Source organism: Neovison vison, chromosome 1 (assembly GCF_020171115.1).
Source record: "Neovison vison isolate M4711 chromosome 1, ASM_NN_V1, whole genome shotgun sequence".
Taxonomy (NCBI): Eukaryota; Metazoa; Chordata; class Mammalia; order Carnivora; family Mustelidae; genus Neogale; species Neogale vison.
Window position 1 is genome coordinate 147,203,648 of NC_058091.1, and position 123,752 is coordinate 147,327,399.

At 44.4% G+C, this 123,752-nt stretch overlaps 12 protein-coding genes and 1 long non-coding RNA gene across 23 annotated transcripts; 6 read left to right on the top strand and 7 right to left on the bottom strand.

Annotated features, from left to right (window-relative positions):
* Positions 1-6,341: 6,341 nt before the first annotated feature.
* On the bottom strand, positions 6,342-18,194 carry SLC17A2 (solute carrier family 17 member 2). The gene is made up of 11 exons (XM_044252689.1): positions 18,158-18,194; positions 16,847-17,064; positions 14,518-14,751; positions 14,345-14,432; positions 12,360-12,446; positions 10,759-10,877; positions 10,476-10,637; positions 9,850-9,982; positions 9,613-9,760; positions 8,724-8,814; positions 6,342-6,910 (listed from the first exon to the last, which is right to left on the bottom strand). The coding sequence occupies exons 1-11, from the start codon at positions 18,192-18,194 to the stop codon at positions 6,776-6,778; spliced, it is 1,452 nt and encodes a 483-aa protein (XP_044108624.1). The 3' UTR covers positions 6,342-6,775.
* Positions 18,195-34,556: 16,362 nt separating this feature from the next.
* On the top strand, positions 34,557-52,519 carry TRIM38 (tripartite motif containing 38). 4 transcript variants are annotated; one of them, XM_044260198.1, is made up of 7 exons: positions 34,557-34,777; positions 36,550-36,984; positions 38,943-39,038; positions 40,916-41,146; positions 42,124-42,146; positions 42,243-42,355; positions 50,403-52,519. In XM_044260198.1, the coding sequence occupies exons 1-7, from the start codon at positions 34,766-34,768 to the stop codon at positions 50,924-50,926; spliced, it is 1,434 nt and encodes a 477-aa protein (XP_044116133.1). In that variant the 5' UTR covers positions 34,557-34,765; the 3' UTR covers positions 50,927-52,519. The 4 variants fall into 4 exon arrangements, with proteins under 4 accessions (XP_044116133.1, XP_044116134.1, XP_044116140.1 ...); XM_044260199.1 differs by lacking the exon at positions 34,557-34,777 and adding an exon at positions 34,968-35,025; XM_044260205.1 differs by lacking the exon at positions 34,557-34,777 and adding an exon at positions 35,391-35,601.
* A 5,243-nt stretch (positions 52,520-57,762) lies between these two features.
* Positions 57,763-76,946, top strand: LOC122913518. 8 transcript variants are annotated; one of them, XR_006385722.1, is made up of 6 exons: positions 57,763-57,975; positions 72,257-72,617; positions 72,706-72,910; positions 73,124-73,248; positions 74,547-74,799; positions 75,035-76,946. It is a non-coding gene; the product is annotated as an uncharacterized LOC122913518 (long non-coding RNA). The 8 variants fall into 8 exon arrangements; XR_006385723.1 differs by lacking the exon at positions 73,124-73,248 and having other exon boundaries at positions 75,035-75,149; positions 75,777-76,946; XR_006385719.1 differs by lacking the exon at positions 73,124-73,248 and having other exon boundaries at positions 75,035-75,149; positions 76,167-76,208.
* On the bottom strand, positions 75,606-82,738 carry H1-1 (H1.1 linker histone, cluster member). Its single transcript, XM_044260214.1, has 2 exons — positions 81,488-82,738; positions 75,606-75,665 (listed from the first exon to the last, which is right to left on the bottom strand). Exon 1 carries the CDS (start codon positions 82,701-82,703, stop codon positions 82,056-82,058), a length of 648 nt encoding a protein of 215 aa, XP_044116149.1. The 5' UTR covers positions 82,704-82,738; the 3' UTR covers positions 75,606-75,665; positions 81,488-82,055.
* Positions 82,739-85,305: 2,567 nt separating this feature from the next.
* Positions 85,306-85,716, top strand: LOC122913549 (histone H3.1). The gene has a single exon (XM_044260240.1). The coding sequence runs from the start codon at positions 85,306-85,308 to the stop codon at positions 85,714-85,716; it is 411 nt and encodes a 136-aa protein (XP_044116175.1).
* A 781-nt stretch (positions 85,717-86,497) lies between these two features.
* LOC122914311 (histone H4) lies at positions 86,498-86,925 on the top strand. The gene has a single exon (XM_044260947.1). The coding sequence runs from the start codon at positions 86,501-86,503 to the stop codon at positions 86,810-86,812; it is 312 nt and encodes a 103-aa protein (XP_044116882.1). The 5' UTR covers positions 86,498-86,500; the 3' UTR covers positions 86,813-86,925.
* A 5,502-nt stretch (positions 86,926-92,427) lies between these two features.
* LOC122914205 (histone H4) lies at positions 92,428-92,831 on the bottom strand. The gene has a single exon (XM_044260838.1). It carries the CDS (start codon positions 92,811-92,813, stop codon positions 92,502-92,504), a length of 312 nt encoding a protein of 103 aa, XP_044116773.1. The 5' UTR covers positions 92,814-92,831; the 3' UTR covers positions 92,428-92,501.
* Positions 92,832-96,775: 3,944 nt separating this feature from the next.
* LOC122913815 (histone H3.1) lies at positions 96,776-97,535 on the bottom strand. Its single transcript, XM_044260444.1, has one exon. It carries the CDS (start codon positions 97,514-97,516, stop codon positions 97,106-97,108), a length of 411 nt encoding a protein of 136 aa, XP_044116379.1. The 5' UTR covers positions 97,517-97,535; the 3' UTR covers positions 96,776-97,105.
* Positions 97,536-98,315: 780 nt separating this feature from the next.
* On the bottom strand, positions 98,316-98,890 carry LOC122913939 (histone H2A type 1-B). Its single transcript, XM_044260590.1, has one exon. It carries the CDS (start codon positions 98,881-98,883, stop codon positions 98,491-98,493), a length of 393 nt encoding a protein of 130 aa, XP_044116525.1. The 5' UTR covers positions 98,884-98,890; the 3' UTR covers positions 98,316-98,490.
* Positions 98,891-107,807: 8,917 nt separating this feature from the next.
* Positions 107,808-108,285, bottom strand: LOC122914129 (histone H2B type 1-B). Its single transcript, XM_044260769.1, has one exon. The coding sequence runs from the start codon at positions 108,247-108,249 to the stop codon at positions 107,869-107,871; it is 381 nt and encodes a 126-aa protein (XP_044116704.1). The 5' UTR covers positions 108,250-108,285; the 3' UTR covers positions 107,808-107,868.
* Positions 108,286-108,576: 291 nt separating this feature from the next.
* On the top strand, positions 108,577-109,250 carry LOC122913909 (histone H2A type 1-B). The gene has a single exon (XM_044260556.1). The coding sequence runs from the start codon at positions 108,611-108,613 to the stop codon at positions 109,001-109,003; it is 393 nt and encodes a 130-aa protein (XP_044116491.1). The 5' UTR covers positions 108,577-108,610; the 3' UTR covers positions 109,004-109,250.
* Positions 109,251-109,939: 689 nt separating this feature from the next.
* On the top strand, positions 109,940-110,350 carry LOC122913823 (histone H3.1). Its single transcript, XM_044260457.1, has one exon. The coding sequence runs from the start codon at positions 109,940-109,942 to the stop codon at positions 110,348-110,350; it is 411 nt and encodes a 136-aa protein (XP_044116392.1).
* Positions 110,351-111,671: 1,321 nt separating this feature from the next.
* LOC122913716 (histone H1.2) lies at positions 111,672-118,629 on the bottom strand. Its single transcript, XM_044260358.1, has 4 exons — positions 117,980-118,629; positions 115,740-115,930; positions 112,350-112,401; positions 111,672-112,147 (listed from the first exon to the last, which is right to left on the bottom strand). The coding sequence occupies exons 1-4, from the start codon at positions 118,615-118,617 to the stop codon at positions 112,120-112,122; spliced, it is 909 nt and encodes a 302-aa protein (XP_044116293.1). The 5' UTR covers positions 118,618-118,629; the 3' UTR covers positions 111,672-112,119.
* Between the last annotated feature and the right edge of the window lie 5,123 nt (positions 118,630-123,752).

Sequence of the window (123,752 nt, forward strand, 5' to 3'; positions counted from 1 at the left end):
TTCAACACAAACTGGAAGCCATTACATTCTGGTTGGGGATGTCCATGCGCTCAGCAACCTCAGCATACTCATTAACATGAATTAATTATTATGTAAACTGACATCACTTGGGGCAGATCTCAGGTCCTAAGAATTGTGGTGGCATCCAGAGCAGCAAGGGACAGTTCTGAAGAAGAAACCATCGTCACTTCATTTTGGTGAACAGCTGTCTTACTAGAACTGGTTCTCTTCCACAGTAATTTAAAAGAAAACAAAATAGATTTCATATGAACCTATTCTGAGATTTCTTACCCCTTCTTTCTAGTATTGCAGCTTTATATTGGGGAATTATCTTTTCCCCATTTTGTAAGAACATATTGTGATGGCGAATCATGGTGTTCTGACCTCCCTCTGGAGTGGCTCAGTTGAGACATAGCCCATCAGATCTTTAGGCTCTTTTAAAGCCAAAAAGTGATCGATTACATGACCTAAATTCCACCAATTAAATTCTCTCCTGAGACCATAAGTATTGAGGAGAGGGGCTGGAGAATGGAGAATATAGAAGACAACACCATCAATTTCAGCAATGGAGCAAGATGCTGTAGCTACCTTTCTTTGGCCTTCACTTTGATCCCTGGAGCAGTCCCATTTCAGTTTCTTTGACTAAATCCACAGTGGCATAAACAATCCAGTTGGTTTCTACTGCTACAACCCCCAGATCCTCAGTAACACATTCTTTTTAGTTCTCTATAGAAAAAAGGAAATCAATACCATGGACTTCAGAGAATGGACACATTTTTCTCAGGATTTTCCCAAAGGAGTAAGAGTGAATTCCTAAAACTTTGTGAAAGGACTCAAAACAAATACATATCCTATGAAGCAAATTATAAAAATCAGAATATGACATTGCACTGAGAGGCAAAAGGGGGTGGGTCCTATGAAAGAGAGACTCTGGTTAATAATGGTATGGAAATTTTTAAAGAAAATCAGGAATAATAAGCATCAGAATTGATACTGCTTAAAAATAGACCATTTAGGGGCTCCTGGGTGGCTCAATGGGTTAAGTCTCGGCCTTTGGCTCTGGTCATGGTCTCGGGGTCCTGGGATCAAGCCCCACATCGGGCTCTCTGCTCAGCAGGGAGCCTGCTTCCCTTCCTCTCTCTCTCTGCCTGCCTCTCTGCCTACTTGTGATCTCTGTCTGTCAAATAAACAAAAAAATATTTTTTTAAAAAAGACCTTCTATAGAAAGAAGAGTCTTTAATCTCTTTTGATTGTGTACCACATAAAAGAATTAAAACTTTAGCTATCCTCTTAAACATTTTTAACTGGACATCTAATACTTTTCATCAAAAACATAAATGAAGTTGTTTTCTAAATAAAACATTAAACATTTTATAAGATGAAATAAGAGGAGAAATGATTACAATTAAGCATTTCATGACATGGTTTGATTTTAACAGCGGTTTGAACCACCTTATTATAAATTTCATACCAAATCTAGAAGTAACCATGTAACTTTTTTATCTGAGGATTTTATCAAATACATCTTGAACCTGGAAAAATATCTTAGCTTTACTTCAAAGAATTGGTTCCCTAACCTGCCCTGTTGCTCTGAATTCAGAACATTCCAACCCTGGTCAACCTTCACCTATAATAAAATACACACAACAGGCAAGGAAAGGCAGGAAACCCAAGAGCTAGGTGAATGTATTAATCATTAACAGGTAATCCCCAACCCGATACTTGGAATTATCCCTTTGCTCACAAGCAGGAGGTATTTACACTGTAGGCATTGGCTCACAATAAGGTGTGGATGCCTTTCTTTTTTTTTAAATGGGAAGAGGAATAGTGTGGACGTCAGCATATTTTCAGGCAATTTTAAGAAATAATTTGGAACTTATATAAAGAGAACCTATATGGAACTTATATAAAGAGAACTTATATGAAGAGCTTGGGAAATGTGTCAATGTGATTCCAACATGGAGAAGACAAAGTAAAAGATCCAAGGATGACATCAGCGGAAACTGGAAGATAGATAACAAGTTTTAGGATACGGATAAATAGATGAGGGATTCTTAACAAATAGAGAAGAATCATTAACTTTTTAAAAAATTGAAGGAAATTCCAAGACCAGTAGCCCAAAAGCAAATTACTCATGATATTCAAGGCAACATCAAATTGAAAGTGATTCACACCTTGGACATCTTGGTGAAAGTATGGCATTTCAGGGAAAAGAGTGAACCCTATCACACCTACCTACATACACCTGTCCTACAAAAATTAGTTGTCTGACCAGATTTCCTTATTGCATTAGCTACCAGAAGAGACTCACAAGAAGTCAATACGGATCAGAAAGTTTTGTGAAATGAAATTTATCCTGGCTAACTTACTATTTTACTGTATTGAGCTCCATTATGATAGTGTGTCATATTAAGAAAGAAACTCTCTGCTATTCTGGGACTCAGGGGATTATCCAAGTACTTTTCCAAAATAATCTCTATTGAACTATTTTGAGAAGAAGAAGGGGGAGGAGGGTGGTCATAGAAAAAAAGTCAGTGGCCAGAACTAGGCTAAGGAAAAAATGAGAAGTGCCAGGGTGTGACAATGAGGGGATGCTCACTGTCCTGGGCCAATTCTGTGCTTGCTCAAGCCCGAGAAAGACTGTTGCCTTAAATGCTGCTCCTTGGGCACCTGGCCTGCCTCACCCTAGGGGAATTGCAGTCAAATGCTCTACCACTGAGCTATATACCCCCACCCTAGGGGAATTGAATTACATCCAAATCACAGTGACGATTATAATACTTAACAGAATGTAATCCTGGTATGGAAAGGACAGAGTGCAACACTAATACATTAACTGCCACAAGTGCAGAGCACAAATTAAGAGAATAGTAATGAAACCAAGGAGACTGAACTTGGGTGAGATGTCCAGGTGTCTCAGAGGTCAGTTTCCTCAGGCATATACGGCAAGAGTCGACAGATGCTCCATGAGTTATTACCTTAAGAAATAAAACATTAAGAAAACAATGAATCTAGGGGCTCAACACAGAAAAATGTAAATCTTCCTACAAAGGCAGTCTTAGAGGAAAAGTCTTTGGAGGCTTACGTTCTCTCCATGATTAAATAAAGGTAGATGAAAATAAATGAACTAAATATTCAAAACAAAACTTATGAGATGTAAAACAAGGAAATAGGAAGTAAGATGATGACAGGTAAAGTGAATAGATTCTAAAATAAAAGGACAACTATCTTTGGGGCACCTGGGTGACTCAGTTGGTTAAGCGGCCCACCCTTGATTTTGGCTCAGGGTCATGAGATCAAGTCCCTTGTCAGGCTCCACATTCAGTGGGAAGTCTGCTTGAGATTCTCTCTCCCTCTCCCTCTCCCTCTGCCCCCTCCCCTCTAAATAATAAATAAATAAGTCTTTTTAAAAAGAGAGACAACTATCTTTAAAGTGAATATATAACTAAGTGGTCTAATGAAGAAGCAGAAAGAAAGCACCCACACCTCATGTCAGAGTCCCAAAGAAGCTCACCCCTCAGAAACAGAAAAAATGAAATATTATTAAAAGGATAATTTGATAAAGCATTGCAATATCTTGCAAATATGTTTTTAATTATGTATAAAATGAATGATCCTTCAACATAACATAAATTGTCAAAACTGATGGAAGAAATACATAGAACCCCTTCACTGGCTCATAACCATGAAGGAAATTGAGAGTTATGCCAAGAGTCTCGTCACAATGGCTTTTAGCTTACATACTTTTACAGGCAATGCTTTCAGGCCCTCAGATAATAAAAGCAAGAATACAATTTTTATCCTATTTTTTTTTTCAGAATATTGGGCACTAAAGAGTTTCTCATTCTTTTCTTGAAATCAGCATAAGCTTCATATCGAGACATTCAGAGCCAATGTCATATACCAATAGGACAGCCATGTCTTAAACAAACTATTAGTGAATCAAATCTGATGGTATTTAAAGAATACTCAAGGTATACTTTGCTCAACATGAAGAAATGTATTTATATAATTCATACTATTTACATCAAAAGAGAAAAAGCATTTTATATCATTGTTAGATGCCGATAAACTATTTGAGTGTGAATTATTATTTGAGTGTGAATTTGAGTGTGAATAGTGATTTAATTCGCATGACTTAATGTTAGATAAAGCTCTTTAGGGAAGGGTTTTGGCTAGAGATACTTCCGATCAACTCACAACTGTACCCATTCTGAGCCCCTGAGAAGTGTAAACGGTAACCCTTCTTCAAACCATCAGATGGGGAACAGTAACTACAGAGTCCCTGACCCAGACATGTTGCCTGCCAGGAATCAGTCATAGCAGATGCTCTGGACGTGTAGAACCATTGTTTTTACCTCCGAGGCAATGGATGCTTCCAGGGACTCGCGTGGGAAGCCTGAGCTCATTCCTGTTGCTGTTTGGCAACTTAGACTGTGATCCAAACGCTGACAGCATCAATTCTCCAGCTCCCTTCCCTTCTGCTCTGATGCTGGATGGTTCCATGGAAGAGGAGGAAGGGGACAGCCAGGAAGAACATCAGAGTGGCTCCTTCCTGCCTGCTCCATTGATCAGACCTAAGCCCAAGACATAAGAGAGACTTTGAGATGAATGAAACATTGGATGTGCTTTAAGTAAATGTTTTCGTTTTTACCCACATAAATGTACTATGTGCCTGGCACCCAAGTCGCAGGAGATACCAGCACCCGAAGAGCCTCCATTACAACCCCCAGCCCGTCACTGCAGCCACCCCCACCCGAGGGGGAAGTCCTGACTTGATTTTTAAGAGGATAAACTAGTTTTGTCTGTTTTGAAAATCTTTACTTAAGTGTTTGAAAGAAGATACTGTTGGTCTTCTTTCACTCATTCCTGCGTCTGTGAGATCCATCCATGTTGCGCTCTCCTTACTCGCCTTGCTGTGTGAAGAGACCGTTAGCGATTTACTCATTCTTCTCTTGGCAGACAGTCAGATTGTTTCCTGCTGGGCTAATCCGAATGTCGTTGCACATCTTGTTCTGAATGTGCAGGGAGGTTTCTAAGGGACAGATCTATACTGCAATGTCTACATTGGGCTTTAGGGGACGGTGCCAAGAGGCTTCCAGAGGCTTCCAGAGGTTCTAATTCGCACTCACACGCGGTGGGCGAGTTTCAGTCACTCCACACCCTTGCCAATCTTTGTTTTCGTCTTCTCTCACTTTCTCTGTCCATTCTGTTGAAGTGCGTGGTGCCATCCCACGGAGATTTCCATTTTCATTTACGTAACGTCTAGTGACGTTGACCAGCGTTTTCATTTTTAGGCCACTTAGAATTTCTCTTTCATGAAGTCTCTCTTCGAGACCTTGGCCCATATTTCTGTGAGGTTGTCTGCCATTTTTTTTTTTTATTATTATTCTTTTTTAATTCTTTTTTAAATTTGCCCATCCATTATCTGACTCCTCTTTTTCTCTTCTTTTTGTTTTCTGCAAACTCCCCTTCTTCTCTATGTTGTAAAATACCCAGAGACAGAGAGAGTTTTCTCATCTCAGCATCATCCTCAGAGCCTGGCTATCTGTTTTCTTTGAAACACCTGCTTAATAATACCTGTTGATTTGTGTCAGGATGTTCTCTTCATGTGCTAGGTTAGCCCAAATTTCCATCCCTGTGGTTCTGTGGGGCTTTTAAAGATGGCGGGAATTTCTCTTCTAGAACAGTTGCAGCAAAACTGGCGTCAGCTCTGTGTATGAACCAGCTCTCACAGCCTGGAGGATGCGTCTTAAGAGGTAGGAACCCCAATTATTTCCTGCTGGAGACAATGATGACTCCTTGAGTCCTGGGAAATTAGAAAGAAGGTCAAACAGTCTTTTTCAATCTTGAAAAAGGAACTTCTCTGGTATGTGAGTCATTGTACAGTTTCTTCCATCTTGTTATACCTTCAATATTCTTCTCCTTATAAATCAGGATTTCATTTGAAAGCGCCTCTGATGTCTCCCTTCAATTTTCATGACATGGTCCAAACTATCTCCTTGTACCTTCTGGAAGTGCCCATCTTGCCTCCCCTTGAGCCTTTCAATTCTGTCTTTTCTCTCCTTTGATTTCTAGTTAACCTCATCCGTTTAATCTCTGCCTGGTCATTTCCCAGTCATTGATCCCCGGAACCTAGCTAAGGATAAGTAGGTATCTGTTTCGCCTGATGGAAATAATCCTGATCTAAATAATTTGAAAATGGTCTATTTAATTTTAGCATGTGAATTTTAATAGAATTGAGCCACATAAATAAACATCCATGTTTCACACATTGCATACAAATAATAAAAAAGTTAATCCCATGGATTACAGCCTTAAATTTCTGTTCCATGCTGAGCTCTATACTGTATGACTACAGCTCCCAGCAGGTCTTCTCTGTGTCCATAATCACCCCTATGAAGGGACTTATCCGTGATTATTTTCACATAGATTTTTTATTCAGCCAGTACTTTCCAAAGAGGAGACTTCAAAGGCAACAGGAATTGACGTTTCCAGTGTGTCCGGCAGCTGTCGACCCTGGCTGCATGCTAGAAAGCCCGCGCATGTCTGAGGACCTGGGGCCCCCTAGGCTCTCCCACAGACCAGTTCATTCCGAGTCTCTGCGGGCGGCCCCATCCTCTGTGTGGTTTAGACACTCCCCAGAGGGATCCAGCACGCAGCCAGAGTTGAGAACCGCTGAGCCTATGGCCAAGAATATGAAGAATGACAATTCGTAAAAAACATCACTAAAGTTAGTGGTCAGCACTGCATTCTGCTTTGCGGGTCAATATCCTCAGAGGCGGGTGAGGGTCTTCTCTCTGGCCCAGTCCTGGATTTCTACTTGTCCAAATGTGATGTAAAAAAACATGCCAAACATGTTGACGGCAGCGGACAGGAAGAAGACATTCCTCCACCCAGACACAGAATCCTGGAGGTGGAAAACACAGAATTATCAGTCTCATGGCTCCTTCCCTCACCAGCTCTAGAAATCCTCCATATTGTGCATTGCAAAACTGATCTCCAAGTATAGCAGGAGTGATCTGCATAGCCACTTAATACCTTAAGATATCAAAGAAGGTTTTATGAAATTGTTGGAGACAGAACGACTCTAAAATGAACAGTGGGCTCTGGGTTGAGATGAATTTTTCTTTTCTTTTCTTTCTTTCTTTCTTCTTCTTTATTTTTAAAAATAATTTTTTGTATTTGTTTGAGAGAGAGAGAATGAGAGAGAGAGAGAGAAAGCACGAGAGGTGAGAGGATCAGAAGGAGAAGCAGACTCCCCGCTGAGCAGGGAGCCACATGTGGGCCTTGATCCTGGGACCCTGGGATCATGATCTGAGCTAAAGGCAGACGCTTAACCAACTGAGCCACCCAGGTGCCTGAGGTGGATTTTTCTTTAAACCAAAATAAATTAACCTACACTAATGTCTTTCTAGAAATCTGGATCTCAACATTCATAAAAATACCACATTACTCATTTAAAATTATACCCAAAGTGACGTTTTTAAGATCTCATTCCTGTGTTCTTTCTATTTAGTTTTGGTTTTGGTTTTGGTTGTTGACATCACGGTCAACACCCCTTCGCCGGACATCTCAATACAATGTGTGTCGTATTTGGGTGGAATGACCCTCCTCACCGAGCGCTGGTAAGTCAGAGTTCATTTCTGACATTAGAGTCACAGTGGATTCCTAACAGTTTGGTCAAAAATGAACCTGGAAACTAGATCACAGAGAGATTTGTTAAAAATGAAACAAAACTTTTTTGTAAGTTGGGACGCCTGGGTGGCTCCTGTCGGTTAAGGGTCCAACTCTTGATTACAGCTCAGGTCGTGATCTCAGGGTCGTGAGATTGAGCCCCGTGGTGGGCTCCGTGCTGGGCGTGGAGTTTGGTTAATATTCTCTCCCTCTCCCTCTTCCCCTGCCCTCCCTCCTCTGCCCCTGTTCTCTCGCTCTAAAAAAGATAAAACTTTTTTGTAAGTTAACTCTTGTCATCGGCCATCCCAGCCTGGCTCTGCTTTTTCTTCTGTTCTCCCAGCCCACGCTTCACACTGGGTGAACACGTGCCCACAGCCATGCTCTTGTTACCATGACCTCAGCCCCCCTGTATTTAAACTGGACTTGAACGCTTTATGCTTCCATTGTGTAATTGTTCTGTTTAGAATTAATCTGAACAGACTCTTCATAACCTTTCCCTTCTGCTCCTCTGTCTTTATCTCTTACCATCCCTTGACATGTATCATTCACTCTGGTCCTAACCCAGAACATTTTTACGCTTTTCTTCCTCCAGGAGCTCATCTGTGCTGTTTTCTCTACCTGAACCACTCATTTTCATCCATCTAGCATCCGTTCATTTTTTTTTTTTTAATGAAGTATGGTGTTTAATAGAGTATGAGGTTCCAGAAGCCTGAGAACGATACACATGCCTGGGAAAGGCAGGCACAGGGAGACATCAAACTTGGCTGAGCCTATGCTGAATGAAATTGTCCTTTTTAAAAAACAAAAATACATGAGTCATTCAGCATCCGTTCATTTTTAGAAGTTCAACCTATATTTTCTTTCCCTGGGCAACCTGACCTAACAGACTGCCATTTTGAGTCCCCTGTGAAGAGAGGGACCGCGATGACACCCGCGCTGGCTGTCTCTGTCAGACCACACCATCCTGGAGAGCAGGGGCCCCGCCATGAGTCTCCAGGGCCTCAAACAACACCTGCCACTTGCAGATGATCAAGAAACTGGCCAACCTGACTGATGAGGAATCCGGTGGCAGTGGAGGAGATAATTCCCGCGATGAGACCAAATCCCCTTGAGATTCCCATGAGGAAGCTTGCATACCTGTGGGCCAAAGATTTTACAAATGATTTTATGTAGAAAGCTGTCTGAGGCTTCTTAGAAGCTCAACTTTAATGTAATTCAATTCCAATAGCAAAGTCAATTTGCCTAATGATGTTTCCTTTACCTAAAGACTTTCAGGGTAATGTCTGTTTGCAAACCCTGAAATCACCTCTCCGTCAAATCAACAACCAGGAGCCATTTCAGTCTCCAGGATCCCAGGATCTACGCGCCACCCCCTCCCGAAGCCACTCAGCAAGGCGAACGGTGAATGCAGTGCCCAGGACAGCACTCTGGACAAACTGGCTGGGTCCGAAGCCTGGCTCTGCCTTTGTGTGACCTCAGGCTTGTCCTTTCACCTTGGAGTGACTCAGTCTTCTCCTCTTTAGAGCGAGGATAGCAATCAGGCCGACCTCGTGCAGTTGTGGGGAGTAGATGTGTTGATACTTGTCTATCAAACAGGGCTTGGCTCACGGCAAGAGCATACATATCACACATATGATGTTACCAACACTCTGGAAGCTTTTCCAAAACACATGTGTCAGCCCTTTCCCAGAGCACACACTTCCATCTCTGGTGGGGAGGCTTGGAAAGCTTTTCATCTAAATGATTACTGGCCAAGAGTGGGAAATATTGTTCTGAAGCTGCCCTGATAGGTCATGGCCAGGTCTTGATGTTTCTAATTTTTTGTCATTATTGTGCTATCATTTTGTGCATGCCCTAGCATGAGGGAGTTGCAAGAAGGGGCCTAACACCTCCAGAAGACCCTGGGTGGGGGGTAGGGATGGGTAGAGGTCTTACCTAGGGGCGACATCTAAGGTGTTGATGATGAACCCTGAATCACACAGGTTGCTGGTCCCAGGAATGAGTATCAGCAAAATAATGGTTGTCACATAACTGGAAGCCACAAAGGGCAAAGCCACGGCACACAGCGATGGAAGGAGGAGCCCTGGGCAATGAGATGCACCATTAGGACCTCTCTCAGACCATGTGTGGGGAAAAGGGTTTTGTTAACCAAGCCCGTGCACTTATCCTTACCTAGGGATGAAAAGAGTTTTCGCACAGTGATTAATCTGAGAAGGTTCCTGGACAGAAGGAAATCTGCCAACTGGCCTCCTAGAATCGTACAACTTGAAGCAGCGATGAAAGGCAGGGAAGACAGAACCCCACTCTGAAGGAAGGAAACACATACAATGAGTGTGGATATGTAGACGGCCCCAGTGTTTATCAGCTCCCCAGGCGACGGTTAACCCGCACTCTGGACATCCTGAGTTGTTTTTCAGAAGTCAGCAGCCTTTTCCACAGAAGAGGCCTCAGGGCAGAGGGCTGGTTGCATGGCAGTACACTGGGCTCCAGAGAGAGTGATAGTAAGCTCTAAAGGACACTGAAGAGTCGACTGGTGTTGCGAAGTCACTTGGTGGCTGAGGACACAGCTCCAGTAGCTGCTCTGTCACTCAGGGTTGTGCGATCCAAGGCACATCTGCTGACCTCTGCATGTCCCCAGGTCTGTGCCTGGGCAATAGGAATCATTACACACCTCCCTCAAGGTCATTGTGAAGGTCAAATGAGGTGTTCTGTGCAAGGCCAGAGTGCAGTAGGCAGCATGGAACTCTTTCTCCTTATCGCCGTTATTGTTTTCGTAGAAGTACTGGAAGGATACTTACGTCTCTGATGTTCACGTGGAGCACAGAGCTGATATAGGTCGGCAGGTATGTTATGATGATGGTGCATAACCAGAAATGGCTGAAAAACCCCGTGAAAATGGCCCAAAGTGGTAGACATCTGACCATAGCCTTTATGGGGACAGATCGTCTGGGAGAACTGGACTGAAAGGAAAGATCTAATCAACATGGTGTTGGAACAGGTGTGAGGAGGCCTCTCCCAGGAGCCCCACACCATGCCCTAGAGGCCTCCACATAGTCCACAGGTAGAAGGGATGCATTGTACCTGTTGAGCCAGTGAGGCGACGATGTAGTCCTTTTCCTGGACACTTATGCATGGGTGGTGCATGGGGTCATCATAAATCACCGTGAACCACAGGAGACAGCAGACACAGCCAATGCTACCTGGGAAGCCGGGACCCTGTTAATTTTCGGGTAGATCTGTGTGCTGGGGAAGGGAGGTTCCTCCGATGTGGCCCACATCCCCTTCAAAGCACACCTATCAATTCATGGTTATTCCACCAGGAGCTAAATGTGTCCGCTTCTTTATTTCAATTCTTTTACAAATATCCATTTTTAAAAAAGATTTATTTATTTATTTGAGTGAGAGAGAGAAAGAGAGAGAGAAACAGCAGGAGTGAGAGAGGCAGAGGGAGAGGGAGAAAGAATCTCAAGTGGACTCCCCGCTGAGCACAGAGCCCAATGCAGGGCTCGATCCCGGGACCCTGAGATCATGACCTGAGCCAAATCCAAGAATTGGAAACTTAACTGACTGCAACACCCAGATGCCCCTACAAATCTCCTTTTAAAAGCTCTCCAGAGACCACCTTGCAAATATGGAGTTGCATTTGGCAATGTCAGATCCCCCTGGAGAGAACCTGAGCACGAACATACAATTGCCTAGCTGGTTAATTACTCTTAGGACTCCAGTGGTTATAGAGTTAAGTCATTAGCAGCTATTTCTTATTACCCACAGTATTGTCTTATTTTGGAAGATCTGAGTAGTCAGGATTGGGGAACATAATAGTTATACATACATGAGACGACCTGCCAGAAAATCAGTGCGGCAAGGCAAAATTTTCGGCATATTTGCAAAAGATAGTGTTCTTTCTATTCAAACAATATGCTCACTATGGATTTCCAGAAGAAATATTTCTTGACAGTACCTGATTAACACATGTGAATCCAAGTGACCTGGGATTAACAACATTAAGGAGAGAGCCATACAAGCCAGAACCATATTGAATGACATCATTTGGTTATAACAACAGAACAGAAATGTGTCTCATTGCTAAGATCTGTCATTTGAAGATGGTTAAAGACTGCATCTGATGGGATAAGCCCTGGAAGTTTCCCTAGGGAAGGATGCTTTTTTTATTTTTTATTTTTTTTAAAGTAGATTCCACAATCAGCGTGGAGCCCATTGTGGGGCTTAAACTCACGACTATGAGGTCAAGATCTGAGCCAAGAACAAGAGTCAGATAATTAACTGACTGAACCATCCAGGCCCCCCAGGAAGATTAGCCTGGTAGAACATAGATTAAGGGAATCTTGGCAGAAATAATAATTACAGTAAAATATGAAGACACATTTAAAGTATGTTCCACCAACTTTTGGGGACACTGATATTTTAACCACAGGCAACTAGACCTGGCACTTCAGACATGGTGGTGGAGAGTCTACAGAAGACGCCTGGGGTGGGATGGGGAGGGGCACTCCCAGTTCCTCAGAAGTCAGCACAGGGAGTCATTCCCTAGACTGGAGAGTAAGGGAGCCACCAATCTTCAGCATTCTCTCTTCTCAGAGCATAGGTGACAGGTAACATGGGCATCCAACCAAAAATGGCTGGCCAACAGAGGGCTTGGGATTGAGGGGAAAATGACTCACCAAAGATGTAGAAGATAAAAGGCCAGCCCAAGGCCTGTGAGATTAGTCCCCCAACGCAGAGGATGATGAAGGACCCAAATGCTGCCCCTGAAGAGAAGAGGGACAAAAAGGCACATATGAATACAGCAAAGGGCTGAGACTGAGTGGCCTCCCGGACATTGTCCCGACAGAGAGTTACTGAGTGAGGAGAGTCTCTCTTCCTGCTCCCACATCTCCCCCGATAATGATGTCATGTGAAGTACTTGGAATTGGTAAATAATGGTAATGGTAAATAATGGTAAATAATGGTATGCCTCCTGACACTTCAAGAGCTCCTTAACCCCAAGGAGCCCAGTTCAAATCCCTTAGTTTGTCATAGAAACTCCGGTCAGTCATAGCCCACCAGTATTTCCTTAGAATCAGAGTTGCGTTCTGGCAGGGCACAATATGAGATTGAGGACAGGAAGGAAAAGTCTTACACGGATGAATAAAATATTGTCCGTGACCTCAAGGAGCCTTCAGTCCACTTGGGGAGAAAAAAGCATGAGCCAAATTCACTGTTATAAATATAATCTAGTGTCGACCTTGGAGTTTGAACATACTTTACAGAGACCTATAAGAAGAAATGCATTTTACACGGTGACATAATACACACACAAATACATACACATACAGAAACCTCAGACAAAAGTTTCATGAATCAATACTTAGACTCACCATGTGCAATGCACTCCAACATGTTCTATTCTATTCAGTTTTGTTTTTAAATACTTTTTTCTTTTTTTTTTTTTTGACCCACTACATTAATTTTATGGCCCCCGAATGGGTCCCCATCTGTACTTTGGGGGGGAAAAGGATGTGGAATAGAACTACAATAATCAACCCTAGTGTCCTGTGGATGTGCACATGGGGAGGGTGTAAAAGCAGATGATGAGGCTTACAAATTGTTTACATGAGCTAAGCTGTGGAATGGTTGGATTTTGGATAAAAGAAGCCAGGAAGAGAGGACCTTCCAGGAAAATGTGCCAGGAGAGTAGAGCCAGAGAGAAGTTAAGTGCCGATTGTAGGTGACAAGAGCCTTGCTTTCAGAGGGATGCCTAGTGGAAAAGCAGGCTGTGACCATGCGGCAGCTGACCTTTGTATTCACACCATAAGGAGTTGGGTTTCTATCCGCAGGCATGGAGGAATGCAACTCGAAGCCCGAGCAAGTGAGCAAACGTATCTTATCTGTGCTTAAGGGAGGTAACTTGGCTTTGAGGAGAGAGAAGTCTGCAGGGGACAGAGCTGGAGAAGGGAGAAGAGTAGCTGAGAGTGACGGGGTTTAGGAATCTAGCTGAGGTTCGGTGGGCTGAGGTTCTGGAGCCGATGGCCAAGAAAGAATTGTTGAGCTGTCTTTGGTGCAAAATGGTGGTTTTATTGAAGCGTGCGGACAGGACCTGTGGGCAGGGTTGTGCCCCAGGGTTGTGGGGGTGGTAACTATAGACTATGGGGAGGTTTTCCAAAAAGAACTTTCGTACACTTAAGAGGACCTGAAAGGTATGGGAGGCCTTGCCATTGACAAGTTAAGGTAGTTTTCCCCCTCTACTAAGGCCTTAACTTTAAGATATCTGGAGGCTTCCTGGAAGAGTATCACACAGATCCCACCCAGGAGTGGGAGGGGGGAATTGCGGGGTGTCAGTCTGCGCTTTGTCCTCAGCTGGACTTCTGCTTCCTCATTGAGAGCATTCATGGATAGAGAAGACAGGACAATTGCAAAGGAAGGAGATGGAATGCAGGAGGGTTGCTTTAGAATAAAAATTTGTAGGATGCAGCCATACATTGGAGCTGGGAATGAGAGGCTTGAGGGAACCTCACTTCCGCAAGCATACACTTTCAGTGCTACCAGCTGGGGGAAATGGCAATGAAGAAGTCACTGAGTCCTTGGTGTGATCTGATCACCCGGCCTGGAGAGGCAGACAGTAGGGCGAGTGAGATCACAAGGCTGTCATTCACACACACGTCCTTACCTGAGCCTGCAATGCTGGTGAGCTTGCTCCGTTCAAGTGGGGGAGCCCACTTGGCCCAAATTGTAAACTGACCTGTCCATGCCATTCCCTGAAAGGAAAATCATTAAGACCTGTGATCTTGCATAGAAATCTGGCACCTGTGTCCCACTCAGAACGAGAAAGTAGCTGGATACCTGGGCCATGCCCTGGATTGTCCGGATCACGATAACCAAAATCACTCCGAAGTCAGCAGCCAATGGCGTAAAGAGGGTGAGAAGGGAGGAGATCAGCAACCCAGCACCGAGCATCTGTTTCGCTCCCAGGATCCCTGCTAAATAGCCACTTGGGATCAGAGTCACTATTATCCCATAGCTGATGGAGCTAAAGATGATACCCTGAGTCTCTGGGCTCCATTCATACACAGAGGCCTGGTGGGGGATAGGGAGGAAGAAAGAAAATTATTTGCTAAGAAATTCTGTTATGAAGATCTACTTTAAAACCAGTGCTTCTAGGGGTTGGTGGTATTCTAGTATAAAAATCCACTTTTCTATATTTTTTTGTTTTTTGTTTTTGCTTTTTAAATTTATTTTCTTAAATTTTTAAAATTTAAATTCAATTTAACTAACGAATTGTGTATTATTAATTTCAGAGGTAATTTAGTGATTCATCAGTTGTATTTTTCACCTAATACATATCCCACTTCTTCCAAACAAATAACCAATTATACCCTTAATTTGCTCCTTTCAGAGGGGAGTAAAAACAAAAAAGTGAAGAAGGAAAGAGATAAAGAAATGAAGGCATGGTAGGAAGCTATTAGAGGAAATAAAGCCATTGAAAGATATTTCATCTGAGAAAGAGCTTCCTTTAACTATTTGCTTCTGAGAAAAGTTGGGTGACATGTTGACTCTCATTTCAAAAATTAAAAAAACAAAATTGAACTTCATCAAAATCAGTCCTTAAAATCAAGTTTAAGAATTATGGTCTGCCTTAGCAGAGAGGATTTCCTAAAACACGTATTACATATTAGTAAGATCACATTCTTCTCATGAAGTAAGCCAATAAATAATTTTTGGTAGCCTACTAGATATGTGACATCATGCTATAAATTGCAGTAAAGAAGCAAAAATATATAGATAGATAATATGAACTATTTTTATTCATTTATAATAACTACAATTAATGTAAGATATAGGATTCCGGTCAGAATTCAAATTTGAGGGGTGCCTGGGTGGCTCCATCTTTGGGCATCTGTCTTTGGGTCATGATCCCAGGGTCCTGAGATCGAGCCCCACATCAGGCTCCCTGCTCCATGGGAAGCCTGCTTCTCCCTCTCCCACTTCCCCTGCTTGTATTCCCCTGCTTGTCTGTCAAATAAATAAATAAAATCTTAAAAAAAAAAGAATTCAAATTTGAGGATAAACATCAGTAAAATAGGGACTCTGAGAAGAGGGAAGAACAATTTGCAATGATCCCGGGGAGGAAGCAATACTTGAACCATCCTTTGAAGAATGACGAGGATTTGTACAAAGAGAAGTAAGAAAATTCATTTTTGTTGAAGAGGAAAAGTGAATTTGTAGCATTTGAAATGATACCAAGTGATGAGAAAATAACCAGGACTCTGAATTGCCCAGAGCCTGGGCCACCGATAGATCTGAGGGTGTTGAGAAGTGGGGCCAGATTTTGGAGGAGCACAGCACATCAAGAGAGAAGTTTGGCAACTTGAAGTTATCCCGGAATCTTGAACACAAGAATGTGAATGTGTAGGATGAATGATGGAGAAAAGACGGGAGACAGAGAGGTCATTACGGATAAGCTGGGCCCAAGGTAATAAAATCATGAAATGCAAAGTTGACATTAGGAATGTACAGTAAATAATAGTTTAAAGAAAAAATTTAAAAATAGGGTGTAATCATGTTCTCATACAATATTGTGATAAAGATTTTATTTAACTCATGGATTATTGGAGGAATTAGTAAGATGTTACAACTGGTCCAAAGAGAAGTCAAAGACTCTTAAGCAAGAAGTAATGCTGAATTAGATTTTCAATATATAGCAAATTGGCTTATTCAGCTGCAGGGCAAGTCAGGAGAGTATCAGTTGATTTTCCACAGGACAGAATTCTTTTGCAGAGCCATGGGCAAAAATTCCTTGCATGACTATTTGTTCTAGAGAACTTACACAGTTGCAGAATGGCCCCGAGGCAATGCAAGGTGCAGAGATCTACTAGAATCCAGCAGAAGGGTGTGCTCTGTGCCAGGTTTTTCATGGAAGACACCTAGTATTCTGTTCCTTTGCAGAAGTTCTCACAATTTCTTTCTATAGTCCCCCTACTTTGTAATCATAACAATCTCAGTGAAGGATTATTTTTACCACAGAAGTAAGCAATATCTCAAAAACAAAATTCTAGGCTTTTTGCAGTTGTTCATTGAAAATTCATACTTCTATACTTTATAGAATCAAGATCCTTCCTTTCAAACTGGGTTTTCCCTCTCAACAAAGAGCATCATTCTCCATGATACTTACTCCTGTATTAAATTCCTTCATGGATCTGCTGGGGTTGTTGAGGGTGTCCGCAAGAGGTCCTTCTCCTTCTGTGGAGGCATTGGGCAGACCATGCTGTTGAGTGCTGTTCACCATGGCAATGATTGCAATGCTCAGACTCACACGCTGGGTGATCATCGTGAAGTTTGAGAAGTGCATGATGAGAGCCAGTCCATAGCGTAACGAACAGAACTCTGGACCTAGAGGACAATATGGAAGTACGCAATGAGCATCCTGACTGAGGCCACTATCTTTCCACTTCTCCCATGGCTAGAGCTGAAAAAGACATCAGAGACCTCACTCAGCCCCACTGCCTTTTTTTCACCAAAATAACCATGACCACATACAACGTTACTTTGTCATATTCTTTAGGTGGCTGCACAACAGGCAATCTGGGATCTTACAGTCAAGTAAAGCAAATATGGTCTTTTTTCCAGGAGGTGTGGGAAGCAATTGGCAGCCATAGGAAAACCTAAGTGAAGGTATTTGTGTCGCATTGTCCCAAAATAAAGTGAATGGGGGACATGGTGGTAGAGCCAGTGACAAAACCCAAGTTATCCAGCTATAAGTCAGAGGTCCTGTCTGTTCTGCATATTCATTCACCATAAAGCTTGGAAGTTTATACTTAGGGAATTGCCATTGAAGGAAGCTAACCAAACCTCAGGGATTCTCTTCTAAATATTTAAAATAGAATGTAAATGAGCATCTCATTTGGTCCTACTGATTCCTTCAGGTGATGTTCACTTGGAAACATTTTTGTTGTGTGCCACTAGACTCTGACTGCATAAGTGTTCAGCTTTTAAAAAAACTAATGCAGAGAACAATTTTTACTGAGTTTGTAGATGACACAGTGCTGGATTAGTATTCAGTATGTTACAAGACAGCATATTTTCCTTAAAGATTTACTTATTTATTTGAGAGAACGAGAGAGAGGAGGGCAAAAGGCAGAGGGAGAGGGAGAGAGAGAATCCTCAAGTAGATTTCCTGCTGAGTGTGGAGCCTGACACGGGGCTTGATCTCAGTACCCTGAGATCATGACCTGAGCTGACATCAAGAGTCAGCTGCCTAACAGACTGAGCCACCCCAGTGTCTCCAAGAACACATTTTTTAAAAAAAGTCCTCACAAGGTGGAACAGTGGACCAATATTGCAAAGGTTTCCAAGTGAATGATGGATTCGATTTTTTTCTGTGAACTTGGAGAACTAGAACTACAGAGAAACAAAGAGAAGACCTGTGAGTAAACAGATAAAAATACAATGAAAGAGATGATTTGTAATGGCCAAATAGGCTCACTGTTAGAACTATTTTCCTGCAAAAGAATTCTTTCCATGCTACTGGAGGATTCCAAACTCTGGAAAATAGCCAGCTGCTTGGCAATATACTATAGCAAGAATTTATACATAGGTTATTTTAAAATGACTTTTTCAAGACTTATTCCAATCTTTATGTCCCAATATTAATTGGTCATTTGGCTTGATTTCTGATAAATAACTCAGTAGGGCTCCCTAAACAAAAAAGCAACAGGTAACAGAATGAGGGGTTGGAGCTCGTCCAAAGTTCTACTCAGTCTTTGAGTCTTTCTAATGGGTGACATGATGAAAAAAGAATTAGGAGGGGAAAGCAAGAAAAAGAACAACCCTGGAGATGAGTACCCACTCTTTCATAAAGTAGCCTGCAAACAAGAGGTTACCTTTTTTGCTGGAAGTCTTCTTGTCCATTTGGATCCTTTGGGAAGTGGTGGCGCAGTCTGTGGACTTCCTTTTGCCCTGAATCTCTTTCACCACGACTGTGTTTTATCTATAGGATGAATAACAGTCCAAAACACAACACACAAATTACCTTTCCTGTGAGTGTGACCTTCTTTCAGCATCAAAGTTGTGATCCAACACAGCTACGTGAATGACATTTTGCCATACACACTTCTTAGGCTAACGGAGGACTCGGTTTAGCTACATGGCTTAGAACTAGTCATTTAAATTTTGCAACTGTCCATTCCCTCGTCTGTTTAGAAAGAATCAGCCTTTCTGAGTGGTGCCATAAAGAATTAAATGAGAAAGTTGCAAAGCACAGAGAACTGAGCAAAGGCGAGGAGTATTGTGGCTTGAGGCGAATCAGAGGACAGGAAAGTTAAATAAACTCAGGAGCTAAGAAAGTTCCAGAACACCCTTTCTTTCCTTCTGACCTTGTTTCTCTCCCTTCTGGACAACGAGAACAATGCTGCACTGGATCTTCTCTGAACAGGAAGGATGACATTGCACAACACGTAGGTGTATTACGTTTGAGGCTCTGAAATGTTTGTTGTTGTTTTTGCTACAGGCAGTTTGTTTGCCCAGACCTAAATAGATGCCCCATGGCTAAACCAGACATGGTCAGCACCAGGAAACATGTTGGCTTTTGTCCTGCCGTGGCAGGCTTTCGAGTCTTGCTAACATCAGGATGATCTCAGGAGCCCGGTTCGGTGCTTATCACTCAGGATCTTAGCTGAAGCACAGTGGAACAGACAGCTCGTTTACCTGGAGTTTGGATCACTTTCTAGCTGATTTCCCTTGTTGGGAAAGTTCTCAAGACTTGCCTAATGGAACTTCTTCGCTGTCCGTGCAACTCCTAGTATCCATACTCCACTGAAAGCTTTCCCACCAACCTCATCAGTCAGTCTAAACTCTAGAGCGGAAAGATGCTCAGAGCTCCTCGGGCCCAACTGTTCATTTTACTGGTGAGAAAATTGATGTACTGGGAATCTGAGAGCTTGACACCCGGTCTCACGTTTTACTGAGCCAGCACCAGCGTTCCTGATGGCCAGACTGTTGCTTATTCTGTTAATACTACTTCCCCTTTGGGTTCCTATTTTAAGCTCAGCTTTGAACACAATAGGGTAGCTTCCTTTTGAGGTATTCTACAGGGGAATTTATATGCCTTTAAGTGGTTTTAATCATTTACTCCAGAAGGCAATTTGATGAGGAAAATACTTTCAAGCGGAGCTTGTAATATTTAAGAGAATAAAAATGACTAGTTTTTCTTGCTTTTTTGGTTAGTGGAAAGATCTCACAAACCTGTCACTTCGGCTGTCCTTCCCCTTCTACCTGCTGCCATTCCTACCTTCGTTTTCACCATTTCACATAATATGAATTTTGCCTCAATAGCAGATCTCATTTGTTAATTTCCTTTTTCCGTTGCATGAAACAAAGAGAAATTGGGCAGACATTCCAAACTACTCTAAACTAGGGTCCTTCAGGGATGTCATAATGAAAACTATTCTCCCAAAATAATCACAGAAGCATATGAAAATGATGGGGCCTGAGTGTTATCATGACTGATACGCACTCAGAGATAGTGGGAGTCTCGGTCCAGTTGTAAATACTATTAGGGACCCTCCCATTCAGGAGTGACACTTCTAAAAACTAGCGAGTCCTAGCACCAAAGCTATAAGTAAATATAGAAAAATCGAACAGACAGTAAATGAAAATTCGACCTTTTAAAAATAAGTATGGAGTTGTAGTTGATATAAAATTAATAATGTAGCAGTATGGTTTATGCAGAAGCAAAAGAGTAGTTTTTGTGTTTGGTTCTTTTTTTTTCCTATTTGTTTCGGTCTAGAACCCACTATTTTGTTATAGTGTTCTTTTTATTGCTCTTACATTTCCCCTAATCCCCGGCATGTCTTGCATCATCTCTGTTAGTCGAGTCTCCCAGTTTACTCAGAGTAAATGTCACATGTCGTTGAAGAGTACGAACCCTCAGTTCAAAGGGTATCCAGGGACCAAGCTCTTCTGTCCCACTTTCAGCTGAGTAAACCAGTGCAGGTTTCATAAGCTACCAGAGCGTTGGTACAGGAAACAGAAAAGAACAGGACAAAAAAACAAAAATAAAAACAAAAAACAAGATATATGGGGATGATATTACTTCATGGGACAGTTGTGAGTAAGGGAAAAAGAAAAGATACTGAGACACACCTTCTAAACGTGAAGTACATGTTGTGATCTGTTCCTGAGATTAACAACAGCGACCATCATCAGCACTCACCAGCTGGGCGCTCGGGCCCTTGCAGGTTAATGAGTACAGATTTAGAGCAAATAAAATACATTTCTGTGGAAGCACTTTTGATTGATTGTTCAATCAGTTTCAAACATTTCCTTTGAAAAGCAGGTTCTTCTGAACTAGAATCCACAAGATAGGGGAAGGAGGGACACATCTTGCTACGAACATCAGAGAATGTGGGAAGAAGCAATGTCTCCCAGGTTAGTAGAGCTGAGGCCCCTTTTTAGCACCTGCCTACCTTTTTGAAAGATGGGTAGTGCTGAGATAAAACTCGTTAATCCGGTAGGTCATTTATGTCATGCTGTCAATTCACTTATGAATTTAGTCGTTTAAAAAAAAAAAGAAAGAAAGAAAGAAAGAAAATTGTATCAGGGACTGATAGTGGGTGATCCTAGAAAGCAGGGTAAGGCCCAGATCAAGTGCACCTTGGGGGACTCACAGCTGGGCTCACCAGATCTGCACAGTGTCTGTGCCCCTTTCCTCCAAGTGACAACCTCAAGCTTGTCTTCCAGGCACATACAAGCCCAACTGGGCTTTGAATGAGGGACCTTCTCTGGCAAATTGGGAAAAGGCGCCTTCGCTGACTTTCCACCCAGGCCTTCCCGTGAGAGCAGCATAATCCTCATCTCTCTGGGCCCTTCTCCTGAGTTGACCAGGGAGGACACCTAAGCCGGTGAGCCCTACAAGCATACACGTATTCTTGCTTTTACTCTTATTTACGACTTCATATGCTCCTTTTCTTGAGAGACAGTTTCGAATATACATAGAAATCTGAAAAGACTCATTTGCCACAGTCCCCGAGCCCACAGCTGGTTAGTTCTGACCCAGTGTTTTATCCCACAGTGAAACCCATCCAACTTATCCAGGTGTCACAGCTAATAGGGAATCCTCAGAGAAGGGAATCATTGCCCCGTGTCCACTGGCACTGGTGGCCTCTCAAGCCTTGTTCGATTGAGTCCATTGAATCGATTGCATGTGTTAGAAAAGTCCCTTCTTCATCTGGAAACAGAAACCATTCCCGGGTGGGATCCTTAGCTGCTCTTAACGTTTTCCTCCGACTTCCCCTCAAACTGTTCCCTCCCTTTAATGGATCTCTGCTTGATTAGTAATTATCCTCCGACCCAAAAAGAAGAAAAGCACTTACCTTCACCATTAAACCAGTATTTTAAGCCCTAGACTATAAGGCTCCCTGAAGAAGTTTCTATCCTTTCCTCCCTTTCCGATTATTCCAGAGTTTCACAAGGATAAATACTGAGCCACGTGGCAGTGTGACAGCACCAAGTCTGGCCCTGCATCCTCAGAGCAGGGCGCCTGGGTTTGACTCTGCTGCTTAATTTTTAACTTCATTTTCAAGTTGTCACTGATAAAATGAGTATCTCAAAAAGTGACATCATGTTTTTCTGCTTTGAACTGTGCATACAACCAAAAAAGTCAACAAGCATTTTTCCTGAAAGGAAGGTGGCATATTGTGGATGAAAGACCAAGGCTCCCAGGGTTAGAGGATGAGGTGAACCCCATCTTCACTTCTAGCATTTTCTGCGGCCTTAGACAAGTCGCTCATCCTCTGTGAATTTCATTAGTGAAGCAAGGGTTATAACACCCAACTCATGGAGTCATTATGCAAATTAAATGAAATACTCATGCTGACTGGTAGTTGGTTTTCCATAAATGAGATGTTTCCACTAAGGGGTTCTGCTAAGTTATCTAGACTTTCCTTAAGTTTTTGGTGCCCACATTCTTATGAACTTTGACTAATCCAATATCTTTTCATGGAGCTACCCTTTGTTGGGGAACATCATCAAAACTTGTGGCCACTGACTGACCCCTAAGCTAGGCTTAGACACTCAGAGGCTCCTCGGCCTCTCCTCTGTCCCGAGAACGTGGGTCCCACTTACCTTTTCTGCTCCCAGAGGCCGCTACAAGGACATAACCTTGAGATGGTGATGTGGTGTTGAGAACACCTGTAGGATATGTGGCTGAGCCCAGTAAGGGCCTCTTTATAAACTTCTAAGATTTGGAAGGGGGGTGCAGAGATCCTTTTCTGTCACGCATGATAAGGGTCATTCCCTTTGTTGTTATTATATCAGCCACTGGCCAACCTGGAGTGGCTGTGTCTGTCATCAGTCTTTTCTCGTCCTCTGAATACAAGGGCTGGTTTCCGATTACACTCAGGATGCTCCCAAGAGGGAGATAAACCAACACCCTACACTTCCTTCCTGTTTCTTTTCTGACCCTGCCATTCTCCAATCTCTGCTTGACTCCTGATTCTTGGATTATGTCTTATTTATGAATTTTATTTTTTGGTTTGTGGCTGCTACTGCATATTTCCAGCATGACTTTGACCCTTATTAAATGAGGTGGGGGTCCCCCCTCTGTCACTTTATTAGCTTCAAACTGTCTTCACGGTGTTCCCTTGTGCAGTCGGCCTCACCATACTCCCCCAAAGAGCCTACTGGAGCCAGCACCTTAGTTTAGCTACTTCATTTTTTGGTTTTAGCTTCCTGTCATTGCTGTAATAAATTAACATGAAGTTAGTGACTTAAAACAACATGTATTTACTCTCACAGTTCTGGAGGTCAGAAGTCCAAAATGGGTTTCACTGGACCCCAAATTAAGGGGTCTACAGGGCCACACTCTCCCTGGAGGCTTCGGGGGAGAAGCCATGTCCTTACCTTTTCCAGCTTCTAGAGGTCATCTGCTTTCCTTGGCTCACAGCCCCTTCCCACATTCTGAAAGGCACCAGTAAAACATCTTGAAATCTTTCTAACTCTGACCTTCCTGCCTCCCTCTTTATAAGGACTCTTATAAAGGGTCCTTGGAAGGACCCCCACCCTTCCAAGTGGGGCTCACTTAGAAAATCCAGGAAGGTCTTCCCATCTCAAAATCCCTGACTTAATCATGCACGGAATGTGCCCTTTGCCACACAAACTAACGTATTCACAGGCTCCAGGGACCAGAACATGGAAGTCTTTGAGCAGCATTATTCAGTCCACTTTTTTTTTTTTAATCTTTTTTTTAAAAATTTTTATTTATTTATTTAACAGACAGAGATCACAAGTAGGCAGAGAAGCAGGCAGAGAGAGAGGAGGAAGCAGGCTCCCAGCTGAGCAGAGAGCCCGATGCGGGCCTCGATCCCAGGACCCTGGGATCATGACCTGAGCCGAAGGCAGAGGCTTTAACCCACTGAGCCACCCAGGCACCCTATTCAGTCCACTTTTAAGTCACAGAGGAGTAGCGGGGAAAGTTGAAACAGTAGTTCCTTCCTCCCTTTAATGAAAATTCTGGTTATTGACTTATTGTAAAGTAATCGAGTACCTGATTAGCCAAGAAAAATGGCTAAAAAGAAGACATATGAGGACTTCTTCTGTTTTTTTTCCCCCTAGTCTGCCCAGAAGAAGGTGTGACATTTTCTACTTTGCTTGCAGACACAGCGTGACATGGCAGTAGTCCCGGTAGAAAAGATAGCCAAGGGGTGCCTGGGTGGCTCAGTGGGTTAGGCGTTTGTCTTCAGCTCAGGTCATGATCACAGGGTCCTGGGATTGAGCCCTGCGTCAGGCTGCCTGCGCAGTGGGGAGCCTGCTTCTCCCTCTCCCTCTGCCTGCTGCCATGTCTGCTTATAGTCTGTCAAATAAATAAAATCTTAAAAAAAAAAAAAAAAAGTAGCCGAGACTGATTCTCCCCAAATAGGAGTAAATATACTAAAGGAATATCCCCAGTGTCCAATACCAAAACTAAGATTCAAACTATATTCTTCAAGCTGCATATTTTGTTTAACTAGTGTAATCATATAGTTGAGTTGTGTAAGTTCCCTGCAGAGATCCTGTGTGTTTTGAAAATTGCTATATTCACAGTTCCTGGCACAGTATCTGGCCTATAGTATGTGTTCATTAAACATTAATTTATTGGGTGAATGAATTTTTTTAAAGAAAATTTTTTTTAAGATTTTATTTATTTATTTATTTGACAGAGATCACAAGTAGGCAGAGAGAGGAAGGGGAGGCAGTATCCCTCCTGAGCAGAGAGCCCGATGCGGGGTTCAAACCCAGGACCCTGGGATCATGACCTGAGCCGAAGGCAGAGGCTTCAACCCACTGAGCCACACAGGCGCCCTTGGGTGAATGAATTTTTGAGTCACACTCACCAATAAGAATCAAAATTTCTGTAGCTGGCCTAAACCTTTCACCCTCCATCACTATTTTCACGTAACAAAGTGTTGTTAAGTCAACTCCCAGAGTTATGTACTAAAAGAACAATATCTATAACTTACTTGTGTAAGTATCAAGAGTAATATAGCCGAAAGATCAGAGGTCCTTAGAAAGTTAGGTTTTTCTGGCCTGCCATTAGCTGTTTCCAATCAGAGCCAATTCTACACTCTTTTTTGAGAATTTACTATATTCCAGATGTGGTGCTAGCTTCTGAGAACACCCATTTGTTTAAGACCTGACCCATGACTCCACGGAGGTCGGAGTCCACTGAGTGAGACTATACACAGACAGACAACTGGGGTGAAAAGTGAAGAAAACAAACAAGACATGTGTGCACAGAGATACCAGGAGAGAGAGGCTGAGGACCCCACCAACAAAAGGGTATCAGGGGAGGGCTTCCAGGAGGAGGCACGGCTGCGGTCAGTCTTCACAGGTGGTGTGGGTGAGTCAGTGATGTAGACGAAGGACTTCGGGAAAGAGCAAAGGCACAGAGGTGTGGTGTGGGGAATTGCAATCGTTCAACATGACCAGGGATTAAAGTGCAAAGGCACAAAGGGGATTTGGAGAAGTGACTGCAAATATGGGAAAGGTTTTTTCTTTTAATCAATTGCTTTCCCCAGTTGTAGAAATAACTGGCCAGGAGAGGAAATAGAAAAGAGTTTTTGATGTTCTCTAGCAACAAAAACTGAAATTTTTCGGAATCGTTTGAGCAAGAAAATTGTGACTCAGAGAAAGAAAATAATAAAATTTTATTAAAGGACATAAAACAAGACCTGGCTAAATGGAACTAGGTACTATATTGCTGGGTGGGAGCACTTAATATAAAAAAAATGTTGATCCTCTCGGAATTACTAAATATATTCAGGAGTGCCTTGGTGGCTCAGTGGGTTAAAGCCTCTGTCTTTGGCTCAGGTCATGATCCCGGGGTCCTGGAATCGAGCCCCTCATCGGGCTCTCTGCCCAGCAGGGAGCCTGCTTCCTCCTCTCTCTCTGTCTGCCTTTCTGCCTACTTGTGATCTCTGTCTGTCAAATAGATAAATAAAATCTTTAAAAAAAAAATCTCCAAAAGAGGACTTCCACATCTTAAAAAAAAAAAAAAAGTCCATCAACGGGAGACTAACTAAACAGATTGCAATACATCTTTATGTAAGAAAAACTGAGCAAGAGTTTGAAAGGATGAGTTGCATCTGTACATTTGACTTGGATGCTTTTGTATAAAGTCCTAGAATTTAAGTGAGTAAAGCAGACGCAGGCTACATAGAAAAGGACCCCATTTTTTCCTAAATATTTACACATGAAAAATCAGGATCTATGTATTTTTTGTTTGTATGAAATTCTGGGAGTCAGACCTGGCTGTTAACTTTGGTTATCTGGTTTGGGTAACTAATGAGTTGGTTAAAAAACAAACAAACAAAAAAAACTAAAACTACACAAAAAGGTAACTACAAAAAAATCAGCATTTATAGCCTACGCCTGTAGAATTACATGTGTTCATATGTGCATAAATATACATGTATATATTTGTCTATGTGTACGTGTATATATACAGGTACAGGCATGTATTTCTATGCATACATGTACACACACGCACATACATGGAAAGTGAGCGAGAGAGTCACAGGCGAACATAATTAGCTTGGTGGAGAGGGATAAGCCAAACTTTCTTACTTAGGTTCTTCCTATATTGTTTGAAGTTTTACACAAAGAATATTTATTTATTCTGGAATCAGAAAAAGAAAAAAAAATACCCATTTTGATTTTAGAAAAACCCGAAGCATCCAGATCATACACTAAGTCAGGGAATAGTGGGAAGTGTGGGGGAGAAGTCAGCAAGACCAGGTCACAAAGGCATTTTATGTAATATCCAGGGGCACGAATTGTATCTTGTGGTTCCTGTACACCCTCAACACAAAGGTATGCAGACAGAAATAGGAATGCACAGGCAGGGCAGCCAACAAAAGTGGTTAAAAATGAGACAAATGGGTACTTTTTTTTTTTGGTCTAGTCTTCCCAGAAGAAGGCAGGAAAAACATAAAATGTTTTTCTAAAGTGCCAGTTTTATGCAATACTTTGAGGAATATGTATTTATTTATTTATTTATTTGACACAGAGAGAGAGAGAGAGAGAGCGCATAAGCGTGGGGAGTGGGAGAGGGAGAAGCAGACTCCCCACTGGACGAGGAGCCTGACCAGGGGCTTCATTCCAGAGCCCTGAGCCAAAGGCAGATGCTTATCCAACTGAGCCATCCAGGTGCCCCTTTTTATTCATTTTAAACAATTTCAGTCAAATGTAAAAATTCCGTGAATTCTACAAGAAAAAATACAGAGACGTGAAAAGGAATCCATGCCCGGCTTTCCTGCGTTACACACCCAGATCCACTCTGTGGTTAAACTTAATCTAGAGAAAAAAAAAAGTGACTAGGAATGATTAAAATGTCTTAAGCCAACATGAGGCATGATCAGGTTTATACTTTAAGGACATTATTGTCTGGTGGTTGTGTCTGATGAATGAGAGTATGTATATCCCTAACTGAAAAGTACTACCAAGTGAGAAATTCAGAGTGGGACTAACAGAATGACACCAGACTTCTGTTTCCAAGAAGGAGACTGAGGCAGACAAGCAGTGATGAGTACAAAGGCTGAACCACAGAAGTTTCACATTGCATCATAGAATTTAATCCCAATTCTGGCTGCAAAATGACCCCGAGGTAGAACGAAGTTGGTAAATAAAGAGACATCCAGATCAAGGTCCCCAAGGATTTGAACAGTCGCCAGCATTTGCCTCAAATCCCCAGGGGTTCTCCAAGTAAGTAAAGAGGAATTATTTCTATAAGGCCAGAGGTCTTCAGTTGGGACCTCGACCTTGGATGTGGCTTGCACCATATAGAAAAGACTGATTCCACCCCATTGTCCCAGGTGAAAAGGAGGCTATGGAACCTCTTTCTTACCTTTTCCCTAGACCTGCAACCCAATCACAGCCTTTAAGACCTGAGGCTCCAGATGGCAAGAAGAGACAGAGAGGGACCAACCCAAGGGCACCAAGAACAGAGCAGCTTCTGCTAGAATTTTAAGATAAAGAGAGACTCTTAAAAGCTACCATGGAAAGCTAACATATTATCTGTGCAAGGAACAATTTTTTATCCAAACAACAGATGGTCCCATGAAAGAACACTCAACAAAGTAGAATACAGCAAAAGAGAAGCATAAATCTCTTGTATTTGTCCTGCTCAGGATTTGTGGTGTATTTGTGATTTGAGAAATCCATGTCCTTGATTCCAAATAATTCTCAACTGCTATCTCTCCAGATACTTTTGTTCTACTCCTCTGGATTGACCTATTATTATAGATATACAGAATCCCTGGTCTAGCTTTGGCTCTTAGCTGCATTTTCATGTATGTTTTTCTTGTCTTTTTGTTCTGTTCTGCATTCTGAGCAAATTTTTCTTCCACTACCCTAAGGCAGCACATCTGAAATTTAGTGTGCATATGAATTACCTGGGGGAACTTATGAAAGTGTTAAGTATCTTGGTGGGTCTGGGGTGGGCCTAAAGTTTCGAGTTTCTGTGAAGCTTCCAGATCAAGGCTGATCCTAAAGCTATTAGCCCTCTGCTACTTTGTGTAGAAATGTTCTTATTGTCTCTTCCACTATATTTTGTCTACAGTTCAGTCTGGGAATGATATTTAGTCTAAGATTTACCTCAGCAATAAGGTTTCTTCTTTCATGGCCTATATTTTTTCTTGTATTTCTAAATTTTTAAAATGGTCAATTTTTCTTACTTAATTTGACCTATTTCAGTTTCATCATTTCCTGATGTCTTTAAGCAGAAATGAATCATTCATTTATTTCCTTGAGCATCCTATACACAGTTATCTTTGTCTGACTTTAAAATTATTTTCGTCTGGAATAAATTCGCATGCCATTTGTGGAGTTTGATCGCGGTCTTTTGGGTTTGGGTTACTTCACGAGTTTTGAAATTTTGGTGTGCAAACCATATTTCAGTATTTTTACTTGTCTGTCTCTGAATCTCTCTTCTTTTTCTTCTCTCCCTCCCTCAGGGCTTACCTTGCACTGTCTAGGACTTTTTTATGTTGCCTTCACCTGCGTTTTAAGGTTTGCATTCCAGAACCACGCCACGTCTTATCCTAGCATTCAAGGTCACCCACCTTGAGATGACATTCCGGCCATCACAAATCTGGTCTCTGATCTTGTAGGCAGCTTGACTGAGATGCTAGCTGCCAGCCTTAGTCTGTATTTACTTCCCTAGTTCTTCAGGATTCCATCTTGCTAAGGCCCAGAACCCTGGACACGTGGGGCCACAGACTGGTCTGCAGCCTCCTTCATGATGTGATAGACAGAAACTCAAAGATGCCTCCATGATCCCTGTCTCCTCATGTCCATGTCTCTGTTCATGTCCTTGAGTATGGATGGGACTTGTGATTTGCTGCTAACCAATGGACTATGACAAAGGTAATGGGATGGCATTTCCATGATCATATTATGTTATATTAGCCTCTCTTATTAACAGGCTTGCTTCTCTGTCTCTCTTTTGCAGGCTTTGAGGGAGCAAGTGATTGTGTTTAGGAACCCCCATATGGGAAGACACTGCAGGCAACCTCTACCAAGAAATTTAAACTTTCAGTTCTCTAGCTATAAGGAACTGGATTTTTGTAATAACCTGAGTGAGCTTGGAAGCGGCTATTTCCCTAGCCGTGCTTTTGATGAACCCTTAGAGTCAGTCAATATCTAGACTGTAAGGTGAGGTGAGACCTTGACAAGGTCAGATGAGACCTTGAAGCAGGGAACTCAGCTAAGCCATGCCTCAATTTCAGATTTACAGATGTTGGGTGAAAATAAATATGCGTTGTTTCAAGCCTGTAGGACAGTTTTGAAAAGCTCTAACATTTGGGTCATCAAAGCCTCAGAAGTACAGGAGAAATGGCACAGAGTGCAAAAAAAATATTTGAATCCATATGGACTAAAAACTCTCAAATACATTGAAAGACACAAATGCACGGGGTCAAGATAATCAGAAAACTCCAAACAGGATAAAGCCACACACACACAAATCCATGTTCAGGATAGATTGGAGTACAACAGGCTGGTCTGGAAGGTCTACTTTCAGCTACAGAAAGAGAAAAAGATCAAAAATAAGCAAGCAAACAAAACAAACATATAAGCAGTCCATCACAACACAAAGCCATGGGGTAGAGTGAGACGTAGACCAGATCGGGGGAGTGATAGTGAGATCTGATATACAGAAGGGTGTGTAAGGGAGAGACGGAGCCAGAGCCAGAGAGCCAGAGCCCTAGTCCTGAAGGGAGGAAGCAAGCAGCCTGTCTCCTCGTCAGGATCCCTTCATCTCATAGCCTAGAAGGGACACAGTCCCTTCGGAACCTGGGCCCTGGTGATATGTGTCAAAGGTCAGTGGGACTTGTGGTTTTTAAAAACTTACTCTGAAATAATTTCAAACAGAGAAATTGCAAGACAAACACAAAGAATTCTCCTATATCCAAACCTAGGTTCACCAATTGTTAATATCATACCACATTTGTTTTCTCTCTACCCATACATCCTCTTATAGATCTGTGTCTCTCTATATAATTGCGGAAGGATTGGAGGTTAAGTTGCAGATATCATCCTCTATCCTTAAATATTTTATCTCTAAGTTTGAATTTCACAAGCTGTCTTAAGGATGTCTTTCCTAACATTCTCCCCTCTGCCCAGTCTGGGATCACACCTTGCATTTAGTTGTCATGTTTCTTCAGTCTCTCTTAATCGGGAACAGTTCCTCACCCTCTTCAACTTCCAGGACAATGAGTTCTTAAAGGCTGGGTGTTTTGTAGATTCGTTGGATTCTTAAACCTCACTACAAAGTGCCCTTGGGGCCCAAAGATCTCTTGGCATCGGAGTTCAAAACAGGTGGATGGTCTTAGGGGCCAGAGAAAAGGGTCTGATCCAAGGGCTGATGGTCTTCTCGTCCCTGCATTGCTGTATCAGTCATAGAGCTACGGACGTGGCAGTACCTCCATGACCCTGAGTGGTGTTGAAGATGTTGAGGAGTCTTAGGGGTAAGAAACTCTTGGAAAGGGAGACTTGTCTGCGAGTGAATTTAGCTGTACTAAGTGTCAGGGGAGGGTTTTAGTCCATCTCGGGGCAGAATCCACCTCGGGGTAGGTTCTGTATGTAGGTAACAGGTCCCTAGGACCTGAACTTAGGCTGTCTGGGCCAAGGGGAAGAGCCTAGCTTGGGATAAGCAAACCGAGCAGATTCTCCACCTTCCCCCAGCACCCCAGCTCAGCGGTGGTTATGAATTTTCCCTCCATGTAAAAATCCTATGAAGGAAGTATGCAGGGAGAGGGGAGGAAGGAGATATGAGTTCTGCTAGTTGCCTCACTATGTTGGTCCCAGATTTATTTGAAACCGATCTTCTTCATGGATTCCATGCTCTTGGTTCTGGAACCTCACTGTATTTACATAACATGGAATACTTTTAATGACTTTTGACCTTTTCACTATAATTCCTGGCCCTCCTCTTCCCCTGGTGAACTTTCACTTCTCCTTCAGATTATGACTCAGAAGTTTTCAACTCTGCAGAAGTATCCAGATTCTGCCAGGAATTGCACACTCCTTTATTTTTTTCTCAGCTTCAACACTTTTTACTACCTTGTTATAACATGTAGGATATAATTTTTTTTTTACATGTTTTAGCTTTCTGGAAACTTTTATAGGAAATAAATTATCTCTAATAAAATTGGTATGTCCCCAGGGTCCAGCCTAGTGTCTGCTGTAGAAAAGCTATTCAATAAGTACTTATTGTGTGAGTAAGTCATTTAAAAATGACTGTTGGGAAGTAAATGCCTTTGTTAGCCATTTGAAGTCACCTGTAAGAACAGATTAAATTTACAAATCTTTTTAATATTGATCAAAAAAGTAGTTACGCTTTCTTAAAGGCAAAGCCATACAGACGTAAGACACCAAAAACGCAAGAGTGCCATCTGTTGATCAACATGTAAGCAAGGAGATCACTAAGATGCCATGTAAAATACATGCAATTTTCGATAATGTGCCCCATATGTCGGTTATATAAAATGTGAAAGAAAGATGGAAACAAAATTAATAGATGTTGCTATGTTATTTTCCTAGAAAATATTTTCTCCTAATAATCCATATAAAATGTAATAATTTTATTTTTTTAAGATTTTATTTATGTATTTGACAAACAGATTATAAGAAGACAGAGAGGCAGGCAGAGAGAGGAAGGGAAGCAGGCTCCCCGCTGAGCAGAGAGCCTGATGTGGGGCTCGATCCCAGGACCCTGGGATCATGACCTGAGCCGAAGGCAGAGACTTTAACCCACTGAGCCACCCAGGCACCCCAATAACTTTATTTTTTTATAATGATAATTTAAAATGCAATAGTAGTATATCAAGAAATAATATATTTAATGATAAATTATTAAAAGCTTTTTCCACCTATGCTTTTCCCCCAGATTAAGAATAAAGTAAGAAGCTAATTCTCACAATTTATGTTTACTATTGTCTGGGAGATGCCAGCCAAGTGTAGTATGGGAAGAAAAGTAAAGGTTAATGTTAAATGTTAATGGTCTAAATACTCCAATTAAAAAAGCAAAGATTGTTAGAATCCATTAAAAAATGGAAGAACTGAACATATGTCTGCTAGAAGAGAAACATTTGAAATATAAAAAAAAGATAAGTTTAAAATAAATGTGTAGAAAAAATGTACTATGTAAACAGCAAGCATAAAAAGACCGAGCGTCTATATTAATGACAGAGTTGAAGACAGAGAGTATTTGCAGAGATAGAGTGATATTTTGTATCGGTAAAGGGTCAGTTCAGCAGGATAATGTAACGATCATAAATGTGTATGAGCTTAACAACAGAGCTCCAGGATACATGGAGTAAAAAATGGAAAGGATTAAAAGAAAAGTAAAGGATTCTACCATCACAGCTGGAGATTTTAATATACTTTTTTCAGTAATGACGGAATAACTAGATAAAATATCAGTAAAGACGTAGGAGATCTGAAAAACCATATCCATCACCTGGAAGGAACTGACACTTACAAAACATTATACTGAACATCTGCACCCATGTTCTTTTCAAGTTCACGTGGTTATATTCATTGTGATAGACCACATTCTGGGCCATAATACAAGTTAATAAACTTGAAGGGATTTTTTTTTTTTTTTAAAGATTTATTTATTTATTTGAGAGAGACAGAGAGAGAGAGGAGAAAGCACACGCAGGAGGGCCAGGGAGAGGGAGAGGCTCTCAGGGAGACTCCCCACCGAGGGTGGAGCCTGATGTGGGGCTCAGTCTCACAACCATGGGATCAGGATCTAAACCAAAACCAAGAGTCAGTTGCTTAGAGACTGTAAGAGGGATCCCAAATGGGGAGGAGTGTAACTATAAATAGGTGGTCAGAGTAAGCCTGGTAGAGAAGGGATCCCTGAAGGAGTTGAGGGAAGGCACCCAGGGGTTATGTGAAGGACAACTATTCCCCAGAGAGGGACCGCCCCGAGTGCGTGCTTTTAGAGACTGCGGTGCCCCCTCTCCTGTTCCTGCATCCCAGACTCACAGGGTTGCACCTAGCCTCACTCATTGGAGGAGAGGCATTTCCCCTTGCGGCATCTCCTATGGGTCTCTCTCTAGTCCCATATTTGGGGGATAGATCTCCGAAGGCTCATCTGCATTCCCCTCCTCTTCTAACACTGCAGGCAGCTCTCTCTGACGAACTAGTCCCTCCTTCACCCAACAGGAAAGGAACGCAAGGGGCGGTGGCCCGCAGCCATCGAAAGACAGACCCTGTCGTTAGGTCGCTGCTTTTCTCTTGCTGTTATCTGTAGCAGTGGCAGTTTGCTTTTTTTTTTTTTTTCCGGCATCCACTGGCTTCCTTTGTATGATCCTTTGACCAGACAGGTTTGGGACGAGCTCTGCCTGGGTCCAGAGTCACATCCACGACAGTGAAAGTCATGGGGATCAGCAAGGATGCATCATGGGGTCAGGGCCTCAGGGCCTCATTCTGGATCTTCACTGTGCGCTGGTTGCCTCGGGAGAAGCTATGTCCTGTGCTGGGCGCAGGGCCTGCCACCACCTCATGTGCCAGCGGGACACGATGAGCTACTGGGCTGCAGAGCGGCCCAAGTCTCTGTGAGCAGCCCGGGGAGCAGAGTGGTTAAGAGAGACCCCTGTCTGAGAAGGGAAGAGAGGAACGTGCCCCACGGTTTGGGACCCGCAGGACCCTGTGTGGGCGAAGTCCCCGGCCCCATAGCCTGTCCTCCATTGTGCAGGTCCCGTGACGGCCCCCGCTGAGGCCACTCGCAGCCGGGCTACGCGGGCTCCGGTTTGCAGTCCTGGGCCGCGCGTCCGGGGCTGAAGCGCGGTATCCGCATCCTCGGAGGGCGGCCGAGGAGGGAAAGGAGCGAGGGACAGAGAAGTGGGGCTGGCGCGGGCCGACTGCGGGACACCCGGAACTCTGCTCCTGCCACCACCCCTTCTCCCACGCCCTTCAGCTGTTGGACAACCGCGCGCGACCTAAGAACAGCACCAACATGGGCCCCAAAGGGGGTCGGTGGCGGAAGGAGAAAGATCTGGACCCTCTGCGGACTTCCTGATTCGAGCCGCTCTCGCTCAGGTCGCAAATGGCGGACGAGGTGATTCATGTCTCCCGACCCTTCACGGCTGTGAAAGAAGGGTCTTCCCTCCCGCCGTCTCCCCTAACCCCAGTCGAGCTGAGCGCAAAGCTGGCGCCTCCCCCCCGGGACCCCGCCGGCGCCTCCTCCCGGGCGCTCGCGGGCGTCTCCCTCAGACCGCCTTCCCGGCGCTCGCGGCCCGCCTCCCACAGCAGTTTCGCTTCTCAGTTGGCGGGCGGCGGGGCCTCGGGCGGCGGCGGCGGCGGCGAGTACGTGGCGGGCGGCGGTGAGGGAGGGTGGTGGGGGAAGGTGGTGGGCACGCGCGGCCGGGGGGGGGCGGAGATGCGCGCGGGGGTGGGGGGAGGGAGCGCGGGAGGTGGGGTCCGTGTGCGGGTGCCCGCGCCGCCCGGACCCTGCCCGCGTTCCCCGCGGCTGTCCGGCTCCTGCGCCCGCGGAGCGCCCGCCGGGCCTGGGGAACCGTGGGCTGCGCGGTGAGGGAGGGCGCCTGCCCGCCTGCCCGCCCGCCCCGCACGCTCGGGGCCTCCCGAGGGGAGCGCCGCACCCTGGCGCCGGGGAGCCGGCTGTGTTCCGGGGGGAGAAGCTGCCTGCGGGGGAAGGGAGGTCCCCGGAGGAAATCCGCCGTGACTGCCAGAGACCGGCCCCGGCTCTCAGATGCCGGCAGCCGCCTCGCAGCCGGAGCCGAAGCCCGGATTTCGTGTCTGGCCCTGTCCGTGCGGAGGCTGCTCCTCGCACCTCGGCGCCCCTGCCCGCCAAGGCGCGGGGCTGGGGAGCGGGGGACAGGGCGAGGTTCCCCAAGCCGCTGCCAGCCGCAGTGGGTGCCTCAGGTCAGGCCTCCCTGTCACCCGTCGTCGGGTCCTCGGCGCTGGACACCAAGAGGCCGAGCTCCCGGAACATCTCCGGGACGCGGCCTCCCACACGCCCTGGCTTCTACAAACCCCCCAACCCGGTCCCCCGTGCTCCCGTCACCCCGGGAACCACGTCCTGGTCTGGAGGGGAGCTGGTCCCCTCCCTCATTCTGCAGGAGCGCTGTTCCCGGAGACAACCATTCTTTTCCCAACTCTTTCCAGATCTTTCCCTCAGGACTGAGAGGACAACAGCAAAGACACATTGGTTCTTCCGGTTGCCTAATTTGCTTTCGTTATTGGGGCTCCGTTGAGACATTATTAACCCGGTGTCTTTTGTCCCCCGTGGGGGTGGGAGTGGGGGCCGAGAGAGCTGGCAGTGGGGTTCCAGCAGAGTCACATTTGACGACCTCAGGGGAATCCCTCATGGCCACCCAGTCCTTCAGGGTTGCTCCCAGTCCCGAAGAAACAGTTCTGGTGTAAGGATTCTTGATGTTTGTAGAGGAGGAGTTTCACATTCGCTCACTTGAGTTCTGTCTTCTACAGCTTTGGTGAGGAAGCCTTCCTTGCTCTCTGTCTCTGTCAGTGCTGGGTCTGAGAAAACTGCACCCAGCGAGTGTTGCATATGGGCCATCATGGAGCCTCCAGTGGCCCCAGCTGTTAAGCATATGGCTAGCGGGATTGAGAAACTGAGTTTTAAGTTTTATTTAATTTTAATTAATTTAAATATAAGTGGCCACATGGGATCGTGACTGCCATTTTCCACAACACAGCCGCATTTTATGTACCATCTTAATCCCAGTCCATCTCATCTCTCTAGAGAGAAGACTCTAGGACCTGTGGAGGCTGGTGGCCTCCCACGAAGCGCATGGCTCGGAGGCTCAGGTGAGGTGTATTTTCATACCTGTGCATTTTCATCCCTGCCTCTAGATCCCATATTGGAACTTGTCAGGAAAAGCCATGGCCTCAGCCACCAAGAAGATGAAGGAGGAAGCCACGTGTGCCATCTGCCTGTCCCTAATGTCTGAGCCTGTGAGCATCAGCTGTGGACACAGCTACTGCAATCAGTGCATCATGAACTTCCTTGAGAACCAAGGCCCTGTGGACACATCGTCCAATACGTTCCCCTGCCCCCACTGCCGGGCTCCATTTCGACTGGCCAGCCTGCGGCCCAACAAGCAGCTGGGGAGTCTCATTGAAGCCATCAAGGAGATGGAGCACGAGATGTCATGTGAGGAGCACGGAGAGCACCTCCACCTGTTCTGCGAAGACGAGAGCCAGCTCATCTGCTGGCGCTGTGAGCGGTCACCGCGACACAAAGGGCACCACACAGCCCTCATCGAGGACATATGCCAGGACTACAAGGTGAGCGTGTGGGTTGGCAGGCTTTGGCAGGTGCCGCTCCCATGCTGCTCCCTGGGGACCGAGGTTATTTAGCCTATGGCCTGAGACAATGATCCTGAAACATACCTGTCATCGTGTCACCTTCATGTCACATCTTTCGTGATATGAGAAATAGTGTATGTGGGTCCTCATTTGAGTCAAGTCCTGACCGTCCATCCTGACCTTCAACGGGGGGGGGGGGGGTCCCACTCTTGCCCCCCTCCCTTCTTGCTTGCTACGGTGGACGTCTCCCTGCTCTGGATCGCCATGTGCTCGGACGCACACCTGCCTGTGTTATTGCTTCGCCCCCTGTATGTAATTTTAACAGTGGGCGAGACCATATGATGCGCTTTGAAAACACAGGAGACAAAGACATACAACCTTTTAGGTATCCTACAGTCCAGTGGGGAAGACAAATCAGTAGAAGAGGCCGCGTGGAATCAGCTGGTTGGATGGGGAGGAGGATCACCAAGGGGTGGGCAGTGGGTCTGAGCAGCCTTTCCGGAAGTGACTCCTGAAGAGCACATAACAGTCAACCACAGGTAGAGGCCCGGAGAGAAAAGAGGGCATTCCGGGCAGAGGAGACCATAGGTGCAAGGGCATAGCCAGGGCGGGGGATGTAGGGAATGCCAGGTGATGGCCTCGGAAAGGAGGTTGGCCCGGAACTGTGGTGTCAACTCAGAGTCTAAGTCGCAGCCCAGAGTGGTACTGCCCACTGAGGGGTTTTATTTGCAGATTGAAGGATCAAGTTGACATCGAAAATGGCATTCTGGCCTTTTACTGAAAGTGAAAGGTGTATCCAGGAGTAAAATTCAGCTTATTCCTGTAAGAAGGGGGAAGGGATAGTTTCAAGCAAGATTTAGGAAGGGGAGCTAAAGGATTGGAAAATGTTCATGGAGGATGAAGTGGAGGGAGAGGTTTGGGGCAACTCCTGTTTCTCACTCAGAAGCAGTAAAGAAGGCTGGCCTTTGCTCTAGGGAATGAAGAAAGGGCGCAGTCCTGCTACCTTATTCCCTCCCTGTCCTGCCTAGATTTGAAGAAAATGTCCCCAGTGTGGGGCTCTTCGTTACTGCCCCTGTGAGGTGGAGGTGGGCTTATAGTGAGGTTCTGGGTCCTCCGGATAGCACTGGCAATACAGTCTTTGACAAGTCTCATAGAGCCCTTTCTTGAGAGTACTCAAGAATTAACGAGTGTGCTCACTGAGTTTACAGAAGACAGGAGCTGATCTTTTAGAATTGATCGCAAGCAGCAGTTTAGGTCAGCTTCAAATTCTTTTCCATGGAAATGTGAAAAACTGTTTTGAAAAATATCCCCAAAACTTGATATAGATACAAAATCATTTTAGATTGGCTTCACGAATTACCACTCTTCAAAGATAGCAGAGCTCCCCTCCTGCGTTAACTTTCCTGGTAACTTTAGCTGGCATCCTGGTCTTCCCTTCCCAACTGAACATAACACATTCAGAATTCCCTGTGCATCACCCTGGCATGGGTTATGTTTGGTTCGACACGTTATTTTATAAAATCTTGTAGATGATGATGAGATGTTCTGTGTAAAGTGTTTCCCTGGCAAGACCGTAGTGGATATGGCTCAGGCTCTGGGGTAGCAGACAAGGTTGGAACCACATCTCAGCTCCAGCAGCCACTCAGAACTATCTATGAGGGGGTTACAGCACTCAGGCAAGTTATTTAACCCCTTTCTAAGCCTCAGTTTCTGCTGAACAGAAATGGTGTTAAGAATCCTACCGATTGCTCTGTGCCGCCAAGGGGATCAAATCTGTGATTGCACATACAGTCTTCGGCATGCTTCCTACACTACTGTAATGACCCAGTGTGTATTCGGTGTTATTCCAAGAGTCCTGGAGGCCTGGGGTTCCCCTTAACATGCCTAATGGAGAGTTACTAATTGAATGGACTTTATGCACCCGATTTTTCCTTCAGGAGAAGCTTCAGAATGCTGTGACAAATTTGAGGCAACTAGAAGAGGAGTGCATGAAACTGAAGTTGTTCACAACAAAGCAGATAAGCGAATGGAATGTAAGAATTTGCGTTTATTGTTCTCAAGTTCTTTTCTACCCTAGAGTGCAGGCATGGGGAATGGTTGGCAAAACACAATGACAATTTATTTTTAGTAAACCAGACCAGATGAAACCCCAAAAAGAAACCATTTTTTTAATTACCCCTAGTTGTCTACATCTGTGAGACTTTGTTTCCGATCCCTTCAACTTTTCAATAGTAATTGGCTAGGATCCCTGCTACCTTACGGGAAGCAGAATTGGTATGTCTATTTTAGTTAGAGCCATCATTGACCAGGCTTCAAATTTGAAATACCTCAAAGTGCCTTCCTGGTTTGAAGGCCTTAACTTTATTACTTCGGCACACTTACCACAGTGCGGGCCGTGGCTCTCAGCCTTGCAGGTTCAGAAGTCAATCTTTGTGAACATTAAGGAAATAGAATCACTCCAGGTTGAGCTCAAGCTCATGAGATTGGTAAAAGAAGTCTATCTGATTTATAAAGAGGGTCACAACTTTGCAAGAACCTATACACTTCAGCTGCAGACTTGGAGCCTCTAAGATGATCCCATGGCTGACTAGTTCCCCATGATCAGAGACGCCTTCCTTTATGGAAGTATTTATGTAACCCATCAACTTGGAGCCAAGTGCCTCAGCCTGGTGGACCACTTTGCCTCTCTCAGGGGTCTCTTCCTTCCTCTGCCCTGATCCTTTGTGTGTGGAGCTAAACTCCCCAAGGATGCTGTCACTTCCCTCATTTCTGGGATCTTGGGCCATGGGTAGGATCTTGATTAGAGCAGATATATACAGAAACCTCATCCATGACCCTTCTAGCACATCCTCTCAGTTCTCAAAACACTGTCTGAGTTGGGGAAGCACTAGTGGAAATTGCAATTCTCTATCTCCTGAATTTGAAAGCCTGACCCAAAAAGACTTATATCCCTTGGCTTCTGTCAGTTTTACACGTGAAGATGATTACTTGGACCCCAGACTGGTGGTGAATATTTCTCAGTTAACTATGATAAAAGCCTGCCACCCAGACCTCCCCTGCTGAAACCATGGACTTCCCTACTAGCCTGTTTTTTTGAGTCCAATCTCCATGATGTTTATTACAAACTGTTGCTTCCAGAAATTCCCTCAGGCTCAGAAATACCTCCTTACCTCCCGAATAAAAATTCAGTTTTTTTCCTCTGTTACTGATAAAGTGTTTGACCTCAGCTCTAGTTCCGTGATTAAACTCTCTGGCACTACTGCCCCTCCTTCCTCCTGCATCTTGGCTGAAGAAGAAGGAAATCGGTCAGGTGACTGTCGAGAATCCTGACAACTCTCCCACTTCTCAGTGCTTGCCTCCTAGGCATGACTCGGCGGCAGGCAATCTGTGGCATTCTTCCAGCTCTAATGACTGAGAAAACATTCTTCTCTGTGTGTTAAAATACACATAACATAAAATTTTCCATTTTAATTATTTGTAAGCATATAGTTCATTGGTGTTAAGTGCTTTAACTATCACCACTGTCTATGAATGGGAACTAATAGAGGAAACTGAACTCTGGAACATTTTTATCATCTCAAGCTAAAACTCTGTACCCAATAAACACTAACTGCCCATTCCTTTCTTCTCTCAACTTCTGGTAACCCTGTTCCACTTTCTGCCTCTACGAATTTGGCTAGCATAGGTAGCTCATATAAGCAGAATCATATAATATTTGTCCTTTTGTTTCTGGTTTATTTCACTTAGCATAATGTCTTTAAGATTCATCCACATCATAGCATATGTCAGAATTTCATTCCTTTTTAAGTCTTCATAGTACGTCATTATCTGTATGCCATATTTTACCAATTCGTTCATCAATGGACGTTTGGCTTGTTTCTACCTTCTGAGCATACTCTCTTGACTCTAGGAGAAGATAGAGATTGAGAAACAAAAAATCCAGTCTGACTTTAAAAATCTTCAGAGCTTCCTAGAAGAAGAGGAGAAGTCTCATCTGTGGAGGCTGGAGAAAGAGAAAGAGCAGACTCTGAAGAGACTGAGAGATAACGAGGCCACTCTGGAACAGAAGAGCCAAGAACTCAGGAGTCACATCCTGGAACTAGAGGAGAAATGTCAGAGCTCAGCCCAGAAGTTGCTGCAGGTGGGGCTGTGCCCTCGGGGGAAAGAACTCTTGAGCTATTAAGAGAAGAGGGAGGGAACAAGGGCAGATTGGTGAGGCCTGCCTCCCTCATTCAAGTGGCACATAGGCATGAGGAATTGAAAGAAATGTTTCTTTGAGGTATACCTCAGCATTGGGTGGCCTTTGCTAGTCTATAGTGAATCACAAAAATCTGTTTCTGTGACTCGGAAAAATATAGCCCTTCTGATGGATATGGTGGGGTCCTTGGCTAAAGGGAATCATGGGGTAACTTTTGCTACCATTTGCCTCTGATTCATGTGCACAGAACCGACTGTCAAACTGCCTCCCGAAGCCCTCCACCAGCTGACTGGTGGGCCATAGAGTGGGACAGCCAACACGAGGGACAGTATTTTGCCTAATTCACTTGTAGAGCCCTCCACAGCTCTATGGGGCCTTCTTTCAGCTGTATGAAGATCTACCCCATTAAGATAAACTATGCCTGGAGCTATTAGTTCTAGTTCCTTCCAGTAGGACAGCATGATTGCTGTACTGCCCTGTGACCCCCACTGCCACCATCTTAGTGGTCCATTCTCAGGGGCTGTGCACGGATTCACCGCTAAGGACCCATAGTGATAGGTGGTGTGGGCTCACTCTGAAAGGGATTAGGTCACTGAAAGCAAGTCTTGCCAGAGGAAGCACGGGCAAAGCTCCTACGCCTCGTCCTGAAGCATCCCACAGGCTGTGATTGCAGACCCCATAGCTGCCCACAGATCTCAGCCAGAAAGACAGCCGACTCAGAGGCTGGTACATGTCCTGCCATGTTGAATATCCCAGAAGGCTGGGATGGGAATCGTTCTGTCTGAGTATCCATCAATATTTGAGGCTAGAGTCAATGTCTTCACTTCTTTGGAAAGAGCATATATCGAGAACAGCCCCATGTGCCAAGCCTCATGAACTGCTGATGTTTCCACTTACTTTTTGTCTGTGTTTCTCTGTAGGATGTGAGAGACACTTTGCGCAGGTAAGTCCTATATGAGCACATGAGGGAAGGGGTATGGGTACGTAAAGGTGCATGGGCTGTCTCACTGAACAAGTCCTTGGCCTCTGCTTATTCTAGGAGTTGGGCTATGACGTTGGAGAGACCAGATGCCCACTCTCTGGAGCTTCATGCCGTGTGCAGTGTTTCTGAGCTTTATTTTGATGTGAAGAAAATGTTAAGAAGCTATCAAGGTATGTGAAGAAGCCCTAAATGCTTCTGGATGGAAGGTACCTGAAGTCACAGCCACGTTCACTGCCGGCCCCCTGGGCAGCCTCACAGCCAGAGAGGTTGTTTAGTGGTTTTCAGTGGCTCTGTCTTGCCCTCCCCTTGTTAGCATGCTCTGGTGCTTAGACAGGACACAGCGTACTGGTTATCTGTGCGGACCTTTCGCATTCCTGATCCCCATGTATTAGCTGGGTCACCCCAGGCACATAACTTCCTCAGTTTCCCCAGCTAAAAAATGAAGATATGGACAATCCCTGCTTCATTGGGTTATCATGAAGAATAAGTGTGTCAACATGTGTCAAGTGCTTAGTGCAGTGTCTGGGATATAGTGTTTGTGGTTAATATTTTAGTCAACTCTCAGAGCAATGTAGGAAAGATCAGTGAACATTATGGGCTTTGATTCAGATGGTTTCAGGAACTTGACCCAGACAACACAGACGGTAAATATTAGAACAATAATGAAAACTGAAATTTACCAATTCCAAAGCCTGAGCTTCCGGATTCATTGATTCTATTAATCCATGCTTTCTATATTTCTGCAATATGTTATTTATAATTACAAAATTTAAAAAGCTCCCAAAACTGAAAGCTTTAAAATTTGTTTGACTATAAAATCAGACTAACCTAAAATGATCTGGAGATTGTATTATCTCTTCCAGTGAACAGATTTAATAGCTTAAAACAACACATACATATTATCTCGTGAATTTTTGGGGTCTGAAATCTGGGCACAGCTTAGTTGGTCCTTTGTTTAAGGTTTCACAAAGCTGGCATATTAAGGTGTTGGCCAGGCTGGGGGGAAGGATTCTCTTCTAAGCTCACCCAGGTTGTTGGCAGAATTCATTTCTTTATTATTATGGGGCATAGGGCCCTGGCTTTTTGTGAGCTGTTGGCTGGAGGCTGCCCTCAGATTCTAGAAGGCACCCCTCAACTACTTGCACATGGGCTTCTCAACATGGCCAGTTACTTCTTCCAAAGTGAGCTCAAGAGAGTGTCTCTAGAGCATGTCTTTTAGAAAGATGGAATCCCACATAATGAAATATAATCTTAGGAGTCACATCCCATCATTTTTGCCATATTCTGTTGGTCAGAGGCACTTCACAGGTCCTGCCCACACTCAGTTGGAAGGAATTGCATAAGAGCATGAACACCAGAAGGCAGGGACTCTGGGAAGGCCAAGCCAAATCTAACAGTACATAACAAAAAAAAAGAAACCCATTGCTATGATCAAGTGGGATTTATTTCTGGGGTACAAAGGTGGATCGATATTGGAAAATCAAGAATGTGATACATCACAACAAAAGAGAAAGGGTAAAAAAACCATATGATCATTTCAATAGATGCAGAAAAAGCATTTGACAAATTATAATATCAATTCATGATAACAACCCTCAACAAAGTAGGTTTAGAGGGAACATACCTCAACATAATAAAGGCCATATATGAAAAACCCATCACTAACATGCTACTCAATGGTGAAAAACAGAACTTTACACCTACGGTCAGGAACAAGACAGGATTTCCACTCTCCCCACTGTTATTCAACAGATACTGGAAGTAGTAGCCACAACAATCAAACAAGAGATACAAATCAATTAAGGAAGAAGACTTTCACTATTTGTAGATGACATGATACCTTATATGGAAAACCCTACAGATACCACCAAAAAACTACTAGAACTATTAGAACTAAATTTAGTAAAGATGCAGGATACAAAATCAATATACAGAAATCTGTTGCATTTCTCTACACTAGTAATGAAGTAGCAGAAAGAGAAATTAAGGAAACAATCCCATTTACAATTGCACCAAAAGTAATGAAATACCTAGGAATAAATTTAACCAAGGAGGTGAAAAATCTGTACTCTGAAAACCATAAAACACTGATGAAAGAAATTGAAGACAATACTAACAAATAGAAAGATATTCCAGGCTCATGGACTGGAAGACTAAGTGTTGTTAAAATGTCTATAGTACCCAAAACAATCAACAGATTGAAGGCAATCCTTATCAAAATACCAACTGCATTTTTAACAGAGGTAGAACACCACTGACAAAAAATTTTGAGTCCAAAATGCATTTGGCCCCAGGGAGTTCAGATAACAATTATGGACCTGTATTTATTTTCCCCTCAAGTTAGCAACAAACAACAATAAGAACAGCTACAAAACAAAGCAACTCTGTATTTGATCCTGTAAAGAGATTCAGGAAAGGAAAAAACAGGACTCCGTGCAAATCACATTCAGATCACTGAACTGATTTGTCTACTCTTAGCTTTTACAGGATTACAAAATTGTGCAAGTCAATCTCTTTCTAAAACGACCTCATCTTTTTACTAGATAATCCCCTTTCTTTTTTAGAACCCTTATTATTAAAACATTTCTTGTTTCAAAAGTAATACAAATAAATAGTAATCAGTCACACTATATAGATAGATATGAAGAATAATTCAAGGTTTCTTCTACCCTTCTCTAATCTTACTTCTCCAGGTTACAAGAGTTATGTCTTTTTCTGGTTTTATTTTATTTTATTTTATTTTTTTAACAAACATTTAGTATATAGAATGTCACTGGTTGCTTTCAAAAGCTAATATTCCGGGGCACCTGGGTGGTTCAGTGGTTTAAGCCTCTGCCTTCGGCTCAGGTCCTGATCTCGGGGTCCTGGGATCGAGCCCCACATCGGGCTCTCTGCTCAGCAGGGAGCCTGCTTCCCCCCACCCCCGCCTGCCTCTCTGACTACTTGTGATCTCTCTCTGTCTATCAAAAAAAAAAAAAAAAAAATCTTTAAAAAAAAAAAAAAAAGCTAATATTCCATGAGTACATCACAATTATATGTAACCATAGCCCTACCATTGGAGCTTCGGGCTGCTTCCAGCACTTCAAGATCACAACATTGCTTCAGTAACAGCGTGGGCCATGCAACCTTCCATCCTTCCTTGCGTTTTCATAGCTGGAGGGCGCACATCCAGCCCTGGGCTCACTGGGCTTGTTAATCCCAGTGCACATTACGCGGGCCAGTGTGGCCACATACAGTCTCACCAGCACCAGGAAAAGCAACTTACAGATACCAGGCCCTCTCTCCATGACAGATGAGGAAACCTTCACATATGTTACCTGTTTTATACCACAGTCCTCTCTGTAGGAAGCATTTTCACTTTATAGATGAGGAAGCTAAGACAGAGAGGCAAGGAATAAGTGGAAAGTCAGGTAGTCTCTCTCAGAACCCACTCTCTTAATCACTCTGCAGTGTGGCCAAAAAATGAATATGTTGTGGTTTTGAATCCATTGTTCAGTGGCATAGGCGCTGAAGTTTATGTCCAGTTGGTTTTGTTTGTTGCTGGTACACACCATGCTGCTGGGAACATTCTTCTTCATGGGTCCTTGTGTTCGGTAAATGCTTTCCTCTGAGGATATACCTTAAATTGAAGATGGTGATGTGTAGTGGTGCGCATTTAATGTGACTAGATATTGCCGATCTTGAAATTGTGTCAGTTTATATCCTGCCGACAACGTAAGAGTGCCGACTGTTTCATATCTCCCTGATTCTTTGCTTAGAATTTATAATTTTTGATAATCTGATGGATCTGAAATAGTACCTAATAATTGTGGACTTAATTTGTGTTCTATGATTTCCCTAGCAAGGTTGAGCCTTTTGTAAGTCCATTAACCTTTTAGCCTTCTTCTGTGATTTACCCATGATCTGCTCTGATTGAAGCATTTTTCTGTTGGGTTCTTTCACTTACTGACTCATGGCAACTTACCATGACTAGTATCTCTGGTATACATATGACATTTTACATTTTCATTCTATCTTTTGCTATATAGGGTTTCAAGACACATTTTCCTTCAAAGTCTGTGACTCTTATTTCCAAAGAGCTCCGTCGTCATCAATGGGCATTGAATTTATCAATGAGTTAGTTGTATTGATAGGATCATGTGGTTTCTCTCCATTAATCTGTTTATGCGGTGATTATGATAATTTATTTTCTAATGTTAAACCATAGTTGCAGTCTCAGGAAAAGCTAAATTTTGAGATACATAACATACAGGCTTGATAGCCAGATAACACGTCATGAAGATCATTGTTGTGCTGCAGTCATGTTGCTTGGTAAGGGTGAGTTGCGTAGAGCAGCTAAACAAATAGTCCCCTGGGCAAACAGGAATCCTGACTTTAGAAAGTAAAGAAAGTGTAGCTGTCCCCGCATATACTCTGATAGCATGACTGGGATGGAGTGATGATGGAGCCAGTCGCTAGGTATGTCAGGAGAGGCTGCTTACACGTCAGACCTCCTCCTGGTTAGATGATGCTTTCCTGGTAAGTGTCCCTCTGCAAACACCTTCCTCCCCATTACTATGACTAATACTCAACCAGCTCTGTTGATGACAATGTTGTATGTTGGCTCCTCACCTTGCCTTTTGACTCTCAGTCTAGTTGGTCATAAAAACATCCCAGTCTTTTCATACATTCAGACACACAAACAGAATATTATATATCTAATAATATATATGAAAACATTTGACATATATAGAGATTTTATTTTTGATATAATATATTCCGTGTGACATCTAGTATATAATGATATATATCAGATGACTATTTAAATAATAATTATATAACAATTATGTAATTAATATGTGTAATTAATAATATAAGTTACATAATATATTATAAAATATGTAATATGTATGATAAACATTAAATATATAACATATACATTTATACATATATAAAAAGCAAAGTAGGTGTGTATAAAATACAATTATACATACATGTAAAATTTGACTTATTATTTATATTATTTTGTTTAGGATTTTTATGTCTATGTCTGTAAGTTACAGGGTTCTGTATTCTCTATTCTTTGAAAGATTTGATATGAGATTACCATTTTCCCTTGAGTGGTAGAATTTCTTTAAAAACTGACAAGGTTCCCTTTTATTTGGTGTATGTGCATCTTTTATTGTCTATGGGTAAATTTTAAACTCCTTATTATATTTCTTTTTTTTTTTTTTTTTAAAGATTTTATTTTTTTTTATTTATTTGAGAGAGAGACAGTGAGAAAGAGCATGAGCGAGGAGAAGGTCAGAGGGAGAAGCAGACTCCCCATGGAACTGGGAGCCGGATGCGGGACTCGATCCCGGGACTCCGGGATCATGACCTGAGCCGAAGGCAGTCGTCCAACCAACTGAGCCACCCAGGCGTCCCAAAACTCCTTATTATATCTCTTTAACATTAGGCCTGTTCATGTTTTCTTTTTTCTTCTGAATGAATTTTACAAAGAACTGTTTTTCTAGAAAGTTATTCATGTTGCTGATGTTTTCAACTTTCTTAGTACCATAAAGTTTACCATAAATTCTCTTAATTTTTAAATTTCTATATTCATTCCAATTTTGTCTTTTTTCCTCCTTTGATAAATCTTTTTCGAGGTATGTCTATTGTATTAGTTTTTTCATGAAAGCTATAGTTGGCTTTTCCCTCTCCATTGCATTCTTATTTTCTTTCATTTCATTGGTTTATTGTTTAAACTTATTTTCCTTTTTAAAAAAAGTTCTTTTTGGGTTTCTCTGTTATTTTTTTTTTAAGATTATTTATTTTTTTATTTAGAGAGCACCTGAGCAGGGGGAAGGGCAATGGGAGAGGGGGAGAGAGCCTCTCAGGCAGACTTCCCACTGAACACGGAGACCCATATGGAGCTCGATCTCATGACCCTGAGGTCATGACCTGAGCCTAAATCAAGAGTTGGATGCTCAACCTGCTGAGCCACCCAGGAGCCCCATTCTCTGTTCTTTTCCTGTTTTAACCTGCATGGTTAGCTCCTTAATTTCCAGCTTTTTTTCTTTTTCTAAAATAAGTACTTAAAGGTTATCAATTTTCTAGAAAATTCCACCTTAGCTTCATTGTATAATTTTTTAATATGTAGCATTTTATTATTGTTCAAGTCTGTGTATCATCATATTATGATTTAGAAGCATTTAAATTTCCTAATATCGAGAAGATTTTTTTATTGATCTTTTTAAATTGATTTCTAACCTAATTGTATTGAGGTGAGAGAACATGATCTGTGCAATATAGAGTCACTGGAATTTGTTCAGACTCACTTTCTGACTAGTCTTTACTCAGTTAGTACATATTCCATCTATACTGGAGAAAAGCATATATTCTCTGTTTATTAATTGCTGAGCTTTACATGTATTTATTAGATTGGGCTTGTTGGGTTGTTCAGATCTTCTATATCTTTCCTTTTTTGTCTGCTTGATCTATCAATTATGGAGAAAAAGAATGTTAAAATATCTTATGATGGTTGTAGAGTTATCAGTTTCTCCTTATAATTCCGTAATTTTTACTTAGTATATTTTGACACTACATTATCAGTGCATGCATATTTGGAATTAGGATATCTTCCTAGTGAATTAATGTATTTTTCTGTATTAGGTAACCGTTTTCATCCTTGATAATACTTTTTTTTTCAATTTATTTATTTTCAGAAAAACATTATTCATTATTTTTTCACCACACCCAGTGCTCCATGCAAGCCGTGCCCTCTATAATACCCACCACCTGGTGCCCCAACCTCCCACCCCCCCCCCCGCCACTTCATCCTTGATAATACTTTGACTTAATATCATTTGATATAATTATATAAGTGTAACAGCTTTATAACTATATTATCCATCCTTTAACTATCAACCTTCCTGTGTCTTTTTGTTGTATGTGTCACTTATAAGCAATCTGAGGTAAAAATTTTTTAAATTTTTAAATTAACATATAATGTATTATTAGCCCCAGGGGTACAGGTCTGTGAATCACCAGGTTTACACACTTCACAGCACTCACCATAGCACATACCCTCCCCAATGTCCATAACCGCATCCCCTCTCCCAATCCCCCTGCCCCCAGCAGCCCTCAGTTTGTTGTGTGAGATTAAGAGTCTCTTATGGTTTTTCTCCCTCCCTATCCCATCTTGTTTCATTTATTCTTTTCCTACTCCCCAACCCCCCAACGTTGCATCTCCACTTGCTGAGGTAAAATTTTAAAAATCTAATTGATATCTTCACCTTCAAGTGGTATTGCTAACCTGTAAGCATTTTAATTTCTTAACTTGGGTTTTCCTGTATCATTAAGAGAACATCAATTGAAACCTCAAATTTTTTTGAATCAGGCTCATGATAAGAACTGATCAGATAGCATTTAATAAAGGAATTACCTACAGAGGTGAAGACTGGGGTCATTACCAAGGAACAGTGAAGCAGCCAGGGCTAGGCATAGGTATGGAACCATCACATCCCTGGAGCCCTCAGGAGCAGGTGGAGGGCACTGTAATTGCAGGAGAGTGTGACCAGAGGCAGAGGAAGGCAGATCTCCAAGTGATAGGCAGTAGGGAGGGACTTGGGACTCTTAACTCTGCCTCTTTTTGCTCTGTGGTCTCCTCTAGTACTTCCCATTGGGTTTGGAGAGGACAGTAACCATGTCAACTCTGGTTAGTTCTTTTCCTTGACTCCTCTGAGTGACTAAGATGGTGGAGCTGATGAAGGTGATATTCTTTTTTTTTTTAAAAGATTTTATTTATTTGACAGAGAGAGAGATCACAAGTAGGCAGAGAGGCAGGGAAGCAGGCTCCCTGCTGAGCAGAGAGCCCGATGCGGGACTCGAACCCAGGACCCTGAGATCATGACCTGAGCTGAAGGCAGCGGCTTAATCCACTGAGCCATCCAGGCACCCTGAAGATGATATTCTTATCATTACCACTGACTGGGCACTTACCATATTCCAGGAATTTTACTCAGCACTGAACATACATGATCTCATTCAGTTCTCCCACTATTCTTTGTGCCAGATACGATAATTTCTACTTCCTATATAACAAAACTGAGTCTTAGAGAGTGACTTGTCTAAGCTGTCAGGGCTAGTAAGAGACAATGCTTGGATCTGAGGACAGGCTGGTTTTATTTAAATTAAACTGTGCTCCTGGCAACAAAAAATTATTTATTTATCTACTTACTTATTTATCATTTTCAGTCAATGTGACTCTGGATCCAGATACAGCTCATCGGGAGCTCATTCTGTCTGAGGACCGGAGACAAGTGACCCGTGGATGCCCCCAGGAGAATCTGGACAATTCTTCTAAGAGATTTAGTATCTTACCCTGTATTTTGGGCTGTGAAGGCTTCATTTCAGGAAAACATTACTTTGAAGTGGATGTGGGAGAAGGAACTGGGTGGGACTTAGGAGTCTGTCTGGACAGTGTTCACAGGGACATTGGTTTGATGCAGAAGCCTCAGTCTGGATTCTGGGCAATTAGACTGTGCAAAAAGAAAGGCTATTTAGCACTTACCTGTCCCATAACTTCCCTTTCCCTGGTGGAGCAGCCTCTGGTTGTGGGGATTTTTCTGGACTGTGATGTCGGACTTGTATCCTTTTACAACATGACCACTGGATCCCACATCTTTACCTTCCCACAGGCCTCCTTCTCTGATACTGTCCGGCCCTATTTCCGGGTTTATCAACATTCTCCTTTGTTCCTGCCTCCCCCAGACGAGTAAGGAAAGAGGTAAAATCTCCTTCTTGGTTTAACTAGCATAGAAAATATAATGTCAATCCTGTGGGGGCAGAAACCTGGTCTGTTTTCTTCACTTCTTGTACTCAGAACAGTGCTGGGCTTTTAGTGGCTACATAATAAATTTGCTTTGAATGAATGGATAGAATAATGGCAAAAATACCACAGATGGTCAGCTTGAGCTGGGGAAGCCAGATAATAGCAATGATCATGCATTGTCTTCTCCAACCCCCAAGCCCCTCAGTGGGTTCAGAGCTTTGATTTCCAAGAGTTTTGGGGTGACCTGCAGGGTGACCTGGAGGTCAGGAGGTCTGAGTTCTCCCAGTTTGTTCAATGCCATAGGAACTCATGGATGGGGGGTGTGGGAAATTGCAGTTGTCTCTACCAGCTGTGAGAAAAAGCAGGAGGGCCAACAGAGTGACTCTTCCAACCTCTGGCATAGCTCCGATGATGCAGTGAGGACAGGCGCCTTCCAGACCTGGTGAGCTCTGCCTGTTGCAGTAACACGTCACGTATAAAAGAAATTGGCTTACAGGGCTATGTTTCAAATGGGAAGGAGATTCAGAATAATAACAGATTTACTTGGGGGACTCGGTACTGGAAAAGAAGTTGGTATTTTCCAGACTGTGCCAAGCCAGCTATCTTGAAATAGTTTAAGATCTCAGCAAATAGTTACCACTGGCATGATCGTTGGCAGACTTTGTTATGATTCTTCTATGACCAAATAGACCTTAGCTCTAGCTGGGTCAGTTTTGAAGAGAACATTCCATGTTCAACCTAAATTATCATGGCTGAGTTGACTAATGGCAAGATCATAGTAAAGTCAGCCAAGCCACAAACAACATAAATGATTGAGGTGTGATGGCTGGGTCTTTAGAAGCTGTCCTAGATTCTACAGATGGCGGAAGTGTGGCTAACAGGAAGCTGGTAAATTTGTGGAGGTGCTATACCAGCCCTGGATTCTATGGATTTCTTGGGCTTTCTACTTTTTCTGGACTGTCAACATGGGAGAGATATGAACTTGCTTTAGCCACTATCATTTTGGGTTTTCTGTTCAATGGAAACTAATCCAATCTTCCAGGACACAGTGAGTTGCTATTCCTTTAAAAACAACAAAAAAAAAGTAGCCGTAAAATCATCTACTTCTTATTTGTTTTGTTTCCATGTACTTAACTGGTGTTCTGTAACTTGCTGAACTTTATTTGTATATATGGGTTTGTTTAGATTTTCATTTCTTCTTGAATCAGTCAGGTCATTCAGTTTCTTTTAAAAAGCAATTTATCAAAGTTTTCAAATGTATTTGCGCATAATTCTTCAAATTGCTCTCAAAACTAGTATTTCCTGTCTATGCTCTTTCAGACTTTCATTTTATTTCCTGTTTTCTTTTTTTAAAAAACCTCTATTACAGTAGCTAATGGTTTGTCTAATATAGTATCTTACATTTCTTCCTGTTAAGGTCTAGCAGAACTTATCTTTTGTTCTATAACTTGCTTGCACTCCGGTTTCTCATTGTATCTTAATTTTCCTTATGGTTTACAAAGGTTTATTTTGTTAATAAAAAACATTTTTTTTAGTTGAACATTTATCATCATTCTTTCTTGTTTAGCAAACTAAGTGTTTAACGGTATGGACTTTTCTCTGAGAAGGGTACTCGGTTCTAGGCCCTGCCAACGTTAGGAGGACACTCCGCACTGGGCCAGGCCACATTCCAAGATGTAGGGTGGAGAAAGGGACATAGATGTAGAGCAAAGGGCCTGCAGGTAGCAGCTAATTTTTACGTAGCTTCCGAAAACCTACTACTATATGGCTTCCTGCTCGCATTGCATTAGCAAGAACCAATAGGCAGAGGCTGCGTGCGGTAGCCCGTTCGTACTTAGCCAGAAAAGAAGAGGGCCCCCAGTGCCCCTTCTTCAGACCTTCTAGACATCTTCTCCTACTGCAGTTGCATGCAAGGTCAGTTATGTGTGGTGTCTGTGGTCCTGCAGCAGAGGACCAGAGACAGGGCACAGCAGGAAGGAGAGACAGCAGTTGAGGGAGCCAGAGGAATACAACTGAGCAACCCACTGAGTCTGTGCACCTAAACTCACCGTGGCCCAGAAGGCGAACGCTGGCCTCACAGGCCTTGCCTTCCTGAATGAGTCATCTACATTTCCTGCCTCTCACCTTCTGTACATCGTGGTCTTCTCTTTGGTCCTGGAGAGGGCCAAGGTTGTTTTGGGCTTTTGAGCGTGCTGTGTTCTAAGTTCAGAGCAGCCTTTAAGCATCTGTTTTTTCTGAAGCTGGGTGAGCTCCTTCTGGTCACCAGCTGTGCAGACAAGAGGTGGGTGGCGATTCACATGCCAGGAGGGAATCTTCAGCCAAGGAGGGAATGGGGTGGATGGATAGAGTCTCCAACCAAATGACCTGCAGAGGAACAATTCTAGGATGACTTCTACATGTTGCCTCAAACGACATCCAGTGAAATGGAACCGACGTGTTCACAGCGGTAATCCGGTCAGGTCCACCTTCCCTGTCCCAGCACGCCTGCCCTGGGGGCCCCTCCTAGCAACCACCTGCACCCCCTTCCCAGTCTCAGCTCAGCTTTTCAGAGACAGCAAGCACCACCACCTCCCTCTCTCTTGGCCTCTTTCTGTAAATAAATAAAAAAATAGATACAGATACCAAATGATTAAACTCACAGGTACTTATTGTGGGATACTGTAAACTACAGTAAATTATACTCCCAGTTCCAAGGAACAAACACTCCCACCATAGCGGTAATCCACCTTCCCCATCTGTATGTTAGATCTTGTTTTTCTCAGTGCGAGCTCCTCCCCATGACATTAAACATTATTTTAATATGTGGTTTTACATGACTGTAGCAATCTCACAGTCACATATCCTTTTGGGTTGTTTCTTGCAAATACAAGTAACGTTCAAATGAACATCATTGTATGTAATTATGTCTTCAGCTCTCGTTTTTCCTCAGGGTGGGTTGCCTGAGTCCCAGTATATAAACATTTGGTTAAAAGACTTAATATATTCTTTTTTTTTTTTAAGATTTTATTTATTTCCTTATTTGACACAGAGAGAGAGAGATCACAAGCAGGCAGAGAGGCAGGCAGAGAGAAGGGGGAAGCAGGCTCCCTGCTGAGCAGAGAGCCCGATGCGGGGCTCGATCCCAGAACCCTGAGATCATGACCTGAGTTAAGGCAGTGGATTAACCCATGAGCCACCCAGGAGTACTGCCCCAAAAGACTTGATACATTCTTGCCCCCTCTTTTCCCCTTCCTCCACTTCCTCTATCCGCTCTTCTGTTCCTATAGCTCTGGCCATCATTGGCTGACCCCTGTAGGAGCTGGGAACCTTAGGGGGCTTTTATAACATGGAAACCGTGGGCTGGAGGTCAGATGGGAGAACCTGTCCTAGGAGATGGGGAGTGGAGAATGTTGCAGTTTGGAGATGAAAACATCACTGCAAGGAGATCACTTCATTAATGTTTCCTCGTGAAAGAAAGGGAGAGATACAGAATTTTTAAAATTAGGGCGCTGAAGGGCAAGGGACAAGAAGCTGGATGCATCTGGGATTTTACTTCGGAAACAACACCTGTCACTGTTGTAAAAGACTAATTCAAGGGGCTGCCTGGGTGGCTCAGTATGTTAAGCCTCTGCCTTCGGATTGGGTCATGGTCTAGGGGTCGTGGGATCAAGCCCCGAGTCGGGCTCTCTGCTCAGCAGGGAGCCTGCTTCCCTTCCTCTCTCTCTGCCTGCCTCTCTGCCTGCGTGTGATCTCTTTCTGTCAAATAAATAAATAAAATCTTTAAAAAACAAAAACCAAAAAAGAGACTAATTCAAGGCTATCCGCTGAATGCGTGTCAATTTCTGCATGAAGCCGCTCCTAAACTTTGTTGCTTAACCCCGCTATCAGTTATTAGACTCACAATGCTGTAGGTCAGCTGGAGGTTCTTGTAGTCAGGGCTGTATGTGGCTGAACCCTATTGTGCCTTCTTGTGTGTCCACAACAACTGGAGAATCTGCTGGCCCTAGGAGATCTGGCGTGGCCTCAGCCCAAGTCTGGGGGTTGGCAGGCTGCTGCCTGGAGCGCCTCCTCCTGTTAGCAGGCGAGCTTAGCCTCTTTCCCATGGTTGTTCAGGGCTGTAAGAGAACCAAAAGGGGGACAAATTGCAAAACACCCGGCTCTTTTGAGGCATCTGCTTAGGTTACATTTGTTAAATCACTTGGCCAAGCCCAGATCTAAGGGCCAGAGAAATACATTCACTTCTTGATGGGAGAAGCTGCAAAGTCACAAAAGCAAAAGTGTACAAACAGAAACAGGATGAGATGAATTCAGGGCAATTTTTGCAATCTATCATTAGAAACTTATTGCTTAAAGTGTCTACATCTAAACTAAAGGAGGGATAGAGATTCAGAGACACTCTGAGTCCTTGGCCCGTAGCAGATTCAGTCCCAGTTTCTCCCCAGAGACAAGGTCTGCTGGAACTCCTGGCAACATCAGTAGTTCCACTCTTTGCCCACACAAACAGCCACAGCCCCTGGGACTCAGAACTGATCCTCACACCCGCTCTCTAAACTCTGCCTCTCATGCTCTTCTATATGGCTAGATGCTTCTGTGATTTGTCCTGCAGAACCGACCTCCTGCGCTTTCAGGTTCACAGGCAGGCCAAGACATGCCTGAGACTCGTGCTGTGTGAATAACCCTGGGAGCCTGGTTACTTAAGAGTTTATGAGCTGGCCTCCAGGTCAGAACTGGCCCTTCTGTTCCAAACACCAAGAGCTACAAATCTTGGCTCCCGTCCCCTCCTGCTCCAGGGGGCCGGCCCCCCTCGGTGGCATCCAGGAGTGGGGGCACACACACAGCCGGGCTCCTTGATGACACAGAAATGTGAGAACACAGAAAGGCAGCTCGCTCCAAATTACACATAGGTGAACAAATGTTTAATTTCAAACCCTGTTATGTGCTCTACAAATCTGGCCCTTATGGGGACAGTGAGTCGGAAGTCTTGACCGAGGGGAGGACGCTCTGCCCAGGCCTCCCCGTCAGGACTGCAGCCGTGCCGTGTCCACCCGGCTTCCCTGGCAGATACAGCAGGATGTGTAAGGACCCAATATGATGTAGCTCTGTCTTATTCTGATTTATTTTCCTACTATTAACCTCATCTCTGTGTAGATTCCTCTGCTCTTCTGTTTCTATAGCTTTCTGTAATAATAATAAAATTTTCTTTCCTTTTTGAAACCTAAACACTGCTGCTGTGAATCTTTGGTTCAGAACACATGCCCACCCATAACTCCAGCCTTGAGCGGAGTCTGCACTGGTTCTCTGGGACTCCCAGGGAAGGAAAAGAATTGCCAGCAGCTGAATTGGAAGTGCAGGAAACACCTCAGGCCCTTCACCCCAAATTCTCTTCTTCACCAGGAATAAGGAAGACAGAGGTCTGATGTTCAGGAAGGCGTTTGATTAGCATGTTAATGAGCATGTGGCCAAGAGAATCTGCTACACTCTTATACGGAATTTCTCTGGTCAAGTAAAAGTGATCCAACCTGTTCTATTCTAGGAATCCGGTGTTTCCTCACTCCAGGCCAGAGGCATGGCCTGCAGTCTTCAGAGCTCATTTCCTTCCCCTCCGCCCTGCAACTCAGCCATCTGACTCTCTGTGTCTCTTTTTTACAATGCCTAATCTCTCTGAGGAAGGGACTGGTTTTTTTTGTTTTTTGTTTTTTTTTCCTTTTGCATCTTGGTGCGCATCCTAAGAGCCTGCTTTAGTTTCTTGGACACCTGGATCCATTAAAGACGGTAAGTGAGGTTTAAATGCTCATCTTTCTATGGTACAGCCAGATCTATGTCAGATTTCTGATTTGATTTACAAGTGGGTGACACCAGCCTTCTGGGCTCTGTTCCCTCAAGGGTAATGCTTCATCAATCATCAGGTACAAATGCTTCAGCAATCATCAGGTACAAAGCAACAGGTATGTAAGACAATAAATGGGCCTCTTCTGTTAATCGATGTGACAATTGCAAAGCACTTTCTCTGACATGACCTGCTGAAGAGGACTTCTTGGGCCGCCATCGCATAATCTTTGTGGGATCCTGGGTAACTCAATCCCTTCTCTGGGCCTCCAACCCTCCAGAAAAATATTAACCCGATTTCAGTGATGACAACGAATAAACATTCACTACTGTGTGGGACTTGGCCCAGATCAGGTGGTTCTTAACTTTTGCAGCCCACTGTGGTTATCTGGAGAGCTTCTGAGGAATACACCAAAGCTGGCCTGCCCCAGGCAAATTAAAAGGGGATGTGAGCAAGGGGAGCCCAGGAACAGAGTTGACATCTTGAACTTCGGCAGTGACACTAAAGGGACCTCTCCCCCAGAGGTGTCACTTCTTTGGCCTTACCCAGGTCCCTTTACCCCATGAGGCTCAAAGAGGACGGGGCACCCCCTTCTCTCCTGAGGCGGGTCCTGAGGGCCTTCAATGTCCCACCCTCACGGGAGCCTCTCCATTCGGTCCTGGGCGGCAGGCAAATCCCCGAAGGGTGTGTGCCCCCAGCGGCTGCAGGGCCGTGGGACTCCCCGCTTCCACGCCGGAGGTCCTGTGCGCAGACTCCACCACCGAGCGGAGTAGGGGTGATGGGTGGGGGGAGACCTCGCGATACCGATCAGGCGTCAGCATCCACCGAGCTCCCCCGCCCCTCCAAGCCCAGCCCGGGCGTCGGGAAATGTCCTGGCACCTCCCGCCGCAGGAGGTCCGCCCCCAGCGCCGACCCCGCCCCGCAGCACTGGCTCCGCCCCCTCCGGCCTTCAAAACTGCGCATGCGCCGTCGCCGCGGCTTGTGTGCTGGCGTCTGGGATCGATTGCCAGATGCTTTCGCTCAGTCCCGGCGTCCTCCCACCTGGCAGGTCGGAACGCCGGGGAGCCCGGCTGCTCCCCGCCGAGGTTTTTCTCGTTTCTAAGGTGGGGAGCCCTGGCAAAGGAGCTGGTCGTGGTGGACTCGTCAGGGGATAAAGATGGAGACCCCTCGTCTGAGTCGGCAGGAAAGAGGTGAGTCGCGTAGAGACCCCCGCGGAGTGGGTGGTCCGGGAACCGCCGACCCCTCCTGGCCTTGTGCTTGTGGGGTGTAGCCGCTGGGCTTTCCTCAGAGGCTTCAAAGGGAAAAATACAAAAAAACCCACAAAAAAACAAAAAAACAAAAACAAAACAAAACTTATGGAAGCCTGCATATCCCACTCCCAGATCTTTAAACGTTCACATCTGACTGTGTTTGCTCCAAATTGTGGTGGGAGAAATCCAGGGGGACAAACTGGAGGAAGAACTCACCGCTTATCCCTCTGAGAGTCAGCAGTGCTTCTGAAGATGGGGTGTCGTCTCCCAGAACCCGTTTTGATTAAAAATATTAAAAGTTACTTTTCAAAATACTAGATGCAGTACGGTGTCGTTTAAATGGATTTTTAAGGACGGACGTCAGGTGCTGTCTTGCTGCACTGCCCATTTATGTCTAGCCTTTTGTCACTTGCTTTTTCCCCCGCGGGATATTGGTTTTTGTTATTGTGTGGATACATGCCGTAGCGTCCATTCCATTGGAAGAATAAATCGTAATTAATGCCTTTGTACCTGAGGGTGAACATCTGGGGGTATTGGTGGAGAGCTGGCCGGCTCTGAGGCTGTGATCTGCTGCGGTCTCGAAGACCCTTCTTTGCTGCTGTGTTTCTGACTCAGCTGAATCCTAACGAGAGCAGCGCACCCCTCCACAGTGTGCATACTTTTCACCCTCTCAGTGAAAGACTCCCAAATTCCAGTAGTTACTAAGTGGTACCAGATACCCCGCCTAGTGACTGAATCCTGCATCAGTGTAGAATCCTGCATCAGTGCCTGAGAGGGGTTTTTTGTTTTTGTTTTTGTTTTTGTTTTTTTTTTCCCCCGTGTCCCAGGGTTTATGTCCCATGAACTTGTCCTGTGCTTGCTTTTATCTAGCTTTCTAATTTATGCCAGGCAAATAGGGAGTAAAGTGACCTCTCACTGTTTTATTTGTCCATTTCGGGAACTGAGTTGTACATCTCTTTAAGTGATTGTTAGCCTTGCAGTTTTCTGCCTACTGCCCGATGATATCCTTTGTTGATTTTTCTCCTATGTCAGTTACATTTTTTGTTGCTTTTTCAGATGTTGATATAGTTTACCTATTAATTTTTTGTGGGTTTTGATATTTCAAGTATCTCCTCACAAATGAGGTAACTTGGGACGCCTGGGTGGCTCAGTGGGTTAAAGTCTCTGCCTTAGGCTCAGGTGATGATCCCAGGGTCCTGGGATCGAGCTCCACATCGGGCTCTCGGCTCCGCAGAGAGCCTGCTTCCTCCTCTCTCTCCCTGCCTGCCTCTCTTGCCTACTTGTGGTCTCTGTCTGTCAAATAAATAAATAAAATCTTAAAAAAAAAAAAATGAGGTAACTTTGTCATAGATCCTTAATTGAACAGAAAACTTTAATTCTAACATAATCAAAATTGTTAGTTTAATTATGACTTGTGCCTATAGGATTTACTTGAAGTTCTCTTTTATTGACTTATTTGTGTATTTACAAGCTTTGGAGTTTACCTTATGCTCTTAGGCATTTAATTCATTTAGATTCCACCTTTGCAGGCGATGGAGAGGGTTGGGATCCAGTTTAATTTTCGTCATTCACTGAGCTAGTTTTCAGGGCACCAACTACAAACGATCTGTTCTTTCCCTGTGGACATGCTCTGCTCGTTTTCATGTTCCATCCCTGGATCTACCCATGCCAGTCTCGAGCTCTTGATTATATATTGATTATATATTCTTGATTATATATATATGTTTTTTTTTCCTCTCTTGCAAATAGTGCCGCACCTTACATTGTAGTTCAGATCTGTGTGTGTACGTACAAGAATTTTTCCAGGGTGTATACCAAGAGAGAAAATCGGTGACTGTTAGGGGATGCACACTTTAATGGGACTCCAGACTGCCAGGTTGACATCCTTTTTTTTTCCCTATGTTCCTGCCCCAAGGGTTTGAAATGGTATCTCACTGTTGTTTGAATTTGCATTTCCTTGCTTTTTGCAAGTTATTGGTCATTTTGTCGTGTCCTCTTCTGCTAGTTGTCTGTTCAGTATTCTTCTGGGTTGTTTTTCTTTACTGATTGATATTTAAAAGGTTTGTGTGAATTTTGGCTTCTGATTCTTAGTGATGTAACGGATAGTGTCTACAAGTATATTGTTTGTCCCTTAATTGTGATTAGAATGAATCTTGTTAGATAGTGTTAATTTTGGATTGTTCAAGTTGAATACTATATTTCTTAAACGTTTTTGGCTTTGTATTTGATTTTAAGGAATTCTGCCCTTCTCTGAGGTCATAAATATCCTCCTTATTTTCTTCTAAAATTTTAAAAGATCTTGTTTTCTAGTCTGTGTCTTTGCTAGCTCTGGAACTTTTTGTGAGGGGTAGAACTATAATTTTCTTTGGATTCTGTATGAAAGCCAATCGCTCAGTCTGAGTGGTCAGCCTTTCTCCCCCCACTTTTAGTATTGTTGCTCCTGTATGTTCTGTGTTGGCACTGTTTCTAGGCTTTCTCTTTTATTGTACTGATTTCCTCTTCTGAAGCAGGGCTCTCCTCTGTTGCTGAAATAAAATAGTTCTGCCAACAAAAGACCCGTCTGATCCCCATAACCATGCCATCAATAGGGAAGGCCGAAGTGGCATGTCGGAGATTGGACATACTCTGTGACGTGGCCAGGGGCCTTCGGCTGGTGGAATGCTTATACCCCAGTCGTCCACCTACTTAGCAGGAGCTGTTTGTGTGTGTGTGTGTGTGTGTGTGTGTGTGTGTTTGGTGGGGAGAGGAAGGGGGTGAAGGGAGAATCCTCATCTCCAGATCTTCCCATTCACTTGTTCTAGTATGTGGAATCTTATCATTAAGTGTTGATGTTTTCAGTTTTGTTTAAATCAGTATCTTCTTTAGAAATTAAAGTGTCGCTAAGGCTTAACATATAATATGTTTAGATAGGAGTGAGTTTATCTCAAAGCCAGGACCTTTTGAAACAACCAAAATGATGAAATATGGAAGGTTTGAATGGCCTCTGTCAGGAAGGGCAGCTTTTAAAACTGTAGACTAAAATAAAATTTAGAGATTGTTTTTAATTTTAATTAATCACCCCATTATTTCTCCTCTTTAATTTCCATATATATTTATGAGTTGATTATAGTATTTTTCTGTTTTTACTATACTTATCCTGATAGTAATTTTCACCTGTCCCCATTCCAGCCAATAATATACTTAATAAAAAAATCAGCTTTGAGGAATAATTTATATCCAACACAATGCACTTGTATTCATTGTATGACATAATAAATTTTATATATGCATGTAGTTACCTCCATAATCAAGATACAGCACATTTCCCTCAACCTAGATAGCTTCCCTGTGCCCCTTTGTACACAGTCCCCTGTCCCCCAGACCCAGACCTCGACCCTAGCCCACCACTGATCTGCTATCTGTTATTATACCTTAGTTTCCCCATTCCTTGGATTTCATATGAATGGGATTTAGATCACATATTTTTGTATCCGGTTTATTTTTCTCAAAATGTTTTTGAGATTCGTCCTTGTCATTGCATGTGTCCCACTTTGTTCCTTTTATTGTTCTCTTTCGTTAAATGGTTACGTTACTTTTTTTTATCCATTCACCTGTTGATGGACTTTTGGGTTGTTTCTGATTTATGGCATTGTGAAAAACAAGTCATGGTGGAGACATGTTTTCATTTCTCTTGGATGGAATTGCTGGGCTGTATAAGTGTTTGTCTAATTTTATGGGAAACAGCCAAACTCTTTTTCCAGCGTGGTTATAACGTCGTCCACTTCCTTCCGCAGTGTTTGAGCACTGGTTCCTCCAGACCCTTGCTAACACCAGGTCAGCATTTTTAATTTTAGGTATTTTATTAGTTGTGAAGTGGTAACTCATTGTGGTTTTGATTTGCATTTCTGTAATAACTAATAATGTTTAGCATCTTTTCATGTACTTTGCCATTTTTACATCTTTTATGACATGTCTGTTGAAAACTTAGACTTTTTTTTTTGCTTGTCTTATTATTATTGAGTTGCAAAGTTCTTTATATTTTCTGGATACAAGTCACCTGTCAGATATATGTATTATAAATATCTGTAGTTTCTCTTTTCATTGTCTTATCTGTTTTTTTGAAGGACAGACGTTATTACTTTTGGTGAGCTAATTTGTTGTTTGACCACTTACAGTTTATCGTTTTTGTGGTTTTTTTTTTTTAATAAATCTTTGCTTGTCCTGAGGTATTGAAGATTTTCTGTGATTTCAGTTCTTATATTCAAATCTGTGACCCATTTGGAGTTAATTTTTGTGTAAGGCTTTGTGTGAAGTTCTTTTTTTTCCCCTGTGGAGGATATCTAGTTGTTGGAGAACCATTTTTTGAAAAGATTGCCCTTTCCCTTTTGACCAGCTAGTTTTGGCACATTTCTCAAAATTAATTGACTGTAGATGTTTGGATCTATTTCTGGGTACTATGTAGGCCGCACCCAAGTTGGTGCAGAAACGAGAAGGGGGACGTAGATGAGACAGTTTGCTACCATAAGGAAGAGAAAGGGTTTCTGGGGTCTTAGAGCTCATCAGCTCCAGCAGAGGAGCAGACACCATGTTTTCCCACCAGTGAGGGGAGAGGGGTTAGGTAGTCCGTATGGGGCCAGAGAAGACAGGGGATTTCCCTGAAACAAAGGGAGTTTTGGCAAGTGCTTGGGAATATTCCTTAAAGTCTCTGTCCCAAGGAAGACTAACCACAGTTTGTCAAGGAACAAGAAGAGCACCCTTTGGACCTAACACCCCCCCCCCCCACACTCCAGATTTCCCCACCAGGGTTTCAGGTAAAAATTGAAAATGGGGTGGGCTCAAGTGGAACGTAAATCCGTATTTGAACTAAGTTAGGTTTGTTGGCAATTAAGATATACACATCTTTATTATTTATTTATTTATTTATTTATTTATTTGCTTGACAGATGGCAGAGAGAGAGGAGGAAGCAGGCTCCGCACTGAGCAGAGTGCCCCATGCGGGGCTCGATCCCAGAACCCTGGGATCATGACCTGAGCCAAAAGCAGAGGCTTTAACCCACTGAGCCACCCAGGCGCCCCAAGTTAGACATGTCTTTAAAGTTATCAGCACTAAATGTAAAGCTTATTCTATTGAGGTTTACTGAAGGTCAAATAAGCTCATATTATCCTTCTTGGAATTTGTTAACCAAAAGATGACTAAACTGATGGTTAATTGTCTCAGAGTTTTCTTGGGTAATTGTTAAGATAGCTTTCAAAGTCTTTGGTAACCTGAAAGTTTAAAGTTTTGCTTGGATGATAAATGGAATTAAATTTGTTGGACATCTGAGTCTTTTCCAAATGGGGGAGAGTGCTAAATCACTGTTAACTGGGCGTAGGTTTGTGCTTTTGGCTTACTGCAAAGAACTAAGGATATTTAAATCTGTTGGTAAAATGCTTTGTGCTTAACTGATTCACAAACTTGCCATCTAAAGAATTCTGGTATAACAGTTTGCCATTGGTTACTCCTTAGTCTTCACTGGAGATGAAGGTTTCTAAAGAATGAAAAATTCTGCTAACTCTAACTATGACTGATGGAAATAAGGGAAACCACTCTGAATGTGGAAAAGTGGGAGATAAGTAAGAAAGATAAGAAATGGGAATACATTTTTGTTAAAGGTAGAAGAAGGTCTGAAATGAGATGGTTGATTGGAAAGAAATGGCTTGGGACAAAATCTGAATGCAAAGGGAAGTTGTAGAAGGTTTATGGAGGGAAAACTTTGGAATGGAGTTTTAGATGTGCTCAGGATGGACTGAGACTGAAATGAATGGATTTGAAAGTACATTGTTAGAAGATTGAAAGTTTGCCTTCTCTCTGTTCAATAAGACCAAAAGTATTGTGTGGTTGTTGGGTTTGTCTTGATAAGAAAATGCAAATAGTTGTTCTCTCCACCTGCCTAGAAAAATCAAGTCTTTAACATCCCTAGTCCTATGTAGGCATGTGCTTTAAAACTTTCTAAGGTTTTAACAGATTTCCCCAAGATTTAAATCATGAATAAAGTCTTGTGGACTAATTAGGCTTGCTTGCTTGCTATGTAACATTCTGGTTCTGGCTATTGAAGTGTTATGTGGCACAGAATAACTGACTTGCCTTATCATAGTGAACTCTCCTATCAGATCATTCACAATGTTCATTTCTGAGGGGTTTTTTGTTTGTTTTTGTTTTTTGTCATTTATAATTGTCCTTATTGTCTTGCAAAATGAGTTTCATATCTGGGAGGTTCATATAAAAGACTTTTAGGACAGCACAGGTATTCAATATCTTTAAGATCAGAACTGAAATGAATAAGAATTTCCAGAACTAACTAAAACTGCATTCAAACTAAACCAGAATTAGTAACATGGGACTGAATGAACTAAGAGATTATACTGTTATGGCTCTTGTTTGAAACATGGCTGGTTCTCTAATGTTTGCTCTTCCAGACTAAGGAAACTTTTTCTTAAGATGTCTGTGACTTACAGAAATGTGAAAATACTCATTTGTAAACAGATCAAAGCATTCAACTTTTCTCTCTACCTGAACCCTCAAATTCAAAAGGTCTTTGCCCGGGAAACATTATGCCTAACTGCGGTGGAAGGATCCTTTGACAAATCAGTGGTCTGTCCCTGATCCTGTTTTAATTTGGGGACAAGGGCATGTGTGTATCTTTCCTGGGAATGCTGATGGACCCATCTGGCTCCTCAAGTGGCTCATACGCTCCTGCAGCGGATCATACTCCAGAGGAACTTCTGGATTCGTCCCAACGCCTCATCCTGCCATTCTGGAGGCCAAAGATGCTGACATACAGCCTTGATTACTATAGCTTTTTTCTTTTTTTTTAAAGATTTTATTTATTTATTTGACAGACAGAGATCACAAGTAGGCAGAGAGGCAGGCAGAGAGAGAGGAAGGGAAGCAGGTACTATAGCTTTTTAATGAAGTCTTAAAATTAGATAGTTATAAGTCCTTGGGCTTTTTTCTTTTTTTGAAGATTCATTTGGCTCTCTAGCCCTTCACATTTCATGTAAATTTAGAATCAGATTGCCAGTTTTGAGCCTCCTTCCCAAATAAAGCTCCTGCTGTATTTTTTTCATTGGGATTTTATTAAAGCTATTGTATCAATTTGGAGAGAATCGATATCATGACAGTTTTAAAAAAATTTTTAATTTTTATTTAAATTCAAGTTAGTTAACATATAGTGTATTATTAGTTCTGGGGTAGAGTTTAGTGATTCATCGGTTGCATGTAACACCCAGTGCTCATTCCATCAGATGTCCTCCTCGACGCCCATCACCCAATTACCCCATCCCCTCCCCGCCCAAACCTCAGTTGTTCCTGGCAGCCCTCAGTTTTTCCCCCATAGTTAAGAGTTTCGTATAGTTTGCCCCTCTCTCTTCTTATCCTATTTTATTTTTCCTTCCCTTTCTCTGTGCTCATCTGTTTTGTTTTTTTTTAATTCCACAGATCAGTGAAATCATATGGTATTTGTTTTCTCTGACTTACTTCACTTAGCATAATGTACTCTAGTTTCATCCCCATCAGGTCTTTAACATCCCTAATCCTATGTAGGCATGTGCATTAAAATTTTCTAAGGTTTTAACAGACTTCCCCAATATTTAAATCATGAATAAAGTCATGTGGACTAATGGCAAGATTTCATTTTTGATGGCTACATAATATTCCTGTGTGTGTGTGTGTGTGTGTGTGTGTATACACACATCGCATCTTCTTTATCCATTCATCAGTCGATGGACATCTGGGCTATTTCCATATTTTGGCTGTTGTGGACATTGCTGCTTCAAATCCCTATTTTTGTATCCTTTGGACAAATATCCAGTAGTGTGGTTACTGGGGTCATAGGATAGTCTTTTTTTTTTTTTTTTAAAGAGATTTTATCTATTTGACAGATCACAAGTAGGCAGAGAGGCAGGCAGAGGGAGAGGGAGAAGCAGGATCCCTGCTGAGCAGAGAGCCCAACGTGGTGCTCAATCCCAGGACCCTGAGATCATGACCTGAGCTGAAGGCAGAGGCTTAACCCACTGAGGCACCCAGGTGCCCTAGGATAGTTCTATTTTTAACTTTTTGAGGAATCTCCACACTGTTTTCCACAGTGGCTGTGCCAGCTTGCATTCCCACCAACAGTGTAGGAGGGTTCCCCTTTCTTCACATCCTCGCCAACATCTGTTGTTTCCGGACTTGTTAATTTTAGCCATTCTGACCCATGTGAGGTGGTATCTCATTGTGGTTTTGATTTGTATTTCCCTGGTGCTGAGTGACGTTGAACGTTTTTTCCTGTGTCTATTGCCATTTTGGATGTCTTGGAGAAATGTTTGTTCATGTCTTCTGCCCATTTCTTGATTGGATTTTCTTCTTGAGTGTTGAGTTTGATAAGTTCTTTATAGATTCTGAATACTAGCCCTTTATCGGATATGTCATTTGCAAATATCTTCTTCCGTTCTGTGGATTGCCTTTTAGTTTTGCTGACTGTTTCCTTTGCTGTGCAAACGCTTTTTATCCTGATGAATTCCAGTAGTTCATTTTTGCTTTTGTTTCCCTTGCCTCTGGAGATGTATCTAGCAAAAATTTATTATGGCTGAGATCAGAGAGGTTGCTGCCTGTGTTCTCATCCAGGATTTTGACAGATTTCTGTCACATTTAGGTCTTTCTTCCCTTTTTAATTTATTTTTGCATATGGTGCAAGAAAGTGGTTCAGTTTCATTCTTCTGCATGTGGCTGTCCAATTTCCCCAGCATGATTTGTTGAAGAGACTGTCTTTTTTTCCATTGGATATTCTTTCCTGCTTTGATGAAGATTAGTTGATCATAGAGTTGAGACTCCATTTTTAGGTTCTTTATTGTGTACCAGTGATCTATGTGTCTGTTTTTGTGCCAATACCATACTGTCTTGATAATTACAGCTTTGTAATACAACTTTGTAATAAAAAGTCCAGAACCGTGATGCCTCTAGCTTTGTTTTTCTTTTTCAACAGTACTTTGGCTCTTTGGGGACTTCTCTGGTTCTGTGTAAATTATAAAATTATTCCAGCTCTGTGAAAAATGCTGGTGTTATTTTGATAGGGATTGCGTTGAATGTGTAGATTGCTTTAGGTAGCATAGACACTTCTTTTTTTTTTTTTAAGGATTTTCTTTATTTATTTGACAGAGATCACAGGCAGGCAGAGGCAAGCAGAGAGAGAGAGGGAAACAGACTCCCCGCTGAGCAGGACCCTGAGATCATGACCTGAGCCAAAGGCAGAGGCTTAACCCACTGAGCCACCCAGGCACCCAGCGTAGACATTTTTTTTTTAAGATTTTATTTATTATTTGACCAAGAGAGACACAGCAAGAGAGGGAAAACAAGTAGGAGAGGGAGAAGCAGGCTCCCTGTGGAGCAGGGAGCCCAGTGTGGGGCTCGATCCCAGGACCCCAGGATCACAACCCGAGCTGAAGGCAGACGCCTGACAGCTAAGCCACCCAGCTGCCCCTAGCATAGACATTTTAACAATATTTGTTCTTCCAGTCCCTGAGCATGGAATGTTTTTCTATTTCTTTGTGTCTTCCTCAGTTTCTTTCATGAGTGTTCTATAGTTTTCTGAGTACAGATTCTTTGCATCGTTGGTTAGGTTTATTCCTAGGTATCTTAAGGGTTTTAGTGCAGTTGTAAAGGGGATCAGTTCCTTGAATTTGTCTTTCTGCTGCTTGGTTGCTGGTGTATAGAAATGAAATAGACTTTTGTATGTTGATTTTATATCCTGCAACTTTGCTGAATTCCTATATCAGTTCTAGCAATTTTTTTGGTGGCATTTTTCAGGTTTTCTACATAGAGTATCGTGTCATCTGCGTAGAGTGGAAGTTTGAGTTCTTCTTTGCTTATTTGGATGCCTTTTATTTTTGTTGTCTGATTGCTGAGACCAGGGCTTTCAGTGCTATGTTGAACAGCAGTGGTGAGAGTGGACATCCCGGTTGTACTCTTGATCTTGGGGGAAAAGCTCTCAGTTTTTTCCCATTGAGGATGATATTAGCTGTCTTTCGTATATGGCCTTATTATTTTGAGGTACTTTTCCTTCTATCCCTACTTTGTTGAGGGTTTTTATCAAGACAGAGTGTGTATTTTGTCAAATGCTTTTTCTGCATCTGTTGAGAGGATTATACAGTTCTTACCCTTTCTTTTATTAATGCGGCGTGTCATGTTTGATTTGCATGTTTAATGACACTTGCAGTCCAGGAATAAATCCGACGTGTGGTGAATAATTCTTTTAACATACTGTGGAATCTGATTACTTAGTAATCTTGTGGAGAATTTTTGCATTCATGTTCATCAGGGATGTTTGTCTGTAATTCCCCTTTCTAGTGGGGTCCTTGTGTTGTTTTGGAATCAAGGGAATGCTGGCCTCATAGAATGAATTTGGAAGTTTTCCTTCCATTTCTATTTTTTGGAACAGTTTCAAAGAAATAGTTATTCTTTTTTTTTTTTTTAAAGGATTTTATTTATTTATTTGACAGAGACAGAGATCACAAGTAAGTAGAGAGGCAGGCAGAGAGAGGAGGAAGCAGGATCCCCGCTGAGCAGAGAGCCCGACACGGGGCTTGATTCCAGGACCCTGAGATCATGACCTGAGCCAAAGGCAGAGGCTTTAACCCACTGAGCCGCCCAGGCGCCCCGGGTCTTGTTTTTTAATCCATTCTGATACCTTATGTATTTTGATTGGAGCATTTAGTCCATTTGCATTCAGAGTAATTATTGAAGATAAGAATTTAGTGTCATTGTATTACCTATATCAAGCCCAGCTAGTACTCTTGTAATCGTTTTAAATTCTAGTTCAGACATCTTGCTTGTATCAGTGTTGATTAAATCTGTGGCACTGAGTGCTACCTCCTGTTCTTCTTTCCTTTGGGGTGAGTGTTTACATCTTAATCATTTTGTCCAGAAAAGAAAAGAGGAAAGAAAAAGATAAAACAAAAAACCCAACAATGGGTTTCAGACAATAGCTGAAAGGAATTGAGAAAAATAGGAAAATAAATGAAAAGATTAGAAAAACATTTTTTGGAGAGAGAGTGTGAGCCAGCAAGGGTCCGAGGGAGCTGGAGCGAGAGGATCGTGAACAGGCTCCCTGCCCAGCACAGAGCTTGACGCCCGCGGGGTGTGACCTCATGACCCTGAAATCATGACCCGAGCCAAAAGCAAGAGTTGGGGACTCAACTGGCAGAGCCACCCAGGTGTCTCGGCAGATGTAAGCCTTCTAATCCCCGAATCCCTGAATACGTCTGTGTTCAGACGTACTGTATTCAGGGTCTTACTAAATGGACTTCAGAGGAGCATAAGGGAACCTTTTGGAGTGACGGGAATATTCTGTGTCATGGTTAGAGTGGGAGTAACATGGGAACATACAATTATCAGACCTCCCCAAGGTGTGCTTTAGATTCTGTCGCTGACTGTGTATGAGGGACTGCAGTGAAGCTTGCCTACAGAGTAATAACAGAAATTACGTCAGGTGTTACGTTTCTCTCACGGACAGGATTCCTGACCGTCAGAATCATTTGACTCGCGTGTCATTTGAACAGCTGGTGTGATGCTGGCGGTGCCGCATTCGTTCACGAACCGTCTTCATGACGTGCCGCCCACCCAGTCCAGGGAGAGATCTGGCCCCCGGGGCCTGGCAGGAAGGGAAGTGGGCCGGGCGCGCTGATAGTCAGCGGGCGCCGGAGTCCCACGTGAGGACGTGTTCACGACCGTCTCTTTCCCCTTCGTCCCTGGACTCGAGGTCAGACTCCTGGGCGGTCTCCTGGTCAGAGCGTATGGCCGAGAGGCTTCTGGTTTGTAGAAGGTGAGCAGAAGTGGTGTGTGCGCTTCCGGCTTGGCCCATAGCCAGCGATCACGTCTCAGTGCTCCACGCCTTTTCCTCCTCAGACTCTTGTTTAGAGACCTGCTGCAGGGCAGGTTGGGAGCCCTAACCTCAAGACGGACGAGCCACGGGTTGGAAGGAGCCAGGTCTCCCCGGCAGCGCCCCGACTGGATCTGGAGAGAAGTTTTCTCTAATCTCCTCCTTTCAGTCCCAGTTGTAGTCTGCTTCTTCGATTCTCTCAGCACTCAGTGTGCTCTGGGGAGATTCTAGATTCTCACAGCTTGGTTGTGGGCAATAAGGAAAAGCTCTGTCCATACAGGCACGTGAGGCAGAGCAGATCAGGACAACAGAGCGGGCCAGGAGCAGAGAGACTCCACAGGGGAAGGAAGGCCTTGTGGAAGGGGGCAGCGGAGGGAGATGGGCCCTGGAGTCAGGAAGGGTCCTCGGGGCACGCCAGCACCCACCAGAGCCTGGCAGAGCTATTTAAGGAAATTGAGAAAAAGCTCTACCTACCACAGGCACAGAGGGTTGGGCTGTGGATGGTGGGTAAATCAGGGGTTAACATCTCTGTCATATTGATGAGGAAATTAAGTTTTATAGAGATTAAAATATTTGTATCTAGCCCAGTGCTTAGTTCATAGTAGATGGACAGTAAATATTTGTTGAATGAATGAATAATTTACTAGTCTGACACCTTGAATGCTGAAGCCTTCTACCAGGGATTGAGAACTTGTCTGTTCAGTGGTGTGTAGAGGAGAATGGTGCTGGAACCCAGGACGGACACCGCTGTGTTTGCATACCGTGCTTGAAAAAGGTTTGAATGTTAGTGTGCTCCCTGCTCGGCCCTTGTCCCTACCATTCCCGGTTGCCTTATAACTCACACAGTCTCCACGTTGAGGTCAGCCATCTGTCTCCTGTGAGCTTGGTTGTGTGGAACCCCTCTTCCACTTCCCCGTCCACAGGTCACCTTCTAGATGACTCTAGAAGTCACCTAGGGGCTCTTCCCTAACCTGTTGTTTTGCCTTCTCCCATCTCTTTCCTGCCACTGCCAAGCCATCCTCTCTCCCCTTCTCTGTCCGCATATGTCCTCTGGATTTTCTCATGCTATTCAGCATTCTAAGCAGAACTTCTTAGGCCACGAAGCCTTCCGACAACCCTTGCCACATCGGCTTGGGCTTGCTTCCTTCTCCTCTGGGGTCCCTGGTGCTGAGGGTCGCACCCCTTGCCAGACACACACCCACAGGGCCTGTGGGGATGGGCGGGGTGGGGGGGGGGAACTCCCTTCCGGTCTCTTGCTTCTTGAGGTGGCTCCGGGCCCCGTGGCCCGGGTTTGTGGCCAGTCCTCCCCATTCCCAGCGTTGGCTGGGACAGGCTCCTCCCACTCGTTCTTTCTGTCTGGCCACTAGACCAGATGTTACTTTGACCACAGGACCTCTGTCCTGTTTATACAGAAGCCCAAAGCCACGGGTAGGAGCTCCACCAGTGTGGAATCAGATTTATTTATCCTTACATCCTGCCGGAATATGGGAGGCAGGGCAAGGAGAGTTGTGTCTGAACCACTGGGAGGGTTTTGTTTGTTTGAGGAGCTGGAAGACAGAAACATCAGCTTAATAAGCTTTCTGGGTTCAGCTGAAACGTGAGCTGTCAGCCTCGCTGTTGCCTTTGTGAGTTATGGAATAATCCAAGTGGTATCTCACAGACCTTCCACTCCGTGGAAACCTAAATGTGTCACATTTGCTAACAAGCAAAAATTACATTTATGACATAGGAGGCCATTATATTTTCTTTGGATAACACTAAAATATAAGGGAGAAATGGATTTGCTTGGGAGTTTTTCATATTTAGCTTAGCACATCTAGCCAACAGAGACATCGGATTAGTTACTAGTTCTATTGAAGTAAAAACAGGCATTTTGGAAAAAAGGGGGGTTCTGCTTTTTTGATTTTTTATACTCATGTAAAATAATACCTTTATATAATAAATAAAACTTAAGCATGAGGGGAGCATTTATTTCTAATAACTATTTTAAAATTACACGATAATCTAAGTGATGATGCAAATGGTTTCATAATTAGGACATTCTGATAGAATCAACTCAGTAATACTTCATGAGTGTCCATAACCATACATATTTTAAGAAACCAGTTCTAAAAGAGCCAGTATCAGGAATATTGTAAAATGAATTGGGGCAGCTAGAATAGTCTGTATTTTCTCCTGACAAAACAGGTGAGTGACTCTGGCAGTTCCTGAGAACATTCTCTGAAACTAATGGCATGTCCATAAATGCTTAATAGTCAGCTCTCGAGAAGACAAACAAGGAACCTCCACCCACCCACACACACACAGACAAAACCCCTTTAACCTGTAGCGCTTGCCCATTTCTGCAGACCTGTTCCCGCACAGTGGGTGTCACACTAGCCGGGGCCAAGTGCGGCGGCGGTAGCAGAGCGAGGCCCAGTAGCCCACAACCGAGTCTTGCCACTCCACGGCCCACGACGGAGTCTCGCCACTCCACGAGCCGGGAGCCTCCCCGTGGGTGAGGACAGTAGTAGGTAAGTAGGAGGTGTGGGGGGATCTGTTGACTTTTCTTCTTCTTTTTTTTAAAGAGTGTGTGAGTGGGAAGGAAAGGCAGAGGCAGAGGGAGAAGCAGGCTCTGCACCGAGCAGGGAGCGGATGCGGAGCCCATCCCAGGACCCCAGGATCAGGACCTCAGCTGAAAGCAGACATTTAACTGACTGAGCCACCCAGGTGCCCTTAACTTTGTTTTTCATATAAGCTTTTTAATTGTAAATGTATTTAATTTAATTTGTAATATTCGTTGCGTTTAAATAAGCAGCTCACAAAATGCCTGAAAGCTTAGCAGTTGGCCCCGCTGAGCGACGTGAGCCGCCCCCACTCGGCAGCTTTGTCCTCCTCCTTCTGTGTAAACGATCTAGTCCTGTGACGTGGGGATGCTCTGGAACTCCAGTGGGCAGCCAAGAATTCCAGACCCGTGAGACATGAAGCCGACCGTCAAAGATCCGTGGCCAGGATGTGCTGGAGTGGGTATCCGAGCCCCAGTCCTTGTGTCCCCTCACCACCCCCTCTGGAGTCCCAGGCAGTTCCTGTCGCCTGCATCCGGTCAGCTGGCCAGCAGGTGCTCCCTCAGGGCGTCGGGTTCTGGAAGTAGCTGTCCTCTGGTGGTCTTCCAACCCCTGCTCTGTCCTGGGGAGCCAGGTGTCTTTCCAGGGCCTGGTACTGAAGGCTCTTTTTAGGTCTGATGAGTTCCGGGGAGGATGGATGCTGTTTCAGCCCTGGGGGATCCAGAGGGCCTGGACAGTGACGTAGGAGGTACAGGGAGCTGCCTCACTGAGGACATTGGAGTAAAATCTGAAAAAGGGTGAGGGAATGAGCTCTTGTGCTTTCTGGGCAAACCATTCCAGGTAGACTGGATGATCCATGCAAAGGCCCCGAGGCAGCTCTGTGCTCCCGAGGCTCCTGGGAAGGGCAAGGCCCCAGGCTGCTCCTGGAGGCGCCGTCAGGGTGACAGTGTGAGGTGCTGGGGGCGTGTCTGGGTGCAAAGACATCCGGCTGTACAGAGCAGTGTAGTTTGCTGGGCGCAACCCATTAAGTACTTGTGAAATCCGTTTAAGGGACTACTGCCACCTTTTTATGAGAGAACAGAATGTAGAGAAAATAGCACAGAAAAAGTAAAGTTAGGGTAAGTATTATTTATTGAAATACTTGTTTTGCTTTTTTGTCTTTGCTGTGACATGTAGTTCTTAGTAGAATTATGAAAAAAACAGATGTTTGAAAGACCTGGCCCTCAGACCTTGTAGGAACACTGGGTTTTCTACTGCATGAGGAGGGAAGCTGATGGCAGGATTTGAGTCAGGGGACACGGGAAAACACCTGCTCTCTGTGTTGGGAGCAGACTGAAGAGGATGGTGGTAGAAATAGCAAGACCAGTTGGGAGGCTGTTGCCACGGGTCCAGGGGAGAATTAAGGCGATGGAGTGACCGTCTGAGGACAGGGGAGGGCCTGCGGGTGCAGCATCTGGAGAAAGACTGAACAATGGGTGTTGGACATCTGCGCGACATTGTTAAGTCAGCAGTTTCTAGAAGGCGTATGTAGTATTAACCTTACCCAAAGAGAGGTCTGGCCTTTGCCCCTAGCTGCTGGGAGGTGATCTCGAGGCCCTTGGAGAGTGCCTTTGTTTACCTGGCGGTCTTGGCCACTGGACAATCAACAGTATAATTCATAATGGGAGCTTTGGGCCACACAGGATCTGCTCCTCCTCCGGGGGGCTGGGACGGCGGGTCAGCCCTGGGACTTCAGTGGTGGAGCTCCAGACCTGTGAGAAAGTACCTTTCGGTGTAAGCCACCCAGGCCGTGGGGTTTTGTGGGGGGCACACAGTGTGATAGAAAAACGGGCAAGAGATGCAGAGGAAAACCGTGCATCTGCCATGATGGAGAACACTGAAAAAGACCAACAATTTTAATTAAAAAACAAACCCAAAACTAGAAGGATATGAAACAGGGATTTTCATCTAAATTTGACTCAGTATTAGGTGTGGGAGGGTCATCTGGATGTTCATAACTACGGCTTTCATTTTTGTTTTTGATTTCAGAGCAGGGAGAAGGGGTACAACCACTTTGGAAAAGTTTAGGGTTTGACCCAGTGATTTCTGACTCCAGGAAGGTAAACATCGTCGCGTCCGCGCAGGCGCCGGAACCACGCGCAGGAGCGCTCGCGGCACTGTGGTCCCTGAGAAAGAGACAGATGTCAGCCGGCAGCGGAACAGACGCCTCAGCTGGGGTATCGTCACAGAATGGAAGCTGACAGGACACAAACGAGTCACACTTCTACACAGCAACACAGATGAATACACAGATGAATCTGCCAAACCGGATTTTCTGCGAGAAAGACACCAGGCACAAAAGACTGCATGTAGTTTGATTTCCATTTAATTAAGATCCCAAACCAGCTCAACTGAATGACTGTCGGACATTGGGAGGAGGGACGTTGAGGGAGGACAGAGGGCGGTGAGTGACAGAGCGAGGTGAGCAGCAGTCGGCGGACGATCTGTTCCGACCGGCGTGTGCTGCGGGCCTGGTCGCTCTGCTCGTTCAGTGAGCTTTACAGTGCTCTTTTGTCACATTTTGTTACGATTTTCTCTTTGTAGGTTATGTTTCCTGATTCAAAAAGTTTAAAGAAGGTTGGGATCTTCTAAGGACTGTTTTCCATGAAAGAATTTTCAGCATCAGAATGAACTTGAAAACCTCCAGTTTGCTTTCTAGGTAGGTTCAGGAGCTGCTTAAGTGCTACTCACTGTTTTCATCTCTCAGTACCAAAATACTGAATGAATATTTGCTGCACAACCATGGAGTATGTAGCATATTAGCAGCTTTATAAATAAAAGGATAAAATCAACCCACAAGATTTTGGGAGGAGCTGCTGCTGCCATTGACTGAATCCTATTTCCAGTGGTCCCCTTTCTGTGTGGGACATGGGATAGTGCGGATCTGTGGGTCACTTCCCACGTCGCATGGCTTTACCTAAGAGCAGCCAGGCAGCGCTGGGTTCTTTAGGGGCAGAGGGTCTACACACGCACACCTGGACCTGTGCCCTCTCTGAAGAATTAGCAGATACGTGAGCGATCCTTTAAAAAACACCAAACCCTATGTGAGTGTGGAAGAGAGTGGCTGCTTACAAAAGCTCCTTCGTCTTCAGTGCACGGGAATGAGGATACCTTACCTGCCTCCTTATCTGTTTCCTCTGTAGTTAGGATTCCCCATGTGGAATGGGACGGTGCCCTGTAAAGAGTTCGGAGGAAAGAATGATAAATTGGTTCAAAGAGAACACCCACTGATTCTAAGATCATAAAACTTAATCTAGTTTCTTTCACTCATTGACCTTGAACGTAGCCCGACATTCACGCCGGGTGAAAGCACAGCGCTCTGAAGATCTGGTGGGCCCTTCATAGCTGGTGGGGCTGCTGTGGCCTGAAGTCCGAGCGCAGCGCTCCCTGCGGCTCGCCCGCACGGAAACAGACACTAACGCACCTCCGAAGCTTGTCTAGCTCTGAGCATTCCACAGTCTTTGAAAAGCTGGAACGGTCATGATTGCCCTAAAATTGGAGCTTATGGACAGGAAGGGTGGGTGATCTTTGCCCTCTTTTGGGAAGGATTGTCAGTCCTCCGTTAACAGTGTGGTGCCAGTGTTTGGACAGAGGGACTGACGCACAACAGGAAGTCCAGAAGTCGACAACACAGGAATTTTGTATGCCATAAAGACAGCACTTTTTTTTTTAATAGGTTCCACACCCAGTGCAGAGCCAAAGGTGGGGCCCGAACTCATGACCCTGAGATGAAGACTCGATCTGAAATCAAGAGTTGGACGCTCCACCAACTGAGCCCCCCAGGAGCCCCATCGACAGCCTTTATCATCACTGGGAGTAAAGACGGACTTCATTAGTGTGAGACGATGGGATAATCGTTTGTAAAACACCATATATACCAGGATAAACTCCAAATAGATCAAAGATTGACATGTTAAAAAGAACAGAACAAAAACCCAGGTGAAAATAGAGGTGAATTCCTTTGATTCTTGAAGTGGCAAAGACCCTTCTTAATATATTGCTCAAAATCCAAAAGCTGTGAAAGAAAATATTGACACATTCAATTACTGAAAGATAAGGCCGGGTAGCAACATTTTTCAAAGTTAAGACAAAGGACTATCTGAGAAAACACCTGATACAAAGGGCTCAGCTCTCTGATACACACACGGAGCTTCCAAAACCAACACGAACTATTGTTTTATACGTTGTGTATCATGTACCTGTGGGAGGAGATGGCCACAGGTCCAGGACAGACTGCTAGGTGAACAGCGGTAGAGAACTTGTATGCATTCTCCTGTGAGAGGACAAGGAAGAAAAGTGTGTTCTGTTTCTGTTTCCATAGACACTGGAAAGGGAACTGAGTGGCCAAGGTCAGGGATGTGGAAGTGGACTTCTCAGTGTAGATCTCTCCATGTAATTTTGATTTTGTAGCAAACTATTTATTATAAAATGAAATAAAATGAGTGGTGACCAATGAGATTTGAAGTCCATTCACATTTCTGTCTTTAGGCATTTGTATTTAAGATTCCGTGATGATAATTTTTCTGTAAACTGCAGCTTGCAGTGTTGCTGTTTACCCCGGAATCCCACTCCTGGAAACCCATTCTGAGACACCCTTGGAAAGGACCATGTAGTTTTTGTTAAATAAAATTTGAAGTCCAGCAGGCGACTGGTGAGATCAACAATGGTGCACACGCCATGGGATACTGGGGGAGCTACTGGGCCAGCGCTGTACTCGGTCACCATGTAATAGGTAATACTTCTAGTTTAACCTAGTTCTCTTTTGTTTTTTTTTCCCCTTAAGATTATTTATTTATTTGACAGAGAGAGAGAACACAAGTAGGCAGAGAGGCAGGCAGAGAGGCAGGCAGAGAGTGAGGGGGAAGCAGGCTCCCCAGTGAGCAGAGAGCCCGGTGCGGGACTCGATCCCAGGACCCTGAGAATCATGACCTGAGCCGAAGGCAGAGGCTTAACCCACTGAGCCACCCAGGCGCCCCATCTAGTTCTGTTTTTGTCCACAGAGCAGTTTTCTCCCTTAGATTTGCACATACACATTGTCAAAGATCTGAACGATAAGTCGTAGTGTAAAGAATAGAACAAACTCACCCCCCCCCGCCCCCCAATGTTCCTCCTTTTCCTTTGGGCACATAGGACGCACAACCTGCAGCATCCAGATGCGAGATTTCCCCTCCGCCCTTTTTCCCATTTGTGAGCAAATGTAGGACTTATATAGAGCCAAGTTCATGATTTGTCCTCAGTACTTTAAAGGGCCTGCACTGATCACCCATCAGTCCTGGAAATCCTGTAATTCCTGTGCTTTGCACATCTCTTTCCTTTCAAAAGTCCCCACAGGCAAGAACAATGCAATCAATTAGTAAATAATAGAATTTGTATGTCACCTCTTACCCACCTGTTTCTGGAAGACCTGGGACAAGGAGATGGATTTCAAGTCTCTCTACTGTCTTATACAGATGTTAGATCTGATTCTGTGGTCAGATCATCAAAACAGCAGATTCTTGGATTGTAAAAAAACAGTCAAGGAGCATCTTAACCACTGGTTTTCAGACGTGTGACCCCAATAAGATACGCAGTCTTCTTCATGACCCAGCGCAAACATACTTGTGCCTAACGACGTAAGGGCCCCCAACCTAAATCCCAGGAAGCCTTATCTACCTTTACAGGTTGGCACGCTCTAAGATGTTCTCATCTCTTCCTGACAGTCCATGAAAATCACTGCTCTAATGCAACTTTTACATTAGCAAATGGAAGCACAAAGAATAGTCGCTCAGTTTTATCAGTGATAAATGGTCAGGACTAGCTATCCTCTGCCCTTGATGTTTAATGCCTCAGGACAATACTTTCCCCTTTATACCTTTCTCTACCAAGGTCTCCCCTTGATGACCTCACCCAGGTTCATGGCTTTACTTGCCATCCATATATCAATGATTCCCAAATTTATACTTCTAGCTTAATTCAATTCCATCCTCCCCAAAACTATTGTCAAAGCTAGCAGTCCCCTCCATACTACTGATCCACATAAGTACTTAACTAGTCTCAGGCCCGTACTCAGTTCAGTCAATCAGCAGCATTTGAATCCAGTTGCTAAGACCCGCATCCCGTTGGTAATCTCAGGGACTCAGAATTTTGATGGGGGAGCAAAAGGCTGGCTAAGGACAAAGCAGAAGCTGGCACCCTACTCCCCTTCCCCGCCTTTGTGACATCTGTGACAGTCCTCAGGCCCTCCTGGCTGCCCTAAAGGAAGAACCAATAGCTAACTTGTAGAGATCACAATCCTGCAAGACCCGAGACTCCCTCCGCCTAAAAATGTCCTAGTGATTTACAAGGAAGAGGCTTTCTTACCAACAGCCTAACTTCCAGAGACCCAGAACTCAGTTCCTGAAGCCCTAACTTTGCCCTCCCCTCCCTAAAATGGAAGGAGACGGAGGTGAAAGGAAATGTAAATCTAAAGCTCACTGACAAGGACCTGTAACAGCAGAAATGTGGCATTCCACCAGGAAGCTCCCAACTGGTACCTCATTAGAGAAAACAAACAAAACACAGCTTGGCTTGACAATAACCAGGCCTCCAATATCCTGAAAGTTTTTACCATGTCAGCCCTTCTGAACACCCGCTTTGTCCTCACCTCCCCAACTCCCCAATATATAATCACCACTCCTTGGAGTACAAGGCAGCAGCTCTTTCTGCCCACGGGCCTGTCCCCACACTTTCATAAAATCACCTTTTTGCACAAGAGACGTCTTAAGAATTCTTTCGTGGTCATTGGCTCCAGGCTCCAGACCTCACTTATATTCTAAACATCAATTTGACTTGCCCTCCTCTAGCTCTACCTCACCACACCTGCTTCTCTCCTATTTGACCACCTTAGAAAAACACACATCTTTTTCTAGTTCATTCTTTCAGTCACATTGAGTTTGAAGAAAATTATATATCAATATAATTAAAATCTAAAAGCTATTGAAAAATTTTCAAACAGCAAACTTTGAAGGTATTTAAAATAATGAAGATGCCAAAAATTAACAAATATCCCAAAGGACAAACAATAGCTTAAAACTAAAAACTAAAGAGGAATTCCCGCTAAATTATTTACTTTGGAAATTCTTAGCAAATGCAGTACAAAAGGGAAATAAAATGCTTGGTATTCACATCAAGGAAGACAGAAAAACCAATAAAAGTTATTTTGGTGATGACTAGGAAAAACTCAAGGGGCTTTATTCTAAAAAGTAACAAGAAGTGGAATTATAGAAATTGGTAAATTCACTGGATACAATATATCAATACAGTTCCTCCTTCCTAGCAATTGAGTCCTAAAAAAAGGAAATGAGGGCCTTCCATTCACAGTAGAAACAAGCATGCAAGTTAATAAGGAAACATGACTTATACAGAGAGATCAGTAGAAAAGAAGAAATCCCATTTGAGATTTTAATAACAGAGGATATACAGTGGGAGGAGGGGATGGATTATTTAATAAATTGTGTTAGAACAACAGGCCGTCTATCTGGGAGAATATAAACTCGGATTCTATAAAAGTGCATAAAGTTTTAGATGGGTTAGAGACTAAAATAATTTTAGGAAGCCATTTTGAGAGGAAAACCTAGGCTGTTCAGTTTCTTAACCAAGAATGGAAATCTAGAAGCTTTATAAGTTTCTAACATTTAATATTTTGAATTGTATATAGATATAATATATTTAAATGGAAAATTTACCATAAACAAAATATAGTAAAAAAAAACCAACCTAAAAATTAGAAAACTATCTGCAACAGAGGTGATAAGTAGTTCACTACTATATAAAAAAACCCACAATGGGACAAGAAAGACAAACTGCCCAATGAAAAAAATTAGCAAAGGGATAAGCCTGCATTCTCTGAAAAGTGTATTCAAATGACCAATAAACCTAAAGAAAGGATATATACAAATGACCGTGATCATGCCCATCAAAGTGACAATATGAAATAATCTTCCACCATTTAGACTGGCAAAAATTGAGACCACACCTTGAGGGCCAGAATGGGTGGGGGGGAACTATTTTCGGGACATGTCAGCACCAACTGAAATATAAAATGCACTCTGATCTAGCAATTTCAGTGATGGAATTCCATTGCACTGCACCACAGTCAGCAACCGTAAATGTTAACAAGTGTCAATGCTTACCAACAGGAAATGGACGAATAGCTTGTTACTCCATGTGAAGGACATTAAAAATAGAATTTGACTTGAGAGAATTTTCAAAAGATTTCAAGAAGGAATGTGTATAAAGCTACCGTTTTGTAATTAGCTCTCACTGAAAACCAGATGAACCATCATACATGTATATGATAGGTGCTCCTAGATGACGGAGTTCAAATAAAACATTAAATAGCTACGTGCCTGCGTGGAGCAGAGATGTGAAATGCCTAAACGGCAGACATCGGATAGTGGGAGACCAGCAAGAGAGGAGGAAAATATCACCTGAAAAATGGAACAAAGAGTATGCAGGGACGTGTGTAAAAAGTAAGGCTTTACAACCAATTGAGCTGATTAGTAATCCTGGCTCACCATATTTTGTTTTCTCCTTGGAGGTGAAAGACGTGATTAAAATCTGCATCCTAGAATTAAATTTTAAAAGCCTAAAGAGACAATTCTGCAAAAGTGTCCTTTCCTACCTAACATGGTAGCGCCACCAGAATGGGAAATAAACCCTGGGGGCGATAAGATACCCTCTTAGGTACAGAGTGGATTTGCAAATATTACCCAATCAGGGCAGTTCTGTTTCCTATATCTACAGAAGCCGGGTAAGGGGCTTTGGGGCTTAGTCTCCCAAACTCTGTCGCAGTCAAGCTTTGTTGTGGCCAGCGCTAGGTACTTGCCGGCAGCGCACAACCCGACCCGCGCGAAGGCGCCGCGCCCGCAAAAGCCTGCGCTTCCAGAGCCCGGCCCGAGGCGTGAGGGGCCTACCTAGTGGGTGGGGCTCCTCGAGGACACCAACCTCTGCGCCACCCACGCCAAAGCCAAAGCTCACCATCATGCCCAAGGACATCCAGCTGGCGCGCCGCATTTGCGGAGGGCGTGGCCAAGCATTCGGTTTCACTGGTTACCCCACGAGCACTTCTCAGAGGAGCCCAAGTCCATAAAAGGCCGCTTAAAACACTATTGTCCCAAATACCGCAGGGCTCGGCTGTGAACCCAACTAGGGCAATCGCCAGGTGCGCCCGCTTCCAGCTGGGGCCGGGTCGGGGCCTCTGCCACGACCTTAGTCCGCGTGGAGGAAAAGGTGTGGATTACAGCACAGCCGGGGACCATTAGCTCCCCAGGTATCGCCCACGTGGTTAACTAGGCGGGAAAGCACAGTAGGCCGCTGCTTGCCAAACCGCGAAGTTTCGCCTAGGAGGGTTAGGCACATCATCGAGAATATAGGAAGTCTCTAATATAGGTGTGGGGTAAGGATTAGCCCAAAACCGTCCTCGCAAGTGGGTGGCAACTCCACGTGGGAGCCGAGATACACGCCGTACTAAAGCTCTTTCCCCTGAAATATGTTGGTGGCTCTTAAAAGAGCCGTTGGGTTACTGGAACAAGTTCCAACTGCAACTCTACTTTTTCTTGGGTGCGGCCTTTTTGGGCTTCGCAGCCGTCTTTGGCTTGGTCACCTTCGCCTTGGCCGCTTTGGGCTTCACAGCCTTGGCTTTGGCGGGGCTCTTGGCTACTTTCTTAGGCTTCACAACCTTGGGCTTCTTGGGACTCTTGGACGGCTTCTTGGCCACAGCCGGTTTCTTGGCCTTTTTCGGAGTCTTGACCGCCTTTTTAGTAGCCGCTGTGACCTTTTTAGGTTTCTTAGAAGCGCCCGTCACCTTGGCTTTCGCTACTTTTGGGGGGTTGGCCTTGGCCTCGCCCGAGGCCGCCTTCTTGTTGAGCTTGAAGGAGCCCGAGGCGCCGGTGCCCTTGGTCTGCACCAGGGTGCCCTTGCTCACCAGGCTCTTGAGGCCCAGCTTGATGCGGCTGTTGTTCTTCTCCACGTCGTAGCCGGCGGCCGCCAGCGCCTTCTTGAGCGCCGCCAGGGACACGCCGCTGCGCTCCTTGGAAGAGGACACCGCCTGTACGAGCAGCTCCGACACCGAGGGGCCCACGGACTTCTTGGAGGTGGCCGCAGCCTTAGCCGGCTTCTTGGTTTTCTTGCCGACGGCCGCGGGCTTCTCGGGGGGAGTGGAGGTGGCCGGAGCGGGCGGCGCGGTCTCGGACATGGTGAGAGCGGAGCGCAACGAGCAAACTACCAGGACCTGACTGAGCAGGAACACGCCGGCGGCTCCGGCGCGGCGTATTTATAGGGCGGGGCCGTGCTGTGATTGGTGCTCGTCCGCGTCCGCCTCTCGCCCCCTAGCGCCCTCCGCGCCACCGGACTCAGCGCGGCCCCGCGGGGACCTTGCGGCGGCTCCCCGGTCGCCTCCAGCAGACCGCACTTCTGGGCGGGCAGGGGTCGGGCTCCGCAGCCCGGTAACGTCGGAGGCTGCCACCGCCCTTTGCAAAACAAGCCTTTTCTTCCGGGGCGGAGGAAGAGCTGTTTGTTTGTCCGGGAGGCACCCAGACCCGAGTCCCGGGCGGTGTCAGGAGGGGCGTGCGTTCCCAGCCTGTGGCGAACGTGAAATGGCCGGGGACGGGGAGAGGCCGGGGGCCAGCCCTCGTCAGCGCCGTTGCCTTTCCCGGCGACGCCGAAGAGGGACACTCCTGGTCAGGACCTTTTCTAAGTTTTGGTTTCACGAGCGCACAATTAGACCCTCCTGCAAGTGCAGAACAAGCTGTTGCCCCCGTCCCCGTGCGCTTGACCCGCCCCCGAGGCCTTCCCGGCCTTCCCACGTGCCCCGGCGCGGCCGACGAGCTACCCTGGGCGCTGTCGCGCTCTTCCCCCGCGGGGCCGCTCCCAACCCCGCCCACGAGGGGCGTTGGGGACGCGCCGGCCGGACTCAAAGCTCCCCTCCCTTGCGCCTCAGGACGACAGCAAGAGGGCACGGCTCCCGTGACTTCTGCGGGGAGCCCTCCTGTAACTTCTTTGTGGCTGTACGGGGCATTTAGACGCGTCAGCAGGGCTCCAGTGATTCCCCAGTGCGAATCAAAGGAGAGAATAAAATGCTTTTTCCAGGGCCGCGCCCGGGAGCCCACACGCCCCGCCACAGGCTCGGGGACGTCGCCTGGGGGCCGAGAGAAGGCAGTGACGTCTCCTTCCCGCGCCGCGCTCCTGAAGTTCTCAAACAAGTCCGCGCGGCCTAAGTAACCCGAGCTTCCAGGTTTCCCCCGAATATCCGATGGCCCGAGTACTAGCTGGCGGCGGATACTGGGATGTTCCCACCAGCATCTTCACAACTACTCCCAGCTACTTCCCATTTTCCCCGAGTCCGTGTTTTCAAACGCAACCTGTAATTTCTACCAGTTTGCAAATAGAACAATGGGAACTGGGCGTTTGAAGGACACTCCATTACAACAGATGTACAGCCTTCCTCCAAGACAAGCTTTCATAAGTGAACATCTGGGAATCAAACTTTTCTTAGTGTAATAAACGGGGACTCTAATTAAACGCAGCTTTTTAGAAGGAAACACTTGTTTCGGGGATTTCTTAACCGTTCCAGCCTCCTGCGTATCCATTGGATTAAATAGGCTTCAAATAAAATACGAACGGTCCACCCAGATGAAGGATGCTAGATTTCTTACTGGCTGTTCAGTATAAAAGTACTCAACCAATGAAAAGGTAGAATCTCGCCTACATACTCTTACAAAACGGTCACATTTGGTGTTTTTAAGCTCGAAAAATTTTAAGAACTATAAGGTTAGGTCTTGGCAATGAGAAGTTGGCCCTTCTTGTGTCTGGGAATCCTGTTGATTGCGCTGAGTACACGCCCGCTCCGCAAAGTTCAGAGAGGTTGGTACTGGAGAATTTAGTCACCGATATTTTACATCTGGCAGAATATACTCTAGACGTGAGAAAATATAAGATCCAGAAAGCTCCAAGTTTAGAAGTCAGCAGTAATATTTAACAGAGGTAAGATGGGATTGGGACGGAGACAAACCATAAGTGACTCTTAATCTCACAAAACAAACTGAGGGTTGCTGGGGGGAGGGGGGTTGGGAGAAGGGGGGGTGGGGCTATGGACATTGGGGAGGGTATGTGCTTCGGTGAGTGCTGTGAAGTGTGTAAACCTGGCGATTCACAGACCTGTACCCCTGGGGATAAAAATATATTATATGTTTATAAAAAATTAAAAATTAAAAAAAATATTTAACAGAGGTGCCCGATTACTGGGAATATTTCTGTAAACTCCAGTGTAATTTTACTATGGTTGAGGTAGGATTCAAAGGAGTTCCTTCATGTAAGCATTATAAAGGGATCTCATTTTTGAAAAAGGTTTCAGAAACTTGTAATATGATAAGGGATTGTTGGGGTTATTGAAAAGGGAGAAAAAAGAGTACATTAACGGGGGCAATATTTCTCAATTTCTCCCCCAAAACTACAGAAATATAGAGCTTTGAACTACAGTACCAACGAAGTAAATGTTTAGTTTTTTGAAAAGGTAATGTTCAAAGCACTGTATCCAGACTACGAAAATCAGATGTGAAAGGAACAAAAACCTGAAGAAACGGGATAACGTGGTAGGAACAAAAACCTGAAGAAACGGGATAACGTGGTAGCCAATGAAATTGCGCCGATGTTGGAAAGCTAAAAAATAGACCAATCAGCCTATAACCTTATACGTCAGCATTTTCCTCATCCAATCACTACACTTTGCGTCCTATAAATATTGGCAGGCATTCTCGTGCAGTGTGTTGGTGAGAGCTCTGAGTGTTTGTGTGCCTAGTATGGCTCGCACGAAGCAGACGGCGCGCAAGTCGACCGGCGGCAAGGCCCCGCGCAAGCAGCTGGCCACCAAGGCGGCCCGCAAGAGCGCGCCGGCCACGGGCGGCGTGAAGAAGCCGCACCGCTACCGGCCCGGCACGGTGGCCCTGCGCGAGATCCGGCGCTACCAGAAGTCCACCGAGCTGCTGATCCGCAAGCTGCCGTTCCAGCGGCTGGTGCGCGAGATCGCGCAGGACTTCAAGACCGACCTGCGCTTCCAGAGCTCGGCCGTCATGGCGCTGCAGGAGGCGTGCGAGGCCTACCTGGTGGGGCTCTTCGAGGACACCAACCTCTGCGCCATCCACGCCAAGCGCGTCACCATCATGCCCAAGGACATCCAGCTGGCGCGCCGCATCCGCGGCGAGAGGGCGTAAGACGCCACTGGGTTTTTTTAAAAATTTCAGCCAAAGGCTCTTTTCAGAGCCACCCACGTTTTCAAGTAAAGTGGCTGTAAAATAACTACCAACGAAACCGTTGACTAGGAGTAGCTATGCACTTAACGAAAGCAAGGATATCGGTTGGCAACACTAGAGTGGGCTACAGATCCTTGTTTCTGTGTAAAACATGCCCTGTGTATGCAAACAAAAATAAGCCTTTACAAGGTTAGAAAATACTGTTCACCGAGGGCCTAAGGAACAGTCAGCGTCTCAAGAGGGGCATGAAACAGTTGGCTATTTGAAGGGCATTAAATGGGGCCTCCTGAGCATTTCTAAAACGAACAGGAATAGAGGAATTTCATCACAGGTATTAAACACCTGAAAGAAATCTGGCTTCTCACTAAACTAAATTTATATTTCTTTGACCTTGATATTTTTGCCATTAGTGAAATTACTGCAAAACAAGCATTTTTATATAAGTATTTTATTAGACTCTTTGGAATCATACATGAGTTTACCATAAACCTAGTTTGTTAGAACAAGGTAGTCCAATTATGGGAGTAAAGACCAATGGTCAAGCTGCGTTCTGCACCCGCCCTCCCGGAGTGTCTGGGGCCTGGAGGCGGGACCAAGGGAGGGGACTGATTGCGTCACATTTCCCGCCTGCGCTCTTTCTATTCTCTACATCTGCAGGGGGTGGGGTTGGGAGGGGGGACGTCTTATATAAGGACCAGCTCTCGCTTGCTTTGTCACTTGCTGTGGGTTTGCTTTTCTGAAAGCCATGTCTGGTCGCGGCAAGGGCGGGAAGGGCCTGGGCAAGGGGGGCGCCAAGCGCCACCGCAAGGTGCTGCGCGACAACATCCAGGGCATCACCAAGCCCGCCATCCGGCGGCTGGCCCGGCGCGGCGGCGTCAAGCGCATCTCCGGCCTCATCTACGAGGAGACCCGCGGGGTGCTCAAGGTGTTCCTGGAGAACGTGATCCGCGACGCCGTCACCTACACGGAGCACGCCAAGCGCAAGACGGTCACGGCCATGGACGTGGTCTACGCGCTCAAGCGCCAGGGCCGCACCCTCTACGGCTTCGGGGGCTAAGCTCGGATTCCACCACCAGGAAATTGCATTTCGCCATCAAAGGCCCTTTTCAGGGCCACCCAAACGTTCAGAAAAAGAGCTGACCTGATACACTCCACTGGCTAAAATGAACAGTTGAGATTTAATGACCGAATTCTGTGGGATTGCAGGATTTTTAAAACTCCGTGCAACATCCGATTACACCAAAGGGACTCCCTTAGCTGAGCCCTACTTCTTTGCTCCTCTGTCCTCCACATTGACTGCATTACGAGTAAGGGAGGGATGATACTCCTAACTCAGAAGTGGGGAAACCAAGTAGAGCAAGGAACTTGCAAGGATTTCTAGGAACAAAGAGGAACATTGTCCAATCAGCAGGTCCCATCCGTTTTGTCAACCAATCAGAACTGATGATCTCATGTGCCACCTCACCCAACCCCTCCCCCAACCTCCCAGGCGAGCCAGACTCCGGGATGGGAAGGTTGGCCAGAAACCCCAAAGCCCTGTGTAAGGAATTTGTGGGATTTATCATTTTGTGCATTACGAAGTAGACTCAGACCTGCAAGTGTCCTTCAATTGGGTCTCGAGAACAGTAGAGGTTTCACCTCTAACAAACCAAAAAATAGTCTTTGGAAACCGGCAGGGGAGAAACCAGATTCAGGCTGCCAGAAAACCGAGGGCACTGGATTCAGGGGAAAGTAACATCTGGTTTATGGGGGAAAGTGCCTCTTTCACTGTCAGCAGAGCCCGTCTGAATTCGCCATACTTTTCCTCCCTTCACAGAGAAATGGCAATTAGGGCGGCTAATTTGGAATGAATTTTATGGTGCATAAAGTATATTTCAATAAAACTGAGTGAGTGCGATAGAACCTGCGAGCTGGCCACAAGCTCAGTATGTCCGCTTCAGCCGGTGTCTCTCCTAGCTTTTGGGGGCCCCCTTTCCACCTGATAACTGTCCTCCAAGATTTCTTGGGGAATGATAAAAGTACCTAGTCAGGCCTAATTTAAATTGACAATGAGGAGAATTCAGAGCCGCATCCTGGATGGCCAGAGGAGCAACATGGGCCTGGTTAGGAGAGCGGTCATTTTATGTTCTCCCTAGCTGGTGTTCCTTCAAGAGATATTTACTGACCTCGTGTAACGTGCCAGGTGCTCTTATAGGCAGTGGGGTACCTCTGTAAGCAAATCAAACAGAATTCCCTGTTGTGGATCCAGAGTAGATGTAGAGATGTGTGGATACAGATTTTCTACGTGAGAGGGGAGCGGTAGTTGCTACAATAGACAGGACTAGCTTCTGTGATGGCAGGCCTGGAATCTTTATTAACAGCCTTGTAGATAGTACCGTGCCCATTTTAGTCATGCTCACTGCCCTGGGGGAAAGCCTCTGAGCCTTCTTCAGCCTTAACACTCATGAAGGCCTTTTCAGAACAAAGGTAACGCCGCCTATCTGCCACTCCGCATCATTCCTCAGATCTAGAGGAGAAACTGCCATATGGATTGATTCGGGCAGAGGTAAATAAAGGAACAGTACATAGAGAATCAATTGTGGCAACACTCTGGTGGGCCTAGGGTCTGACGTAGAAAATTCATGCACGCATTTGTTCAGCTGATGGGGTTCAGGACATGCGATCCCCTAATAAGCCTCCTTGGCATATTAAATATATTAAACTCTAAGGAGATTAAGCTTCAGAAACAGGAAATTCACCCTGACATTCCCTCTGCCCCACATCAACCCCCACTTCTTTCTTTTTCCAAGAAACCAAAGATAAATCTTTTATCTGAAAGGTACCCTCCTGTACCAAGAGGAAGAAAAACATCCTTATCACCAGAGATGAGGAACTCAGGACTGAGAAGTCTCTATGAACAAACCTTTTTACTTCTTTACTATTTGCTACTTCTAGTCCAAACCGCTTTGTCTTTTCACTTCTTCAGAAAGGTATTCTTTGTCTAACAGATATAAAAGCTTCCTGCTCTTTTCATTTCCTTGAACCTCATATCTTTGTGGGGCTCCTGTACATATGCACATAATTTAATTTGGTTTTCTCCTGTTACCCTATCTTTTTATTACAGGGAGATCTGTTAAGAATTTAGAAGGGTAGAAGGAAAAATACTTTTCCTCTCCCCACACAACAAGCCTTCAGAGACTACCTATTAGCTGTCAGCCCTGTTCTAGGTGCTAGGGACACGTCAGGGACAAAATAAAGTCCCTGCTCTCAGAGAATTATATTCTAGTTGTGGGAGACAGAACAATTAAACATATACTGATACATGTGGGGATGCATATACTATTTTAAAGAATGAGCAGAAAGGGGTATTACTTTACATAAGGTAGTCTGGAAAGTTCTCTTTCATAAGAGGGTGTTTGAGCAGAGACCTGAATGAAATGAAGTCTGCAGCCATCCAGGGACAGGAAGCAGAATATGCCACACAAAAACTGACTCGGACCTAAAGATCAAAGTCACTTGAAAAACAACAGGTGCCAGAAGGCACACGGACCTCTCCTTTTTCGTCCTCAAAGCAGGAGAGAAATACCCCATATGGAAGATGTCACCCTTATATGATGAGGAAAGTAACATTTTTCTCACCTTGGGTGAGGGGTTGAGGCCAGGAGAAATCTGTACAAACAAACCTTATAAACTAACACTTATTTTCCTAGTTACTTTCCCACATCTCACTATCCTAGCCCCAGCCTCCTTGCCTTGTTGTGTTTTCAGTTTACTATGCTTTGTCCAGCTCAGTACAGAAGTGTTCAACTCTAACTGCTTCTTTGGGTCTTCATTTCCTTAGGAATGCACCTTTGTCATGGAAAGCATATTGGCATACAATAATGTCTCTTTCTACATATAAATAAATATATATGTATTTATATAAATGTAAATGAATTGTATGCTTTTCTACTGTTAGTTTGTTTTATGTCATTTTAATTCTTAGGGCAGAAGTAAAATCCTCCCCATGTACCAGAATAAGATACTTCTAGGAAGACAGAGAAATACATACAAGGGCTCCGAGAATGGAACATGCTTGGTCTGTTCTGCAAACAGCAAAAAGGTCAGTGAAGACAAAGAAATGTGATAGCAAGTGAGATCAGAGGGTGGCCAGGGCCCAGAGCATGTAAAGCCATCTAGGCAGGGAGACAAACTCACCCTGTTTGCCTGGGACTTTCTCCAAGTTGTAGCATTGAACATCCCACATCTCCAGCAACCCCTCAAACTCAGACAAACTGGAATTATTGGCTACCCTCCTTATAGGCTGGGATGAAGAGGGAAAAATCACTGGAATGTTCTGAGGGTGAAACAACTTTTGAAATGATCACTCTTGTTGCTGGGTTGAGAAAAAAACTAGCTATCAAAAGCGGAAATAGAAAGACTAGTTAGGAGTCATTATGGTCATCTGGACAATAGGTGAGTGTGGCTTGCCCTGAAGTAGCAGCACAGGATGTAGTGAAAGGTGCTTTCATTGATTTGTAACAGAGATGACTGGGTTGGATGAAAGTTGTAAGAGAAAGAGCTCCAACAGGACTGCAAGATTTCTCAGATGAGCCGCTACAAGAATGGAGTTCCATTTATTGAGGTGGGGAGCACTGGAGAAAGAACAGATTTGGTGTTTATGTGTTAAGATATCTAATTTGGAAAAATCAAGTTTGAGATGTCCATTAGACACTCAAGTAGATATATCAAATATGCAACTGGATATGTGGCAAGTTTCATTATGAAGCTTGAAGTGGGTGGAATGAACTGAGAAAAGTTTAGAGGTGATTAAAGTCTAAAACAGCCATTGTTTCTAAAAACAGCCATTGGGATTGAGAAACATACAGAAGCAGACACAATCATAGGCATTGTCACTACAACCTGACCTGACACTTAGGGCTAGGTCATGGAGTTTTCCTGTTGAGCATAAACCATTACACAGAACACAGAACATATCAAGATCAAGATCATAACCAAGATCAGAGAAGGGGCCCAAGTAGTGAGCCATAGGTACTTGAGCACGCACTGGAATAGACTTTCCCCTTTCTTTAGTAGGGCTGTATAGTATTTCATTTGTTATGGGCTGTTTGTATTCCTCACATATTCACATGTTGACATTTAAATCCCCTATATGATGGTGTTAGGAGTTCTGGCCCTTCAGGAGTGATTAGGCCCCGAGAATGGAGCACTCATGAATGTAATTAGTGCCCTTCATAGATAAGAGATTTCAGAAAGCTCTCTGGCCCTCCGTCTGCCATGTGAGGACACAGCAAGACAAGTCTACGAACCAGGAACTGGGGATTCACCAGACACCAGATCTTGTCTGAAACTGCCAGTGCCTTAATCTTGGACTCCCAGCCTGGAGAAATCACTTTGTTGTTTAAGCCAGTCTATGGAATTTTCCTTATAGCAGCCTGAACTAGGACAGGGTTTCTGGTGACAATTTACATTTCTACTCATTTACTATTACAATGTATTGCAATAAAGGGTGTTTGAATTCTTACTGATGGGATACAGACTCATTTTAGGCTGTTGATTCCCAAATTTTCCTCTAAACCAGACCTCTCACTTGAACTCGAGAAACTGTTCCAACTGCCTATTCGGTATCTTGTGTCTGAGAACATGTCATCAATATATTTCTCAAGAATTAAAGATGCTATCCACGTGCCTGATTTATCAATGAGGGCATACTAGAAAGACTTTATTTTTTAAGTTTAGGGTTTTGAATGAAGCTTTCAAGAATGCTCGAAGTGTTTTGAGGGGCACCTGGGTGGCTCAGTCGGTTAAGCGTTTGCTCGCGGCTCACGTGAACCCGAAAACCTTACCATGTACAGGAGGCGGAAGAGGAGCTGGGCGGAGGGACGAAGGCGGAAGGTGCAAGACAGTCGCGTGAGAGCCGGTGACCTCAAAGGACGGAGCTCCTCCCTTAAGCCCTTAAGGTGGGGCCCTGCCGGAGACCCTAGGGGGTCCGAGAAGCAGAGACCTGAATCCGAACAGACCCCTTTCGTCCACTAAATGGCTCTTTCCAGACCCGCTTAGGCAGGGGCGGAGGGAGGGCCCAGGGCTCGAGAATGGCGAGGCCCCTAGAAACCTGCGATCCCCGGCTGCGGCCTCACAGGTTCCAGCTCCGGGGCACCAGCGGCGGCCCGCGGGGACCTGACGCCAGGGGACGCTCCGCTCTCCTCACACCGTCCAGGGAGGCGACACGCTAGGAGGGAACGTCCGGCGTCTCTCCGGTCGCGCATTTTAACCCTCCTGGCTGCCTGAGGCGGGGGCGGCCTCTTCCAGAGACAGATATTTACCGAACCTCCCCAGGCGAGCGAGCTGGGCGGCCGCTGAAGCCGTGCCGCTTACCCGAATCCCTCCGCACAGGAGGCATGGGTCGTCGTTTCACTCCTTCCACAGGAAACAGGCGGCAAACCTGCGGGAAGAACGGAGGTCCGGCCCCGCAGCCCTCCCGGGAAGCCTGGGGCCCGCGTCGCCTCTCCATTGGCTTCCCTCGGGCAACCCCTGGTCCTGATTGGCGCGGGCCCCGCGCGCGCGCCGTACGACCAGCTCATTGGTCGAGCTAGCATCCGGCGGCCAATGCACCGCCCTGGCCCGTTTACACCGGCACCGAAGACCCCTAGCACCGGGAAAACGCAGTAAGCACAAAATGCGTACAGCTCTTTTGGAAATAAAGTGGGCGGCCCTGAAAAGGGCCTTTAGAGAGCTTTGGGGAATAAATGGAACGGAGGAAGATTTTCTTAACCGCCGAAGCCGTAAAGGGTACGGCCCTGGCGCTTGAGCGCGTAGACCACGTCCATGGCCGTGACCGTCTTGCGCTTGGCGTGCTCCGTGTAGGTGACGGCGTCGCGGATCACGTTCTCCAGGAACACTTTGAGCACCCCGCGGGTCTCCTCGTAGATGAGGCCGGAGATGCGCTTGACGCCGCCGCGCCGGGCCAGCCGCCGGATGGCGGGCTTAGTGATGCCCTGGATGTTGTCGCGCAGCACCTTGCGGTGGCGCTTGGCGCCGCCCTTGCCCAGACCCTTCCCGCCCTTGCCGCGACCAGACATGTCGACCTAAAAGCTCCGTGCGAGTTACACAAAGCAATGGCCCTTCTCGTCTGTCAGCGGTAATTATAAGCAGGAGTCGGACCTAGTTGAAGACTGACAGCGCGGGCGGGCCCCAAGGCCCCGCCCCCACCCAGGCTTCTCCCACCTCTGGGCGGAGCTCCGAGGACTGTGTGAGGGAGGGAGCAAGGTCGCGTGGAAGGTCTGGCTTCTCCTGAGCCGGTTCGTACTGGTGTCTGCAGGAATCTCCCCCGTGAGAACGTTACTAGGGGCTTCTAGTTTCCAACCAAGTACTGCCTTCTCTCATTCAGAAGGGGAAGGATTGTTGGCCCGGAAGGGAACCCTAAGATGTCACCCCGAAACAGGAGTGTAGGGGTTCAGGACATACCGTCTCAAAATAGGCCTCTTCGGTATGGAGGGCAGCAGAAGACGTCCCTCCACCCCCCAACCAAATGCGCCTCTTTGGCTAAGGACTATATGCGAGCAGATGATTTTTAAGAAACACCGACACGGGAGAATCTCTAAAATCTTCCTAACGGGACATTTTAACATTTATGAAGGAGATCTCAACCTCTAAGTGTCGCCCTCTGCAGCAGGAAGAGAAGGACGACTAAATCACCAGACATTCCTGTCCTTGGGAAAGCCCCAGCCTAATTTGGCATCACAACCTTGTTTCCCATCCTTTTCCCGCCAACCTCAGACTGGCTCCCTGGGCACTCCCTTCCCAACCAACATCTGTTAGTGGAAGGGGGTCTTTCCTGGGGTGGCTGGGGCCTCTTCGGGGAGTTCCACTCAGTTCTTCAGAGCATCTCCCAAGTACACACAAGGGGTCCATGTCATTAAACTTCTCTTTGCTTTTCTCGTTGATCTTTTTTTATAGCGACTCAACTAAGCATTCAGAAGAGTAGGGGAAGTTATTTTCCCTCTTTTACAGATGTGTGTTCTTGTAATTTTGCCTTCGTTTTCTTCATCTGTAAAGGTGGAGTGATGATACTACTCATGGAGCTTTTGTGAAGATTTAAATTAGCTAATGTAAGCAAAGGGCTAGAACAGAGATTGGCACAGAGAAGTCCTACGTAAATGTGCCTGATTTTTAGCTGGTATTATTACTTAAAGAATCTGTCTGGAGTTGGGAGATTGCCCTGAGCTCTCATTTTTAAGCTTTCACTCCTAACACAATATAGACAACACAGGCACATATATAATAGTGAAGATTTTTTTGTTTTTTTTTTTTAAATCACAGCATTCAATAAAGTATAAAGCGTCGATGAATTGCGTTTTTTGGTTTTGTCTTCAATTAAAGTATAGCTGACATACAGTATCACCCTGGTTTTAGGCGTACAGCATAGCGAGCTGATACATTAGGAAATGCCCATCACGATGTGTTACCATCTGTTACCACACAAAGCCATTATTATATGATCATATTCCCTCTGCTGTACTTTGCATGCCTGTGACTTATTTGTTGTATAACTGCAAGTTTGTACCTCTTAATAACCTTCACCTATTTTGCTTCTTACCCCGCGCCCCCACAACTACCCAACTGTTATCTATATCTCCGTTTCGTTTTTTTGATTGCACACATAAGTGAAATCATATGGTATTTGACTTTGTCGGACTTATCTAGCATATACCCTTGAAGCCCATCCATATGAATAAGATTTCATACTTTTTCATGCTAATATTCCACTGTATATTCAGTGTACCCTTGAAAAACGCAGAGGTTGGGGTACTGACCTATACACAGTTGAAAATCCACATATAACTTTTGACTCCCCCACCCACAAAACTACCAATACCATACTGTTGATTAGAAGCCTTACGATAACATAAAGTCTATTAAAACATATTCTGCATATGTACTATATGTTGTATTATTATAAACCAGAAAAAAGAAAATACTATCAAGAAAATCACAGAGAAGAGAAAAACATTTACAGTAGTGTATTATATTTGTTGAAAAAAGAATCTGCAAGTAAGTGGGCTCACCCAGTTTAAACCTGTGTTGTTTAAGAGTCAACCCTATATACCACATCTTCTTTATCCACTCATCTATTGATTGACAGACTGTTTTGTTTTTCATACATAGCATGTTAATTAAGGTTGTCTAAATATATTCCTTTGTGCCCTTTCCAAGCATACATTGACAACGTCTCCTTTCTGACTGTCTTGTGGCCATGTCTGGAATGCAGTTCAATTCTCTTAACTGATTTCCGACTGTTGTGTTAAGTCTCCCTAAAACACTCATTGATTAGTAAGTTGCTTCTTCTGGGATGACTGGAAGGGCTACTCCTAAATTTTTTAGTCTGAAAAATGCACCCTGACTTTGGCTTCCTCCTCTTTTCTTAAAGACTATAACAAACCAAAAGCGGTTCTAGACACCAACAACATTACCTGCAAACTTTAGCCTGTGTGGTCATACCACGCCTTGGTGCCTGGGTGACTGAGAACCTTCCAACAGCCGTTTGAAAGATAAAATCTGTGTCTTAAACACCCCCTTTTTCCCTCCAGCACGACCATAGTCACTCTGCTAATCCAAAGTAATAAATGCTTAAAGCACTGATGTTAAAAGACTGGCACTACATTTGGTCCAATATGTTCAGTAAATTTTTTACAAATAAAAGTTTGCATTTTTATTTCAATTAAAAAAAAAAAATTCTGAGGGATCCCAGTGTCTCAGTGGGTTAAGTCTCTGTCTTCAGCTCAGGTCATGATCTCAGGGTCCTGGGATCAGAGTGCCCACATTAGGCACTCTGCCTGCTTCCCTCCCTCTCTCTGGCTGCCTCTCTGTCTACATGTGATCCCTCTCTCTGTGTCAAATTAAAAAATAATAAAATAAAGTCTTTTAAAAGAAATCTGAGAATAAAGGGGAAAATAATACATAACTCAGAAAAATTAATAGCATTTATACAGTGCTCTGTGTTCAAAAATCAACTCCTATTATCCCAATAACAGTTCTGAGGTGGGTAGTACTACCCCCATTTTTCTGACAATGGAGAAATCAATTTGTGAAAAGGACATATTAAGTAGCAAACTGGAATTTGAATGTTGGCAATCTATCACCCAAATGCTGCTCTGGGCCGCCAGCTTCCAAAGGACTCTTGGACAGAGTAACAAGGTTGGATTCTAAGATGGTGCTAACCTTACTTTCCTAGACACTGGACAATTACTCTATTGAGCTCAGGTAAATGAAGACACAGCCAAATCCTTGATCCTTGGCCAGGAAAGGGGTGACAGTTGGTGGGGAGAAGCACGGTCTGAGCCACTGTCCCCTGGCCATCTAACCCTCCCAACAGTAATGGGTACTTTCACTTTTTAAAAGCTATCCTCTCGATCCCTATACCTAAAACACCCTTTTTGTAACATATATAAAATAATAGGGGAAAAATCCAAAAACAATGCATATAAAACCCAGCACAACTATAAAACCCCATACTTGGACTTTAGCTGGGGCCCAGAGCTAGAGAGCAAAGTCACCCTGGTTTAAGCTAGAGGCATTGGTGCCTCTGACAGTCCCTTTATATGGATAGAAAAGGTATGTGCCAGAGTTGTGTGGATAAATCTGGAAAAACAGAATGTTAAAAATTCAACACAGTGACACACACACATTCACAGAAATATCCAACCTTATCATCTTTAAAATGCAAACATGTTGTAAAGCAAAAGTGCTTTAGTAAAATCCTGGAATGTAAATAAACCCAGTAAACCACACAATTCAAGTTTAATTTTGATTTGGGTCTATTGTTAAGAGCTGCCCACATAACTTAGCAACAGTTCCCATCTCAGACATAGGCCCAGAATTTTAGGTATTAAGAACTAAGGTGTAGAAAACAAGCAACATTTTGGAATTTGGTGGCTAACTTTAAAGAACCTACAGCCAAGAATCGTGAAAAGAAATTGTGGCTAGCCCTAGAATAAAGCAGTACAACCAAGGCCACAAATAAATGACATATTAAGCAACAAGAGGACTTGATAAATTATGCTTTATCAACTGATTAACAAGGTGTATGTAGTCATAATATAGACATTTGGATTACCTCGACGGGAGAAAATTTAGGCTATCTTATCATTAACTTAAGGCGTATAAGGGTTATAAGACTACACTGGGTAAACGTACTATTTTGCCTGTGCCGTCGTCGAACCGGATCATTCCGGATGACCAAGTTAGGGAGGGTTCCGGTTTGGCATGTCAGGGTCAGTTAGCGGCCACACGATAACAGCTACTTTTGTTGAGCTAGTTGGTTGGCTCTGAAAAGAGCCTTTGGGTTTAAAGTTGGCGCCCCCCTTGCAGAGACTTAAGCCCTCTCGCCGCGGATGCGGCGCGCCAGCTGGATGTCCTTGGGCATGATGGTGACGCGCTTGGCGTGGATGGCGCAGAGGTTGGTGTCCTCGAAGAGCCCCACCAGGTAGGCCTCGCACGCCTCCTGCAGCGCCATGACGGCCGAGCTCTGGAAGCGCAGGTCGGTCTTGAAGTCCTGCGCGATCTCGCGCACCAGCCGCTGGAACGGCAGCTTGCGGATCAGCAGCTCGGTGGACTTCTGGTAGCGCCGGATCTCGCGCAGGGCCACCGTGCCGGGCCGGTAGCGGTGCGGCTTCTTCACGCCGCCCGTGGCCGGCGCGCTCTTGCGGGCCGCCTTGGTGGCCAGCTGCTTGCGCGGGGCCTTGCCGCCGGTCGACTTGCGCGCCGTCTGCTTCGTGCGAGCCATTTCTAACGCGGGCGGAGAGTGTCTTCACCGAAGCGGGTAAAAGGCTCACAGCCCTCCTCCTTTTATACAGCCAGACCAACACCCATTGGGCCCACGAATATTCAAAAGTTCCCGCGCCCTCCCCCGATTGGCCCAGCCCCGGAGCGGTGCCCGGATTAAGAGCGGCTTTCGGGTTGGTGAATGACTCCTAAACCCTGCCCTTCACGGTAGCTACTCTGACGTCATTTATTTACCCTTTCAATTCTATCCAATGGGGACAAAAATCTTTTAACTAGAGCTTCAGAGATTTTGAAATGTCAGGTAATCATGCAAAGCAACATAGGAATTTCCAACGGATCTTTTCTTAGAGAAACCGTCAAGATAATTTGCAGGTGCTCAGGGAAATATACAAATGCGCTGCATTTACAATGAAGGTGAAAATTTTCTTGGGTCTGGCACTAACACTGGAAAATTAGGAAAATGGTCTTTATTCACAAGCACTAATTATCACGGACCTGTGTTACTCTCAGATGCTTCGGCAAATGTGCAGGGTTTTCATCAGCTTGGATCTAGATGGGAGAATGTGGGTATCCTTCAACAAATGTTTTAATTAGAACCTAATATCCCAGCTCTTTTCACTTACTTTTTTGCAAAACGTGAAGCTATTGCCCTTGCGATAAACTTTGAAACTTCATCTGCACAATAAAGCCCTTTCCGTTTAACGCACGTATTGCCAAACACGGCCAATACTTAAAAAAAACTAAATCCACGTGTGGCTTTTACCTCCAAGCGAGTATTATTTTTTATGGGGCACGGGGTAATGCTTTCCGGGGGTTAATCGTGACATTTCACTTTGGTTTTAAACGCTCGTCAGAATACAAAGCAGGACAGCTCTTTTAATGGAAATGGTGGGTGGCTCTTAAAAGAGCCTTTGTTGTTAGGTTAACTCTTTCTTCATTAAGAAAAAGTCCGTGCTAGAAACAATGGCCAGCATTTTACTTTCCCTTGGCCTTGTGGTGGCTCTCGGTCTTCTTGGGCAGCAGCACGGCCTGGATGTTGGGCAGCACGCCGCCCTGCGCGATGGTGACGCGGCCCAGCAGCTTGTTGAGCTCCTCGTCGTTGCGGATGGCCAGCTGCAGGTGGCGCGGGATGATACGCGTCTTCTTGTTGTCGCGCGCCGCGTTGCCCGCCAGCTCCAGGATCTCGGCCGTCAGGTACTCGAGCACGGCCGCCAGGTACACGGGCGCGCCGGCCCCGACGCGCTCCGAGTAGTTGCCCTTGCGGAGCAGGCGGTGCACGCGGCCCACCGGGAACTGCAGACCCGCCCGCGACGAGCGCGTCTTGGCCTTGGCGCGCGCCTTGCCGCCCTGCTTCCCGCGTCCGGACATGACTGATAAAAATACCACACGACTTCAAAAGAAAAAGCAAAAATAGAACCAGAGCGTGAGCAAGAGAAGTATTTATACTAACGGGAGGTATGCTGTTTGCAAGTCTCCTATTGGCTATTTTCAAGTAACCAATGAAAAAGCAGAATCAGCATCCCTCATTTACATACACGCTTCCCATCTCGCGGGAGGTTTTTGAATGCTTCAGTGTAATCCGGTATGAAGAACTTTTAATACTAATAATTGAACAGCTTGGTTTTTTCAACAATACTATTTCAAAGTACAATTAGAAGCAGAAGTTATTGTCCTCATTGCTCCGTCTTTTCGCTGTTTGTCCTTGTCCAAAGTTGTGACTAATTGTGGAATGGAATAAATAGAAAAATTTCTAAATAGGTAACATTTAAGAAGTATATCTATGCCAGCAGTTGCTTTAGCGCTTTGAACCTCACAACAGAAAAGAAAAAAAGGAACAAAATAATTATTTGGGACCACTTGAGTGGTGCGGGCGGTTAAACATAGGACTCTTGGTTTAGACCCTGGTCCTGATCTCAGTGTTGTGTGTTTGAGCCCCGGGGAGCCCCAGCATGGGCCTCTGCTCTCAGGGCGGGGTTTGGCTTGAGATTCTATTTCCCTCTGTCCTCCTGGACCCTTGCGTGCTTGCTCTCAAATAAGTACATAAATCTTAAAAAAAAAAAAAATTATTTGTCAGAGCCCAAGTCTTAAAATATCTGAACAATGAAACCTAAAGGCAAGAACTGGACCAATCAGCCTTTGCCTTGGGACAGCCAAGTTTTCTGCTTCAGCCTTTATCTAAACATGAGGCGTTAGAGGACCAACCACCCTCAAGGTATATAGAGTACTGTTGTCACTTTAGAGACCAGAAGTCTTAGAGACTGATTGTTTGTTTGTTTGACCTTGTGCAGGCACAGGCTGAGTTAATAAAATGGAGGACTCCAAACTCTTGACTGGGAAAGTCATCTTTCCCAGTGCCATTTCCAATTCTCCCGCCTTCTCTCTTTTCTCATTTGGCTACAACACAAAGGATTCTAATCGGTTCAGGAAACTCCTCTGTCATCAATAGAGATTGCCAGGAGAAATGTTGCTGTTTTTCCTTTTACTGTCCATGAGACAAACTAAACGGGGCCCAGATGGAGGTGAATAATTATTTCAGGAATTTTTGCAGGCTCAAGCCTTAATGGCTTCTGATTACCAAACAGAATGGTAAAAGACAAGAGAAGAGCCTATGTGGCTCTGAAAAGTAATATGGAGGACAGATATTGGTGAGGGAGATGATGAGGGTAAATTCTTCCATAAAAATATCAGAAGAAAAGTAGCTGTCTCCAGTAACCCCTCTTCCTTCTTCTCTGAGCCAGGGGAGGGACAGAGAAGAAGACTCACCACTAAGCAGGGAGTCTGACAAGGGCTTCAAACCCAGGACTCCAGAATCATGAACAGAGCTGAAGGCAGATGCTTAACTGAACCATCCAGGGGCCCAAGAATCCCTCATTTTAAAATAGAAGTTAACAATGACAACAGATCTTGAAAGACAGCTCAAGTTGACTTGATCTAGATCTGTACATTATTTATCTGACAAAAAATTTTTTAAAGATTTTATTTATTTGTGCAAGAGAGAGTGAAAGTACTAACAAGGGAAGGGATTGGGGTTGGGGGAGAGGGACAAGCGGACTCCACCCTGAGCAGGGAGTCCAATTTGGGGTTTGATCCCAGGACCTTGAGACCATGACCTGAGCCAAAACCAAGACTCTGATGCTCAACAGATTGAGGCACCCCTCATCTAAAAGAATTCTAATAAAACCATGTTTTTTCCAGTACTTCAAAAGCCACTTAAAAAAAAAAAAAAGAATGATTATATCCAATTTTGTTTCTTATCTCATAAGTATAAATGTCTATTGAATCCCCACGATGTGTTCTTTGTGGCAGTATGTTTGAAAATAGTAGCTGGAAACCTTGCTTACATCACACAGAAACAATGTATGAAAATTATTTCAAAAGCATAAAACCTTCTGTTTCTGGACCACAGTGAAGTACACACACTTATCTCTCTTCTTTCTGCTAGGTACAACTAGAAATCCCAGACATTACATATAAACCAAAGGTGGAGAGAAGGCAGGTTGGCTAAGTGACCTTGAGAGCTGAAGAACAAGATAGTTCTGTGTTCTCTGGGTTTTCTTTTTACCTCCCATATCTTGGATTTGGTGCTGAAGAAGTTGGCAATCTCAAAATGCCAAGGAGAGCAAACAAACAATAGCAACAATAAAGATACAAAACAAGAACCGGATATCTCTACCCAAAGGTCAAGGGTTGACCTAGAAAGTAGAAAACTTAAGACATAACCACTGTACAGCGAAACACCATGGAAAACTTTGTGCCTCTGCCTCCCCAGCTTCACAGGTATAAGATTTCCATGGAGGCCAGATGGGGATCTCGGGCTTCACTTACTCAGAGATGATGGGGTGCTTCTCCCTTCTCAGCAGGTGGAAATTATCCAACTAGGATTTCAAAGCAGCCGTCATAAAAATACTTCAATGAACAGATAACAGACCCACTTGAAACAAACGAAAGACTGCAAAACCTCAGGAAAAAAGTAATAAAAGATGTAAAGAAGAACTAAATTCAAATTTCAGAACGGAAAAACACTATGACTGACATAGAAAACTCCACTGATGAGCTCAACAGCAGAAAGGAGAAGACTGAGGGGAAAAAAAATCAGTGAATATGAAGATAGAAAAATAGAAATTACCCAATTTGAACGACAGAGAGAAAATAGACTGGGGAGAAAAAAACCAACATCAGAGACCTGTGGGACAATAACAAAAGACCTAACGTTCATGTCTTTAGAGAATCAAAAGGAGAGGAGAAAAGAGAGTGGAATGTCCAAGAATTCCTAAACTTGACAAAAGATGTAAACCTACAGATTTCAGAAGCTTCACAAACCCCCAAGTAGAATAAACCCAAACACTTTCTTGACATAAAACACATCATAATCAACCCCAGGCAAACTAAACATGCACAAAATATCTTGAAAGCAGTGAGAGAAGAAAAAGGGAAGGGAGAAAAAAGGGAAGAAAAGGGAAAAACCAATTCAAACGACAGCAGATTTCTCATCAAAAACCACATACCAAAAGGCAATGTCACATTTTTTTAAGAACTCATAGAAAGAAACTGGTACTGTCTCTCTGAATTTCATGTCCTTTAGGAATCGGTGAGGGAATAAAGACATTCTCAGATGGAGTAAAGTGGAATTTCTTCCTGGCATATCTCTCCATAAGAGAATGACAAAAGGAAGTTCTTGAAAAAGAAAGGAAATGATATGAGATTTTTGGAACATTAGGAAGGAAGAAAGGAAAGAAAGAAATATGGATAAATACAATTCTCATGAGTTTTCTAAATTATGTTTAGAAGCTAAATTTCTTATATTATCTGATGTGGTTCTTGATGTACATAGAGGAAATATTTCAGAGAGTTATATTATAAACAAGAGAGGGTAAAAATATTTAAAAGAAAACAAGCTTTCTAAGGTTGAACTGGTAACATGTAGATACCAGTAGACCGTGATTTTGTGTGCATGTAATATCTAGAGCAATCACTAAAAAACTATCCAAAGACCATAGATGAATCAAATTCAAATTGTCTCAAGAAAATATTCATGTAGCCCACAGGAAAACTGGAACTAGAAAACAGAGAAATGAACAATAGCGAGGGAAAATTAAAAGCAAACCAACAAAATACCCACCAGAAAACAAAAATTTAAATGGCAAACATAAAGCCTAACACGTAAGGGAGGAAAATTTTTCCTAAACCCTTTTAGAGTCCCTGGCTGGGTGTGATAATTAAACTGACAAAGATAAACTGGCAGGAGAAAAGCATACAAATTTTATTGGAATTTTTACATGTACGTGGGAGCCTTCCTAAAAAAAATGAAGACCTAAAGAAGTGACCAAAGCAGGAAGCTTAAAGTGAAAAGACAAGAGCACCTGGGTGGCTTAGTGGCTTAAGCCACTGCCTTCGGCTCAGGTCATGATCTCCGGGTCCTGGGATCGAGCCCTGCATTAGGCTTTCTGCTTGATGGGGAGCCTGCTTCCCCTTCTCTCTCTCTCTCTCTGCCTACTTGTGATCTCTCTTTCTGTGTGTCAAATAAATGAATAAAATCTTAAAAAAAAAAAGAACTGAAAGGACAAAGGGGTTTGGGCAATAAGTAGTAAATGGCGAAGAAGTAACAAGGTTTATTCAGAGTCTTCTCAGTCCTAAATTCTGTTTTCTGGTGATGTTTTTCTAATCCTGCCTTTAGGGAAGAGGGGTGAGGGAGAGGAAGTCAAAGTAACCTTGCTTTGCTGTTTTCCCAAACACCTCTATCTTAAGATATTCAGTATGTCCAAGTGCCATCTTTTGAGGTAATATGTCCTGAACCCCCTCAAGGTCAATCATTGCATTAAATGTATATGGTCTAAATACATCCATTAAAAAACAGAGACTGGCTGATTTGATAAAAGTACAGGCTCCAAATTGATGCTATTGTGGGGAGGAAAAATCGTTTTCCCTCTACCCTTCTAGATTGTTAGCTGAGACCCTCCCCGCCCCCCAGTAATATAAGACAGCTTAACAGGAGGAAACAGAGCTTTAAAAAAAAAAAAAAAAAGGAAAAAAAAAGTTTAATAACGCGTGTACCTCCTGTATGCAAGTGGGAGACCCAAGAAGTACTGAGTAACGCCTCAAATGGCCCCGAGCCATCACCTTAAATACCATCTCCAGCTAAAGGCAAAACATGTTCAGGGTGGAGGGTGGGGAGGACAGTTTGGGGAGGTTACCAGGCAAAGCACAGTAAACAAGGCTACGGTTGCTAGGCAGATTTAAGTTTTTGTCTTTTCCACTGGGTTCTTACAGTTTTAGTCATCCTTCTTTTCCAGGCACAGAGAGGGATACACTCTTGCAAACTCAGATTTCCCCTGTAAATGTAAATTTCTCTTACAAAAGGCTAACTTTTTTTACTAGGTTTTCAAAGCTTTTTTAATGTCTGCTATTTAAAAAAAAAATCACTTTAGGTAATCTTTCTGCCAAAGAGGCATATTTTAGGGTGCAAATAATGCTCCCCTTCACTCTTGACAGGAACACACTTCAAATATAACTGTCCATACAGGTTGAAATGACAGGGTAGAGCTAGAAAAACCTTGCAAATATCAACCAAAGGAATCAAGGGTGCTTATATTAATATCACATAGGTAAATGGGAGCAAAGAAATTTACCAGAGATAGAAAAGGACATTACAGAATGACAAAAGGGTCAGTCTAATAAGAAAACCAAGAAATCCTTTTAAAAAAATTATTTATTTGACAGAGAGAGGGAAAGAGCATAAGCAGGGGGAGTGGTAGGCAGAGGGGGAAGCAGACTCCCTGCTATGTGAGGAGCCTGACACAGGGCTTGATGCCAGGACCCTGAGATCATGACCTGAGCTGAAGGCAGAGGCTTAACCCACTGAGCAACCCAGGTGTCCCAAACCAAGTAATTCTATATGTGTAAGCACCAAATAGCAGCCTTACAAAATACGTGAGGCAAAAACTGGTAGAGCTGCGTGGCGTACTGAGCAAATCCGCAATTACAGGTAGGCAGGTCAACACCCCTCCCTCAACAATTGATACAGCAAATATATAAAAAGTTAGAAAATACACAGAACTCAGCAAGTGCCTTGTTTTCATCTGTAAACCAGCAATGGTAACGTAGAGGTGGAAAAATGTTCCCTTCCTCCTTTCTAGGTGCTTTGGCTGGTTTAATAATTATATTTCGATGCAGATCAGATTAATAGGAGAAAAGCAAATACACTTTCTTATGTCTGAGAGCAGCTCAAAGACAGGACACCCAAAAGTCAGTCAGGCAGTTGAGGCTTGTAGGCCATCCTGAACTAAGGACCCGGGGCTTCAGAGGAGAGACTGGCAATTCACAGGAAGGTAAGAATAGATGTTTAGTTCATCAGCTGTACACCCTGCCCTGCAGATAAGTCTTTCGGATTAAAAAAAGAAAGAAAAAAAAAAAAGTTATCCTTGACAATAGCTCTCTTTCTGGTACTTTTAGAATAGGCAGTTAGTGAGGGTCTATGGGGATGCCCGGAGGCCAGCAAGGAGGAGGCCACGGTCAGCTGTGGGGAGGGTCAGGGGCCCCTCCTGGCAGGATCCCACCAGGCAGGCCCAAGATGGCGGCGCCACAACACGGAACCCCTGAGCAAGGGAAGTGGAAAAAGCAGTGGGAGCAGCTCCTTCTCTCTCTCTCTCATATCTCAAGGGTATGATTTTAACTTTAATAAACCTTTCCACCTGTGTCCCTTGTCCTCTGTGTTGCACATCTGTCCTTGAATTCTTTTTTGTGACAAGACCAAGAACCTGGTCACCTCTTCGGGATGTGCAGAGTAGAGGCCCCGGGGCCAGGGTTTCCCCGTTTACCTGGCAACAAGATCTCTATTAAATTTTAAAGGATAAGAAAAAGTATGATCTCATATGACATTCACATATCTATATGCATAGAGACCCGTATATGTATGTATGTGTATGTGTGTGTGTCTATATATAGACACACACAAAGTAAAATTTCCAGAAGATTGATGGCAAAAATGTCCTGGGTAATGGAATTGATTTTCATTTGTTTATTTGAAATTATTTGTGGTGGTTGTTATTTTAAAATAACGGGCAGGTATTGTTTTACAAAGAAGTTAAAAAGAACTGACTTAAATGTGTATATTATTTAATGGAAATGAAAAGCCAAGAAGAAAGACATCAGATGTTGCAGAGAGATGCTGAAGGCAGAACTGAGAAGTCTGTGTCCTCTCATCTGCCAGGAAGCAGGGCCAGGGCATTCTATTTCTAACTGTGCCCTCTTTCCCAAATCATGAACACTTTCTGGACCCCCTGTTAGGTGTCTTTTCCAAATTTTCAACCTCCCTCCAAATTAAAAGCCTCTCCAGCCCCACCCCCTCTGTCTTGTTCTTGGCACCCAGAACTTAGCCCAGAGCATCTCCCCTTTCCTTCAGGGACAGATCCAGATCGGGGACAGATCGAGCTCTTGTCTCCAGCTCATCTTCCTTGGACAGGAAGGCAGCTAAAACTTCCCCATGGCTGCAAGGATAATCAGGAAAGTAATACAAGCTATTTTTTTCTCATTTGTTTTTTTACTCAGAAATTCCCTTTCTGGAGAAAAATGCGGATGTTTTATTAGGGAAGAGGGTGTATAAAACCTTGTAGTATTTCACTTGGATGGCTCGCCTGCTGGCTCTGCTGTGTCCAAAACTGGCCTCCCATCATATGCAGCTGGAGAGATTTTATGAGTTTTTTCTGTTTTCTCACCATTCCTCATTATAGATCCATAGTCTACCCCACAGTCCAGGCATCTGATTTTTTTTCCTTTTTTTTTTTTTAAATTCTCCTTTCACTTGTTAGAGGTCAGCCGGTATTCAGTACAGATGGCAAAAAGGCCTAGGTCTGAGTCTACAAACCCCAGTTTAGTTTGAACTTGTCAAATAAGGGTCAAGTTTTACGTAAAGAATCAAATGTTAGGAAGGAAGGGGAGTATGGAAGGAGAGAGGAGAGGGGAGATGAAAGGTAGAAAGCAAACAGGTAGGCAAGAGTTTTGAAGGACGAGATGAGGAAGAAATTATCCCTACCTCAGACCGTTTTGAACACGATGAGAAATATTACCACCTAGATCTCACCTTGCCAGGGTCAGAACATAAAGGTCAGTGATTTTTAACGTGTTGGCTGAGTTTGATAATTTAAAAAAAAAAAAAAAAGGAAGGGGGGTAGGGAGAATATGTCTTTTTATAATTATTAATTTTTAAGGCCGGGGTCTCATTCACAGCTATATTTTGTGTTGCTGAGACTTGAAGTACTCATACAGTGGTGGGCTGACATTTGAGATCTGGGAAAAGATCATTTAAAGTTAAATTTTCTTCATAAAGGGGTCCTTTTAAAGAAATTCTATTGTACATTTTATCTCTTCATCCAAAGTCACTGTTGTGTGTCAACTACATAAAATGCTCATAGACTGATGAAAAAAATACCGTTTTCCTTTTTTTCACCCGCAGTCAACAGCTGAATCCTACCCATTCTCCTCTCTTCCCCCAGTCCCGGACATAGACCTGCCACATTACCTCCTCTTCATCAAGGCATTTTCTGTCTTTACAGGATTATTTTTGGAGTCTGGTGTCTTTGATAAAGGTTTACCAAGAAAAAACAGCACATCTTCCTCTCCAACCCAGGCCCTCCTTGCCAGCCAGTAAGGTGGCGCGATAGGGAAGAGCGGGAAATTCAAAACTTTTGTCCTTCTTAGAGCTGGACGGCCACACCCACCCCCCACCCCCGCCCTCCTAGTGACATTCTCGAAAAGCCATTAACACTCAGAATGGGAAATGGACCTCGGCATCTTGGGACGCAAGAAAAATTGAAACGGGTGTAGATTGGCTGTTGCCATCGGTAGACAATTCTAGTGTGAAACTAGAGTTAATTCCCTTTAAACTGTGCAAAGAGCTTGAGGTATATCTCAGAAGTGCCCATGAGAACCACGGGCGTCTATCTACCCAGTGTTTTACTCAAGGGAATTCAGGGTCCAGGTATAAGCCCTACCTCTTTCCCGCAGCCCAGATCTCGCCCTCTTCCCAACAGCGAGTCTCAATTAGTCATGCCCTGAGAGTCCCTCTATTCTGAAAACCTTTAACACTTCTTTACCCTGCAGGAAAACCCCCTTTTTTTCAGAAACGTAAACACTGGGAAAAAAAGAGTGAGCACTTACAAGCATCCGGAGCTTTAGGGGAAAACAGAACCTGGGATGAAAAAAGGGTGAAATCAAAGATCACTGTTGGAGGAGATTCCTTAAGACTCAAGCTGTAGTGGCAGACTTGTACTTAACACTGCAACGAAGTGGTGGTTACAGGTCTTTATTGATAAAGTGGGTGGCTCTGAAAAGAGCCTTTGGGGTTGAATCACAAGCCGCTTACTTGGAGCTGGTGTACTTGGTGACGGCCTTGGTGCCCTCGGACACGGCGTGCTTGGCCAGCTCCCCGGGCAGCAGCAGGCGCACGGCCGTCTGGATCTCCCTGGACGTGATGGTCGAGCGCTTGTTGTAGTGCGCCAGGCGGGACGCCTCGCCCGCGATGCGCTCGAAGATGTCGTTGACGAACGAGTTCATGATGCCCATGGCCTTGGACGAGATGCCCGTGTCGGGGTGCACCTGCTTCAGCACCTTGTACACGTAGATGGAATAGCTCTCCTTGCGGCTGCGTTTGCGTTTTTTGCCGTCCTTCTTCTGCGCCTTAGTAATGGCTTTTTTGGAGCCCTTCTTCGGAGCCGGAGCAGATTTGGAAGGCTCAGGCATGGCTTTTCCCTATGAGTTGTAGAAACGCGAACCGCACTCACCACAACAAAGGTTAGTGTTGTGAAAGGTCCAGAGCTCATTCTTTTATAGTTCCTCAATGCAAATGAAGTTTCAAGAATTGTCACTTCTGATTGGATAAAATGGGAGATGTCTCGTTCTGAGGAGGGGTTTATGCAAATAAGGGATAAGCAGTCTCTCTTTCTATTGGATACACAGACTAACATTGTTTGACCAATGGGATAGCTTGTAGGCTCATCCCTGAGCTGTCTATAAAAGAGGTTTGGGGCGGGGGGCAGGTGGTAGGTGCAAACGTGTTTTCAGTTTCTGGGTTGTTTTGGCTGTTGAGCTAATTTAAGTCGACATGTCTGGCCGTGGAAAGCAAGGGGGTAAAGCCCGGGCCAAAGCGAAGACTCGGTCATCCCGAGCCGGCCTGCAGTTTCCTGTCGGCCGCGTGCACCGCCTGCTCCGCAAGGGCAACTACTCGGAGCGCGTCGGGGCCGGCGCGCCCGTGTACCTGGCGGCCGTGCTCGAGTACCTGACGGCCGAGATCCTGGAGCTGGCGGGCAACGCGGCGCGCGACAACAAGAAGACGCGCATCATCCCGCGCCACCTGCAGCTGGCCATCCGCAACGACGAGGAGCTCAACAAGCTGCTGGGCCGCGTCACCATCGCGCAGGGCGGCGTGCTGCCCAACATCCAGGCCGTGCTGCTGCCCAAGAAGACCGAGAGCCACCACAAGGCCAAGGGCAAATAAAAATTTAGCCCAGGTCGCACGCATTTTATACTACAGCAAAAAAAAGGCTCTTTTCAGAGCCATCCATATTTTCACAAGAATGGCTGATAACCAAGTTTGTGCTACCTTGGTAGAACCAATCCTGAGTAAATCTGTAAAAAGAAAAATTGAAACTTAAGAAAACAGGTCATCTATGGGCTGAGTGTGTACCCGAAGTTTAAGTTCGCTACAAGAAGTTCAAGGGGCTAAGATGTACAAGCAGAGAAGAGATTTGCTTTTGATCAGTAATAAAGTTGCACAAGCTTTTCGAGTTTTCAGTTTAGGGAAAAATTTCATCCTAACAAAAAAGCTATCATTCATTCCGGTACACTTTTGTATGTAGCATTAGTAGGTCCGGTGCTTTACGTGCGACATTCCAAATACACCCAGGAACGCTGCCATGTAATTTCATACGAGAAGACTTGGTATTAGGAGAGCTATAATGACCTAAGATCTAGGAGGAGGCAGTCCAGGCTACCCGAGATCTACTTCAAAATAACTAGCCCAACTGTCTAGAGGAGGGGGTAACATGACAAAATTGTACTCAGTGAAGTGTGCAGACCGGCAGGATTGATAACCTCCAAGCCCGTGGAGAACTGGGGGAATCTCAGATTCACTTACATTTACAGAACCACACAGATTACATTTAACATGTTTCTTAAAAGGCTGGCTACGGCTCCTGTGCTTCATGAAAGCATAAAGCAATCTGAATATTCGCACTGAAAGGAGGTAGAGAGGTGGCGTTATTCATCCAATCGGATTCTCCAGTAACTCATCAATGTGGCTACCGTTAGACCAATGATTTCATCGCGCGGTTCTTTTGAAAAACTACGAGGCCAATCAGAATGCCTCTTACTGTATATAAAGGAATCTTCGCCTTTGCTCCGCAGACTCTCTGTGTGTGTTTAGTTCTTCCCAATGGCTCGCACGAAGCAGACGGCGCGCAAGTCGACCGGCGGCAAGGCCCCGCGCAAGCAGCTGGCCACCAAGGCGGCCCGCAAGAGCGCGCCGGCCACGGGCGGCGTGAAGAAGCCGCACCGCTACCGGCCCGGCACGGTGGCCCTGCGCGAGATCCGGCGCTACCAGAAGTCCACCGAGCTGCTGATCCGCAAGCTGCCGTTCCAGCGGCTGGTGCGCGAGATCGCGCAGGACTTCAAGACCGACCTGCGCTTCCAGAGCTCGGCCGTCATGGCGCTGCAGGAGGCGTGCGAGGCCTACCTGGTGGGGCTCTTCGAGGACACCAACCTCTGCGCCATCCACGCCAAGCGCGTCACCATCATGCCCAAGGACATCCAGCTGGCGCGCCGCATCCGCGGCGAGAGGGCGTAAAACAAACTGCCAGTTGCAAAAGGCTCTTTTCAGAGCCACCCACTATTTCTTGAAAGGGGTTGTAACTTACGGCTCCAACTACAGAAACAAAGTTTATTTGCCACGGAAATGATTTTTGACGTGGACGTTTTTAGTACAAGGTATATTTGAGTGTTAACTGGCCGAATATTCCAGGTTCCTTTATCCGGCTTCAGCAGACCTGTTAAAGAATTGCTGTTTAAGATGCATTTACCATTCCTGGGTGACATGATTGTAATTTTCTAGAGCCGTTAGACAAACTTCACATGGGCAACCAGGAATAGAGTGCAAACTAAGCTTGCAGTTGGACTCTTGTCTCCAGGGAGTTTTCTCTTTTTACGTTTGCAGTGCGGTTCCTAGAACCCCTTTATAATGGTTTACTTTGGCCTGTTCAGTTCCGACTTCACAGTGAATACCATTTAGTCAGTTGAGTTTGTAGAGGGTCCTGACCACCCCCTGTAAAAGCTTTTATTCCAATTAACATAACAGAAGCAAGTCTAACAGCAGTATCCTTACTGTTTCCAGTAATCCACAAAACATTTCATGTATCCTGACTTCAGAATCTCGTATTGGTCTGAGAAGGGACCAGGTGACAGAAACAGACTTCTGTACTCACCAGAAGACACCCACTAAATACATATATGCAATAAAACAAAAGATTTACCTATCATTATCCGAAGTTTCTCTGCCTACACAACTTAAAATCAGTGGGATGTGATTCTGACAGGCTGTTACCTAGAGTTTCTCCTACCCACGTCACCCCCCCTTTTTAAAAAGTGGTTTTTTGTTTGTTTTTAAGGTTTTATTAATTTGACATAAGAGATCACAAGTAGGCAGAGAGGCAGGCAGGGGCGTGAGGGATGAGGGGTAGGGGGTGGGGAGCAGGCTCCCCGCTGAGCAGAGAGCCTGATGCAGGACTCGATTCCAGGACCCTGAGATCATAACCTGAGCCAAAGGCAGAGGCTTACTTAACCCACTGAGCCACCCAGGCGCTCTCCATGTCCCCTTTTAATAAACGCAAAATCATTCACTAAAGTGATACTTTCTTTAATTTTCTAGGTATAAAGTTATAATAAACTGATGGTAGTTCAAGGTTTTTGAGGCCTAAAACTTACACAACTTGGCAACTCTTAATAATCACAATTCAAAATTTAAAATACAAAATAGACAGTGAACATTTATAATTGAAAGGATCCAAATTCCAATTTTACCAAAATAAAGCTGTAGCTATCACAAAGTTCAGTAAAATAGCATATTAATTTTTGAATACAATACTATAATTTTTTTGTCTTAGAATATTTTTGATGGCATACTCTGATTCCATTTTCGCTTGAAAATTATTTGAGGGCAACCCTCTTGGGTTGCCTCCCTCCTTGGAAACTTTGCGCTATTGCTCAATAAATCTTGTTTTGCTGCCCACCAAAATACACACACACACACACACACACACACGTATATTTATGTATATGTATATACACATATATATGTACAAATATTTCCTATATATACAGTGGGAAGAGAATTCAGTATTTCCTCCCAGGTAAATTGATCGCAATTTGTTTTGTACTCTTGATAACTTAGAACTGAGTTTCAGCTTCCAAACACACTACTGGTAGTGTCATTTTTAAGACTGTGTTCAAATCTGGGAACTCGTTGGTCAATCTTCTTTCATATGAGAGTTGTAAAATTTGGAAGGATTCTTCATGCACTAGCTTTCAGCTCTATACGTTTCAAATCTTGATTCATCCATACTATACACCTTTACTGCCGCTGCAGTTGCTGCAAGTACACAGATATCATTCTATGCATCTAGCACAACATCTTGTCTGAAATCCAGGTTTGTCAGTGAGCAGTAGGAGTACACACCATGAAACCACTCTTCCAACTGATTGGCTAGAACTGAACTATATGTGAGCACATCTGCGAATTTTATATCTTGCTAATCCTAAACTAAACATATAGGAAGTAAATTTTCTCTTACCTAAATCCAAATGTGTTCATCGGAATCCCCATGTAATCAGACGAAAGGTGCACTGGAATACACAAGGGAAAATTGAGTGGCAACAAACAACAGGTGTAGCCCGCTGTGAATAAAATATCTTAATATTGAAATTTTAAAAAAAGAGAGAGAGACCAAGTGAATACACTCCCAAGGGCCTAACATTTGAGTTTCATTAGCTTCAGAGTAAATGTGCTTCTGAACACTTTCTGTGCTTTTCTAAATTATACACGGCCTTCGCCTGCTCTCCGATCACTCTCTTCTAGCACTAGGAATTGAGAATCGCTAGTTTGGGATGACATGTAGGCCTCTGGGATAACCCAAGCTTGGCTTTGCATGCTGCTTTGGATGGTGGTACCATTCTCAGAGATACCAGAAGGACAAAACTTACCAGGAAGGATATAAAGTCAACTCCGAGCAATTTGAACCCTTTCCGTGTGAACATGAGTTCCCTGGAACAATACTGCAGGATGTTACGGTTCTATTCTGGACTGCATATCATCTTCCTTTAAGAGGTCCCCATGGGAGGAACAATAAAACCAAGTTTTCACTGGAGACAGTCGAATAGCTAACCTTCATAGTTTTCCATAGGTCAAGTACCATGTGAACTGATTGGCCTGAATTGTTATATGCCATTTCTTACTTTTTTGTTTTGTTTTGTTTTTGTTTTAAAGGAGGCTCCATGTCCAGCATGGGGCCCAATACAGGGCTCAAACTCATAACACTGAGATTAAGACCTGAGCTGAAATCAAGAGTCAGATGCTCAATGGACTGAACCACCCAGGCACCCTGATGTCACTCTTGATGTAACACTGAAAGTCAAGTTCTCTCACTGTGTCCATTTTACAGAGCAAGAACTTTAGTCTAAGACATTTTAGTTAATTAGCCAAATTCATACTACTAATAAATATAATTGACAGGCAATGTCACAGCAAACCTACACTCTAAATATCTTCTGATCAATAAGATTGCCCAGAAAGGGATTCTTAGAGCTAGCTGCTCCTGTCACACAGATTAGGCTGGATGTCTTAAGATATGCGGTGGCCTGGACTTGGGCTACCTTCTGTTGTCAGAGTCCTCTGCTCAGTGGCCTGGTATGAGATGAGGTGGATAGGGATGCTCTCTGGGCCTCGGGACCAGGTCAGAATAATCATTTCCTTGGAAACATCTAGATTTTGCTATAGAGCAAGTATTTGCTTGTGTCTTACCCACAGTGTTTACTATGGACCTATATTGTCCATGATAGTAACCACTAGCCATGGATAGCTATCCTGCACCTGAAATGTGGCTAGTCCAAATTGGGATGAGCTTTAAGGGTAAACTATATACCAGGTTTCAAAGAGCTGTCTGAAAAATAGAATAAAAAAACCTCCTTAATATTTTTTATATTAGATAACTTGTTGAACTGGTATTTCTATTATAGTGAGTTAAAATACTATTAAAAGAGATTTATGTGTTTCTTTTCTACTTCTTTAAATGTGGCTACTAGAAAATGTCAAATAAGTGATACAACTCTTACTGTATTTCTGAGGAAAAGCACTAGCATACAGAGGATAGTTACACTGGCTCACTGATTGAAAACTAACAAGCTATATTCTTGATATCACCAATCCCCAGTATTAGTGACACCTACGTGCTGTGACAAGGTGTTTGACAGTAAGTGGAGAGGGATGAGCAACAGTGTTTGGCACATTGTAAATTAGAGCTCAGAAAAGCTGGCTCTCAGCACTCCTGTTCCCACTGGGCCCTAAATCCCTTCTCCACTGTGATGTAGAGTGATCTCAGAGGAGTGATCTCACTCCTCTAATGATGTAATCTTGCTTCTCCTGGACCTATTCATCTCTGGTATGAGTTCCAACCCAAAGTTACTTTCTGTACTTCCCTTAGGCATAGAATAATACCTAGAACTTTGCTTATGAGAAGTAATAGGATATTTTATTTTTCAGCCATGAGAGCTCTGTGTATGGGCAGGAGAAAAAAAAAAAAAAGCTTGCATTATAATACATTACAATTATATTGCATTATAATGCATTAGAAGTAGACTTTAATTTCTGTGTTACTCACATTTTTGTCATACATGGACACGAGATCGTGAATTTTCATTGTTGAATTATCAACCAGAAATTTAGTTTATGCAGTATTCATTGTCAGTTTTGGCTAATCAGGCATGTTTGGGCAATTATTTGAATATATTATTGCCATTATCAGTATGATCATAGTAAGTAGAATGTTGAAAATGATAACATTAATAATGTCAAAATAAAATATAAACTTCATAAATTAGAAATCAAAGACAAGGACTTTTTTCTTAAAGCGGCCAAATTGGAGTCTAATGAATGGCTTACAGTATCGGACTTAAGCCAGGCCACTTTGTGAACACTGGTGAGGGAATGGAACAAATTCGAAGAAACATTACTGAAGATTTTATCTAAAGTCTAGGTGACATTAGAGACTTTTACAACTTTTAGCTCTCCACGAATGAACTCTCCCTACACCCTACTAGAGAAGGGCAATTGTTTGTTCTTGAGGAATACATTTCATTTGAAAGTAATGGATGCCCATTACCTAAGGAGACATGTTTGCAGGAGACGTTCAGTGTTAGGGTCAACTGCAAGTATATAACCTCCAAAGGTATGCGGACTTAACAGCATCTGAAGAGGAAAGGAAGCGTGGAAGTACGCTACGCTCGACTGAGGACGAACTGTGCTTCTATTTGGAGTGTCTTAAGTCTCCTGATTGCTACAACTTGACCCAACCTGAGCCAAGAGAGGTGACCCTAGTGGCAGGAGTTGAGACGGCTAGGAGAACCAAGAACTCCAATGTTAGGAGCACAGACAATAACCCTCTAGGCATCTCTTGGCTCCATTTTGGTCTTTTTAGTCCCCAGCCTTCTTGGTTTCTCCTAGAGAATGCCTAAGAAATCAGTTCCCTGAACATCTGTTCACCTCGTTTCTAGAACTCAATTCCAGTTTCTGGAAGACAATTGTTGATGGTTCATTTTGGCCCCGTGCCCTGTCGACCAGTCAACCATCATTTAAGGTCAGACATTTCACCAAAAATTTAAGCACAGAAGATAGTATATATTGACACCCTGACATGCAAGCTTTAAGCCAAAGACCAGGTTAGAGAAGACAGGATTATTTGGGACCAGAGGGCATTCTAGAGTTTCATTGTTCATATAGTTAACTGAGCTGTTGAAACAGGTTAGCAGGAACTGAGATGTGCCGTATGCATAGAGTTTTCAAGACATAATATGAAACGCAAAAAAGAACGTGAAATATTTTATAAATATTTTTCCATTGCTTTTATGTTGAATGAGAATATTTTGGATATATTACGTTGAATAAATTATGTTATTAACACTGATTTCACCTGTTTTTTTTTTTTCTTTCTTTCTTTCTGTGGCTATACCCAGCATTGTTCTAGAGGTTGTTAATTCACATAGGCATAGATCTCTTCCAGAACTGGGTATCTTCTTCAGTGTGCCCGTATGGGATTCTGGTACTCGAGGAATCTCAAATCTCATAGGTTGCCATTTCAACAGTAGAAAGATGACAAAATATCTGGGAATAAAGATAATAAGAAATATGAAGATATAGTTGGAGAAAATTTGAAACATTCTCCACAGGTACAAAATATTTGGGAAAAAAAGGGGAAGGAATAAAATGTTCTTGAATAGGAAAAATTCATTGTCTCCCCAAATTAATTTGTAAATTTAACATCATCCCAAAGAAATTACTGATAGGGTTTTGAGGGTTTTTTATGCATAGTGGAGGGGTGGAGAGGTGGAAGGAAGGAAGCATCTTGTATTACATTTGGAAAGGTGAAATTAACAAAAACTAGAATAACCAGGAAATTCTGAGAAAGAGCAAGGACAGGAGATGAGCTCTATCAGCTATTAGTCACAACATCTCAGTTTATTAAACATTCAACTTTTATTTTAATACCTACTATAGGCCATGTATTCTCAGCACTGAAAATAGTCCTGTGAACAATATTTAGTGTGATCACACTTGAGGAATGACAGAGACCAAAGGAACAAAGTAGAAAACCAAGAATTATTCCACCAACCCAGGGAATTTAGCCTATGATAAAGGTGGCATCTTAAAATGAGGGTGGGGCAGGAAGGGGACAGGGGGAAGACACGGAAGGATTGTATACATTTATTAAACCTTACAACAAAATACAGAGGGCTCCATGGTTTTAAATGTGAAATTAACAGCACAAAAATTACTTCGTGTAATTTATGGAAAATTGGGAAAATTGTCTTCGTGTGCGCGCGCGCGCTGCGCCCTGAAAGTAGAGGAGGTCTTTCTACTCACGACAACGGACACTAAAGCGTCCCCATTCCGTGGGAGGGGCGGTGCGGGTAGGGAGGGAACCCGTGATCGCTGCCAGTAATGCGGGAACGAATCTAGATTAACCGCTAGTTCCGTCATCGTGGCAACGGACGAAAACTGAGCAGCGGGTCCCAGAAGCCCCTGTTGCTGGAACTTAAGAAAATCCGTGTTCACCAAAATAGAAGCAGGACTAGGACTTTGTCCGGAAGAAACGCCATGAATATCAAGGAACCCGCAAATGACACCGTGGATACCAACGAAAGCCCTTCGTTAGGCGTCAGCCCCCGCCCACGCACACGTTTCCAAACAGTTTACCCATATTTTGTTCCTGGCGTCGAAACTGTTGGACTTGGGACCGCCGCACAGAAATGATTTAAAACGTCTCCGGCTTTCGGATGTTGACGTCTCCTAAAATGAGGCTCGGGACCCGCTGCCAGACAAAATGGCCGACGAAAAGCGGTTTCGGATGCCCTGAAACCCATCACACCTGTGTCCAAGGGCACGCGAGGCGAGGCGCGGGAGGGCGCGGGTGGGGTCGTGCGCCGGGGCAGGGCCGCCGCCGCCTCTGCGCGCTGTCCCCGCGAGGTACTTGGGGGCCGCGGCGCACCGGCTTGCACCGCAGAGCGCGGGACGCAGGCGCCTGCGCCCTCTCCTCCCGGCCTGGGGACTGCCCCCGGACACCCCAACTTCACTTTCCAAAACACGGTTAAGTGTCTGAAACACATACATGTTTATCAAACGGAAAGGCCCGGTTCAACCCGCCCGAGACAAAACAGCAGACTACACCCGCGGCCGGACGCCACCCAATGAAACACGCGACGAAGACCGCGGGCTGGAGGAGTGGGCCAACCCGCGAGCAGGGCGGGACTTTTGAATGAATTTCCAACCCAATCGGGGGAATCCTGAAGACAAACTGGAGGGCTTGATTTGTGGTTGTTTTCGATGTACCCGGCGCGGCGCGGGGCGGGGCTCCGGACGAGTGCGCGCCTCGGGACAGCGCTTCCGCTCCGCCGCGGGGGAGGCCACCGGGGGCACCGCAGGGCAGGGGACAAGCCCCACGGCCGCGCCGAGACCTCCCCCGCCCCGCCCTTTTCGGGTTAGCGTTAAGGCCCAAGTTACCAACCACACCCCCGCAGCCCTACCCTAGCGCTAAAAAGTTCAAGGAGAAGAGGGAATAGGATGCGCAGAGAATGCCCAGCTCTTTCTCGGGAGATGGTGGTGGCTCTGAAAAGAGCCTTTTTGGGTTTCAGAAGCAGACGTCCAACAACCTACTTCTTTTTGGGCGCAGCCTTCTTGGGCTTGGCAACCTTGGGCTTGGCAGTCTTGGGCTTCACGGCCTTGGCTGTGCTCTTGGCCGCCTTCTTGGGCTTGGCAGCCTTAGCCTTCTTCGGGCTCTTGGCCACTTTCTTGGCGACAGCCGCCGCCGCGGGCTTCTTCGCCTTCTTGGGGGTCTTCTTGGCGCTCTTCTTGGGGGCGCTGGCCCCCGCGGCCTTCTTGGGCTTCTTGGCCGCCCCGGCCGCCTTCTTGGGCTTGGCCGCGCCCGCCTTCTTGGTCTTGGGCTTGGCCTCGCCGGAGGCCGCCTTCTTGTTGAGCTTGAAGGAGCCCGAGGCGCCGGTGCCCTTGGTCTGCACCAGGATGCCCTTGCTCACCAGGCTCTTGAGGCCCAGCTTGATGCGGCTGTTGTTCTTCTCCACGTCGTAGCCGGCGGCCGCCAGCGCCTTCTTGAGCGCCGCCAGGGACACGCCGCTGCGCTCCTTGGACGCGGCGACGGCCTTGATGATCAGCTCCGACACCGGGGGGCCTGACGCCTTGCGGCGCGCCCCTGCGGGCTTTTTGGCCGTCTTCTTCTTCACCGGGGTCTTCTCCACCGGGGGGGCGGCGGCGGGAGCGGCAGGAGCGGTCTCCGACATGCTGAGGCTGTGGGACTGGGTACAAGTGGCAGAGCGCCGTGGGTGCGCCGCGGCCGGGCCGCCGTATATATAGAGCGCAGGCGCGCGCTGATTGGTGCTCCGCTCGCCCGCCTGGCTGGCAGCTCCGAGCCGCCGCTGTGCGCCCAAGTTGTGTTTGTTCCACTTCACAAAAGGGGGAAAATGTTAAGATACCCCGCACCAAATCTCCCGACTTTGGTCGGGAAAGGATCCGAGAAGCCTCAGGCTTCGTGCTCTCCATTTATTTTTTCCGCAAGCCCAAAGACAACGCGTCCAGGCGCCCCCAACTCCCCCAACTCCCAGGGAAGTCCAGGACGGTCAGAGACCACTTTCTGTTTTTCTTCTAAATTACCTGTTCGCTCCTTTGCGCCTGAAAGTTCTTTTTCTCAGGAGTGCTTGGACACATGCTGCCCTTCTTTGGGATACAAAACCGAAATGGTTTCCACCTAAGTTTTCACGATAATTCTGTTTCTTCGCAAGGGAAGTAACACAGGTCCTCTGTGAGTTCTGCGCACAGACCCACAAGAACCGTGGACTGGGACAAGGATTCCCGGGCCAGTCCAAAGCAGTTAGGGCTGGAAGAAAGGGGGTCCAGAAGCCTTGGGGGCTGCCCTGGGTCGTGGAGGGTTAGAGACTTAAATCTTAGACTTGAAGACACTGAAATTCTTTCTCAAATCCGTCTTTTCACAGATGGGGGCGGGGCACTCTCCACTTCTTCAAGGGCGAGAAATTGGGCAGTTTTTCAAAAGGTCTCAGGTTCCCCTCTGGGTTGTGCAAGGCAGGGGGTCTGACCCTCAAGAATAGGGATAATGAGGGAAGAAGGGAGACCCCCTAAGCTTAAAAATATATATATATCTATATAGATATACATATCTATCTATCTATCTATATATATATCCTCAATATACTTGGCAGCTATAAACATTGAGATGATCTGTTTTCAAAGAAAACCAGCATTTATTATTTTTATATGCTCCAGTAAAGGGATGAATTTTAGCCCATGAAAATTTTGGGTTACTTCCAGTAACAATAACTGAAGACATGTTATGCTATAGAAGGACACTCTCTAGCTAGGAATTCAAGGATCTAGACGACTTTCATGTGATACACTTTTATCAGGTGAACTATAGATCTGAAGTTGAGCAAAACAGATGGCAAAATTTTAAATAGAAACAGGAAAAGTACTGGAACATATAAATTATTACACCATTTTTTGTTGTTGATAAGAACACCTCTTCTAGCCCCCTCTGAAGCAGGTCTTACATATTCTGTTCTCAAGTTTGCTTTACTTCTTTAAGGTTTATTATTTCACATTTCAGCCTTTGGTCGCCAGCAGGTGCAATTTTTTCTTGAGCTGAATAAAGTTACTAATCAAGAATTTAATAGAATTATATATTTGTATTTAGGGGCAAAGGAAGTATTACAATTTACCAGAAATTCTCATTCAAATATACAACGAATGAAAATATGTATTGAAGATGTTTGCCTTAGATTGTGATCAAGAAGTACAAAGTAAGTTCAGTGATGAATAAAAAATGAGGCATCTTTTAGACTAAGGATAACTCCAGGGTTTTACTGAACAACACTTGTTCAACATTTGGAAATTGTGTCTAGTACTGATCATGTCCTCTGGGAATTAACAGCTTAATAAGATTAGTGATGGATGAATTACCAGCCATAGAAAACTACTTTAGACCTGCCATCCCTCACTGTGACTCTGGGTATAGAATTGTAAGAAGTTATTGAAAGTGTTTGAACAACTAAAGTACTTTTATCACATAATATACTTTGGTAACAAAATAACAAAACAAAATAAGAACATGCCACTTTGCTCTGATTCTCTGTGCAATGAGACCCCCCCCCCAACAACCTCCCAACCCCACCACCACCGCACCCTGGCCCCCCACAGCATCTGAAATTCAGTTATGTGTGCTTAACCACCAGGAAAACAACAGTGGAAAGTCTTGATTGTCAGGTCACTGGACTTCCCGTCCCGGTTTATAAGTCAGCAACGTGTCAGTTTGATTACTGTGATTCAGTTCTCTAATACAATCACTCAGGTTGAATCAATCAAAACACATCTCCCTACATTCAAATCTGATATCCATATCTCAAGTCATTAGGACACCAGCCTCTCAGTCTTGCTCGCAACCTCCTGGCTGCATCGAATAGGCCAGAAGGCAGAGAAACAACTAACCCGCCTCCAGATCCCTGTAACTTATGTGGAGAAAAGGTATCCAAAACTTAAAATCAAGGGAAAACTATTTCTTTCTGTCCTTCTGAGCTGTATTAGAAAATTGTCTGGGTTCATTTCTGGGTCATTTGATGCTCTAAGGCAATGTTCTACAATCAAACAATGTGAGTCACATGTGTAATTTTAAGTTTTCTGGTAGTCCCATTGACAAACATAAAAAGAAACAAGTGAATTTCATTTTAATAATGTATTCTACTTCACTCAATCTATCCAAACTCTGACCATTTCAACATGTAATCAATATTTTAAAAAATAAGATAATTTATGTTCCTTTTCTTTTAATCAAATGGCAAGTCTGTCAAATCTAGTGTATTTTACATTTGTAGAACATTCCAATTTCAGACTAGCCACCAGTCACTAGTGGCCACATGTGGCACTAGTTATCATTCTGGACGGCCCGGCTTTCAAGAAGGTAAGTGACTTCATATTTACTCTTTGATTAGGTCCAGAGTATGTGAAATTAGGCAAATTAGGCATTCACTTGTAGAAGATTGATACGTTAGTAAGGGTTTTGCCCAGTTGAGAGGTAAGTGAACTCTTTCCAGTAGAAAAGATAACCTTAAAAGTAATCATTGCATTTTTTTCTTTTTCTGACTGAATATATATTTCATTTTCCTGTATCCTGCCTGACCTAACTTTGTCATCCTGCTTGCTTCCTTGTTAATGACTTTTATCATTATTTGCCCCATGCACAAGCCTGCTATAAACAGTACTTGTAGGAGACATGTGGGTTTTGTGTGTGGGATTTTTTTCTTTTTAATATTTTATTTATTTATTTATTTGTCAGAGAAAGAGAGAGAGAGAGCACAAACAAGGGGAATGGCAGGGAGAGAGAGAAAGAGACTCCCTGCCGAGCAAGGAGCCCCACATTGGGCTCCATCCCAGGACGGAGGGATCCTGACTTGAGGATGAAGTGTAAGTATGACTTGAGCAGAAGGCAGATGTTTAACTGACTGAGCCACCCAGGTGCCCAGGAGACGCATGTTTTTAACTTTTTGAAGATTATACTTTGCCACTTCGTTAGTTGGTTTGTTCTAAGTGCTCCAAATCAGAATCTTTAGAAACCATTTTAAAAATGAGAAGGGGTAAAACTTTTTGGCCGTCGACTTTAAAGTAATCTTAGATCTGGTAGGTGTGTCATGGAGTCTCGCGCTTTGAAATAAGATTGGCGAAGCCTGTGAGCAACAGAAAGCCTACTAAAATTAGCTCCAAGGGAGAATTCAGGTCAAGGGTGTGGTCCTCCTACTCAAATTGGTGGCCTCAAGGTAGCCAACAATAAGCCAACGACACAAATATCACAATGCAATGAATTGTGTATTCTTGTATTTACACACATTCTGAAAAGTATGAATTGGCTAATTTTCTTTCGTGTTTGTCAGGTCTGGAAAGCTGGTGAACAAAATTAAATGTGCAGAGCCGAATGTCACGTCCAAAAGGCAGTAATGGCCACAGGACAGAGCGTGTGGGGGAGAGAGCCTTGAGCAGCGTGAAATACACAAGGACGAGGAGAGGAGTTGCTGGAGCAGGTGTAGGCATCAGCCTTCCACCGTGCCAGAGCAGGGTTCTGTCTGCTTCCGAAAGTAGTTAACCCGGTGCTCGTGAACCTTGTTACAGGTTCCCACTGGGAGCGATTCAAACCTGCTTTTTCCTGACTCACCAACTGATGAGGTTAATAACAGTAGCCAGTCCACTAGCCTCCTTGCTTGAGGGTACATGGCTAGTGCTTTGTTCCATTGTGAGGCTGAAGATACAGGGCAGCCTAAGAAAAAGTATACAGGGAAGAGCTTCAGGAGATTTGCAGCCTAAAGAAGATTGTAGGCGCACTGACTGTTTCAGCCCCAGGAACCATCCTGACAAATAACCCAGTCTCTGCAGGCAAACGACCAACAATTACGCAATCAGACCTGAGCCAAAATGTTTCCTGCAGCACAGCCTGTGGGCACATTAAGGGCGGAGACCACTGTTTCTGTATGTTTATTCCCTGACACATCCTTAAAAGACATTGGGGAAACAGAGAACATAATGGTACAGCACAGAATAGGAGCTTAATAATACATAGAGAATATCACCAAGGGAGTAATACATTCCAAAACGTATTTAGCTAACATTCTGGAATTGCAGCTAGAACCACATAAGTGACACGAGAAGCTAGGTCATCCAGGGCCCCCTTATTCTTTAAGCTTGTCTTCGAATGACTTTAAACTGTCTCAAAAGTCAAACCTACCCTCAGAAGAAAAGGATTTATCAATAGTGAGAATATATACATTTTTATAGCTTCCCAGTCAAGGCCCGTAATAAAGGTGATTATAATCCATACGTTGCAGACATATTTTAGGGGGTAGCCTTAATCGGAGTAAGCATAGAGCCTTACCCTGTGGCTATTTTGGAGGAAACGTGGACATACAAGTTTTGATAGATTTTTGTTAAGATGTATTACCACTTTTTTATTACGAGCCCATCACGACGCCATGCATGAGCTCTGCACACGAAGGACACCTATTAAGCAAAAGATACCAGATGAGATCATAAAAACAAACATCAGCCCAGCAAAGTGCCTCCTCTCAAGGAATTCTATAACTGGGGTGACAGACACAGACAGGGTAATTATCATACTGGGCGATAAGTCTCATCGGAAAGACCCAAACCACGAAGAGAACAGAAGAATAAAATAATTAAAATGTTCATGTGCTGGTTACACCTTTGCCTTCAAGTCCTTACCAATCCAGTTGGGAAAATAAGATGTCCAAGTTCAGCCTAGGGCCGTGGTTCTCAAACTTCTAGATTTTAGGACCCCTTTACACTTCAATAGGGCCCCCCAAAATTTCATTAATGCAGGTTACTCTTGTAGGCATATTAACTACTT

Excerpts from the sequence above, each read along its gene's own strand:
- SLC17A2 (XM_044252689.1), bottom strand. The coding sequence starts at position 18,194 with ATGGAAAGAATTCTTTTGCAGGAAAATAGTTCTAACA. Across the intron at positions 10,878-12,359 it reads TTTTATCTTCTACATCTTTG|GTAGCATTGGCTGTGTCTGC; the intron begins GTGAGTCATTTT and ends CCGGCTTCCCAG. Across the intron at positions 9,761-9,849 it reads AAAACTCTTTTCATCCCTAG|GGCTCCTCCTTCCATCGCTG; the intron begins GTAAGGATAAGT and ends CTCATTGCCCAG.
- TRIM38 (XM_044260198.1), top strand. Across the intron at positions 36,985-38,942 it reads ACATATGCCAGGACTACAAG|GAGAAGCTTCAGAATGCTGT; the intron begins GTGAGCGTGTGG and ends TTTTTCCTTCAG. Across the intron at positions 42,147-42,242 it reads GTGAGAGACACTTTGCGCAG|GAGTTGGGCTATGACGTTGG; the intron begins GTAAGTCCTATA and ends TGCTTATTCTAG.
- H1-1 (XM_044260214.1), bottom strand. The coding sequence starts at position 82,703 with ATGTCCGAGACCGCGCCGCCCGCTCCGGCCACCTCCACTCCCCCCGAG.
- LOC122913549 (XM_044260240.1), top strand. The coding sequence starts at position 85,306 with ATGGCTCGCACGAAGCAGACGGCGCGCAAGTCGACCGGCGGCAAGGCC.
- LOC122914311 (XM_044260947.1), top strand. The coding sequence starts at position 86,501 with ATGTCTGGTCGCGGCAAGGGCGGGAAGGGCCTGGGCAAGGGGGGCGCC.
- LOC122914205 (XM_044260838.1), bottom strand. The coding sequence starts at position 92,813 with ATGTCTGGTCGCGGCAAGGGCGGGAAGGGTCTGGGCAAGGGCGGCGCC.
- LOC122913815 (XM_044260444.1), bottom strand. The coding sequence starts at position 97,516 with ATGGCTCGCACGAAGCAGACGGCGCGCAAGTCGACCGGCGGCAAGGCC.
- LOC122913939 (XM_044260590.1), bottom strand. The coding sequence starts at position 98,883 with ATGTCCGGACGCGGGAAGCAGGGCGGCAAGGCGCGCGCCAAGGCCAAG.
- LOC122914129 (XM_044260769.1), bottom strand. The coding sequence starts at position 108,249 with ATGCCTGAGCCTTCCAAATCTGCTCCGGCTCCGAAGAAGGGCTCCAAA.
- LOC122913909 (XM_044260556.1), top strand. The coding sequence starts at position 108,611 with ATGTCTGGCCGTGGAAAGCAAGGGGGTAAAGCCCGGGCCAAAGCGAAG.
- LOC122913823 (XM_044260457.1), top strand. The coding sequence starts at position 109,940 with ATGGCTCGCACGAAGCAGACGGCGCGCAAGTCGACCGGCGGCAAGGCC.
- LOC122913716 (XM_044260358.1), bottom strand. The coding sequence starts at position 118,617 with ATGTCGGAGACCGCTCCTGCCGCTCCCGCCGCCGCCCCCCCGGTGGAG. Across the intron at positions 112,402-115,739 it reads GAAAGAAAAAAAAAAAACAG|TGCACCTTTCGTCTGATTAC; the intron begins GTGAAATCAGTG and ends TGTGTATTCCAG. Across the intron at positions 112,148-112,349 it reads ATGAACACATTTGGATTTAG|CAACTGCAGCGGCAGTAAAG; the intron begins GTAAGAGAAAAT and ends GTGTACTTGCAG.